The sequence below is a fragment of the Pleurodeles waltl genome, chromosome 7, assembly GCF_031143425.1.
Source record: "Pleurodeles waltl isolate 20211129_DDA chromosome 7, aPleWal1.hap1.20221129, whole genome shotgun sequence".
Classification (NCBI taxonomy): domain Eukaryota; kingdom Metazoa; phylum Chordata; class Amphibia; order Caudata; family Salamandridae; genus Pleurodeles; species Pleurodeles waltl.
In genome coordinates this window covers 979,964,080-980,108,258 of record NC_090446.1, presented here as the reverse complement: position 1 = coordinate 980,108,258, position 144,179 = coordinate 979,964,080, and the positions used below count along the sequence as shown (strand labels likewise).

The 144,179-nt window shown below is 45.2% G+C and overlaps 1 protein-coding gene across 1 annotated transcript; it reads right to left on the bottom strand.

Annotated features, from left to right (window-relative positions):
• Positions 1–38,493: 38,493 nt before the first annotated feature.
• FSCN2 (fascin actin-bundling protein 2, retinal) lies at positions 38,494–101,555 on the bottom strand. Its single transcript, XM_069199771.1, has 5 exons — positions 100,591–101,555; positions 47,244–47,400; positions 46,780–46,901; positions 40,989–41,156; positions 38,494–39,181 (listed from the first exon to the last, which is right to left on the bottom strand). The coding sequence occupies exons 1-5, from the start codon at positions 101,411–101,413 to the stop codon at positions 38,976–38,978; spliced, it is 1,476 nt and encodes a 491-aa protein (XP_069055872.1). The 5' UTR covers positions 101,414–101,555; the 3' UTR covers positions 38,494–38,975.
• Positions 101,556–144,179: the final 42,624 nt, after the last annotated feature.

Genomic DNA, 144,179 nt, shown 5'->3' with positions numbered 1-144,179 from the left:
AGTCACACTGGCACCAGTGTCCCTGTAGGCCTGAACCTCAACACCATTTATTAGGGGTAGCTGCTTGTACTTATCCATATTAAGGGGACAAGCAACTAAGGTGGCTAAATCAATAGCCCCCTCAGAGACTAACACAGCCTCTGTGGCCTCCCTAACAAGGCCAACCCCAACTAAGTTACCAATAGTGAGCCCAGCTACTCCTTTGGATTGGCTATTAGTAGGTTTGTTCCCACCACCACTGCTATTAGTAGGGACACTAGGTGTAGCAGTAGGGGTTGTAGTGGTAGGAGGCTTGGTGCCTTTCTTTGGACAACTGGGATCTGTTGTCCAATGGCCTTTTATCTTACATAAATAGCACCATGGTTTCTTTTCCTTGTTCTGATTAAAAGAGGATTTGGGCCCACCACCCCCACCAGAGTGTTTTTGTGGGCCTGATGAAGACTCATTTTTAGATTTGTCCCCATCCTTGTCAGAAGACTTACCATCCTTCTTTTTGTTGCCATCTTTGTCACCCCCTGTATGAACTTTTCTGTTCACCCTTGTTCTGACCCATTTGTCTGCCTTCTTTCCCAATTCTTGGGGGGAGGTCAGATCAGAGTCCACCAAGTACTGGTGCAACAAATCAGACACACAATTATTAAGAATATGCTCTCTCAGGATCAAGTTATACAGGCTGTCATAATCAGTAACTTTACTGCCATGTAACCACCCCTCCAAGGCCTTCACTGAATGGTCAATGAAATCAACCCAGTCTTGTGAAGACTCCTTTTTGGTCTCTCTGAACTTTATCCTGTATTGTTCAGTGGTTAAGCCATAACCATCCAGGAGTGCATTCTTAAGAACTTGGAAATTATTAGCATCATTTTCTTTCACAGTAAGGAGCCTATCCCTACCTTTTCCACTAAATGATAGCCATAGGATAGCAGCCCACTGCCTTTGAGGGACATCCTGTACAACACAGGCCCTCTCAAGTGCAGCAAACCACTTGTTAATGTCACCCCCCTCCTTATAAGGGGGAACTATCTTGTGCAGATTCCTGGAATCATGCTCTTTTGCAGGATGACTATGGGGAATACTGCTGCTGCCACCATGGGTTTCTAAACCCAGTTTCTGTCTCTCCTTCTCTACCTCTAAAGTCTGTCTATCCAAATCCAGCTGTTGCTTCTTGAGCTTCAGTCTGGTTTGTTCCACTCTCAATCTATTGAGCTCCCTTTCTAACAATCTGTCATCAGGGTGGGTGGGAGGGACATGCCTTGAAACAGAAGTATGGTGAGAATGGACAGAAGGAGACCTGTCCCTTACAGAAGCCACCCTAACAGCTTGGCTAACAGAAACATCACTAACAGTATGGTGAGAATAAATGCTTTTGCTATGATGTGAGACAACACTATTTATATGGTGTGGCTCATCATCATTACCAACTATGCTAGACTGCCTAGTAATGGGCAGGCTAGGAAGTTTCTTTCCTGAATCTTTTCCTGGGGGAGTCCCTGGATCAGATTGGGAACCATTTGCTACTTTTTCAACAGATGTGGCCCCTATGGCCTTACCTTGTTCTCTAAGCATGCTAAGCAATAATTCCAAAGAAGGATTCTTCCCTACACTCAAACCTCTCTCTATGCAGAGACTCCTTGCTCCTTTCCAGCTAAGGTGATCATATGCAAGTTTGGACAGATCAACATTTTGGCCTGTGCCAGACATTTTTAGAGAGAGTTAAAGTGATAGTAAAAGATAAAAAGTTTGTCAGAGCTTTTAGAAAGACAGAGAAAAAAAAACTTTTTAAACTTTTTAGAACTTTTTGGAAAGTTAGAAGTACTTTTCAGCACTTAGAAAAGAGTGAAAAGAGGAAATGCAAAACTTTTTGGCTATGTGTATATACACTGACCTTGTTTTGTATATTTTTCTCTTATGAAAAGTACAATGACAAGAGTGGTAAGTAGTCTCAAAGCACTTATCCCACCACTGCACAACCAATGTAGGAGGCTGGACTGGCTTGTAGTGAGTACCAAGGGGTACTTGCACCTTGCACCAGGCTCAGTTATCCCTTATTAGTGTATAGGGTGTCTAGCAGCTTAGGCTGATAGATAATGGTAGCTTAGCAGAGCAGCTTAGGCTGAACTAGGAGACGTGTGAAGCTACTACAGTACCACTTAGTGTCATATGCACAATATCATAAGAAAACACAATACACAGTTATACTAAAAATAAAGGTACTTTATTTTTATGACAATATGCCAAAGTATCTTAGAGTGTACCCTCAGTGAGAGGATAGGAAATATACACAAGATATATATACACAATAGCAAAAATATGCAGTATAGTCTTAGAAAACAGTGCAAACAATGTATAGTTACAATAGGATGCAATGGGGAAACATAGGGATAGGGGCAACACAAACCATATACTCCAAAAGTGGAATGCGAACCACGAATGGACCCCAAACCTATGTGACCTTGTAGAGGGTCGCTGGGACTATTAGAAAATAGTGAGAGTTAGAAAAATAACCCTCCCCAAGACCCTGAAAAGTGAGTGCAAAGTGCACTAAAGTTCCCCTAAGGACAAAGAAGTCGTGTTAGAGGAATAATGCAGGAAAGACACAAACCAACAATGCAACAACTGTGGATTTCCAATCTAGGGTACCTGTGGAACAAGGGGACCAAGTCCAAAAGTCACAAGCAAGTCGGAGATGGGCAGATGCCCAGGAAATGCCAGCTGCGGGTGCAAAGAAGCTTCTACTGGACAGAAGAAGCTGAGGTTTCTGCAGGAACGAAAAGGGCTAGAGACTTCCCCTTTGGTGGACGGATCCCTCTCGCCGTGGAGAGTCGTGCAGAAGTGTTTTCCCGCCAAAAGAATGCCAACAAGCCTTGCTAGCTGCAAATCGTGCAGTTAGCGTTTTTGGACGCTGCTGTGGCCCTGGAGGGACCAGGAGGTCGCAAATTGGACCAGGAGAGAGAGGAGACGTCGAGCAAGACAAAGAGCCCTCTCAGTAGCAGGTAGCACCCAGAGAAGTGCCAGAAACAGGCACTACAAGGATGCGTGAAACGGTGCTCACCCGAAGTCGCACAAAGGAGTCCCACGTCGCCGGAGACCAACTTAGAAAGTCGTGCAATGCAGGTTAGAGTGCCGTGGACCCAGGCTTGGCTGTGCACAAAGGATTTCCGCCGGAAATGCACAGGGGCCGGAGTAGCTGCAAAAGTCGCAGTTCCCAGCAATGCAGCCCAGCGAGGTGAGGCAAGGACTTACCTCCACCAAACTTGGACTGAAGAGTCACTGGACTGTGGGGGTCACTTGGACAGAGTCGCTGGATTCGAAGGACCTCGCTCGTCGTGCTGAGAGGAGACCCAAGGGACCGGTAATGCAGCTTTTTGGTGCCTGCGGTTGCAGGGGGAAGATTCCGTCGACCCACGGGAGATTTCTTCTGAGCTTCTGGTGCAGAGAGGAGGCAGACTACCCAAACAGCATGCACAAGCAGGAAAACAGTCGAGAAGGCGGCAGGATCAGCGTTACAGAGTTGCAGTAGTCGTCTTTGCTAATATGTTGCAGGTTTGCAGGCTTCCAGCGCGGTCAGCAGTCGATTCCTTGGCAGAAGGTGAAGAGAGAGATGCAGAGGAACTCGGATGAGCTCTTGCATTCGTTATCTAAAGTTTCCCCAGAGACAGAGACCCTAAATAGCCAGAAAAGAGGGTTTGGCTACCTAGGAGAGAGGATAGGCTAGCAACACCTGAAGGAGCCTATCACAAGGAGTCTCTGACGTCACCTGGTGGCACTGGCCACTCAGAGCAGTCCAGTGTGCCAGCAGCACCTCTGTTTCCAAGATGGCAGAGGTCTGGAGCACACTGGAGGAGCTCTGGACACCTCCCAGGGGAGGTGCAGGTCAGGGGAGTGGTCACTCCCCTTTCCTTTGTCCAGTTTCGCGCCAGAGCAGGGCTAAGAGGTCCCCTGAACCGGTGTAGACTGGCTTATGCAGAATTGGGCACATCTATGCCCAACAAAGCATTTCCAGAGGCTGGGGAGGCTACTCCTCCCCTGCCTTCACACCATTTTCCAAAGGGAGAGGGTGTAACACCCTCTCAAAGAGGAAGTCCTTTGTTCTGCCATCCTGGGCCAGGCCTGGCTGGACCCCAGGAGGGCAGATGCCTGTCTGAGGGGTTGGCAGCAGCAGCAGCTGCAGTGAAACCCCAGGAAGGGCAGTTTGGCAGTACCAGGGTCTGTGCTACAGACCACTGGGATCATGGGATTGTGCCAACTATGCCAGGATGGCATATAGGGGGCAATTCCATGATCATAGACATGTTACATGGCCATATTCGGAGTTACCATTGTGAAGCTACATATAGGTAGTGACCTATATGTAGTGCACGCGTGTAATGGTGTCCCCGCACTCACAAAGTTCAGGGAATTGGCTCTGAACAATGTGGGGGCACCTTGGCTAGTGCCAGGGTGCCCTCACACTAAGTAACTTTGCACCTAACCTTTACCAGGTAAAGGTTAGACATATAGGTGACTTATAAGTTACCTAAGTGCAGTGTAAAATGGCTGTGAAATAACGTGGACGTTATTTCACTCAGGCTGCAGTGGCAGGCCTGTGTAAGAATTGTCAGAGCTCCCTATGGGTGGCAAAAGAAATGCTGCAGCCCATAGGGATCTCCTGGAACCCCAATACCCTGGGTACCTCAGTACCATATACTAGGGAATTATAAGGGTGTTGCAGTAAGCCAATGTAAATTGGTAAAAATGGTCACTAGCCTGTTAGTGACAATTTGGAAAGAAATGAGAGAGCATAACCACTGAGGTTCTGATTAGCAGAGCCTCAGTGAGACAGTTAGTCACTACACAGGTAACACATTCAGGCACACTTATGAGCACTGGGGCCCTGGGTTACCAGGGTCCCAGTGACACATACAACTAAAACAACATATATACAGTGAAAAATGGGGGTAACATGCCAGGCAAGATGGTACTTTCCTACACTAAGGCATCCAATAACCACAACCTAAATTGAAAAAAGATATTAATCAGAAACTAAACATTGTGTCAGCAAAGTAAATACACAACAGTAAACAAACTATGGTCCTGATTACAGCTTTGGCAGTCTTGGTACCGCTATTGCAGTGGCGTCGGTATCACTGACTAGGTGATCTGCCAGCCCAATTACGATGTTGGCAGTCCCATTTACGAAAGACCACCTGTGACCTGCCGCCACCACCAGTCTTTCACGCCCGCATTGGCGGCAGTCACAGGCCACAGTGGCTGACAACTGGAGCCCATCCCCTGTTCCCACAGGCGATATTATGATGTGGTTCACCGCCAAGCCAACTGTGGTGGGAAGACCTCCATACTCGATCTGGTGGAAACATCATATATGAGGTAAGTACTCACTTTATATCCAGTTTCCACTCTTTTTCCCATCATAGAGACCCTTGTCAAGGTCCTCCCTTTGCTTCAGACACTTGGCCATTAGGAAAGTACATACCCTTGGCATCAACTCCTAAGGTAAGCCACTCATACATTTCTTCACTGTTACAATGGCTGTGGACCTGTGCTATTGGACAAAGTATGTTTTCTATATGTGTGTATTTTCAGACTTGCATCATGTACATATACACATATGTATTAGCACTGTGGCACAAAATTTACAAAAAATGAGGTTCATAGCACGACAGTCCACCTCCGTCGGAAGACCGCAACCGCGAGACAGCCAGCACAACAGAGATCATGTAATATGGTGGGTGGAAAACCGCCAGCTCAGCGGTCTTCTTGGGACTGCCATTGTAGCGGTATGGTGATAAGACTGCCAAACTCGTAACTGTGCCAAATTTGCAGCTTAACAAGAGCCCCTTAACCAAAATGTAATGGGAATGCAAATGAGACAATATACACAATCTCAAAAAGCCATGGTCTTGATGGACAACCCATCTAAGCAATGGCAAAATATGAAAGGCAATAGATGAAGAGGGTCTGACACAGAGCCCTCTGTACTTCTCATTGTATTTGTTTGAAGAATGGGTAACAATATGTAGTACAACAGCTTAAGTTGTTTGTACCAGACTTAAAAAGGCATTTGCAATGCAATAGGGCTTATATTTGCTTGCTATTGGAATTGTAAATGCATACCTGGACTTTTCTTGCCATATAAATTGTTCAACCTTGCCGCATAATTTGATCCTCTTTGCCACAAAATTCTAGTGCCCTGCATATAACTAAAGCACTTCCATATACCTCCTTCCTCTATCTGCTGCAAAAAATGAAACTATTGCCATTATTTATTTTATTGTTTTATATTGTTATTTTGAGGTCTCCCCCAATCTAGTGTTGGGACCCAGAGATGATCCTGACAGACAGAGCACAGTGAGTTATGGGCAAAAATGTTTTGTAAAAGGAATGCCCCTCAAAGCATTATGGGGCGAGTTTCTGAGTGCGGCGAAAATTGTAGTGTGTTGACTAGAATGGTCAGAACAGACCCTAGGGGACACCTTAATAAAAATAACATTTGTAAGAAATATGATCATGTAACCATATAGTCAGACCCTAGCTGGCATAACAACATGAAAACAGAAACGCAGAAAGTAACGCAGTGTAACCATATATGTAGCCCCTACAGGACGTAATGCTATACACATTTTGAGGCCTAGCAGACCTACTGTAAAACCATTACAAAGAAGGACCTTCAAATACAAACTACTCCCAGCTGTAAAACAAAACTTCTAGCCATGAGAGAGCTTAAGAAGACAATAAATGGTGGGAGAGGTTACTATTTTGACCCTCCTCCCCCACCAAACCTAGTGTGGTGACACAGAGATGACATAGACAGAAACAGCGTGTCGTGTCGTGCAGAACTTTTCGATGGTTGTCCTTTTGTCCAAGGACCAGCACAGGCTGAGTTATGGCCAAAAATGTTTTGAAACAGAAATGCCTGCAATGCATTATGGGGTGAGTTTCCCTGAGTGCACTGAATATTGTAGTATATTGGGTCTCCCACTGTGCCAGGAGAGCTGCATTGAGGATTTCTGTGTTTTTTACTGTTGTAACTGCTCCAGTTTGTATATTTACAACTGCTAAACTTGTAAGTGGTAGTCATGTAAAGTGCTCCTTAAATCCAGTTCGTGCTATTTGAAACTTCACTGTTATGTAAAGCGCGCCTCCAATCAAATTTGCACTACATGAAACTTCATTTAGTCATGTAAAGCGCTTCTCCTAATGATTTTTTTGTACAGCATATTTCTGTCGTATATATTGTATATGTACAACCGAGTCACTGCCAGGTGTTTGTTATAGGCCACAATTGTGTGCTCTGGATTTGACTCAGAAGCAAAAGTTACTCACTGTGACTCTCAGTGGGTCAAGGTGGTGTTCAGAATTCACTGCCATGCAGTCCTTGGCCTCTCTGCGAAGAACACAGAGTAATGGTCACGTATTTGAGTTCCAAATGTGATTCTGGGCAAATGTGTGTGAATGAGGTACACAGCTGTCAAATTACTGACAAGACAAAAGTAAACAAAAAAAAAAATGCCATGCTTAAAAGTGAGAGTGTGCGTTGTGTGCTTTGGGGGTGGTGAAGAGAAGGAGATGTGAGGAGGTGCATTCAGGTGAGGGTATAAAGAGAGTGCTGAAGAAAAAAGAGATCAGGCATAAAATATGCAGATGAACGAGATTACAGGAGTAACTGAGACTCTCTGAAGATCACTACACTTCCCACGGGCATTAGTAATGTGTAATTCACCGTCTCACAATTTTAGAATTGAAACATTTTCAATATTAATTATTTACAACAAAATCATTGATACTCATTTAACTTGAATAGCTAATAACCATTGACAAAGCCAATAGTCCTGGCTGGTTTTAGGTGTATGTCAGCTGTTGCGTTTTGTATCTGGATTCAATAATAGAAAGCTCAGCGAGGAACCAAAGATTCGGTGGCATACTAAGGGAATCACAGAAATTAAGCTTACCTGTTTAAGCCACGACCCTAGTTATAAAAGTCATGCCGTTTTTGGAGACACTTTTTACATCCCTCTTAAAGCCCCAGGTCAGGTGCAGTGCAATCAGTCATTTATACCTTATAAACCAATAGCACTTTGCATATGGATATGAGTTCACACCCCACTTTATGTACCTTTTTCAACCAACGCCCCACAGGCCGAGTCGAAACCTTGTGTCATTAAACAAACCTGATTTTAGCCAGTGTCAGCTCCCGCTAAAGGGGGGTGGGGCTGAAACAGAAACTTCAATTCATGTCTCCTACGGTGACCTACAGCCAGTGTTTTAAATGGGCCGGTACTCTCCGGTACTGAGTACCGGCACTTTTTTATTTTGAGAGCGAGAGTACCGGCACATCTAAAGAAAAACGTAATACTTTTAATTGGAGAGTACCGGCACTTTTCGGAAACAAGCAGATACTCTGGAACAGAGTACCTGCACTTTAATTTTTCCATTTCAAGCACTGCCTACAGCCATATATGCAAGCCTACATACGATACAATGAAAAAGTCATATTGCACGTCCTACGTGGACGCTAGCTCTCTGACTGATTGGCACAATTGCTGCTTACTAGCACCAGTGCTTAATTTGCAAATAAAGAGGCGCCGGTGCTCAAAGCCCTTCTCTTAAACACGAGGCTGCTGTAATTAAATCAACCAGCACTGAATGCTGAGGCAGCGTAATCCTGAAGCCATCTCGGGCCTCTTCAATCCATTTACAGCCGCCCCTGCCCCTTCAGTTCATCCTGCAACTTTCTATTTTCTCCCTTTATGACGCTTTTTAGTTTTTCCTTCTTACGTCTTTCCCATACCTGTCTTTTGCTCGCAGCAAATGATTGAGGCATAAGAATAAGCCCCGGCCCTCACAAATAAGTGCCGGTGCTCAGCACCGGAAACAACAAGCACAAATTAAGCACTGACTAGCACTAAAACCCACATCTATCCCTTCTTTCAGCAGAATTTCAGGTTCCTGAAGTTTATTCTTCACGTCTCACCGCCAAACCAAGATCATATCTCATTAAAAAGCCTCACAGTTAATCAGCTTCAAAGCGATCCTGGGCACCCGACATTCAGACAATGTTTGCATTGGAAGGCTCACTGGTTGTTCAAACAAAATGTACATGCAAGAAAAATGCTTCCAGAGAGCATGTTTTTGGTTGTTTTACAAATAAATATATGCCACTGTATGTGAAGTGAAGCTTGTTTTGATGTACCTGCTCTTGGAAAAATCCTCAGTCAGACCGTTACAGACATGTTCCATGACAAGGCGAACATGTTTGTTTGGGTTCCCCAGACCAGTTCACTAAAGTGAAAATACCAAGCTAAAAAAAACACTTCGTCATCAAAATGATTTAAAAGATATATTTTGCATCGTGACCTAGAAATATGTCCATCTGGTAAAATGTTAGTTGTGCTGTAGATCTGTTTAGTTATAAAGTGTGTCACAGAGATTCACTCAAAAAGTCTTAGTGGGCTACTGAATAGCACAGCTGTTTGGGATTTTGATGTCTCGATTACTTATAAAGAGGAAACATGTTTTTTTTTAACATGGAAAATGCATTAACACAGAATTGGGTGCCCTTGAAATTTAAGAAAATACAATCTTTTTCGTTAACCAGCATTCAACTTTTGTTCCCCAGACTGTATTACAGAACTCGACTTTGGGAAACAATTATGTCCTGGTCTTTAATCCTGTTCATTCATCCCACATTTGCTGATTTTGTGCACTTATTGTTGCAGGAAGTTTTAAGTAAGTGGGTGATTACAACTACCCAGCGTGTCTTTCGAAAAGAAGAATTTTGAGTTCCTTTTGACATCATGGCCTAGTAATGTTCTGCCTTTCATCCAGAGTTCTCAAACAAGAGGCAGGGGCGTACCTTGAAGAGGGGGTGTTTGAGGTGTTACACCTCCCTAATAAATGTACTTTCTGATAAATAGTTGGGTACAGGTGCTTTTAGATGGGTATTGTGAGATGTCAGTTGGATTTTACCAGGAATTTTAACATACTGTACAAACAAAAATGCACCCACACTCTCTCTCTCTCCTTCTGTTTTGAAAGTCCTCAAAAACATTGGTCATTTTGAAAAATATAGGCCCATATTTAAAAGAAAATGACGGAGCACAATGTTGTGCGAAAATTGACAGCGCCACGCTCCGTCATTTTCACAAGGCAGGGATGCACATTATTTAATTGAATACTGCACACCACTGTGTTGTCTCCTGTGCTGGCACTACATTAAGATGCCTGCACCAACGCAGGCATCCTTGCACCATGGTGCAAGGATGTCTACGTTGAGGGGTTTGATTGTTTACGTGTGGGAAGGTGTCCCTTTCTGCACACAAACAATCACCAATGGAGATTTGGCACTTCTGTGTGTGCTGCAGAACGCAGCACACACAGAAGTGCTAAAGATTAATTTTGAAATGATTCCTTATAGGGGCACCTTCCTGCACATAAACAATAATTTCTGGAATTTGCGAAAAAGCATAAAACGAAGAGGAATAAAAGTATTCCTCCTTGTTGCGCCTTGCTAACGCCACCCCTGCGGTGGCATTAGATTTTGGCGCTGCCTCAGGTTTACGAAATCCTGTAAATCTGAGGCAGCATCAAAATGCAATGGATGTTGCTGTGGCACACCGACAGCAACACCCACTGCACGCCCCTCTGATGCCAAAAACTGTGTCAGAGGGGTGCATATTTACAAGGAGGCGTAACCCCACAAAAAGTGGCCTTACACTTCCTTGTAAATATGGAGCAGAGGTTAGCGCCACTGGAGCATCATGTAAAGTGATGCTCCAGTGGCGATAGGGGCTCTTAAATATGCCCCATAGTGTTTTCTTTCTTTGAACTCTTACCAATCCGCATTTCTCTCCGTTTCCACTGCTCCTTATGCCCCTAACATGAACCTTACTTGTTGTATATCATTCAATTCCAGTCAAATTGTTTTAAAATCGGAAGCTCACCCTCACCAATCTTTCTGACCAAGCTAGCCACTGACCAGAGGTTATCAACATTTTATAGGCGATTAATTAAAATTCTAAAAATGTCTATCTTTTCCCATGTTAAATTAGATAGATTTGGATAGAGAAGAGAGGGCGCATGCAAGGCTGGAGTTGAAAAGTGCTTTAATGGGGCGCAGTCTGTTGCATTCAGGGATTTCAGAGTAACCAAAATCAAGTGAAGGGATGTGTGAATTTTACACTTCAGTATTAATGAAATGCAAAATGACTGCAGCTCTCTAAGTGCCTAAATCTGAAGTGACAGCCTTGTAAAAAGTCTACCATGAGAAGCAAGTGTCACGATGGAACATTGCATTTAATTTATTCATCCATGCTAATCACATGGAATGAACATTACACATTTTTTCACAAAAATGAATTTTCTATAATTATGTGTAACATAAATTCATGTATTCTGATCAGAATGAGATCTATAGCCTCAAACAAAAAATGTTTTAATATTTTACATGTATCCTTTTTTAATGCAGTCGCATCAGCAAAGCACCCCATTTCCATAAAAGCAGCCCATATCTGATGGTGACTGATTTACCAAAAAGCAAAGAAATTAATATCAGATGAGTTTCCAACCCGAGACGGCCCACTGCTGGCAGATGTGTGGCACTTAAACTTTACTTGGGTCCTAATTAGTATTGGTGTTGCTGCCTGTAAAACTATCACATGAGTCAATTTCACATCTATCTGTGATTTTGTTGTGTGAAATTAGCAGATGTAATAATGCTGCATGCAGTATTGAAGCATCTGCACATAGGTTGCACTTCGGCCCATAATTTGGACCATGGAAAAGGTTGCTATGTTCATGTTGCTACTGAAAGATAGTATCACACACTTGGACATATCAGGGGAGTCCTACAGGCCAAAACACACCACAGACATAGAGACACTCATTTTAATTGGTGATCAACTTAGATTTGTCACTGCCTGCACATTGCAATCAATCCTTCTCTACCACTTCTGTCTGTTTGTCAGGACCAGGCCACCAGTAATGTTATCTCACCCTAGCCTTAGTTAAACTCCTGCCCACATGCCTGTCATTAGCAAAACTTATGATCTTACTCCATAACCCAGAGGGACCTTTCACCATTACAAAATACCCCACCAACAATGTCCAGTTCATCTCTACCATTCCAAGATCCTCTTGGCTCTTCTGGTATCAATTTCCATGCATGCCATCCCTTGACAACATAATCAGACACTTGTTTCCACACCACACATTTAGCCACCTCCGACTCCCAATCTCCTTTACCTAAAGCTGACTGTTTGAGAAAACAATTCTGAATCTACCACACTCAAATCTTCGAATGGAAGCAGAAACAAACAGTCAGTCAGTACATGTTGTGCCCCTGAGAAATACCTCTTGGGGAAATTTAACTCTAGTAGACTTTGAACTCATATCCTTAACTGTCAACATTTCTACTAGAAAATATGTGGATCAAATGTCTATAGTCAGTTCTCAAAACAAAAGGTAGACTCAAAAAGAAAGGTTTGAAATGCTGGCCTGTCCCTATACAAGCTAATACGTACCTCATGATCACTGAGTATCTCTCTTTTGCCACCTTCTGTGACTGTGAGGCAAAAACTATGGGGGTTATTCCAACTTTGGAGGAAGTGGTAATCCGTCCCAAAAGTGACAGTAAAGTGACGGATATACCACCAGCCGTATTACGAGTCCATTATATCCTATGGAACTCGTAATACGGCTGGTGGTAAATCTGTCACATTTGGGACGGATTACCACCTCCTCCAAAGTTGGAATAACCCCCTATGTTTTTTTCCTCACCATCCACAACTTGGGAAAGTACTGCCCCCTGACCGTTCAAACTGCCATCAGTAGTATCGTTTTTTTTGTCTTACATTAAAATGCCCTAGGGATGGCATCTTCCCAATCTCTATCTTTATCTTCTCAAAAGTGTCTTTGCATTCATCAAACCACACCACGCTCACATTTTTCTTTAATGGTAATCTAATGGGTTCCACCAAACTAGCAAAGTGTAGTACAAATTACAATAATACTCCACCAATCCAAGAATTGATCTCACTTGGGGCCAGATGTAGCAAATAATTGCGAGTCGCAAATGGGCCGATTCGCTATTTGCGACAATGCAAAATCGGAAATGGGATTCAAAAACCCCATTTCCGACTTGCAAAAAGCGATGGGAGCCGTTTGCGAGTCGCAACAGTTGCGACCCCATTTTGCGACCCGCAAATAGTAAGTTGCAATTTGCGAGTCGCAAAGCTTATGCAATTTCAACTCGCAAATTGCGACTAGTCGCAAAAAGCCCAGTTTGCATGTCCCATTTACCACTAACTCAGAGCAGGTGGTAACCATAACCAAAGCATAAAAGGAGACCCAGAAAGCATCTGGGTTACTCAAGATGGCGGACATATACCTGATAGCAGTGAGGAGGAGAGTCCACGCCGCACAGCAGAGGAGGAGGAGGGGCCACAGACAGGAGAAGATATATAGAACAAGGCAGACTCTTTTCCAGCAAACTGAGGATGAGATATACGATAAATACCGCCTTAGCAGCGCAGCCATACTAGAATTAATTGATTTACTGAAACCACAGCTAGAACACCAGACTCTGCGTGGCTGCGCCATCCCTACGCACGTGCAAGTGCTATGCTCACTGCACCTCTTGGCCTCAGGGAGCTATCAGGGGGTCATTGCTGTGGCAGGTGGGGTATCTCAAAGTGCAGTGTCAAGGTTCCTCAGGGCCTTCCTAGATGCCTTAGTCACACACATGTCTCACTTCATATACCTACCAAGGAATGAGGCAGAAATTAACAGCACCAAGCTGGACTTTTACCGCATTGCCAACTTTCCCCATGTCATAGGATGTGTAGATGGGACACACATTCAAATATGCCCCCCTTCAAACCTGGAACATATTTTCCGCAACAGAAAGTGTACCCACTCACTGAATATTCAGGTAGTTTGTGACGCCCATTATGTCATCACTGACATTGTAGCTAAGTTTCCAGGCAGTACCCATGACTCATACATTTTTAGGCATAGTGGGATACATCAACGCCTGGAACGTGGGGAATTTGGAGACGGATACCTTCTAGGTAGAGCTACATACACCTTGCAGACATACACACAGGTCACTGTGCACAACAATCAGGACTTCCTAACAGTGTACATTTTGTGCCCAACAGGTGACAGTGCATATGCCCTAAGGCCATGGATTCTGACTCCGTTTTTAACACCCAGCAATGAATGTGAGAGGCGATACAACAATGCACATAAGAGGACCAGGAACATGATAGAGCGCACCTTCGGACTCCTGAAAGCAAGATTCAGATGCCTCCACCGCAGTGGAGGTGCCCTCCAGTATACCCACATTACAGCATTCAAAATTGTGGTCGCATGTGCCATCCTCCACAACATAGCCACCCGACGTGGGCTACCTCTCACCCCTGCAGACCCAGATCCTGATGATGAAGAGCAAGAACAACCACATCGCCATCATGGGGATCGGAGTATAGCTAATCAAGGCAGACTGAGACGGGAACACATCGCAAACCAATACTTTGGAAGGTACGTGTCAACTCCAACCATACTCACCTATTGACGAAAAACACCATTTGTTAAGTGGAACAAAAATAACTATTTTACTAGTGCAGAAATTGAACTATATACAAGTAATGAATGTCCATGGGCATGAAAATGCAAACCAGGCATGTGGCACATTGACGTCATGTGCCACTTCTACAGGACCAGGGTAATGTCTATGACCTTCTGCCCCTCCTGCCAGCCTGGCTGGTCCCTGGTGCTTCTGCTGTGCTCTGCCTGGTACTCCTGAGCATCCTACTGTCAGTGGCAGAGACACTGCTCACTGTCGAGCCCTCCTCACTGTCCTGGGGTGTTTCCCCTGTGCCCCTAGACAGATGCCGTGCCTCCATCAAGTCAATGATGTGGGTGAGACGTCCCAGGCCCCTAGCCACATCGCCAGCGAAATGGCCCATTTCCACCTGCAGCCCAACTGTCCTTCTCGACAGGCCTGTGGTGTTCATGGCGAGCCTGCCGATGGATGTGGCCATCCTGTCTAGTCTGTGCAGGAGCTGACGGTCCCTGCGCCGCCCACCCTCGGCCTGGGCCAGTAGTCCTCCCGCCAATTCCCTCATGGCTAGGGCAAGGTCCCCAGTGTTCGTGCATATCATGTCCATCCTGGAGTTCAGTTGCTGCATGCTGGCCTGGTTATTGCGCACGAAGCGGTGCAGCACACCACTAATCCTCCCTAAAATTCTATTTTGTAGGTGCTGACCATGCAGCAGCTGTGACTCACTGGTGCTGGGAAGTTGTTGGCCGGACTGCAGCCCTGATGTCCTGGACCTACGTCGCCTGCGCAGCAGTGGCTGCCCTGTGAGTTCCACTGTCTCACTCCTGCCTGTTGCTGGCGCAGCCTCTTGGGATACAGTTGCAGCAGGTGTGGATACTGCAGGGATGCTGTTGGCCGTGCAGGTGGGAGTGCTGGCGGGTCCTGAGGTATCCTCATGGGGCTGGCTGATTGGAGTAGTGGTGGTGTCTTGTTGGAGACCTGTGGGACATGGGGAACAGACTGTCAGTGTCTACTATCTGTTGCACACTTCCTAATAAACATTTGACTATGAACTGCCTACTTGACTACATTTCCCATAATGCATCATTCTGGCGTTTGCTACCCTGAAATGGAGCTATCTTGGTTGAGCATGTCCCTGTGTACATGGTGGGTGGGGGTATGGCATTGATAGGGGTACAGGCATGTCACATGGTACTCACCGGTTGATGTGCTGGGCTGTGAGGTGTCCAGGTCCCCAAATCCCGAGACTGCCTCCTGCTCCAGGGTTTCCTCCACCCTTTCTTCCAGGGGTGTGGGTGGTGGCACAGACGATGGTCCCCCTCCTGTGCCTCTCATCTCCCGGAGCCTTTTTGCCACCCTCTCCTTGGTCCGGGAGCGGAGGTCATACCACCTTTTTTTGATGTCATCAATGCTCCTGTGGCTCACCCCCAGGGAATTTATTTTGTCCTGGATGTCCTGCCACAGCTGTTTCTTGGTGGCTTCAGGCACATTTAGGGCTGATTTCCCAAACAAATCGTCATAGTGCTGACAGCATTCGTCTGTCAGCACCTCCAGCTCCCTCTCAGAGAACTTCAGCTTTCTCTTCCTTGGAGTTCCTTCCATGGCAGATGCTTTTTCTCCTGTGTGCAGTTCAGCAGTTATAAAAGGGTGTGGTCCTCCCTCCTCCCAGGTGTATTAGTAAACTTCCTGGCTGTGATGTCATCATCATGTGCCAGGAAGTGTTTCCAGAGTATTCTGGAGTGGTTTCTGGAGTGTTCTGCAGCACCTGTAATCAATTAACAAGCTAATCGCAATTTGCGACTAGCACTCGCTAATTGCGAGTTCGTTTTTTGCACAGTCGCAAAAAGCGACCTCGCAATCGGCGGACTCACACACTGCGTTGCGAGTCCGGGTGCGAGTCGCAATTTCGGCACTGTTGTTTTGCCTGCATCTCGTTTTGCGACTCGCATTTTGCGAGTTGCACGAACTCGCAAAATGCGAGTCGCAATTTTTAAGTTTGCTACATCTGGCCCTTGGTCTTTATCATAAGCGAAGTCACTAACACAATGGAATTGGAAATTTCCAGCTTAGGACAAAACCCATCCCCAGAAACTTTATAGCCTAAATACATAACTGAGCTGACTCTAAACTTGAACGTTTCTCTTTTGACCATGAGTCCATTGTCTTTTAGCCTGTCTAAAATTTGTTTCTCTGTGATAGCATGACCTTCATTATGTCTGCCATAGACCAGGATAGCATCCTGGAAGAACATGACACAATTGATTCCCTCAAGTTCTTTCTACATCACCCTTTGGAAACAACATGCTATAGAGGCCAAGCTAATAGGCATTCTTATAAACCTGAAGGTCTCTGCAGGAGTGGCAAAAGAGGTGAGGGCTCTAGAATCTTCATGGAACACTGCTGAGAGATCCATCACATTAAAGGCACTGGCTCCATTCTACATTGCCGATGCCTCAGCTATGTTGGGTAACGGTTGACGATCAACCCAAATACATTGATTGAGATCCCTGACATCTACACACATGCTAATGTTGGTGCCATTGTCTTTTGGGAAAGAATCACAGGCACCATCCGTTCCAATGACTCTATTTATTCTATAACCCCAATGCGTAACAATCTGTTTAATTCTTCTTGTAAGGGTTGTATCATGAGATTCAGTACTCTCTTCACCTTGTGCACTACAGGATTGGCATTAAAAAAATTATTTTATTCATGAAACTTTTCAGCAAACACAAATCTTCCTTAAAAAGCTCTTCATATTCACTCACCAATTCATTAGCATCACTCACATTATCAAACAGTAATACTTGATCAGCAACTGGGATTACAGGTGATACCTAGGTCTCTGTGATGCCTCCAACCTAACATATTATCACCTCTCCGACCTACATAGATCTTCCCAACAGCCTCCCTTATCTTAAAATTGATGTTCAACACAGTATAGCCAATGAGGTCCATCTTGATTCCACCATATCTCTAAAGGCTGATATCTGGTGAAAAAAGGAGTGATATTTTCATTTCCAAAAATCTTCACCAGGTTCTTGTTTCCCACCAAGTGTAAGGAAACCGCAAATCTTCAAGTACATATACAACCTTAAATCCAGTCTGGACATCACATTCAGGCATTTTTACTCATTCTCCATCAACACCCTGAGTCACATGTTTTTCATCAGTAGCTATAGATAGAACAGCTTTCTGGAATCTCCATCAACACACAGACAAAAGCAAAATGGTCTTTCCCCCACAACTTCTGCATAAGGAATTATGGGCATAGCAATTTGGACTTTAAATTTTTTTTTGGCCCTCCCACATTTGAAACACCTTAACGTGGAATCTTTGTTTGCACCTAAGTTCAATCTAGAAGTTTCACATGCAACCTTTTGAATAGTTAATTTATTGTTATTGAATTCTTCCACTGTCTTTTTCTCACTTTAGACTCTTTCAACTCTTTGAACTGTTGTTGAGGTGGGAAACTGCATCGGCTTAATCCAACCTAATGTATGTTCAATACTTTCTATGATGTCTATCTCCTCCTTTAATTAAGGATTTTTAGCTAGTAGCTTCTGTACTTTCTGATTAATTGTACATCTTACCAGCTGATCACAAAACAAAGAGTAGGTTAGGTCACCAAATTTGCAAGTTAGTGCAAACTTGTTAGCGCAGTCACATAATTTCCCACTTTCTCTCAAGTTGCCTTACTCTAGTGAAAACTTTATACCACTCCATCACAATGTTAATTCTAGGACCAAAATGTTTTTCCAAGCATCCTAAAAATATCTGAAAAACATTCCTGGGTGCACTATCTCCATTATCATCAGCTATTTCATCCACACTTTCAAAGATGTTTCGCCCTGCCACTCCTAAATTGTGGAGTAACACACCTTGCTTCCTGGCAGGTGAAATTGTTTCGCCTCCAATGGCTATTAAGTAAGAATCAAATAGTTTTTTCCACTTAATCCACTTTAGGCTTGGTTCCCTAGATTCAGATAAAAACTGGAGGTCGTGACATACCAACCGATACCATAACAGGGAAACCTAAGGAAGAATTCAACACAACTACCTAGAAAAATGAACTCACACAAGAAAATAAAATAACAAATCAAATTAACCAGCCAACATAAACACTTAAAATAAAAACATGCGTAGGATGAACAAATTCCAGAGGTGACACAGAGAGGCCCTCATTATGAGTGCGGCGGTCTCGAGACCGCCACACTCGTGATGGAGGTCGGACCACCGCAGACAGGGCGGTCCGACCACCCTATTATGAATGTGGCAGATGGGCCACGGTCCCACCGCCAACACCGCCAGGTTGCCACCTGTCGACAGCCTGGTGGTCTCGGTGGTCTCAGGCCCCCAGTGAAACGCTGCAAGCAGCGCTGCCCTGGGGATTATAAATCCCCTTTCGACAAGCCTTTACATGGCAGTCTCACCACCATGCAAAGGCCCGGTGGAAAGGGGGTGTTGGGGGCCCCATGGGGGCCCCTGCACTTGGCATGGGCATTGCAGGGGCCCCATGGACAACCCCGTCGCACATTTCACTACCCGAATTACGGGCAGTGAAATGCGTGACGGGTGCTGTTGAATCCAATGCACCACAACATTGCCGCCGGCTCGATTATGAGCCTGCGTCAACGTTGTGGTGAGCTTTCTGCTGGGCCAGTGGGTGGAAACGCTGTTTTCGCTCACTAGTCCAGCAGAAAACTCCTGATAGTTCGGCCAGCATACCGCCAACACTGGTGGGATGCTGGCTGCAGCGGCTTCGGTGGTCTATGAAAAAGACCACCGAAGCTGTAATGAGGGTCAGACTGTCCCATAAATTCATTAGTATAATCCAATCAAGCATAGGAACCTAATGCAAGTTATTGGTGTCTCAACTGTTCAGATCAGCTGTACAGCTGTGCTCATTCCACTTACATCATATCAGACTTAGCTAAAGTAAATGTTGCAAATACAATAATGGCTGCAGGAACTTTAAAAACAGCAATGTTTGAAAGCAAACCAGAATTACCCTAAATGATGTAGTTAATCTCCACATGCGGGGCAAAAGAAATGTGGCTGTGAGAGTAGCTGCTGTACTTCCAAAAGCGTAACTATGAGAAAATGCAAAATACCTTGAGTATTCAGATCCCAGTGGCAAGCGTAATGTTGCACATGCTCTAGATCTTAGTGAGAGGAAGTGAGATCAGTGAGCAGTGTATGAAAGACATCACGTGACGGTTGAAGATGACGAATAGTGTGTGTCAAGCGGCAGAAGCTTGACATCAGCTCTCCTCACGTGCAGTGGTAACTGCAAACAGGAACTGCGCATATGAAACAGCATGCGGAGAGGGCACACACAACAGTTCAAACATTAACTCTCCTATGGCAAAGACATTGAAATAAAGAGATATTACCAAAGAGGGTTGGGGGCCATGAAAATTCCAACATAGCCACAACAATCAGATTTCTCCTGAAAATACTTTACTGCCTGTAACCTTGGCTATCATAGGGAGATTCCGATTTGCGTAGGATTCAGATGAATTAGTAGATACGTACACAAAGGTGCCAAGTACTCATCACCTGTGCTGTAAATTATGAGACATCCCAAGCTCTGTGGTTCTTGTTATTTATTGGTTGAAAGAAACCGGGCTCAACCATACAGGAACGGCAGCCACATCCACTCCTAGCCACATAAACTGACCATTAGAGACAGTTCCAATACATCCCAGGTAGCCAGATGGAATCAGCTGAGCAGACATTCCTGGAACTCAAGACATAGACCACAACACTATACCCAAATGAAGAGCCCCAATCAAGGTAAAATTAGTGTTGGGTTGCTTGTGTTCCAGCTAAGGAAGGACCTGGTCTGGCAGTACGGGCTTGTCTGTTCCTATCAGAGCAGGGTGAGGGCTGATTTGCATATGGCTGGTTCTAAACTGAGGTGGCATGTTGTGCACAATAATGATGGACTGGGATGTGGCCCTGAGTAATTACCAGTGGATGAGTTTAATTCAAGCATTACACCCATCACTTTTTTGCATGCTTTGATAAATATTTAGAACAGAGATATTTTATGTAGTGTGTTACTCACAAGTAAAGTATAACATTGTTGTGCAGGTCAATTCAGGAGTAGGTAATGATGTCATCTGTGATGGCAGCTGCATCAGCTATTTGCCAATGTCACCAATGTCCCATTGTGCATAATCATCATTGGTACTAGTGTATTCTGCATCCTTCTCCTCCTTCCAGCATGCCACGATGAAATATACCGCAATATAGCTTATCTGGCTTCTACACCAAAGCTCCACAGATGAGGAGCAGATACTGGAATAAGGGCCCAAGCATTTGGAATTCCCCACTACCCTCTGTTTGAAATGATATCTTGTTCTGTTATACCCAGCCTCCTCTTCTTGGAGGCTCATCCACCAGTGGAATTCTTTGAATGCAGCCATTGGTGCTGTGTTCTTCGCAGAACGTAATTATTTTAAAATCTCACTGCACATTGATGCCAGATAAATATCTGTTGACTAGTCAGCAAATAATAAAACCTGAGCAGAAGGACCTGAATCCATGCAGCGTGTAAAAATATTTGTGATTGTGAGTCAAAAAGTAGTCTAAAATTAGCCCACCTTTTTAGGTTATTCATCTTACAGTATAGTAAGGATGCAATACTGTTTGTGCTAAGAATATGATAGAGAAACATAGTAACTACAAGATGGATGCCTGATTCTGCAGCTCAGCAGACAAAACGTGGTGTTCGATATAAGAAATCAAGAAGAACGTATTTATAGTGAGTAGTTGAATCAATTTAGGTTAGAGGCATTTCAATTGGATACCAATCAATGATCTCAATGAACACGACTCAGAAGGTGAAATGTATTGAGCTGGCCAGACAGAAAGGTTAGTGCTCAGTGATGCTTTGATTCATGGACGTTTGAAAGCCTTAAAATGGTGGAGTGGCAGTCGTCAGTGAGAGGTGTCAGAGGGAGCTTGTATCACTGAGGTGGATCCCTTGGAGACCAGATTGAGGACTGTCAAGTTCGCTAGTGAGTTGGATCTCACCACAAGGCCCCTTTTCTTTCCTGCTGTGGACAGTGAAGAGACCCTTGTTTCCTGGTTTGGGGGCTGTGAGGGAGGGGTTGTCAGCTACCTATCATCTTTGCCCGGAAAGTCTGCCTAAGTGTGTGATAGGGCCTGTATGTTACGCAGGAGCTCACCAAGTTTCATTATGATCTTACTGGAGGGTAGGTTTTGCTCTGTCACCTCTCCTGCATTTTTCATTCATGGCTAATAGGATGCATGGAGTCCAACTAGATATATATAGGTACAACGTGGCTGCGTTGAGGAATAGGGTTAACTTCATAAGTAAATAAGTACCGAAAATACTATGGCAAATATGTTGCAAAGATATCGTGCTTCCTTCGTGGTGACTTTGTTCTCTGAATCACATATCACTATTTTGTTTTAAAATGGCAATTTATTCAAGTAATTTTGGAGCACAATTTTACCAAAAAAGTATTTTTTTGGCTGACAATGGTAGAACTTAGAAATGGAAGGAAGCTGCTGCTAGGGATCACATAGAATCAGTGATTAATTTGAGCCGGTGTTTGCAAGTGGGCCCTACCAGCACTCATTTTGGGGGACCAGCACTTACCTTCTCTAATCAGACTTTAACCAAAAGCAAGACAGAAAATAACACCCAATGGGTAAAATAAGGGAGAAGAGAAAGACGGAAAAACTGCGACAAAGGGGACAAATGGGATGAGTGAAATAAAGAAGCAGGGAGTGTATGGTGGGGAAGAAAGAGACATAAGGTGGAATCAAGACGCTATAGCCTTTGTATTTATTAATCTTGATGCTCTTCATCACCGGCTTTGGGCTTTTGAGAAGAAAAAACTTTGTGGACCACCACTTGTTATATTACAAATTAAGCAATGCACAGAATGACAAACGTATATACTGTCACAATGATAGATCATTTTGGAAAGCAACACTATAAGGATACATTCCATAATATCAGGACTGAAATTCTGGACATGCACTCAAAAATGGATATTTTAAGTACTACACAACACCAATGTATTATAGTGCCTAGCCTGATAACAAATGCTACTTTGGCACACAGGTTTTTCCAGCAGAAGTGTCCTTCAAGTCAAAAAAGTAATACCTCTCATTAGTCCTAGGAATAATCAGCACCCAAAAAGAGCACTGGCAACTTGGTAACATCCAGATTGTCAGAGCTCTGCAATGCAGCAATGGAAATAAGCAAAGCATTAGGCTTTAGGAGGCTGTTGTGTGAAAGAAGCAATTCTCTTGAAGCCTTTGTTATGCTTAAAACACAATCTATATTGTTGAAGACCAGATGAAATGTTTACAATAGCTACAAAATGCAGTGATGAAGTTAGCAGATGCCAACTTTGAAGATAAAGACAGATTTGGAAGATAAAAGTGGAAAGAACTATATACATTAATTTGGGACAGTGTAAGCATTGTAAGAGAAGAAAAACATACAGCTTATGGGGAAATAGATCTCAAAATGACCAATTGGAACGCTTAAGCCATAGCTAGAGATACAAGGAGCCTAAAGGATATGACCATTTTATTCATGTTTCTATGGATGGAGTTTACTGCAAAAACAATTTGTAGGACTGATATTAAAAGGCAAAACAATTTTAGTATCAGTAGAGTTTTGAAATAAATTACGTTCAGAATTACGGAAGAGAAATCTAGAACTTCTGCATCTCATTACGCAAAATGGTAAAACAAAAATAAATTCCACATCCAAAGGATCTCAATACATTTTAGAGCACTTTGATGGTAAAGAAACACACCACAAGGCCTGAGAAATTTTTAGTATTGGAAAATAGCACATGGGATGCACAATAAATATTTACAACAAAGTAATTTAAGAAAGTGAACTGCCAGGACATAAATCTATGTGTCAGAATAATTCCTGAGACACATGGTTTAAATACCATGGAAATCAAGATGGACAATAGATATTTATACAGTTGACATTGAATTGCCTATGAAAAACGTTATAAATGATCACACTTTCTATTAATTCTAAACCAAAAAAGGGATATAGAGGGAGAGAATAATGTTTCCACTTCCGATGTAATAGTTGTATGCATTGCTTTGCTCAGTTGCACACATAATAAGCATACTCAATGTCATAGAAGAAAATATGCAGATATACTATACTGTTTAGTGTTTATTATTGGATCCTTTAGGTATTCACTAGTCGGAGAGCTAGGTTCAGAATACATTTGTTCTTCTGGAGAACATGTGTCAGCACTGAAAGGCTTTTAGAGGAGTACCTCAATGTACAGGTTGACCAGCATCTGTTTAGTGGCTAGAAAAGGAAAGTATATTATCTTATTACATATGTTTTGACACATTAATTATATTAAGAGGTGTCTGATTAGAGGGCAGTTTCTAAGAATGTGGATGGTATAATCAATCCATTATGTGAAATGTAGTGAATTCTCAATAGCGCTTCAGCAAGAAACTGATATGCTCCTGGAAGAGACTGGCAAACTCGAAGAGTGAGTAAGTAAATATCACAATAGCAGGAGCAAATAGAATAAATGTGAGGTAGGCATCCTGAATAATGCATCTCATTTGTAGGGTGTATAAGACACGAAAGTATGATGAAGGGAGAATTGTTATGATATCATTGCATGTAGGTAGAAAAACCCATATTCTCAGTTCAACCTAAACACCCAGCGATAATAGGTCTTGCTACTTGTCATGCCTGAAGAGACTCATTTTAGAGACATGACACATACCTATAAGGGCTTGGAGATAATTGGAATTTAGCACTAGATCCACCGCTGCCCACCTATTGGGAAATTCTAGCTTGTCAGATGAGGGTCATGCTTGCTGATGTTTTGGGGCGTCACGTGGATGCGTAACATATATCTATGTCCGCTGATAATGGCTCATTTTCTACATTCGATTGCTTCACTCCTCGGACTTTGCTATTCATGATTGTCAAATGTCACAGATTAGTAGATGATGTGCCAGTTCATTCATCTGTGGTAATGTGAAGGAGAAATGCTATCACATACAGGAAGATACCATTCTTCATAATACAATGAGGTACTCAATAGTTCTAACACCAAATTATTCTGAAGTTCAGGCATCTTATAGGCAGCAGATAAGGGATGCATCAGGCAAAATTCCTTCAAACAGTAGACGTGTTAAATTAATGTTCCATATGCCAATTTTATTGCTCAATACTGATGTGAAGATCGTGGCTAAGATTTTACCCCAAAGACTTGGTGAAGTGATTTCTCGAATAGTACTTTAATTTCAGGTCTCAGGTAGATCATCTTGTCTGCAGAATAAGCATGACTTACTAAATTAAAAGACTCGTTTGAAATACGCTTGCCTTGTCAGTAGATGCTGAGAAACATTGGATAGGTGTGATAGACATGTCCCTTGTCCACAGTGCAAATTGTTGACAAGCACTTCACTACTAAGGAAAACGTAAACTTTCCAGCCACAGACTCTTGCAGTAGAAATTGCTCCATTGACGGTCACAATCTGAACATGCAGGAGACAAGTGAGCATTCATTTAAAGCCCTCATATCTAACACAAGTGATTAGCTCATATTCATTTGCTGTTTTCCATAACGTATTCAAAAATATAAACTCAAGTGTGGGGATTATGTTTACGATTGAAGCCTTTAGATTGTTTTAAGCACTGTTTTGAAAAAGAGATTGCATCATTTTTTTCATTTGGTGACGCATATACAGTAATCATTAAAAACGTTTGTTGTTTGTTATGATATGTATTTACACCTTTAAAATTCTTGTTCCCGTCACTGTGTCTTCTACTATCAGGATGACTTTATTTTCTCTCATAGTTAAGAAAATATGGGTATCAAGCTGGCAATAGGAAAAGTAAAACAAAAGCTCCATCGATAAGAAATAATGGCCACCATGACCAACCCCAAAGGATACCTTAAACATTGTTAAAAGGTGATAACAGATTTTACTTTTTCCAGATAATTTGATGAGCACTGTGTGAATGGGGTTATTACTTTATTGTGAGTTACCTATTCAAATTATACAGTATTATACATTTTCATGGGCAGGCCACAGTCTCAAAAATGTGCAGATTAAGTTGAACAAAGGACAAAAATATTTGAAGAAGGTTAATATATTGAAGCATGTGGAGTCAAATTTCACAAAAAAGAATGCACTTAATCTCTTGCTGTGTGGTTAGCCTGCTTTTGTCCAATAGGAGATTCATTTTGCGTACAAATATCAAATGACATCTCAGTGTTTATGAGGGGAAAATAAATGCACTTTGGGAAAACCAAAGTGTATTGTTCATTGAATCAGGAAGCTTAAGACTTCTAGACAGAGACATAATTCGTGGCAAGACCAATGTGTCAACATTTTTGGATTACGAGATCAGTCTGGACCCAGTCATCGACACACTTTGAAAATACCTTCACCAGTAAACAAAAGTGACTTAATATGATCCATGGTCCTCCTAATCAGTGTCAGCGCTAATGGGTATTATTGGCCAAAGGCACATAAGAAGTGCATTGTTTGCACAAATGTTTGCATAGCTGTTTGGAGGCGGTGGGCACCAGCAGAGGGACTCATTTTTCATCTTTGATTTTGACCCAGATGAAGAAAGAAAAAAAGAAAGAAAAGGAGGAATAGCAAAATAGAAAATCAGTAACAGCAAGAGAAGGAGGATAAAAAAACATACAAGAGTGAGATAAAGAACAGGCTGCGTAGGGTGGTGAAGAAAGAAGCACAAGGTTGTAGCAACCATATCACTTATTTATTTAGTCTCAAATTAACACTGCACATGAGTGTGGATTTCTGTAGTCATATGGAAGCTCCATTGAGGTTGAACAGTAGACTTGTTAAAACTAAAAAATAAATAATTGATTTTGAGTTTAAAAAAGAGAGTAATTTGCAGGATTAGGGACCAATCTATATCTACATTTGATCAATTGTAGGAAAATATTGTTTACCTCAGTTTGAGGAAGTCTGGTTTTAATACACGAAAAAAATAATCCAAAAGGCTCATTTCAAAGTCACTGGAACAAATTCTCCTTCCATGCTAACATAGTGTGCAGAACAACAGAGCAATCATTCAGATTTAGGGCCTCGTTATGAGTCTGGCGGTCACCAGATCGCCAGATTCGTGGATGGCAGTTGGACCGCCGCCAATGCAGCAGTCCAACAGCCCTGGTGGTCGGGCTGCCAGCTCTGCCAGGATCAGTGATCCCGGTAGTCTGGAGGTAGGTGGCGGCCCTTATCCAAGCAGCGCTGCCCAGGGGATTATGAACTTGTTCTCTGACATCTTTCACGGTAGCACGGCCATGAAGAGGCTGGCGGAAATCGGGTGCAGGAGGCCCCGGGGGAGCGTGTACTGCCCATGCACTTGGCTTTGCTTTGCAGACAGTGAACATTGTGAGGGTGCTGGTGCACAATGCAGGCTACAGCATTGCCGCCGGCTCGATCACGAGCCAGAGACACTGCTGTAGCCTGTTTCCCGCTAGACCAGACGGTGGAAACTCATGTTTCCGCCCCCTGACCTAACGGGAAACTCTTAATAACTCCAGAGGGGAGGTCGCCACGTATGCGCCAGCCACCCTCTCTGGAGTTTGGCAGACTGAGTTTTCCGTCCACCAAAATCAAAATCATGCCCTTAAGGTTTATTTGGCACTCCTCCATCTCAGAAGAGTCTTTTTCTAAGAAAGTTATTCTGCCTATCAAGTTTAGGTAGGAATTATACCTGAGCTGTAACTTGTCAGATCATATATAGAGTCAACGTGTTAATATTCACTGTGAGGGGGCTAGGGAGGCTAGTACTCAGTATATGTTCACTGTGAAACTCTCCATAATTTGTATTGGTCCTCAGACATGTTGAACACAGTAAGTCTTAAAACATGCCTCAGCAGATGATGAAAGTTTGCACCCAGCATACATAATACAAAAGTGCCCAACCCTAAAAATGCATTGGTCTCAAAAGGAGAGAAAGTTATTACTTTCATCTTCAAGGTTTTGACTATAAATAAAAGAGTGGCTATATTGAATAAACTACCACATGCTGGAAACAAGCACAAAAGTATTTGGCCTTTATTATGATTGTGGATAATCCTGGTCCCTGTGCGAACAAACATATGTTAAGGGACCTGAATTCTGAGTTGTGCTGTTTTCTCCTGACATTTTGTCAGTTAAAACTTAGTAAAATTGTAGCTGTCCCGGAGGTTACCAGACTGGTCTTTTTGTTATGAAGGGGTGCAGTACGATTCACAGGCGTGGACGGATGTTGTCCCTTGCAGAGTCCCCTGTGGAGGGGAGCTGGCTGGAGCAGCTAGCACTTTTAGGGGGGTTTTGCCGATGGGACTCCATTAGAATTACCGTACATAGTGGCGTGTGGCAGGGAATCAAGCTGTACCCCTTCAGTGACCTCCAAGATTAGTTCACTCTCTCCCACTCAGTTCCACAAGTATTTACAGATACGTCACGCTCTGGCCCAGCTATTCCGAGTCCTCATATATAATGCCCCGGAGACATTGGACCCAGAAATGGGAGAGCTAAACAGGACAGCTGGAGGAGGTTAAATGGTGGGAGGCCTGCATGGCCCCTAGGGAGCTGGTGATCTCTGTGCGGCTTCGCCTTGTCCAGTTTCACTACCTCCACAAAACCTACATGACTCCCCAGTGGTTGAGACATGCTGGTATCCTCTCTAACCCTAGATGTACTCATTGTCACTCCTCAACTGCAGATTTTTACCACATGGTCTGTCAGTGTACTGTGGTTTCCCAATACTGCACACATATAGGTAATGCCCTTTAGGAGGTCTGGGTATCTCTGTTGCATTGTCCCCAAAGTTGGGCCTGTTTGGGATAATAGATGACTCTGGGGATACAAGAGGAGATAGGGCTCTGTGGTATTGGCAACCCTGGTGGCCAAAAGAGACACTGGCAATCCTGGAAACAGATGCACCCACTGACCCTGAGAGTGTGGTCTAGGGGCATGGATTGATGTGCTAAACAAGAAGAGCTGGTCTATGTGGCCCTGGATGCCCGCAGACATTTACTAAGATCCGGGGGAAATGGTGGGACTACTATGATCTATCAAAGTCCACATTGGGAATGAGGTCTGATTTGTTATTTGATAACTGTGCTTAGGCACGGGTAGGGGTGGGAGGGACAGGGACAAAGAAGTAGAGCAGTAATTGCATTTTGACTTTCAGTCATCAAAACCAATAAAATGTGTTCATAAGAAAATCCAGGTAAAATGTATCAGAGTAAAGACCCTGTGACAAGACATAATAAGTAGATTTTGCTACAATAAATACTAAATCCGCATGTCATCTCATTTCAAGGACATCACGGTGCACTAACAATCCAATAACCGTCAGCTTCTCCTATCACTCTTTGACTGTATGCTTGCATTTGACCCTTGTACTTCACCGCCTTCTTGGATAGGTTTGCGCTATGCAATATCACATACAATAAATGCATCGATACACGGACCAAAACTTGAAGGTATTTACATAAGTATCCTGGGATATCGATATTACTGGGTGTGGTTGAGTACCTCACCCACTCTTCCAGCCTCATATTCAGGGCATCTGTAGGTGTCTGAGAGCACCCACCAGCATGGGCTCTAAAACAGGTATCTTCCCTACATGGGAAACATCTGGCAGTCAGTTGCTTGGTACTTGGTTGATTAATAAGGCAATGCTGGTATCTTTTTATTATGTGATTTACAAATCAAATGATCAAGAAGCTATGTTTACCAAATATGGCCTTTTTATTGAGAATCGAAATCTGGCTCACATAGATAGAAAATATAAATACATCTCTGGAAATGGTGGCACTTTAAATACTGTTGATATTACATCAGGGATTTGCACCGTTTTCTGATGCTCATTGACATTTTCATAAGATTTTTTTGTATCACTTGTAGTAGTTCTGCTTTCCTTGTAATTTTGTCATCTTTAATTAAGCATTATAGCCTGTTATGAGGGCAACACACATTGTTTAATATTATGGGCCTCTCGTATGGGTGAGGGCCTTTAGCAAACACTATAGCCTTCGGCAGAAGGCCTGTAAACATAAAACAACATTCCACCAATTGGGGGTAGAATGTTCGAAGTCAAACTGAGATACAAAAAGAAGCATTACAATGTTGGCACCGAAGGTCTCAACCAGCTATTGTGGACGATAAGACAATACATTGTCTTCAGCAAAAGGGACAAAGAAGCCGAGTGCAAGGCAAGACAGGACAGAAATGTGCATGTATGGCCGTGTCAATGAGCAACATGCCATCGTCATATGTGTGTTAGTTTCAGTGTTCAACTATCTGTTAATCCCATGCAGCCTGGCTAATATCAAATGCTGTACACGATGTGCAACAGCTGGCTCACATGGTTATTGCCCTTAATGTGGAGCAGTGGCATACTGAGCATATTCTGTGTAGTAAAGAACTCTTGTGTGCAAGGGCTGCAACGAGCAGCAGTAGACTAATGTGCAAACTCATGCTGCAGCACTTCGATCACATGCATGACCACTCAGTATGCAGCACTGGACATTTCAGCATCCCTGTGCACCATTCGAATCCTGTATAGTCAGCCTTTCCTGTGTCCCGTGTAGCTGTAGAATTGTGTGGACTCTTCGCCGTGCAGCAGTGGGCATGTGTGAAGGAGCATCATAGAACATGATTTGGTCCAAGTGTGCAGTAATTACATTTTATTGCTCGGTCCTATGCTTGAGTTTTCATTCTGCAGGAATGGAATCGTCCATGTGAGCCTCTCTGTGCAGCAGTTGGATTGTGTGCACAAACTCGATCATCCTGCAATCACACATATGACCCTGTGAGGCACTACAGTCGTGTCCATGGTCCTCATCGTGTGGCAGTAGCAATGTATGGTTGTGATCCTGTGTTGTGCTATTGTATGTGTGCTAGCATCAGTGCGCAGAAATGGAATTGCACACATATAACATTAAGTGTGCCGAAACACAGTTACATTTGCTTGGTTCGGGTGTGCGCATTTTTGTTTTGTACTAGTGTAATCATCCTGTGCATGAGTGCGTGTGTAACATACGCTTTGCATGTGCACGAGCATCGATGTTTAGCAAGGGAAGTCCGCCACTGTGTCCAGAACTGCTGTCATTGCTTGTGCACGAACCATTGTGTGTTCTTGATTATCCGCATATAACAAACCCGAGATATGTGCTCTAATCTCTTGTGCACTCAGCAAACATCATATGTTTATAGATAACTGTATTCCTCCCTACAGTGGAATAAGAAACCCCTGTGCAATAGTGCACTCATGCATGACTTGATGGCCACTGCTCGTTTCTTTTGCAGCCTCTCTGCTACTACACTCACGGGCCCCGACTTTTATCACCACAAATATACGATCACGAAGGGAGATCAGAGATGACTGTAATGGTGCTTCCGATATCGTGTGTGTTTGAGCCCAGGGTGTTTTATGCTCCCATAGGAGTGTGGGCGTGATTGTAAAATATATCAACATGTGAACGTGTGGCGTCTAACGCCACAGAAACATTTTATACATGTTGGAATTTAAGAGACTTCAACAGACAGCAAAGGAGCCAAGACCAGTATCGTAGCACTGTTCCTGCTGGTCAGCTCGGCGGGAACGTGTAATACAATGTTCCCGCCTGTCAGCCTGGCAAGGGGACAACGTAATACACTTCGGAGGATGCCACCTCTTATGATGGTGGCATCCTCCCCATGGCTTTGGCGGTCTGCTTTTAGGACCTCCAAAGTCGTAATGAGGCCCAAAATCTTTGTGGTGTGCAGGTGTGGTAGGCGACAGCTCCTCCTTCTCATACTGACAGTGATGGCCCGTTCTGACAAAAACTATTCTCCCTTTGCCTGTCTGCTTGGAATACACAAAGACCAACTGCCAGCTACACCTAGTCACGTGGCCCACGCTATAGGCTGTAGACACCAAATAGCTGAAACAAGAAAATGCCAACTTTCCAAAAATGGCATTTTTAGAACTGCGACTTAAAATCCAACTTTGCAATCAAAAAGGGTTTCAAATTACTATTCTTTATAGACCAAACTCAACCTTTGAACCTGCTCCAAATTGAAGGTTATCACTTATTAATGTAATGTAATAAGGTAACCCACTGTTCCTTACAGAAGAGGTAGGCCTTGCATTAATGAAAAGTGTATTGAAGGTTTTTACTACCAGGACATATATAATTTAAGGTAAATGTCCTAGTTTTTAAACACATGACACCCTGCCCTCGGGCCTGTGTAGGGCCTACGCTAGGGGTGACTTACATGTATAAAAAAAAAGGTTTAGGTCTAGCAAAAAGGTTTATTTTGCCAGGGTGAAAGGGCAGTTTAAAAACTGCGCATGCAGGTTGTGATGAAGGCTGGGACAAGTTTGAAAGGCTACTAAGTTGGAAGGCACAATTAGTGCTGATGGTCCACTCGTAGCATTTAATTTGTAGGCCATGGGTACAGGCAGTACTATTTTACTAAGGACTTGCAAGTAAACTGATTGTGCCAATTTGGCATAAGCCATTGTTACCATGTTTAATGTAGGGAGCACAGGCATATTGGCACTGGTTGGCAGTGGTGTGGTGCGCAGAGTCCTAAGGATGGCAAAAACAAACTCATCAAAAACAGGATTGAAGACAAACAGTTTCAGAAACCACGTCAAAGATTTCATGTCCAACAAACTGGTAGCAAGAAAGTGATCACAGTGTCAAATGCAGTAGCTCAAGTACATATCTAAATAAAAACAAATCTGTGATCTGTATGCATAAATTATTTTTAATTTGCTATTGAATAAATCCTTTCCCTCTTCCCTTGTCTCATCCTAAAACTTTCTCACTTATATGAACTCCCAAACATCCTTCTCATGTTTTCGCCCCTCCTTTTTAGCCATACCACCCAACTAGCAAGCAGTCATGACCACTATTTACTAGAAAAATTACTACTTTCTCTTTTCAAATCCATTCCTATCATTCTATTCTTACTCCAAATTTCCCTTTTCAAATCCACTCCTATCAATCTAGCCCTACTCCACACTCTACTAAACACACATTAAATCAAGAGCACAAACCTAACACAATTAATGCAGAAAAGAAAAAAACAATGTACTAACCTAATGACTACTAATCTTGGGTTCCGTAGTAATGTGCTACTCAGCAAAAAAAGTGCTTCAATGCGTCATCTGGCGTTGTAGGCGCTATAAAAACACATTTACAAATCCAATGACAATTATTTGCAGTGAACCTTTGTTTATGTTGTTCTCTTCCTGCTTTTTTCATCTAAAATGCTAAGAAAAATCGTAAAGGATAGATCAGGGCTTTAATCAAACTGTTCATTGTCACCAACAGGATAGGCATGCACGCTGTATCCAGTGCACCATAAAAAATAATCGATCTACTATAAGACAATACAATATGTTCCTAAATGCACACTTGCAGCCTGTCCCTGGACTTACCTCTTGCTTCCTCCAAACATACCTTCACAAACGTATGACTGATGATGAAGCAGAGGAATGGTTGCTAGCTTTGATGTCACAATGTTTATCTATATGTGACCATATTGACATTATATTGTGAGAAGTTATAGCAAGGTAATTATGAAGTGGTGCACTTGAAGTACTAATGTGCATTCGCTGTAGTGTAGAAACAAAATGTGTGTGCTATAACTATATTAATTGAAATGTAACCAATGATTATGATTTTATAGTAATTCTGATATTAGTATAAACCATTTACCCTTGAAACAATAATGATTTTCATAACGTGTGCACTAAATGTTATAAGATAATGTTGAGGAATTGAGTTCTCCATCGTATTTACTTACATGTGTTAAGTAGTTATTTCGTTTTGTAGTTTCTGTAACATGAAGTTAAAACAAGAATTATTATTGACAACTTGATAACTCAGGAGTTTGATTTACGTGAATAAGTGGCTAAATCTGTCTATGCTTTAGCTTGGCATTGGTAGGTCTGCTGGGCCTTAGCCTCATAATTGTGAGAAAATGTTTTTCTTTTCTGCTAACATGCCATTTTTTTCAGGTGCCTTTCACACAAATAGCTAGTTTGAAAATAGATGTGCTGTTGTTTTACTCATAGCAAATCTGAGAAATTAACCTTGATGATGGTACACAGAGAGACTAAAAAGGTGAAGACTAGCCATATTCACATTGTTGCAAAATAGTACAGGACATTAAGGACAGATAACTTCCCAGGACTGTCTCGGGAACACTGAGGCATGTTACAGATGTCTGCATATGATGTGAAGGGATTACACAATGAAATCTGCCGATTCATAGGTGTTACCAATGTATAAATCAGTGTTTACTTTGGACTTTAATTAATCGATTTCAGTTAGTTCCAAGAGGAGATTCCCTTGGACTTCGAGAGGCACAGATCTCTCTGTCTTGCCCAGCCCAATTCCCCAATGCTTGCTGAGAGAACTGAGACTTTTCTTTGACCCATGAGAAGAATCTTGACCTAGTTTCTGATGTGCTGACACCCTCCTTTTTGCCATGTTTTTGCCTACCTTAGTTAGCCTCTTTGTGCCCCAGACGTCTTTTTTACAGGTTATTTTTGTTCTTTATTTCTTTTTTAGGTTGAGTGTAAGTATATGGCCTCTTGTATACTTTTAGTATACTTCTGTGGGCTTAAAACCATTTAATTTGTTAATTTCCGTGTCATTTAAAAATACTTGCTTCCTAGTGGTCAGTCATGCCTCTTTGTCCCTCCTTTTTCTTTTTGGCAGCAGGGACTAACTACTGTATAATTATGCTTTGTTGGGTTTATCTGTTCTTGGTTTCCTGTCGTGTTTGGCAAACCATTCCTTTTTATTTGCAGAGCATTCTTGCTCTCAGCTAACTTAACCATTTTGTTCCTGCTTACATTTCACATGCTGTACTTAATCTAGCATTCTCTATGAGTGTTTGCTTTTTCCAGGATATTGGCACTTATTTTTTTTCAGCCAGCATATTACACCCCTCCCCTCCCTCATAACCTGAATGCACAGATTAAAACTTTTCACAAAACAGGTGTGCGCTTCATTTTTCAGCAAGGCGACTAAAGGTCAATGGGGATGTGTGGAATTCAATATTGTATGGTGCAGTACCGTATATGGCCAAAAGAGGTCCCAAAGGGACACCTAGGGACACCCTATGGTACTGCACCCTTTCCCTGCTTTGTCCATATTAGAAAGGTAAATGTTGCATGTTTTTTTCAGTCAGTATATTGTAAGTGTAAAAGCATTAACGTAGCAATGTTCTTCCTGATTACATTTCATGTTCTTTACTTAATCTTGTTTTTTTTTTTTGGTCCATGCTATCCGAAGCGTTCCCACTGTAATTATGACTCTCCATCAACAAATGTCTCAAATGTGTCGTAGCACCAAAGCTGCTCCATTTATAACTGGGGAACAAGGTTTGAGTATCGGCGTCAGTTCACTATCCCATGATTCTGTGCAATTCACTTAATCTCCCCATTCTCCCCCAAAAATGAATCTGCACTTGTTAATATAATTGGTGCTCCTGTAAAGTGGTTCAAAACCTGCTGGTCAAGTTTGCGCTATGTAAAACTGCAAAATAACAGTGGTGATTTTGGAGAAGATTTTAAGCCATAAGTCGTCCAGCACCAAGAATTCACATAGATGCCAAGCTTGAAGTTGCTTTAAATTTCATACCCTGTCATACTTTGTGGCATGGAAAGGTGCTTTCACTCGGGTATGGTGAGGTGTCTGTCGTATTTCGGCCAGGAATTTGTACACACAGGCAAAAATGCGTCCACACTCTCTCCCTCTGGAAAGACATTTAAAATGTTGGTCGTTTCACAAAGTAATGTGTTTTTTCTGTATTTCTCTCTCTTTCCACTTCCCCTTAAGCCCCTCTCTCGCGCCCTGCTTACCGTATAATAGTAAGTTTCAGCGACTGAAAGCGTGGGATGAAAAAGTGTGTTTACACAGATTAGCACTTATCACGTTGTTAAAAAGCTGCCCCTCCAGTTCCAACTTCTGCTTAGTAACAGCAGAGAGATGTCAGCCATCATGACTCAGTTTTGCCCCATGTAAAGCGCCACGTCTGTCGTAAACTCTTTAGCGAATTCTTTTCAGGAAAAGAACCATCTTCTTAGGATATACTCTCCTAGCTACTGACAACTCCAGCCTAATCCTCTTCCCCACTTGTGCAACCACATTGATCATACTTTTGCCCTAGTTGTCCCCTTGGGCATCTCAAGGATTTTGGGAGCCCTGAGCCAAACGTATTTTGGGAGGCCCTGTTTGTAACAGATTTTAAATTGGGATCCAGTTCTGGCTCTTTCTTGCCCTCTTTGGCCAGGTGACTGACAATGCACAGGAACACCCATCCAAATTCTTAATGTGTTTACATCTAATATTCAGGGACAGTGATGTGTGTTTTCAATACTTGTAACACAGCAGCAGCTCACTAATATAACTGCAAATAACCTCTGGGACACCCTCCAATTTCTCATACGCGAGGTCCTGTTTTGGTCTTATTGAACCTTTTTTATGAAGGCTGCATGAAACAAGCGTAACATTTCTCTGAAAATGTCAGTAATAGTCCTCCACGCATCACCCACATTAAAAAAATAAATAGAAGAAAACAGCACTAAAAACAATCGAAGAAATGTTTGAGGTCATCAGGGCAAGACTCTCTACAGTAGACTCAAGTGCTTTAGTTATATACAGGGCCAGTGTAATAATGTGGCAGAGAGGGCCAAATTATGTGGCAGGGTTGACCAATTTATGTGGCAAGAAAAATCCAGTTATGTATTTACAACGCCAACAGCTCTAACTCAAGCAAATGCAAGACCTATTGCATTATAAATGCTTTTTACTTTTTGTCCTCATGTTGTTTTAACTTAGGGTTAGCCCATGTTAATAAGTTGCATGCTGACTTTGGAGGATTCCTCTTGCCTTAGCTAGATTTTTAGAGAATTCAAATTAGCACTAATGTTCAGACCAGTTGGCCAACGCTTATTTTCTGAACACGTATTGCTGTTGCTATTTTGTGTCGCTGTTATTGAGTGCTTCGTTTGTTTAATGTTGATCAGATGACGCTTTTTCTAAAGGTTCTGACACTAATTCCTACCCCACGCAAGGGTAAAAAGATTTGTGGACCTCAATCAGAGCATAAAGAAGTGCGGCAACCAGGGCCAGCTCTAGGGCGGTGTGACCTGTGCCACCGCACCAGGTGCTGACTTTGGAGGGGGGGAGGTGCCATGTTTGCAAGTATATTATAGTATTAAAAGCCCCTACTGCAATGTTCCTCGCCTGCAGCAGTTTTTAAGTAACAATATAAATGTCAATAAAACTCTGGTGATTAATGTTCTGCCTGGAGAGGGATGGGGTTTTCTCTAGTAGAAGTTTTAAGGTAGCACAGAGGGTTAATATGCCTCCTGCAAAGAATGTGTACTAAGCCGATCACAAAGTGCATATAATGCAAATAGGTCAGTAGGTTACTGTCTTTGTCGGAGGCGTCCTTGTGTTACTTGCTGTATGTAAGTGAAAATCCTTACATAGAGCAGTAAACTATAAACTGTCATCAAAGAGCTGCATGCTTATTGCAAGGTACAGACTAGAGCGTTATGATTTTTCGCCCAGTCTTTCATTATCCTAAAGTTGCAAAAAGGGGTCGTTTGGGTAGAAATCAAGTCTTATTATTAAAAAGAACCTCCCAACCATGGAGTTACATTTAAAATTTTCAGTTTGAGCTTCTCCAGACCAAGCACTCAAACTATACTGTCTACTAGTTTGAATGACAAGTGACTCCTACATTTTGTAGTCCTCTGTCTTATGTAACATTTCTTATACATAGATTTACACACCTATGATTGATTATTTGTGTGTAATGTGTGTGCATTGTAAAGTGTCCTGACACCCTAGACTGGTATGAGTGGAACTAATTAAATGTATCTGAGGGAGAGTGGCTATTGAGACTTGAGGGGCACTGTTACAGGGTGGTAGTAAGGGAATCTGTGTCAGAGGTGGTCTTTGGGGGGGAGGTGCACCATCAAACACTGTCGCACAGGGTGCCACCAGCGCTAAGGCCGCCATTGGCTCCAACACTGATATCACATCATTATTTCTCTCTAGTACCACTAAGATCGCTTATAGGCACTGCTAATATACAAATAGCATATGAGGCTAGTGCCATAACATATTTTCTAAAGATTCGCACAAAGCTACATTACACAGCTGTTACTCAATCACCGAACTCCTGGCACTAGATCAGACTCGTGGCTATTGTGACGTTTTGTGCTCAGAATAAACTTTTTTTGTTTTTGCCCTCCACTGTGTGATCAAGTGGCTGGCACAGGGTGCTCCGTCCCCACACACGAAAAACATGCACATCAGAACGGCCCGCTTCAGGCTAGAAACGAAGTCAGACTGGTGTCTCTGTAAGAACGTTTGGACGGGGCCGACAGCGGGGTAGGGAGTTCTGCAGAGGGCTAATTTCCAGTCCTATCCAAAGCTTTTTAGAGACAACATCCAATAGGAAACGTAATAGTTTTCATTAAAGACAACTTTGCGTCTATAGATCACAGAGTGACCTGCCCCGTGATGGATGAAATTGACAACAGGTGCCTCCCGCTCATAAAGCTATGGCAAAGGAATGGCAATGTAAGGGAATTCATTTCAGCACACTGGGCAGATTCTTTGACAAGGGCCTAAAGTCTGTGCCCTTCACCTTGAGGCCACACCTACTTCCGGGTAACCTGGGTGAGAGGCTCACCTCCTCCTCTAGCAGTGAAATAGGAGGCGTGAACGGCCCATTCTCCGGTTCCTCTTGTGCTCCTCTTCGTCCAGGATAGTGCAAATTCTTCTCTTCAGGTATGTGGCATCCACTCTGCTTTTCTTTCCAGGATTTATCATGTACTACAAAGAGCAACTGAATCAACAAGGGACGAATACAACTGTTCATAGAGAGTTTATTACAAAAGTATAGTCGCTCAGTGAAGAGACATTTTGATTTCTGCCCAGGTAAGCTGCACACACACATCTCCCAAGCACTGAGGGCATTCGCACAGCTGGCATCATGCTACATACAAGCATCTCTAAAGCTATTCGACGCACTTGAAGAGGACATCTGCCCACTGCGCCTCAACTCTATCCACAGTCTTATTTGCTTTCTCTCAGTTACAACCATAACAGTCCAAAGCCCCGGAGCTAGCATTCAAGAAATGGTTGTGACTGCATCACCAGCGCCTAACTTCCTTAGTTGGGCTCCAGTTATAGCTGAATGTGGCAGCCCGGCATCAGTTATGCAGACCTCACCTTTGAGGTTCTCTGAAGCTCCTGCCCTTTGTGTTCTAAATTTCATACCCAAAAGGGCATTGTCTACTGAGCACTAGGTCTATGCCCCCATACCACATGGCTACAATAGTCCGGTATCTTCAGTACTCCCACAAGGTGGCAAATTCTACCAAATCTGCATCAGCCTTCAGAGTACCTGCCTGGTCACCACGTAGGTACTTGCCATTCTTGCCCTTGATGGCAATGCGGCCGTGCTCTCTAAACTCGAAAAAAAAGTCCTCTGACATGTCCCCGTCACAGAAGATGGTGCCATTGCCTGCGATGTACCAGAACTTGCCATCCAGCCCTGAGAGGAAAAAACATTAAAGAAGGAGGTTAGTATTGTAATTTGTAAAACTCACATGCCTTCTTTGGAAGCCCTCTAAGAATTCTGGGAAAACCCAGTTATTGGTGGTGTTGCATTTGTTTGGTGCTTGGAAACAGAGAAGGATTGGTCTACCTAGAGACTGGGAGATTGGTCAACAGACTTGTGCCCCTGGACGTCTGGATGTGCTTGGAAGAGCCACATGTCAGACAGATATGTGTGTATTCCATAGGAAGCAGAATCTTGGGGGCTCTCACTGAGTTCCTGTTAGCCAAGTATGCCTCTTACTAATTACAATTAAGTTTCCATTTTACATTTGTTTAGCATACATCCACTGTCAATATCATTACGTTTCTTTGCAAGTTTCTCCTGCCCAGGGATTTCAGCTACGGTAACATCTGATCCCAAAAGGATAATTCCTTATGCATGAAATCTGGTCTAATAAGATGCGCCCTATTGCACAATCCTCTTGAATTATGCTAAGCCTTGGAGCAGCTGGTCCACTGTCTGGTGCTTAGCTATAAACGGATAGTGGTGTATCAAGCATGGGCCATTTGACCAAAGAAAGCAGCCACTAACTTAAAGGATCTGGCCAATGAAGGGCTACAATCTATTAATTACCCAATCTGTGCTGCGACACACACCCTTAAACGCTTTGGTATTTGGAACTCAGCAACAAGGCCAGGCACTAGACTACTCAAGTAAACACTGAGAACCTTCAATGGAAAAAGACCCACTCATGCCTGATGAAATCAGAGGTATATACAATGGTGGATCGACTAGGATGCCACCTCCCTTGGACGAGCAGGAGGTGCCATGTGGCAAAACGCAGTAACTTAGGGAAGTAGCATCATGCCATACATGATTTCTTCTGGTAATGGAGGTTCTCCAGAGCCTTTGGGCCAGTAATTGACATTGCAGCAGGAAAGACTGGATGTACCCCCTAAGACACATTATATGAGCCACTTGCTCTTGTGGGGCACGGGGCGACAAGTTGACCTTTGGAGACCATAGTGATGGACAGACAAAAAGTGAAGATGTGAAGTGCAACGTGCCCATGTGGACAGTTTGAGGTCTTTCATATTTGTCATCTCCAAGTCTAGGAGTAGTGGTTCAAACTCAGTGAGATATTCAAAACCCTCACAGGTGGTCAGGTTCAAATAAATATACTGAAATCAATGGTGCTCAATTAATCAATATCAGAAAGATAAATGGCTGAAAGGGCCCTGCCAAAAAATCAAACTTGTGTGATAGATGTTACACGGGGTTTGCAACTGCAGATGCATTACCCCACTGGGCTTTTTCACATGGCTAAGTCTCGTGAAGGTTTTTATTTCAAGTCGATATTTTATAAGTCGATTTTATATGCAGCCTTATACAGTAATGAGTATTGTGGATGGAGATTAACCAGGAATGAGAAAAGTGACATCCATTATGTACTACAAGGTAGGTGTGGAGCACGCTGAATGGGCAAGACAGCTTGCTCTGCTGTGGTCAACTCTCTTTAGAGAAGGGGAAACACTTTGCCAGTGGTCAACCCAGCTGTGCCAACTTCCAAAGCTCTAAACTGGGGGTGAATATCTGTTTCTGAGCACAAGCCAAACCATCTACAGTGTCTTTCACTGTGTATGTCCCCCACTTGCTTTGATCAGGTAGTAATTGAGCACCTCATCAAAAAGTGCCCAAGGGCCGCTAGGAGGTCCACAGGCCTTGATTTCCAACACTAGCAGCACTGGTCTGTCACACATTTAGCCGGGTAGAGGCTCCCAGCTGTGCCGAGCCTGCTTACCTTTAATCTGGTAGGCACCATCATGGAATACAATCTGAAATACATCGTAGGTGGAGCGGTTGGCATCCAATGTGCTGGAACTCTTATGGTAGCAGACGAATCCGAGGTCACCACGCAGGACCAAGATTGGCCGATTGATTAACTTCATGATAAACTCCTCATCCTCACCTATGGGAAAGAAGCACAAAGGCTGGTTCGAGACGTCTGTTTCTGGCTGCTTGTGAGGGGTTCCTGCTTACAGGACCATCTTCATCAGAGCAGTGGTCTTACACTAAGGCAGTTAGTGCATTTACTTATATAGTAAGGTTACACAATTAATAAGTGTACACAGTCTAATTAACAGTTGGTAGAGTTAAGAAATTAGCGTAGTTACAATTAGAATGGGACAGTCAGTGCTACAATTGCACTGTGGTGTACTTTGCATCATCCTGGAGAACAAAGGTGATGTAAGCAGGCAATGTATCTGGTGTGTGCACAAACGGGTCTCTCGGGTTCCCTGTTAGAAGTGACAGATGTCCAATGTGAAGTAGCCAAAGGATCATGTTCTCTTAGTTCATCAGTTAGCCTGCATTCCCAGAAGAGAACCTTTATCTCTCCTCAAATCCACCCCCACTACAGTTGTATAAAATGTTGTGTTATGCTGGGGACATCAGCCTTACCGAAATATATCTCTAGTCAAAGTAGAGGAAGAAAAATCATGGATTACAACTTGGAAAAAATGATCATTCCTAAAAATGAGGAAGAACATATATCTAATCAACAAAAGACATAGATATTGTGTTACACCACACGGATGGTGAGCATGGTTTGCCTTATTGGCGCTGTCCCGTTTAAACATATCATTTAAATTGAGACACTGAAAATAACCCCAAAACAACTATTCTACACATTTGGGGAACTCTTATCTGTACGCTGGCTGCTTAGAACAAATCGGGAAAGGTTGCAATACACATGTAGCTGAGTTGTTGTCTAAATGTTCAGTTTCCTAGATGGCTACATGCTTTGGAAGGGACCACATTATGTAAGCTGCTGATAGAGAGGGAAATTACATTTCAATGTATAATAAGAATGTTTTATGTTGTTCCCAAAAAAAGACCTAGGATCTCCTAGGTCCAATCAAACGATTACTGATTTAAAATGTAGATTGTGTGATTATAAAAATGAAGCAATACTCCACTTACTTTGCTGCTACCTTAGGGTTAAAAAAAGAACAACAAATATAAGTTAAACAGCTTTTTATCTCCAGCAGAATAACTAGATGCACAGATGCACTCAAATACTGCTTTAATACAAAGTATATTTAAGAATATTGGGCCAGATGAATCATGAAGGCCTTTTGCGATTCAGAAATAGCGATTTTTAAGAAATCGTTATTTCCGACTTGCAAAATGCCATGTATCACATTTGCGAATCGTTAATAGTGATTTCTTAAAAATCGCAAATGCTATTACCGAATTGCAAATTGCGATACAGGCCCCATTCGCACCTATGGGCCTGTTGGCCCATATCTGCAAATGTTTTGCATTTCCAAAATTGCGATTTCTTAACCAGAAATCGCAATTTTGGAAATGCAAAACCCCAGGCCTAAGGCCCCCTCTGCTGCACCCCAAATTTTTGGGGGGGACATGTAAGGTGCACACATGCCAAAAGGGCATGTGTGCTTTACATGTACATTTTAAAAATGCATTTCAAATGCATTTTTAAATGTTTCACATGGTTACCACCAGGTTCAACCTGGTGGTAAACAGCGATGGCTTCATACATGTGCTAAGAAATCACAAATAAGGAATCCTTATTTGTGATTTCTTATTTAGAGAGTCACAATTTGCGACTCTCTAAACAGGGTCACAATTTTAAGGAATCGCTATTTTAGTGATTCCTTAAAATTGCTTTCAGGATGTCTTTCATACATTCTGAACTGGCTTTTTGCATTCGCAAACGGGCATTCGCACCGTTTGCGAATGCAAAAAAGCTTGATACATCTGGCCCATTGTCGGGCTGCTATTTTTTTGCAGACTGTTTTAAAAACAAGGTTTAGCAGTTTCTAATTTAATTGCTAGACTTTTATAGTATTTATATTTACATATGTTTAAAATAGTACTTTTATCACTTACAAACTGTTCTTAGTCTACTTCATTTCTTCCTTGAATGGTGATTGTTGTAATGAATCGAATACAATACATTTACTCTTATATTTCATGCCACTTATGGAGAAAGGGGCAGGGCACTTTTAAATGGAGAAATATCGAGTTCAGTTTGCAGCGAAATAAAATAACTTATCAATGCTCCAGAGAAACACTAGATTGTGAAAAGGCTGATTGTGCAAGTTCCCCTTGTGCATGTTTTTGGAGGTGGGACGGCTAGAGGACACCATCTCCGGAAGGAGAGCACTATAGTAAAGAGAAAGTCTCTTTAGTCATATTCCCCCATTCGTGATCCAGTGTTAGAGGCATGGGGTTCACTGATGTCAAGACAAAGGACACATTGTGCCTTCTCTACGAAACATGTGACATTGTGTCTCTGTCACCATATCCAAAGGTAGATGTCAGCAGACAGCTCCCTTCTGTTTGTATAGTAAATGTGTTGGCTCAAAAGGAAGGAATATGTACCCCATATATACACTGATATAAACTTTAGGCATTCAGAGTGCCCCCAACAGCCACTGAGATTTATTTCCATGGGCAGTGTATGGACATTATTGAAGTTCAGGCCCATTGGAATAATGAGGCTGAGGAGGGCCAAATTATTTGGCAGAGTTGACTAAATTATGCAGCAAGAAAATTTAAATTACGAGGCGTAATGCAGCATATTTTGTGAAAATATTACTTATTTTGTTCGCATTTTTACAGTGTTAACACTGTTGTGGCAAAGGTTTAAATCCATTAGTATCTGAATAACACCAAAATACAGCAAAAGGCAACTTAAAGGTGACCAGTCAACCTTTGTGATGGCCCAGCCACAAGGCCGCAACATGTGCTGCTGTACTGTTTAGTAACTTTTGATCTGTTTGAGAAGGAAGAATTAACAAACAGACAGATGGCGGAAATGAAGCATATAAAAGATATGAGGAACAAAGGGGAAGAGTTTGGCCGGGCAAAAGACCAAAGCTCAAACCTGTGCTTCTCTGGTTAGTTTTACTTGTCTGGCTGGAACGGGCAGGCACCGATGCACTACTGGATATTGAAGTACAAGTGCCCCCACCAGTTTGTCCCTACTGGGCTGGAAGGCCCTGCTTATTATTCAAGTGTCTCTGACCAATCCTCAGTCCATATGGATGAGGTGCCCTGCTCTTGCTACTCAATGTCAAGTGCATACTCTAGCTTTAATATTGACATGGAACTCAAGCTGGTTACTCAAGGTCAAGTACCCACTCCTGCTTCACTATGGAGATGATATCCACACAGGTTTCTTAGACGTACATGTTTGAGCAGATCATAGTATATCAAGCCTGATTGTTACTCAGTTACTTCCTCATACCTTAGTGTGCATATCTGGTATGTGCTTGTTATTTAGTTCCATGTGCCCATTCCCAAATGCCTATAGATATGAAGCACCTGCTTGATATGGTCATGGACATTTGTTCATTTCTTGGAACCTGTGTGAATGAAACCCATGCTAACAGCACATGAGCACATGTTTGCTCCTTAACCTGTATGGGTAAGAAGCCACTGTTCATCACTCATTCTCACATGCGCACTCCTTACTTTTTACCTGCCACACCTACTTCCTACCTGGTATTCTGACCAACCTTCTTTCTGCCCAGAACCGTGGTGTACAATTCAACATCCGCACATGGTTAGGGCAGTTTGGCGCTACCACATTCACTGCTGGCAAGTACCAGTTGCTTAAACAGACGAAAAAGGCACTCACTAATCCTCTTCCATGCCACCAAAGCATTGATCAATCCTTGGATGAGAACTGGATGGACTAATGCAATAACCTACTGCTGGGATGGCAGACCCTTTTTCCCAATCAACATACTCATTCGTTTTGCAGTAGGATCCTAAATAACCATCTATAACACAGCAACAGATATGTCCTGCGTCTCTCCGGTACATCAGTCTCGCAGCTTATTATTGTATAACCACCAAGGCATTCATTATGCTCAGACGGGTCTGCCTGCTAAAAGTCCCACGCCTCCACTGCCACATCAAGGCTCAGTGCCTTGGAAATGTCTTGACCTGAGCTATAAACGCCCAGCATAGTCAACTTCATGCAACCACGGGGAGAACTGACGTGCTTTCCCAAGCTCCACCTCTTCGTTATAGAGAACGCTTCCACCCAAACTCCCTAACTTCGCTCCCGTGCCTCTTGCCCTCCACTGCAACCCCTAGCTGCGTGCGGGAACATGGAAGATTCTGTAGCGCGCAAATATGCTCTGCGATTGGCTGCATCGTCTCTGCTTACATTCTCATGCCTGTCATCAGTGTATCACCACCGCCTCGCTGTTGCCGACCACCTCTCGGGCAGTGATGTCATGTACCGCTTCCTGCTGCTATGTGCAGAGCTTCTCAGACACACTCATAAATAAATAAGTAACCTTCGTGGTGTTGGTGCCGCTGCTTGTTCCCTAGAGGGTGACGGCTCGGCCCTGACTTCCTGTGCACTGTCACCTTGCAGACTGTGTGCTAGGGCCCCACAGTCTTCGGGTGCCATGGCCATGCACTTAGGGCTTGTACTGGCTTCACTGTGAGCATGACAGTCACGCTTGTCCTGGGAGGCACATGGTCGCGTTAATGGGCGTATGTTGAAAAATCGTTGTCAGAAATATTATCTGACATAATATTATGTCGTAAATATGCTTTCCTTACATATTGTTTCCTTGGGTGTAGATTTTCTCTTACTAATTCCAATGGGTGGGAGTAGTGTAAGCTATCATTAGTACATGCTATTTTTTGCAAACCATAATTAGGACACGATATTTATGTCAGATGATACTCCGACAAGATATTCGTGTACCATACACTCCCACCTTCATCGACAAAAGCCTCTGCTCTTTACCTGGGTCGCCTCCCCAGTTTTGAGCAGCATGAAGTTGGTGTCGATTATTCCAGGATCTTTCCCCGTCCCGACCCTCGCGGGCATTACAAGGCGGACGTGAAGGTCTGGCAGATCTTGATATAATGCTGACCCATACTGCAATGCAACGGTCGCTAAGCAACCGCAGGCTTTACTAGTTGCATTACTGATAATACTGTGTATCAACGCTCACATCTTCCTCTCAGATTGCATTACAGAAAGTCACTGCGCCGCTCCCAGCCTTTCTTTAATTAAAATATCCTTTTAGAGTTACAGAATGCTTTTCCATTTGTATAGGTAACATTGGCTAGACAGTCAGGCTGCTCAACATGTAATATGAAGCAAAAGACTTACATTCCGTATATTTATGATACATGGCGAAGAGTAATTCTCATGTTGAGTGGAACATTTATAGAGACCAAAGCCTCAAAATCAGATGTCAATGAAGCCAAAATATTTGTGCGCGCATGATTGATTCCACACATGCATGTATGTGTTGTCACTCATGGCTTCAGGACTGCATGACTGGGCAAGCTTACAAATGAGAGGGTGCCTTTCTTGTGGTGGTGGGTGGGAGGGAAGGTCAAGGGCACCCCTGTTAGCTTCCCCTCCTTGAAATATAGATCATTTTGTGTAACTGTAATTTTATGAACCTTCTACTACAGCACTCGCCACTGAGTCCTTTAGGAAACATGGTAGCAAACATATGTTAACTTATAAGCATGTTGACTTATCCCGAGGACCAAAGGAGCCTGTTTGGCGGAGGCCTTACCCACAGCTTCAGAGACGGCGGCCAGCTGCCCATTCTTCTTGGTGCACACATACTTTCCATTACTTGCCTTCAGGGCCACTTTTCGGCCGCGCCACTCGATGTCAAACATTGTGTTGGCAGCGCTGGAGAAAAATAAATGAACTAGAAGTTAGTCTATGAGCTAATTTACAGAACTGTCCAACTCCCTTATGAACCCCCGCCTCAATACTATAATCATTGATTGGCACAGGGCTGCAATCTTCTATTGTTATTCATAGGAAAATGGTCTATAAGGAAAATCGGATATTTCAGGACAAAGTAGTGTCCTCAAAAGTCTTTCCTGACGGAGTTTTGTGTCTGGGTTTTAGAAATACAAGCCTGTCTGACTCCTGCCCACTCCCTTGAGGTCCGACACCCTCTGAGGACTCTGTGGTAGGGCCCTTCAAAATAAGTAGGCGCAGCTAATGAGGGGCGCCTGCACCTACATTTCTGTGGCCGTGGACTGAATGCCACCGTGGGTGACCAGACACCAGTAGTTGCCGGCACTCGTGTAGAACATGCACTTCCGTGACTCCTTTTCAACTTGCATCTGGAATGTTTCAAGATCTGTTTCTTCATCTTGATTGGCAGACACATTGATCCCTGTACGTGAAAGAAAGTGGATTACAAATCTGTTATTGAATTTCTTATGTTACATACACAGACAGTGCTACTCCTTGGGGGATAACGAAACACTTTGCCGTGGGCAGAGTTCCACCTCCCCATATCCCCGTATGAGCACACGGACTGACTCATCACCTGGGGTTTCTAACAGATACATTCAAAGTTCTGAGATGTTTTATGACCCTTAGGCCCATTTCTAAAGTCAATAGGTCTCACCTCTGGGCAGTGCTTGAAATGGAAAAATAGAAGTATCTGAGTACCTGCTTGTTTCTGAGAAGTGCCAGTGCTCTCCAATTAAAAGTATGACGTTTTTCTTGAGAAGTGCAGGTACTCTCCCTCTCAAAATAAAAAAGCCCTGGTACTCAGTACCGGCCCATTTAAAGCACTGCCTCTGGGACATACTGATTTTGCCAATGGCTTTTTGTGATGCTGTACAGCATGAAAGGAAAAGCAAAATGCTTTTTTGCGAAGTTGTGGAACATTGGGAAAAAAACAATGGAAACAAGCATTGACAAAGCCAATAGGTCTCACTTATGCAAGAGCTATTGGCTCTGCCAATATGTTTTAGCTGTGTGGTACACCAGCGTGGCTGCTGTTCAGCATGGCTAAACATTAGCGGTGTAAAGGAGAGTGACGTGGAGTAGAGTTTCGTGGAGGGTTATGATGGAAAACAGAGTCATAGAATCGAGTAGAGTGGCATAGAAAGTCATGACGTAAAGTGGCATAGAGTTTCGTAGAGTGGCCTAGAGAGTTGTGGCATGGCTTAGAGACGCGTAGAATGTGGTAGAGAGGAGTAAAGTGGAGTGGTGTAGAGTGGAGTGATGTATAGTGTTGGGGAGTGACATTAAGGGAGTAGAGTCGTACAGTGGAAGGGCACAGAGGGGAGTAGAGTGCCATGAAGTTGAGTGATGTACAGTGGAGTAGAAAGTCAAAGTGGATTATACTGTTGTAGAGTGGAGTGGCAAAGAGTGTCTTAGAGTGGAGTGGTGTAAAGCAGAGTGGAGGATAGGGTAATGCATAGTGTGGAGCAAAGTGGCTTAGAGCAGAGTTGATTGTCATAGGATGGAGTGGCATAGAGTGGTGTAGTGTAGCAGAGTGGAATGGTGTAGAGTTGAGTAGAGCATTCTAGAATGTTGTACAGTGGAGTGGAATAGAATGGAGTAGAGTATCATAGAGTGGAGTGGCGTAGAGTAGAGTGATGCAGGTAAAATGGAGTGGTGCATGGCAGAGTGCAGTCAAATAGAGTAGTGGTGTGGAGTACACTGGTGTAGAGTGGAGTGCAGTGTTGCAGAGTACAGTGGCACAGAGTGGAGAGGTGTAGAGTGAAATGGTGCAGAGTACAGAGGAGTGGCCTAGACTGAAGTGCTGTAGCGTGCAGTGATGAAGAGTGCAGTGGTGCATAGTAGATTAGAGTGGGGCAGAGTGCACTGGCAGAGTAGAGAGGTGTAGAGTAAAGTGGCATAGTGTGCAGTGGTGCACAGTAGATCAGAGTGACAGAGTGAATTGGTGTGAAATGCAGTGGCACAGAGTGGAGTGATGCTCAGTGTAATGGCATAGAGAGCAATGGGGCAGAGTGCATTAGCTTAGAGTGACATACAGTAGGGTGGTGCAGAGCAGAGTGGCACAGGGTAGACTGCCATAGAGTAGAGTCATGCAGAGTTCAGTGGTGGCAAGCTCAGTGGTGGAGAGTACAGTATTACAGAGTAGAGTGGCATACAGTGCATTGGTGTAGAGTAGAGTTGTGAAGTGAGCAGTGGTGTAGAGTACAGTGGTGCAGAGTAGAATAGAGCAGTGCAGAGATCAGTGGCAGAGTGCAAAGAGTGCAATGGTGTAGAGTAGAGTGGCATAGAGTGCAGTGGCATTGAATGCAAAGTGTTGCAGAGTAGAGTAGAGTGGCGTAAAGTACAGTGGTACAGAGTTGACTGGTGTAGAGTGCAGTGGCATAGAGTTTATTGGTTTTGAGTAAAGTGATGTACAGTACAGTGATGTCAAGTGCTGTGGTGTAGAGTGCAGCGGTATAGAAAAAGTGGTGTAGAGGGCAGACGCATAGATTAGAGTGTGCAGAGTACAGTAGCGTGGAGTGGAATGGTGCAGGGTAGATTACAGTGGCATAGAGTGGATTGGCATAGAGTGGAGTGGAGTAGAGTGGAATACAATGGTGTAGAGTGCAGTGATGCACAGTAGATTAGAGTGGCTTAGGTTGGATTGGGGTAGAGTGCAGTGGCATAGAGTGGAGCAATGCAGAGTTGAGTGGCGTAGAGTGTGGTGGCGTACAGTGCACTGGTGTAGGGTAGAGTGGTGCAGAGTAGAGTGCAGTAAGACTCCAGCGGTGCAGAGTAGAGTGGTGTTGAGTTCTGTGACTGTGAGTGCAGTGTTGCATAGTAGAGAGGTGTAGACTGAAGTGGCATAAAGTGGAGTGGTACAGAGGGGAGGGGAGTGGTGCAGGGTAGAGTGCAGTGGTGTAGAGTGGAGTGATGCAGAGTAGAGTGGCATAGGGAGTAGTGTCATAGAGTGCATTAGCACAGAGTGCAGAAACGTAACAAGTAACAGAGGAGTGCAAAGTAGAGTGCAGTGGCATAGAGTGCAATGCCTTAGAGGGGCATAGAGTGCAGTGGCACAGAGTACAGTGGTGCAGAGTAAAATAGAGTGGCATATAGTGCAGTGACATAGAGTACAATGGTGTAGAGAACAGAGGTGTAGAGTGCAGTGCTGTACAGCAGATGTTTGCAGAGAAGAGTATAGTGGTGTAAAGTGCAGTGACATAGAGTATAATTGTGCAGAGAAGATCAGGGTGATGCAGAATGGATAGGCATAGAGCGCACTGACATCGAGCGAAGTGGTACAGAGTAAAGTGCACTGACCTAGAGTGCAATAGAATATAGTGCAGTTTTGCAGAGTATAGGTAAGTAGAGTGGAGTGGTGCAGAGCGGAGTGGAGTGGCCTAGACTAGAGTGGTATTGAGTGCAGTAGCAAAGAGTCCAATGATGTATAGTAGAGTGGGGTAGAGTTTATTAGGATAGAGTACACTGGTGCAGAGTAGTGAGGTATAGAGTGAAATAGCGCAGAGTGCAGTGGCACAGAGTGGAGTGGTTCACAGTCGAGTGCAGTGATGCAGTGTGGAGTCTCATAGAGTGGAGTGACAAAGTGTTTAGTGATGCAGAGTAGCGAGCAGTGGCGTGGTGGATAGTAGAGTGGAGTAAAGTGGAGTATGCATGGTGTGGTAGTGCACTACTATTACACATAACATCTATAATTGAAATGACTATCATATTTGCACAGACATACAGCTTTACTGCTAAAAGTATACAGAACACAAGCGATAACGTGTGGAAACATCATCACCTAGTGTATTGATTTGTCTAGATCCTATGAAAACATGTGTTTCCACCACACTTCAAAATTACCAAAAATGTGCTTCATTTATGCTTTCATTTATGCTTTCGTAATTCTGATATATTCTGAAATATCTGCATAGATCATTTACAGACATTTAATTGTTGTTGTGTGCTAGAAAAAAATAACATTTTACAGCATTCCTCCAGCACATCCCCAGTAGCATGATTGTCACATAAATCCTCTCACTTTGAAGTCAGCGAAAGGAAACTACACACCCTTGAAGACAGAGCCTGACATTTGTCCTCTGTCTATAAATGCACAGCAAATGTGACACAATAAGAACAAGATTTAAAAGCCCGTTTACAGAAAGTGAGTACTGGTAGAAAAATCAGTAAATAAGATATGGGTCACAGAAGGGATGAACTCAAGATATACAGTCTAAGATAAATAAAGCCAGCAAATAGAAAGCAAGCAAGTTTGAGTTACAAAACACAAAGTCAGTGGTAAGCAATGGGTGGAATGCATTCACAGGGAACTTTCCGAATGTCCCCAAGATGTCTTTAGTATACCAGAAAGCTGTGCTGTCTGGTAGGCTTCGACCTAAACAGACGTAATAGCACTTCTTTCCACGCTGGAGTGCACATGCATCACAATGCATTTGCACCAGTAGAATGACACAGGCACCATTTTTTAAAACTAACCAATTTACACTCAGTAAATAAAAACATGAAGATTGTTTTCTGTGAAATAAAAAAGGAGTGCTGGGACATGTGAAGTGGCATAGGTGGAGTAAGTGAGGGGAACAAGTGGGTAGGAGGGAAAAAGCGGCTTGTTAGAGCACCGTGGAGGGGAAAAGTAACACTGGAAAGAAGCACACGATGGAGTGGGGTGAGAGGAGAATAAGACAGAGCACAGATGCAGGGTAGAAGCACTCAACAAAGTGGGCAGCACACAAAGGTGGCAACGACAAAGGAAGCACAGGGAGAAGCACTGAGAGAGAAAACAGCACAAAGTGCAGGGGTCAGGGAGAAGCATAGGAGGCATTTGGGATGGGCACACAAGGTTGAAAACACATGATCTCTCATGGAGTTCTTCTTCAAAAAGAAAAAAGTAGTTCCTTAAAAGTGAGTAGGGAAAGGGCACAATTCAGGCAAATCAAGAGGATGTTGAATAGGACGCTATGCTCCTGGAGAGGGACAAACACAGACTGAACATAATGGACAAGGCAAGACATCAAATAAGAAGCAAGGAAATGAGAGTACCAATAAAGAGAGCCATTGGTAAGCAATGTATGGGCTTTAATCCCGATGCAAGTTCTTGGTAAACCCACGCTAAGTCTTTATCACATTAACTGAGCTGTGCTGCCCAGTAGGCTCAACCTACAAACGGTCAATTTACACCCATAGCTTTGCTCTTGTGTTTGAAGTAACGTTACAATATTTTGGACTACATAAAAAAACTCCATGCGTATTTTTATAAAGTTGAGATGGGGCGTGGCTTAGCTGTCAAGTATGGTGGACGCCTTATCGCAGCGCTCCGCTCTTGCCTACTAAACTCCTAAAAATCGATCATCCCGGGGGGCCGGAAGACAAATATTGCTGCCCGATTCCACTTCCCTGGGTGTGAAGCTGCATGGATCGAGGGGCCAAATTGTGATTTGATACACCGAAGAGAGAGTAAACAGGAGTGGGTCGCCAAGGCAACGTGTGAGGCCTTCTCCCGGCTGGAGGGGCTGCACTGAACAGCCTACAGGCCTAGGGGTTCTGTGCTAGGAGAGCGGCTGAGTGTGGAAGGGCGGTAGAGGCAAAAGGGCCCTTCCTGAGTGCCAAGCAGTGAACCCGGGTTGTCAGGGGACGTTGTCCACGTGTGAAACACGTGCGGCGTGAGGAGCAGAAAGCGGGCCACATCAGGCCACGGAGAGGTGACAGGCCGAGCATAGTGTAGATGCCACGGACTGAGCAGAGCCTCACTCTGGGGTTGGAGGGCCCTGGGGCCCTGAACTGGGGCCGCCGCGATGGCAGCGGAGAGACTGGAAGATTGTGCAGGACACAGGAGGAGTAAAAACAGGAGCAGGCGTGGGCAGCCTGGTTCTTGCCTGGAAAAAGCTCTGCGCACGTACCGCCTGTAGGACTCCAGTGCTGTGGTGAGCCATGGGTGCAGGTGACGCCCGGTGGAGGATCTGTGAGCAATGCGCTGGGGCCCATGGACTGGGCTGACATCCTGCTCGTGACCACAGACTGCTATCGTCCAACGGGCCGGGGGACCACGTACCCTTGCACTAATTGATGCCTAATGATATATTGCCTTGGAACGACCATCCCCTTATTGAAAACAGGTGGCTTCCTACCCCACCACAATAGCCATGGGTGACCTCTTTGATACACCCTAACTAGTGCCCCACTTGCCAATGGAGGGGATCGGGTCCTGAGCATCAACTGAGGGTGTTGATGGTGTTGAATAGGCACTCCTATTAAACTGAGCTGAGGGGCACGATTGATGACATTTCTGGTAAGGGTGGAGGCCCGCTACCTCACGCACTGGGAAACAGAGACTCAAACATGGGGAGTCCCAGACGGGGACACCGGTTTTGGACCACCCATCGCAGAAGATAGAGAAAGATGCAGAGGCGGTGGCCCCTACTCTCCAGGTGCAGTTTGATAGAATACCGGTAGCGATTGCAGACACCAAATCGTCATTCCAGCAGGACACCGGGATGGTGTCTGTGGGACCTGGACTGCTGCGAGCTGAACACCATAAATTGACGAGAAGAGTGACAAAGGTGGAAACAGGATGTGGAGAGGTACAACCAGCCCACTTGGACCTCAGGAGGCAAGTGTGTGAGCTGGCAGACAGAGTGTAAATATTGGAGGGAAGGGCTGAGAATCCTGACGGATACAACCCACATGAACAATGTCCGGAAGGCTCAGAACAGGAAGGTATGGTGGCATTCTTGGATAAATGGTTCTCCACAGTAGTAGTGCTGGAACACCTGACACCCTTTTTCACTATAGAGCGGACTCACAGAGTCCCTGCTAAGCCTCCGCCACTGGGCAGACCACCACGTCCGATCGTCACCAGACTATCGCACTTTCAAGATCATTGACTCCCTTCTGCAGAGAGGCAGAGAAGATGGAACATACACCATAGGAAACAGGAAAGTTACGCTATTCCCTTATTATACATTTGCACATTTGCAGTTATACATTTGCAGTCCAAACTAAACAAGCTTCATTTCTGTCAGTTAAGAAGGCACTTCGAGATGCAGAGATGAAATATTCCCTGATGTTCCCAGCTAGACTGAAGATAATGATGGATGTTAAGCCTATTTGTATGAAGATCCAACAGCAGCATGGGAATGGCTCATTTCATATAGAGCAGGAATAGCCCCTCCTGAAAACAGACCATAATCGGATGGTGATCGTTTGAGCCCGAGAAAGCGACCCCGGAGAACATGTAATAGGGGGATCCCAAGGAAGCTGAGCAGAATAGAAGCAGACAGGGACAAAGCAGCAGCCTTGCAGGTGACAGCAGCCATAATGCGCAAAACAGGCTCGGACTCAGATCAGGACACTATGTCAGACAAGCCTTTGGCGGACTCTGAGTCAGAGAGCTCCACCCTGACTCGGGAGGTCCTGCCAGGTGTGACTCCACAATCGGCAGAGGATTTGCTTTGACTCAAACCGTGGCCCATAGCGACGCATACCTGAGACATATATAGTAGTCGCCCTTTTGGTTGGGGGGCCTACTCACCATACTACTGGGCCTGTAATGTAAGACGCAGCCAAAGGCAAAGGACATGCACCACACACGTTCAGGAGGCTGTGGGATGCCGAGATCTAACTTTGGCAGCCTCGGATTCTGCATTTCAGTCCTCACTTTCCTTAACTCACCTCAGGAGTCGAGTGAAGTAGACTTGATGTGTTAGGTTCGTAATGTTTGTTAGTTTGGATGGCCGGCCATTGCCAGGCGGTCCTGGGGAAGGAGAGTTTTGTGTTGGGGTTGGTGTAGGTTCGTCATCTCTGGGACAAGATATTTTTCTCCTGGGTTGGTTAGACACAGGCTATAAACCATGAGGTGGATGGGGACTACAGAATACACTGCTGTTATATGGCAGATACAGGCAATGTATTGAAATGTATATCCTGGAATGTACGGGAAATAGGTTCTGTATATAAACGCTATGCTATTCACCAATACTTGAAGCGTAGATGGGTGCAAATAGCCATGATACAGGAAACACACTTGATAGGTGAGGAGATAGAACGTTTGAGCCTCAAATGGTGAGGTCACCTATTTGCAACCTTCTATTAGTCCTATGCCCAAGGGACACTGGTGTGTACCCTGTTTGAACCGCTACACTCCCAGATTGACAAAGGAGGCCAATATGTTCTGGTGATGGGCAGACTTATGGGCAGGGAAATCACACTAGGCAGTATGTATGCTCCTAATCAGGACCAGCTTTCTTTCTTTCAATCCCTATCCACACCTTTGGGGCAGTTAGCGAGCACTGCATTAGTGCTGGGGGGAGATTAAAACTGTGTGATGGATATAACACAAGACCATTCCCATTCACCCATTCCTGATACCCCAGCTCACAAATCGGCTGCTGGCTTTGCGGACTGGCAAAGCTGATGGGGAATAGTAGATGTCTGGAGGGTTTAACATGGTGAAAACCGTGATTACTCATTTGACTTCCCCACCTATGCCCTACACACACCATTAGATGCATTCCTCTGCTCAGACCATCTGAGTAGCTGTGTAATCCTCACAGAGTATCTCGGGATGACTTTGTCGGACCACAGCCCAATACTTCTGGGGCTCCGATTATCGGGGATAGACCAGCGATCCCCACGTGGCGCCTGCAACCAGAGATGCTGGAAGACCCAACCTATTGACAAGTATTGCACACAGCAGTCACCGACTACTTCACCACAAATCAGTGCACAGTGTCCTCCCCCTTGCTAGAATGGGAAGCATTCAAGGTGGTCATCTGGGAGCATTGCCTGGGACAATCTTTAGGCATTAGTAAGGATCTCACTGTGGAGCTGCATACCCTAGACACAGCATTACACACCCTGGAGACCTCCACGACCCTAGATGCTACCAGACACCAACAGTTGTTAGACATAAAGATACAATATGGGGTTGTTTTGGAAAAGTATAGATGCCATGAACACAACACATACATGACTAAAGTACATGCAGAGGAGGGAAAATCAGGGAGATTACTAGCATGGCTGATTATTCCTGAGTCCTGGGGTTTCCCAATAACACACTTGACAACAGAGACGGGGGCACAGGAATATGTGCCAAGGGACATCAACAAAGAGTTCCGACAATATTATGAATCTTTATATAGTATGCCTATGACACCCCTGGGTGGCACAATGAATGCTTTCCTAGACAACCTTTTTCTCCCAGCCTTACCCCATGCCGCCAATAAGGAGATAGGAGGGCCGATAATACTTTCAGAAATTAAGCAGGCTATCAAAGACATGGTGAAGGGTAAGACCCCAGGCCCAGATGGATTCTCTGTAGAATTTTATGCGACATACATTACCCTACGAGTGCAGAGACTAGAACAAGTATATGCTGAGGCTTTATGGTGTGGCTGCCGTCTGGCCTCTACTTGGTGTGCCACGGTTATACCCCTCCTCAAGAGTACGACACAGGGAGCCCCTGTCATGGCGTATCGTCCGTCCCCTATCCATGCTTAACATTCCACAACGGTGCACGTCGGTTAACCTTCGGAGGCTCTATCATGTGCTCTACCACCCTGAGGTTTTAGACCAAAACCGTCAGCATACATTGTGTCAGTGGACCTACAGAAGGCCTTCGACTCGGTACGTTGGGACTACCTGCTGGAGGTCATGCTTAGGATGGAACTAGGTGAGGACTGGATTAAATGGGTTACTTTATTGTACGAGAAACCCACAGCAAGGATAAAAACAGTAACTACCATTTCTGAGGAGTATAACATCTATTGCGGCACGAGACAGGGCTGCCCACTATCTCCCCTCTTCTTCGCTCTGGCCATAGAACCCCAGGTGGTGTTTTTTCACCAGTACGAGAGAGATGAGGATATTATGAACACATCATCTCCCTATATGCTAACAACATTTTATTATATTTATTCAATGGTACGACAGGAGAGTAGGGAGCACTCAGACGCCTCAATGAATTTGGCAGACTATCAGGGCCATGGGTCAACAAATCCAAGACTCATCTGTTTCCGTGTTGGCAGGACACCCCTTTACCATGGGATTTACTTGAGGGGATCCAGTGGGCACCTGTGACTTTCAAATATTTCGGAATACAAATTTACCACCGGCTGGCAGATACGGAGGAGGGGAACCTGGGCAGGGCGCTGCACTCCTTATGCACTAATGTAGCCTTTTGGAGAACATTGCACCCGCCGCTTATGGCCAAGGTAGCACTCTCCAAGATGGTGATGTTGCCCAGGTTACTTTAATATTTTACTAACACACCAGTGAAATTACCAGGGTCATGGTTCAAACAACTCGGAATGTTGCTTAGAGAGCTCATTTGGAACGGGGATAGGCACAGAGTTGCACTTCACATACTGCATAGACAAGTGGCACAGGGTGATCTAGGGTACCAGACTTCGATTTGTACTATTTGGAGGCCCAATAACAATGGGTGGCAAAGTGGCTGGAAGATGCCCATGACCAGGTTTTCAACGGTCTAGGGGTGACACCTCACAGCCACACTCTCCTTGGCAAACTATTGTGCCCTAGAACCCCAATAAGCTGACAAGGAGTACTATTACAAGTAGCATTGTATGGGTGGTGCAGAGGCATGAGAAGGTTCCGAAAAGCCTCGCTGTATGCACAGCAGCTGCCTTTGGTGGGTTTTGCACATGGGACACGAGTTAGCTGCTTTACTGAAGCTCAATTACTGACTTGGTCTGCTGCTGGGGTAAAGACTACAGGTGGTTACTTTGAAATGGGGATTCTAGTCCCAATGGAAGACCTAACTGTTAGATTGCGCCTACCTACAGGCCAATTCCTGTTATATGAGGCATTAATACCAACATTTTAAGACTTATGGAGAAAGGGGAGGGAAGAACCCCTGCAACACCTAGTACTCAGTGCTTTACTAATGTTGGGTCTGCTAAACGACAAGTGACAGGGTTATATAAAGCACTGTCTGACATGGCGCACTTACCCTCGGACACACTAAAGATCCAGTGGGAGACGATGTTAGGCCATCCATTACAAGACAAAGACTGGGACAGGTTACTTGCGTACCCTCAGACAATAGCCCACAATAATAGGTTAAAGTATATACAGTTTAATTATATTCATCTGACGTACCTAACTCCGCGTAGACTGCATGTGATATATGGAGGGAATGCACTACATTGACCGAAGCGTCTCACAGTAGATGCTGATTTTAAACACATGGTATGGGATTGCCCCCTTATCCAAACCTTCTGGGAAGCAGCGCTGCAGCGAATTGAGGACAAAATTGTGAATGTAATCCCACTGACATGGAAGGGTGCCTACTGGGGAATTTCCCAAAACCCACAAAACGTAAGGTGTTGTATGTTGTGTTTTTTTTTAAGTAGGTCTGTGAGGCGGGTAGAATGTTAGCCAGGGAGATAGAATGTGGAAGGGAAAGCATACAGAAGTTGAAGGATTGCACTGTGGGGTCCTGCTGTGTAACTTATGCTGTACAAATAAACTCGACCTTCTCTTACCTTCTTCGCGTGTGGTGTTACACCTCTTCATAAGGTAGGCACAAATTTTATATACCTTTATAAATGCAAGATTGCAATGACCTGGAAGTCCACGTCAGGGATCCCAGTGGAGACGTGTATCAAAAATGTCTTCACATGGGTGAGCACAGAAGGACGTATTCTGCGTTGGGAAAACGCATGAGGCATATGAAGACAACCAACTGTGGCTAGAGGTTTTGGAGGGCTGGGAGGCCCCTCCAGAGTTGGAGTCGGAAGATGAGCCAGATATTGCAGGCAAAGTGAATGGGGGTGAGTGCCGGTACCTGATAGACACCCGAATCAAACCCCTAACACCCTGAATAGACTGTCCATTGAAGTCCCCCAAAAGCACATGCACTAGCTACCTATCTTCAAGTAAGCAATACTCCGGGCAAGTGAAGCCTACTAATATACATATCTATATCTATATATATAGATATAGATACTAACAACTAATCCAAACGATACCTTGATCCTACCATTTCCAGAAACACAAGCACATATTTCAAACACCTTCCTTCCTAATCACCAATAGCCCAAGACGTAAAGTTGACCCAGATATGGCTAAGTAATTTATAGTGTATATTTAAGCATTAAAGAGATAGTCTTAAATAACGCACACTATTATAATCATCTCCCCATAATCAATATATGACAAAGGGGACCAAAAATCAACCACATTGAAACTACGTGTGCCAATAGGGACGTTGATAGAACTAACCCAGAGCACACATGCGCTAATTTAAGGAACCAGGGTGACATTACATGGTCGCAACACCTTCTCATTACTGTTTTTGTATAGGAATGTAGAAGAACCGACACACCTAACTGAGAAACAACTAGGCCAGAAGTGGCTTTGGTGGGTACCCACCATGATCTGTTTGGAATTTAATAATCTATATGCCATATGGTACATGTAGTAAAGCTAAGAGAAATTGTACATGTGATTAAATATGCAAAACAACAGTAACAATATCTATAAAGTAGAGACAGTCACTGCGTTCCATAAGTACTCACATGTGTAGGCACTTATGAATGCATAAATGTAGCATGTCTACATTTACACATATTCGCATGGCCAATAAACACACATTTGCACTTCACAACTTTTTTTCTTCACAGGGAAAAGACGAGCAGAACATGAGCATCAGTACAAGTTTCCCTCAGTTACAAAACAGGTAAAACATAAGACATCAGCAATGCAGGTTGCATTCCATTGCAGAAGAGGTGAAGCATGGTATCAGTAATGCAAGTTTCACTCCCTTGTAAAGACTCTCTCCCTCACAGAAGAGGTACAGCTTGGATATCAAAAGAGCAAGCATCTCTTCCTCAAAGATTAGATAAAGCACAACAGTAATAGTGCATTAGCAGCGCATGCTGATCATTGACACATGCCAATGAACTAACATTTAAACATAAAAATAATGGGATAAAATGAGAATTAAGAATGTGTGTATGTGTGTTAATTGCTTGAGCTACCACAGGGCATTCTCCCAGTAGGCAGCAATAGTACAGAATTGACTGGTCACAATTATGCAGTCCTTGGGTAATTTCCTCTGTGATATTCACTCCTTATAAAGTCTTTTTAAAATGCCATTGCAGCAGCCTAGCATTTATGCCACTTGGGATTCGGGCTGAGTATGTTGAGTTTCAGTATGGAGTTCGGAGTTGTTTTAGAGGTTGGTTTTTAAGGTGTAGACTCTGACTGTGTGCTTTTTATGAGAGCAGCAGATCTGCCTGTGCTTCATAGGAAGGTCACGTTAGGTTGTGGTGGTGTTGCACACCTGGAGTAAGCATGTGATCTGGTGATTCTAGTTGGGTCACTTTATTGCACAGTTACAGCTGGGAGTCAGATGGGGTCTATTGTGTAGGGCAGTAATTGTCCCCAGGGAAGTCTGGAAGGGAAATCAGTCTTAGCTTTGGTCTCTTCCCTTGCGTTTCACATCAAGACTCCTGCCTATGTAGGCGGGGAATGCTTAAAGGTGCAGTTAATTCTAGGACTTTTGTTTTTCTCCAGCTAATCAATCAGGAACTCTCAAACATATTGTGAATGGATGCAGTGGGTTGGCATGCTTCTTGTGTCTGTTAATAGCATGTTCTGTGTCTAGTGTTAGTGCTGGGAAGAGCACAGTACAGTTGAGTTCATAGCCAGTTATCCTTCTTACTGCAAAATCTGAGACAGGCCCTGATTTAAAGATTGGCAAGCAGCATGCCATATCTAGACATCATCACTGGCCCAGCAGTGACATCTTTGCCTTCAGAGGAACTGCCATCAAGGTAGTTTCTCCAAATGCACTGCAAGTTTGGTGCACTGCTGCTGTCTTTCAGGCAGCCAGACAACCAACTTTTTATTTTTCAAAAAACAAAAACAAAATTCAGTGAACACTACTTTCTGGAAGTTTTCTCCCAGTGTGTGGGGAGGGTCATTTTTAAACTTTTGTTTCCTGTTCAAGGATGCCAGGTTTTTCCTAGTGACAAAAGACAGAGAAAAATTACATCACAGCACCTACTCTTAAAAGGGTGGGTGGTCTGAATTGCTTACTCCTACGGCCCTTACTCTGTCAAGCTGTTGGAGTAGGATTTCCTGTGGCCACGCCAGAGGGACACCACCATCAGAAAGGTAACTGTCTTCCAGACTCATAAAAGAGTGGGTAGACCAAAAGATTGTTTGGGAGAGTACTCTGACACATTTGTGTCGAAGTACACTGTCCGCCAAATTTTAAATCAGACCCATAGTGCCTGTGGGAGGTTCTTAATTATACCCTGGACTACTTATTACCATGGATGTCATGTAGGGGTCGTCAGGAGTCGCATCTGCGACCCCTGGCATGCCCCCTGCCACAGCCTTTGCGACCCCTGGCCCCAGAGGTGGCAAATTCAGTGCTAGGAACACACGGGGAGCTTTCCCTTACGGATGTCAGTTGGGGATCCACTCTATATTTTCTGTCAATTTTTTATTACAGTAAAAGTGAATAATGATATAGTATTCACTTTTAGTGTAATAGAAATGGAGTACATTTAGTTGGAACATGCCCATAAATGACAGCTGAAGTAAAAAATGCTTTTAAATGTTTGTGGGGTGCGTGCTTGCGGGCCAGAGTGTGTTTATGTGAGATAGAGTGTATGCGAGTATAAATTTGTGTGTACGTATAACTAAGTGTCTGTGAGCGGAGGTGTAAGGTTGTGTTGTGTCACTTCCGCTACCCCAGGCATTTCAGTGAATTGACATCCATGCTTTTTACTCTACTTCTTAGAAACTGTAGACTCCTCCCCATGCACTTGTGGCAACATTACCACCAGGCACTTATCAACAAATCCATTAAGAGTAGTGAAATACTCAAATAGATAAGTGTTGAATAGCAAACTAGACGACTGTTGTAGGGCAACATTCTGAGTTTGCCGGCCCCACCATGGTGGTGACGTCTCCCCTCTGTGCGTATTACATTGTTCCCGCTGGGCTGACCAGCAGCAACATTGTAGTATGCGGTTCCTGCCGGGCTGCCTGGTGGGAACAGTGCTACGATATTGTTCTTGGCTCCGTTAAGGACATGGGCAGTGCAAGATCCCTCCAGCCCCCCACCATGGAAAGGCTGGAGGAAAGCTGAGATGTAATCAGCTAGGCCATGCTGAGTTCAGTGCTGCCCTGGCTAAGTGCAACTCAGGCCGCCATCACAACATTCAGAACCATGTTCCTGGCAGGGATGGCAGTCTTTAGGTGGGTCTGCCTGCAGGCTTGTAATGTGGCAGTCGGACTGCCTGGAGTGCTGCGGTCTGACGGTCACCGCAAGTGTGGGAGTCTTCGGACTGCCAAACTCGTAATGAGGCCCGTTGTCTGTTTCATCCTTGGATATTAAGTGTTCCAAAGTGTTTCAAGGGACCTCACAGGTAGCACTCTGATATGATGTTTAACACCAAATAAGTCCCTATAGTCCCACAGTATGCAGAAGATTCCAGGTGAAGGCAGGGTACACGGACAACTTGTTGGGAATAGGTTGACCAGCTCCATCCAGGTCATTACAGACCTATTCCGACCCTGGACTTTTGTGTGAAAGACTAATGCATTCTGGCTGTTGTAGTTTTGTTTTGCTTCCATTGAATTAATAAAAAAAACATGCCTGAAACCACTGATTTGTAGGTAAAAAGTTCAGGAGTGGAAATATTGTTGGTAATGACTTGAAGGATGGCGATCAGCCTAGGTGAAGAATCTACTTCTATTTTGTCAATCAAGGTACTGGGGAGAAAGGCAGGGATTAAATGATTCATTGAAGTGGGGAAAGACTTGATGGGAGACAATAGGAGTCGGATCAACGCATGCTGGAACCATGCGTGCCTAAACAACGCGGTCGGAACAGCGACTGTGTTGTTACCACAAATGACTTTACCACGAATGCCTTAACAATGATTTTCCATTGTAAAGGCATTCCTGGTAAAGGCTTGCGTGAACGGCATGTGTGGTTCCAGTATGCGACTCCCCCCACCCTGACCCCCCATTCCTAAAGCAATCGTACCCCAGCCCCTCACCGCCATCCCTAAAAACAATTCTACCACTACCCCAACCCCCGCCCCTAAAACTTAAACTACCCCTCCCCTGAAACTAATGCGACCCTCCATCCCCCTAAAAATAAAAAATACCTGACCCCCCAATCCTGCCCCTAAAACTACCCTGACCCCCAATCCCCACCCCTAAAAACTAAAACTAACCCGACCTCCCCACCCCTGCCCCTAAAACGACAGCGATCCCTCCACCCCCTAAAACCTAAAGTACCCCAACCGCCCACCCCTAAAAACTAAAAATACTCTGACCCCCCACGCCGCCCCTAAAAACACCCCAACCCCCACCCCTGCCCCTAAAACTACATCAACCTCCACCCCTAAAACTACCCCGAACCCCCACCCTCCTTAAACCTAAACTACGCCGACCCCCCCACCTCACCCATAAAAACTAAAAATACTCCGACCCCCCACCCTGCCCCTAAAACTACATCGACCCCGCCCCTAAAACTACCACAAGCCCCCATCCTCCTAAAACCAAAACTACCCCGACCCCCCACCCTAGCCCGTAAAAACAAAAAATACCCCTACCTCCCCACCCGCCCGTAAAACTACTGTGACCCCCCACACCCCAAAACCTAAACTAACTCAACCCTCCACCCCACCTCTAAAAACTAAAAATACTGCAACCCCCACCCCTGCCCCTAAAACTACAGTGACCCCCATCCCCCCTAAAGCCTAAACTACCTCGACTCCCCATCCCTACCCCTAGAAACTAAAAATCACCCGACCTGCTACCCCCAAAAACTACAACGACCCGCCACCCCTAAAACTACCAAAACCCCCACCCCCTAAAACCTAAACTACCCAACCCCCACCCTGATCCCTAAAACTACCGCGACCCCATCCCCTAAAACCTAAATTACAGCAACCCCCCACCGCCGCCCCTAAAACTACAGCGACCTCCCACCCTAGCCCCTAAAACTACTGTGACCCCCGTCCCTTAACCTAAACTACCCCAACCCTCCCACCCCGCCCCTAAAAACTAAAAATACCCCGACCCCCTGCCCCCCTAAAACTACTGCAACCCCCAACCCCCCTAAAACTAAAAATGCCTGACCCCCACCCGCCCCTAAATGGCCTCAGCCCCACTTACCTGATCGCATCCTCCGACAAAGCCGACTCCCTTCTTCTGTGCCTTAACCACGCATGTGCGTTGTTCAGCACATGTGTGGTTAAAGCACAGAACAACAAAGTCGTGTCTAACGAAAGCGTTCTGCTTTCGTTGTTCACGACTTCGTTGTTCGAGAGTCATGGTTGGGGATGTTTACCGATGGGAGGTAAAGGCCAAAAGTCTACAAATCATACACATACAAAAACAATGAATGAAATGTTCATGGTCTAAACGTTTTCAAAATCAAATGGTGTAAGCCTGAAAGATGCAAATCCGCCTTCCATCCGTCCCAATATCATCCATGAAACAATCACTACATCTACGCACTTTCTTCATTGGAATGTAAAATTCTGCAAAACCCAGAAGTGAACATTTGTGCAGTGGAGTAAAGGAGGGCCACAGCGGCCTGGCTATGTACACAATGCACAGTTAAGAGTTCGCAAAGATCATCAGTTGGGGTAATCAGGGGTAACAACTGCTTTCCCTGGCTTGCACCATGGTTGGCATTGCCACCTGACGCTATTTTCCAGACATGACTGGAGTTCTTACATTAAGCCCAGAAAAAAAGTGGAGAAATCATCAAAAACAGGCATTTCCTCCTCATTGAAATAATATCTTGGAAAGGCCAAACCCAAGAGAAATCACTTCAAACGTATTTTAACGCTGTCTAGACTAATACCAGATTGCCAATAAAGTAAGCAGCGCAATGATAACCAAATAAGAACAAAAATACAGAGGATTTTGCATTATATCTTATTTAAATGCCAGCTCTTGGCCAATCCAGAATCTTAGAAACATGCACAAAAGGCTGACATTTTTCTCAGAATATGGTGTCAGTCTTATGTTGGTATCACCAGCGCCGCTCTTGCTTCCTTCCCCTGCTCTCAAGTAGTGAAGACTGCACCAAAGGGAGAAGCGTTCGTTCTCTCCAAGGTCATTCACAGACTCATTACTTATCTACTGAGGCCCGGTGATTTTGGGAAAGAATTGCTACCATTTTGATTTCAAATAAATGCATCCATTCAAGCCACTACGTAACGAAACTGATGCTGCCCACTGCAAAGTACATGGGGGGACCCCCTCCGGACTGACTAGGAACTCTCGGGCAGGGTACTGTGCGGAGGGGACCTCCTGGAGCTCGGCCCTCTACCCCGCACCATGGGGGCTGCAGGGGCCTGTGTAACGCCACTGATTTAAGCACTTATACATTTTGCAGGCATCCGGATTCACCACAAAAGGCTTTTTGCACCTGAATAGGCCTTTCCAGTATTTTGGTATTTACTGGGCCAGCATTTATTCGCACACTGAAGGTTTAAAACTTAGTGGAATTTGTTGGGGGATAGGAGGGTGGAAGCTCATCGGTCTGGGTTTTACTATCCTGAAACAGAGAACATAAACAGTAACACTGCAGTATCCCCACTGCAATATCCCCTAAATGATGCTGTAATGCCACATGTGGTAAACTCCACACTCAGCAAACTCAATATTTACCAGGTGTGGTGTTACCACACCAAACCAGCATTCACAAAGCCAATAGGTCTCGCCTCTACAAGATCTATCTGCTTTGGCAATGTGTTTTGCCATATTGTACACAAGTGTCGCTGCTGTCCAGCATGGCTAAATGTTGTTGGAGTGAAGTGTCAGAGGGAGTGGGGATTACATTGTCCTGGAGTGGATTGTTGGAGTGTTGTAGAGTGGTGGAGGGAGAGGAGTACAGTTCAGTGATTCAGTGGCAGAGAGTTTCATAGAGTAGACTGGGGTGGAACAGGTTGGAGTGGATTGAGGCAGTAGGGTGGATGGATTGGAGTAGAGTGAGGTGGATTGGAGTAAGGTAGATTGGATTTGAGTGTGGCGGATTCAAATGTGAGGAGGTGGATTGGATTGGAATGGGATGGATTTGACTGCGATGGATTAGACTGGGGCAGGTTAGATTTGTTTGGGGTGGGTGGTTTGTATTCGAGTGATAGGGCTGAGGTGAGGTGGATTGGATTGGAGTGGATTAGACTGGACTGGATTCACTTGATTGGAGTGGGTGGACTGGATTATAGTGGGATGGAGTGGATCGGCATGGGATGGGTTGGAGTAGGTGGGCTGGATGAATTGGAGTGGGGTGGACTAAACTGGGATGGGGTGGGGTGGATTGGATTGGGATAGAATGGGGTGGATTGGAATAGCGTGGGGTGGGGTGGATTGAAATGGGGTATGGTGAGCTGCAGCGGGATGGGTTGGATTGCAGTGGGGTGTGGTGGACTGGATTGGAGCCAGGTGTGTTGGATTGGATTTGGGATGGATAGGAGTAGGGTGGATTGCACTGAGGTGAAGTGGATTGGGGTGGGGTAGATTGGATTGGAGTGGGTGGGGTGGGGTGGACATAACTGGAATGGGGTGGATTGAATTGGGGTGGATTGGATTGGGGTGGGGTGGGCTGGCTGGATTGAAGTGCAGTGGACTGATCTCAGGTGGGTGGACTGGATTGGGGTAGAGTGGGGTGGATTTGAATAGAGTGGGGTGGAGTGGAGTGGGGCGGATTGAAATGGGGTGGGGTAGATTGGGGTGGAGGTGGAGTGGACTTGATTGAGTTGGGTGGATTAGGGTGGGGTGGACTGGACTGGCATGGATTGGATAGAGGTAGATTGGATTGGGGTGAGGTGAGGTGAGGTGGAATGGAGTAGGGTGGATTGGAACAAAGTGAATTGGTGTGGATTGGACTGGAGTGGATTGGATTGGAGTGGGCTGGGTTGGATTGGACTGGGGGATTGGATTGGAGTGTGGTGGATTGGATTGGTGTGGATGGATTAAGTGGGGTAGATTAAGGTGGTTTGGAGTGGGTGGACTGGGTTGGAGTAGGGTGGATTCATGTGGATTGGACCGGAGTGGATTAAAGTGAACTGTGTTGGTGTGGAATGGACTGAGTGGTGTGGGTGGATTGGATAGGAGTGAGGTGGATAGGGTAGTAGTGGACTTGATTGGCGTGAGGTGGACTGGAGTGGGTGGATTGGACTGGAGTGGTGTGTGCTGTACTAAAGTAGGGTGGGTTGGATTGGAATGGGGTAGATCAGACTGGAGTGGGGTGGACTGGACTGAAGTGGAGTGGGGTGGGGTGGATTGGATAGGGGTGAGGTGTAATGTATTGGAGCGGGGTAGATTGGACTTGGCTGGATTAGTGGTGGATTGGATTGGTGAGGGGTGGACTGGATTGTAGTGGGGTGGATTCTGGTGGATTGGACTAGGGTGAATTGGGATGGAGTGGATTGGGTTGGAGAAGGGCAGATCGTTTTGGATTGGAGTGGGTTGTTTGGGGTTGGACTGGAGCAGGGTGGAGTGTGGCAGATTGTTTTGGATTAAAGTGGGGTAGATTGGAGTGGGTCAGACTGTATTAGGGTGGATTGAAGTGGGGTGGATTGGACTGGTTGGTGTGGGGTGGATTGGATTGGATGGGAGTGCGGTGGGGTGCATTGGAGTGGTGTGAATTTGGATGGAGTGGGGTGAATTAGATTGGGGTGAGGTGTATTGGAGTGGGCATATTGTTTTGGATTGAAGTGGGGCAGATTGGAGTGGGGCGGTTTAGAGTGGAACAGATTGTTTTGAATTGGAGTAGGGCAGACTGGAGTGGGGCAGATTGTTTTGGATTGGGGTGGGCAGATTCAAGCAGGACAGATTGTTTTGGACTAGAGCGGACTGGAGTTGGGCAGATTGGAGGTGGGGAGGATTGGAGTGGGGCAGATTATTTTGAGCTGGAGTGGGGCATATTGTTTTGGATTGCAGTGGGGCAGATTGCTTTGGAGTGGAGTACAGCAGACTGCAGTAGGGCAGATTGTTTTGGATTGGGCAGATTGGTGTGAAGCAGATTGTTTTGGATTGAAGTGGGGCAGATTGTTTTGGATTAGAGTGGGGCAGACTGGGGTGGGGTACATGGGAGCGGCACATACTGTTTTGGATTGGAGAGGGGCATATTGTATTAAAGTGGGGCAGATTGTTTTATATTAGAGTGGGGTAGATTGTTTTGGACTGATGTAGATTGCTTTGGTTTGGAGTGGGGTGAACTGGAGTGGGGTAGATTAGATTGGAGTAGGTCGGGAGTATTGGAGTGTGGTGGGTTGGAGTGGGTTGGATTGGGGTGGAGTGGATTGGTGTGGAGTGAGGTGGGGTGGATTGTAGTGGGGTGTGCTGGGGTGTACTGCACAATTATGTGTTAAAGCATCATTTCAGAAATAACACATAATAGAGAAACAATGTCACTTTGCAATAGTTAGAACAAGATAATTGTCATCTTTTGAGAACAGCACCCATGAGCAAAAAGCAAACGAAAGCATGAGTGCAAAGTGAGAAAAGATGACTTGGCAAGATAAAAGAGAGTTAGCTATAAAAAATACAACTTAGCAATTTTGTTTGTCCTGCTAGGCATGTTTTTGACAGTCACACGCCTTCTGTTAGCAGGGCATTAGAAGTTAAAAAGAACAAAATAGTACCTCAGTCACGTCAGGAGCAGCAGACCGACACTGATTAAGTTGAATCAATCAGTGCTTGGTCCCTGCTCCACACAGAGGAACAGAAATTATGCCAGGCTTGCAGTTGCAAATTATGAGGCTGTAAAGCAGAGTGCCATGCAAGCCAACAAATGGTGCCAGGTGGGCTCTAAGCACTTTACAGTATGCAACAATAGTTTCGCAAGTGAGTTGCATCCATTAGCGCATACACTCGGAGACTCAACATTTAAAACATGCAGGACTCAGAATGAGCCCCTTTATGTGGCACATGTGCTCTACCTTGTGTGGGTCTCGCAATTCAAAATAATCACTCCTCGTCTGCAAATTCTACACCATGTTGTAGTGGAATAATCATGCAACCATCATGTAACTGTATCCACTGAGCTTCTTAACTTTCTGGTCAAGCCTCACGCAATTAAAAAAAGACACTCATGCTCTTATCCACACAAATTCCCACTAATAACCCCAATTACCTTGCCAGGCAGTGGCTGATCTCTATAGTCATAAAAGAAGTGTGACATATTCTTTGCAGGGCCACTCCTTTCACTCTACTGCTTCATATCTTGAAGAAGGAGGCAATCTGGTATGCTTGCTGTTCTGTGTTCCTGGTCCCCTGACACTTCCCACGGAGGCAAGATGTCTGTTAACTTTCCTCAGCAGTATCCCTCGCCATGCATCCAGCTTCCTGTTAGCGAAGCAACGTTTCTGCCACAGAGAGTGCCACCCAGTACCCCCTCCACTCCACCCACAGAGCATGCCCACCTCGAAGGAACAGTGTGCAGGTCATTCACAATGCTTTCCCTTTCACTCCTTTCTTTATCAATGTTAGTAGCCCAGTTCAATGAGGAATAACACTTTTGGACGAGAAAGTAAATACAACACGTCTTGGCAGCGTGCAGCACTGTCTGCCAAGACGTGTTGTATTCAATATGTACTTTTAACCACGCCCACTCTTGCTATTCATTCTTTGTTGTGCTTGTCTTAAATGCTTTACCTGTATTGGGGCATTGTGCTAAATGTCCATCCTTTTGTGTGCTAAGAGAATATTTTTGTTGGCCATCACACTACATCACGCTTCCTCCTGTTACAGCATGTGATGGCCCCTCCTCCCAGTGGACTTCACTGACTGATCCTTTTTGTTGGCCATCTGTTGGGTCCTCACTCACACTCCCTCCCATCATTGCTGCCGTCCTTTCTGCACAAACGTGCGCTTTACACTTTATCTAAAAAGCAGCTGCAAACTTCTACGGAGTGGTTTGTTTCCTATTTTTCTTGCTTACTTTATTTCATCTATTAATTTAGTTTGATTTGTGTCTTTCCGCTAGCGCACCCCGTGTGACCGCACATGTTTGCTTTTCAGCTTTTTTTTCGTATCGGGCCTCTCTGGGTGTCAGTTTTCTTTCAAGGCTTTGGCTTGTATTTCGGATCAGTCAACTGTTGATTTGTTGTTTATACTGGTTCCCCGTGGGGCCTCCGGTGTCATACGTAAACCACAAAGCCATAGACACATAAAACAGTATTCCCTTTCTATGTCAATATACCATTGTGATCTTTTCTGGGAAGACACATGAATGGCTGTATGTGCAGAGTTGAATGATTTTCAAAATATTCTTAGCTGATTAGAAGATACAGGAAGCTGTGGACCCTCATTCATTTATTAAGTATGAAAGAAACATTTCGTGGATTATTTGTTCGAAGAATAGCTCCAGGGATGATATAATGAATGTCCATTGTATTCCTAGTTTTATATTTTTTTAAATATATGCTTTTTCTTTTTTGCGCTGTTTGTACAGTATATTGATGATTCTTTGAGGCTGAGCCATGGGGGCTTTTACAAATGAAATATCTGAGAGTTAAGCAGTAGTTCGTTTAAATAAACTAAAGCTATTTTTGCAGAGCTCCCGTGCAAACTAATTTGCCTACTGTCTCCTTTTTTCACTGACAGTAACACAATTATGTATATTTTATTTTTAAATTAGCAAGGCAGCGAACCTGTTCGGTAGGCCTCATCTAGGTATTTTAAAGGACTTGAAGCTTGTAAAGGAGGATGTGCAGTCTGAGTCCCAGTGTCTGCTTCCTGCATTTTATTTCTGTCAGTAAGATGGCGATTTTTTGTTTCATGCAGACTAGTGCAGGGAATTAATAATAAAGGACCACTTGCCTTCACCGTCATAACAACATGTTCACATTTGATGCAGAGCAGCATGTTCTTCCATTAGTCGCCGTTGCAGCTGCCAGACTTAATATAGACTTAATATAGCCTTGTTTAAAAAAATATTCCAGTGTGCCTACTAGCCCTTTAGTTATTTGCAGGGCCACTGGAATTATGTAGCAGAAAGGACCAAAATATGCGGCAAGGTTGACCAATAAATGTGGCAAAAAAGTCCAGTTATGCATTTACAATGCCAATAGCTCCAACTCAAATAAATGCATTTCAAATGCTTGTTAAACGTAGGTCAAGACTTAGGGCACAACAATGGCAGAACAAGCATTTGCAATGCAGTGGTTCTCGCATTTGCTCGAGTTAGAGCTATTAGTGTTGCAAATTCCCAACTGGACTTTTATTGACACATTTTTTAAAATGAAAAGTAAAACAGTTGACATAAGCAAGTCAATTCAAACCACCACACCTGCTGTGAGCCAAAAGGAAAAAGAAGTTCGCTCTCAGTCAAACGTATGGGCAAACGTGCAATTGTCCATGTAACAGGGTCGATGGCCAAGGCGGTAACAAAACTGCCACAAGGAGGGACAAATTTAAGGCATTTACCAGTTATAACAAAGGATTTTTGAAAGGCAAGCCCATGAACAAGTGATAGTGATGGGCGTGCAGTGGGCGTGGTTAAAAGCCAACAGATAGATTACAACAGGACACAGCACTTGCGCGCTCGGCCTAAAAAGGGGCTGGTTAATGCAGAGTTTGCAGCTATAAATGACTGGGACTGCCAGAGCACTCCGCAATTACAGCAAGCGGTTACAGAAGACATGCACAAGCAGTGGTGCTCTGCTGAGCCAGATCCTTGAAGGCAGCAACTTCAACTCACTGCCTTGAAGTGATAGACATTGCTGTAAACTGGCAGCTTACGGGCCTTATGCGGTTTATGAATTTAGTGCGGTAAATAACATCATAGAGGAGCAGCAAGCTCTGTAAGGCTTCATGGCATAAGTCATGCATGTGGACTCTAAGCCATCTTAGAGTGAAGGTCCAACTGTCTCGAGATGGTGGAGCTGGGGATTCTGAGGATGCAGGAGCAGAAGACTGAGCCCGAGTACACTGAGAATCAATAGTGTGTCATGAACTAGCAGACACCACCAACAGCAAAGAAGAAGAAAATAACCTATCTACCGGGCCATGACACGTGGCAGAAAACAGCAGATCCCGGAGATCTGAAGACAAAGTGAACTAGGTAGAGAGGCCCTCCACCCTACGAGAACAAGGAAGAAATTGCATCTAATGTTTCCACAAGCCTCCCTTGCCTGGCGGAAGTACAGTATAGTTCAAGAAGACATTCAGCTCTACTGAGGTGGGCTGCCTTAAATCTGCAACTTACAGGACTATCCTGGTGCAGGCACTGCCCCGCACATTACGTCATAGGGAGAACTGGCACCCCTGGACCTTTGGAACAGTGTATCTGCACCTCAAGGAGGGAACTAGGTTTCACAGCAGGGTATCGCTTTCTGACACAGGCAACTTGATCTGAAATGAGACCTAGAATATGTAGATTTGTAACCTGAGGAAGATTCCAAACATATTCACCACACAGCAGAGGAGACCATGCCCGGATGCGCAGGCAGACTGAAAAGGAGAGGAAAGTCTTGCACAAGATATAGTGAACTCAGACATCGATAACACATACTACTTGCTCGATGGTTTAACATAAAAAGACTGCTGTAACGAGGCAACCATGAGATTTGGTTGTGGAAACAAATTCTTATGCTGCCTGTAGTAAGAGATTAGATCTTTACAGAAAAGGCAGCTATTATTAGAAGATATAAAGTCTAATCTCTAACGTTTTCTGCTGTATTCATAGCTATCAGTAATGTTCTTGCCCTGAATTTCCTACTTTCTTAAATTCTTTACTTAGGTGGAGCTAATTCTTCATTGTGACATCCTCGTCTCCCTGCTGGGATTTATCTTACCATAGTGTAAAATAAGCCACTCATTATTTAAGCCTATTTATTTTGCCTCTCAGCTGCTTCGCTGTGGTTCGGCCCCACTGTTTTCACCCCTCCCTAACAACTTGTTATTAGTTGCCTCTTGTTTTCAGGACGCACAATTTACCCTGAACTCAAAACACAGGCGATTCCAAACTTTGGACTGCCTAACCTGTCCCATTTCTTCTTCACATCTGAACTGTTTTGGTCAGCGGGGAAGGAAGGTATAATGAGCTTTACCTTATGATGGCCCCTCCAAAGTTTCACTGTCCTTCTACGTTTTCAAGTAGATCATTAATACTAGTCTTATCTCCATCTAGTTTTGCCTACTTATTTATGTTCTTTTCTCAGATTCAATAGTTTTCTTTTTAATGGAAGCAATACTTTTACAATCTTTTCACATGATTACTTAAAAATGTGGCTTACAATATTCACTCACACGACACACACTAGCTTGCATGGCTAAACCTTGGAGGCACTCTCCACCCTGTAAGGAGCAGCAGACAAATCAGCTGTGCTTTGAAAGCAAGTGCATGTAATAGGGACACTATACAACAGAGAATCTAGGATGATCCTATAAGAACCCACTTGTAGACAGGGCAAATAAACCAGAGAAATTGTTCAAAGTTTCATAATAGCTTAAGCAATCTAATTGCAATATGAATCTTCTTTAGTTATGCGGAAACTCGCTTGAGGAAGAAGAGTAAAGAAAGCTAAGAAAGAAGCAGAAGGGCAGGTTCTTCTCTAAACGTTCAGTCAGACAGAAATGATGAGTGACCATCTTGAATCATCTCCAGGTTCATGCGCCATGTCGTGCTAGACCAAGATGGCCAATGGGTGGAAGTTGAGAGAACAGCACGAGGTGTTTGATTGTCATGCTAGCCTATGGCCTAAAGAATGATATTAAATTGTGTCATCCTTGTATGGTCATAAACTTGTTAGAATAAGGTTCTTGATCTGATCTTGGATAGTTGTGTACAACAAGGATTCTCACCTACCCACTTCCTAAGGAATTTCAGCTCCTTCTTTGGATGCAGCACTTACTCAATGCTTAGAGGCTGCTGCAATGTAAAGAACACACCTACATCATCCAGTTCCCCGTACATTTAACTTTTCCGGGATTTATAGCAGTCTTACCCCAAAAGTTCATACATAGCGTCTTTTTGAAGCAAATATCCTTGCTCCTGGAATGTCTAATGTTGCTCCCGTTTCCATATTACTAATAACAGCGAGATCACGGCAAGATCACTGAAGAACTTTTAATATGCAATATTTATCTTTCAACATAAGCAAGACTTAGCTACACCCAGGACAGACATAACCTGTTGCACCCCATTAGGCTGAGCGAGGTAGGAGACACAGTTCAAATATTGTCCAAAGGAGCAGCTCACACTTTCTTATCATAATAGAGGTACTCTAAAATAAAGGAGAATAACCACTTCAAAGCTCTAGAACTGAGAACCAAATGAAGCAATAGGGTTGAATGCTAAAGCCAATAGGTTTCGGCAATCGGAGGGCTATAGACATTGAAAATGCGTTGCTAATGCTAATGACAGACAGGAAAGGCGGGATGGGCCTGTGGGGGAGGGGCACCCTCTGGCTATGTGGGCCCTCTCTCCCAGAAAAGAATGCTCCCAGCCTCCAGGGTGGCGTCCTGCCGCACCAAAAAAGGAAGCACAAGCAGCCCCAGCGGACGGTGCCTGCCATCTTGAGGAGGGAAGGACCGTAGGTAGAACTCCTCAGGCTAGCCACCCATCCCGACCCTGGGCGCAAGAGCGAGGGGGTAATGTTCCAGACCCTCAAATACCACCACATACCAAACAAGGCACACTATTCGCATGAACGATTGGGGGCTTGAAGTTCAAGCACCCACAAATTAAGACTAACCAGCACCATCAATGCCAATAATTGGCAATGCGGCGCTGTAATAACACTTCCATAACGCAACTATTTTGCAAGGATACGCTCGTGCCAACTGTCACTGCACAACTCACGTAAACCTAAAAATTTAAAGGCAAGAGAAAACTGGCAAGTCCTTCGCTCACAGAAAGTGCTGCCAGGGGCACGCATGGTCACCCATTTTAAAAAAAAGGAAAAAGTAGTCCTGAAACAGTGGATAAGACTAGCCGTTGGGCGGTGCTCTCTGGAAGGGCTAAATACCAGAAGAAGCATGATGTACGTATGCCCTTGACAAATGGGGAGAGCGAAAAATTGAGCGATGATGGTGCGAGCAAATGGCAAGCCTATGGGTGGGCTGTAAGCCCACAAAGTAAATACAGCATATTTCGGTTCGAGACAGCGCATGCATGCCCTCTAGAGCCCAGACTTAAAAACAAGCATAAGGAGATGGTATTTTTTATACATTTCAAAACTTATAAACTTTAAAAAAATATAGAAGCTATGAGTCAGAAGACTTTGCAACTTCGCACACCTCCTATCAGCTGCTCATGGTTGATGTCAATGCGCACGTCTTAAAGCCAAAACACTGCAGGATGTAAGGGTTCCGGCAGTGAAGTGGAGCTTGAAGGTGAATGCACACCTGTTGTCTTGTGTTTTGCAAGAGCTACTCCACTTTCTGGATTGCATTTTGTGAGGCCATGTTTTCTTGCTGGGAGGAGTGGAGAGGAGAAACCAGTTGCTTCCAGCCCCTCAGTTCTATCTCATTCTTAACCTTAGGGTCTGAGGATCTGGAGTGAACAGGTTCAGGGTACCACCAGCCCTTATCAAGCCTCACTAACTCAGGAGAGGAGCAGCCTGCTCTGGGTCATGGGCGAATCTCATTGCAGATCAAGGCAAAAGCTCTCGATCTGCATGAGGAACCTTAGCAGGTGCAGTACTGCCAGGCCACTCAAAATGAGGGCCTTAAAGGGGGTATACGGTGGCTCGAGGCTGTGGACTTCAGACTCCCCATTTTAGAAAGCAGGCCCTATATGTAAAGGGTATTCCGAGCATCTTTTTCAAACTGTACAGGGAAGTCTAACACAAAACCTACTGCTTTGTTGTGCTGTAATTTGCACAGAGACTGCCACTATAGAAGCAGCAGACCACACTCAACGTGTTTGTGTAAAGCTGTGTCATCACTTCCTTGTCTTTCTGCACTTCGGTTTGCTTCTCCGCAGTGAGCCACCACGTACTTCCATGGACACTCATGCAACAGATTGTGATTCTGCCTCTGATCCTCCCTTTGTTTTGATCAGATATTCTTATTTGCTACATCCACAGCGGAGACAGGGCTGGTGTCCAGTAGCTCTCTGTAGCAGGTGGGGGTTGAGTGGCTTATCCCAGTTTCTCAGTGCTTCTGCTGTGGCCATTGTGCCCTGTAGCTTCTTCTGGGATGGGGAGTGTCAGTGTGGACCTCTGAGATGCTTGCACTATTGTGTTTGGATATCATAGTGTTCAAGTGACAGGATGATGGCTAATGACTTGCTGGTCAATGTTTGAGGAGCTCTTTCAATATGCCACTAGCGTGTTTATGTCTCTTATTCTCTTCTTCTTCTGACATGCTTTCCAACAGACTCATGTTGTGTGGTTGAGGGGGTGGGATCAATGTTGTTGGAAGGTGTTACTATGTTGTGAGGCACCCATTAGTCCTATTACTTTCCCCATACCTTTTATCCCATGTAGCCACAAAGTGAGGTCAGGTGTGTGCGGCAGGTGAACCATTAAGATCAAAGGAAGCACACAATTTCCAAGGGCGAAGAAGTTATCCAAACAGATGACCCCAATGAAACCAGTTGGTATCCTGAGATGGTTATAATTATTTGATTATGGGCAACACCAGATGATTTTGAGGTTAACTGTGCTCCCCATGGTTCTCCCCACTTTTTGACTGGGGTGTGAGGAGACTGGGCCCTTGGATGCTAGGTAGTGTAGTCAATTCCTCCTCTTAGACTGGGTGATGCCCAGTGGTTTCTTTCCTATGCCCGCAACAAACAGAAAAAAAGCAAGGAGCTCTTCTCCTTCCGCCCCTCTGGTGACCTTGAAAGACACTTTTACTGACCCCGCTCCCCTAATTAGGATCCATCTTTGGGTTTTGGCTTTCTCTTCTCTCCTCACTCACTTCGTAAGTCCTGTTGCCTCATGTGCACCTTAACAACAAAAGACACATTGGCCTCTTGGAGGTAGGCAGAGTGAGGAGACCTCCCTACTGTCAAGTCTTCAGGAATGTGTCACACATATCAATGATGTTGCAACAGTCCTGGCAAGCCAAGATAAGGGCCTTTGTAAGCTTCAAACAGTGATCAGTGTGGAGAAGTAAAATTATTTTGCGGATGATGGAGGGCTGGACGTTGTTGCCTTTTGGATGCTGTGTTGACTAGGGGAACACAGGAATGTTCAGTATCAAACAGTATGCCGAGGTTCCTGGATTTATGGCAACTTCTGGGGCTGTACCAGGTATTAAGTAAGGCCCGTTGAAAGGTCGGATGTAGAACTAAGTTTGTCTCATTACAAGGATCTTCATTTTGTCTCTGTTCAAACATCGGGGCAGATTTACTAACGTTTTGCACTGTATTTATGTCACAAAAAAGGACGCAAACCTGAACAAAATCTTTTCTTGTGTGATTTACTTTTCAGTGCAAACCTTGTTTTCTGCATATAACAGCCTAAAAGTAATGCAAGAGCTAGGGGCAAGGGGAGAAGAGTGGCCTATCTCTGCATATATGACACGCTCCTGCTCCCTCTCTGTCGCGCAGCACAGCGCAGCATTTGTGGCTGCTGAGCTGCATTGGGTGACAGTTTGATAAATCTGCCCCAGGATGTTTTTTTTATCAGGCGGAGCAGCAGCTTCATGCCAGTCGGAATCACTGCATTGCACAGGTTCCTAAATCCAACCAACAAGGCAGGGCTAGAGTTAGCTTCCTTGAAGGAATTTCTAGTCATGTACAACCTCCAGGGTCTCTGCCGGTTGGAAACCTTGTGCATTCAACTCTTCCCAGCTCCAGGAGGAACAGGTACGGGAAAAGAACTACAAAACAGCTCCTCTACCTTCGCATTCAGATGTTTGCAATAAATAGTTCAAAACATATTGAGATAATGTTTGAAATAAACACAAAAATGCCACATTTGCCCTAAGATACAGGGCGTAATTTAAAATGGTTGCTCAGTTGGCTTTAGCCTTGGGTACTGCCCTTGCACTCCAAAGCACTATATTGCTGCCACCAGCCAGGGACTGTTCAAAGAGGGTCGAGGGTGTGTGTCCCTTGGGATAACAAGGTGGGGGGTCTGAGGGAGGGACTCCACAATCTCAGGGAACAACAAAGCTGTGTTTAGTAGTACAACATTTACAGTTTGAGGTGTTAACTTTGATAATGGGCCACACAAACTTTGGCAAACGGAAGAAAAATGTAGAGAACATCTGGACAATAGAAAAAATGGGAGGGGTGGTGCAGAGGCACAGATGGTGGAAGTAGTACACCTTGACTGAAGGTCAGATAAAACCGAAGATGGCAGACCTTTTCATACCATGCAAGGACTTGAATCCCCACAGATGGCACACAAGTTAGCCACAGAACCAGCAATCTCCCCCTCATGCCCCCAGAATGAGTGATCTCCCTCACCTTGTTGCTCATTCCATTTCCTCGTGCATGCGATCATTCACCCTTGGTGCAAGCTGGTAATTCCTAGGCACCCACCTCAAGCCTCTTAGGCAGGGCTGACGCGCATGACTACGGTATAAATAGACTTGTCTGTGCTGGAATTGCTGGCTGAATGGAAACAACAGCAATCAGATTAAGCAGCTCAATTAGGCACAATTGTTTAGGTGGATTTGGTACATAATGGGATTGAGTGGAGACCACCCACCGAGGGGGTGCAGGCTTTCGGATCACCTTCTCATACAGAGAGGATAACAGGAATGCGGACTGCAGAGAGAAAACTGCACACTGGAAAATGAATCGTCTCAGGGCGCTTAGATTAGATTGCACTTTAACTCAGTGGTGCCCACTTTATATGTTATTTGTGGAACCATTCAAACATCATACATAATGTGAATTTGATTCGCTAATGCAACAGCAAATAAAATATGGATTAAAACAACTGAGAATTTAAGTGAAAAAGGGAAAATGCCGAGAATAAAAATAAAAAAACGACATGAATTTCAGCTCCTGGAAGGTGCAACAAAGGGTATCAGATACACGTCGATAAAAACTCCAGCCTTCCTTCGGAGGTTTATGAAAGTGGAGACAATTTGAGTCAGTTCTTAGTTGAGTCAGTTCTTAGTACCACAGGTAACATTATCCAAAAAGATTAGTAGAAACCGCTAGTTTCTGCCTTCAGACTATGAAATGCTGAGTCAGATAATCCTTAATGTAAATCTGTGACCGACTGGTTAAACACCAATCTCTGCAACAAGCGCTTAACCCACTGAACCAATTTACCAGTTTGCTTCATCAAACAGACTGTCCACAGGCCCCCTTTGTAAGACGCAGGTGGGCGTGTAAGGAGAGAGACATTGATTTTCAGTGAAGCCTGGACACCTGCCATGCAATGTAATTTTCGTAACCCTACTGGCCTTCCCAAGGAACCAAACTGGTCAGTGATTCCCAAAGAGGCCAGCCCAACTACCAAACTCTGGAAAACCACGCCTCCCGCTCACCACAGACATCTTTTCTGTCACCCTTTGCATCAAGCCTAAGAATTTTAAGGGCATTATTTATTGTCCAGCAGATGCAGTATATCCACCAAAAAGCGGTAGACGTCCCGTCCACACTATTTAGAGTATAGAGGCCAAAACACTCGAAATATGGGAGCGGGGAGGTTCTCAGCATTTGGCAGATATCCAGTATCTGCCAAACTCTAAATAAAGCCCAAAGCTATTACGTACTCATAACTAAATAAATTATCAGGTTCTGTGCTGTTCTGCACACCTTATGCCTAATGAAGGGTAATGTATACACCATTTAGGTGCATTACAGTATGAGCCTGAATCTGACTTTGGCGAGAGTCTCACCATCCAGTAGAGTGTCGGAAGTCATTATATATATATCATATTTGGATATCATTACTGACCCAGCAGTGATCTTTATACCTTCAGGGTCCTCTGAAAGCACTGCACGTTTGATGCGTGGCTGTTGTCTTTCAGGTGGTTGTGCACCAAACCTTTTTGTTTCTCCAAAGAAAACACCTAAAGCAGGAGTTTGTTATTGAAAAACAAAAAAAAACGAATAACCTCCAAACCATGGAATTTCGCTCGCAGGGTATAGGGGTTATTCTTTCTTTTCTGTCTGTCTCTCCTAGGTTTTTCCTGGCGGTGACAAACAGAATTAAAACAAATGAAAAATCAGACTGCCCACTCTAAATTTGAGGGGGCGGGGGGGTGCTCATAATCTCACTCCTATGGAAGATAATGGTCCGCCCAACAATAAAAAGGTCTGGCAGACAGGGTACTTTGCCACCTTTATGATGGAGTACCCTGTCAGCGAAATTCTGAATTGGGCCCATAGTACTATCATAGAATGCAAGTGTCTCACCAACCAGGTGGCCAAATGTGCCACCTTCGGAATAAACAAAACAATACATTTTGGGTCATATTTATGAGCCCCTAGCGCCACCGAAGCGTCACGTTATGTGACGCTCCGGTGGCGCTATGCCCTGTGCCGTATTTACAAGGTGGCGTTAAGCCGCTTTTTGTGCCTTAACGCCACCTTGTAAATACAGCCCCTTCACATGCAGCAGTTTGCATGGATGGTGAGTGCAATGGGTGTTGCTGTGCACCAGCAACACCTATTGCATTTTGATGCTGGGTCAGATTTACGTATTTTCGTAAAGCTGAGGCATTGCCAAAATCTAGAATCACCCTAAGGGTGGCGTTAACAAGGCACCACAGGGAGGAGTACTTTTATTCCTACTCGTTTTTTGTTTTTTTCTATGTGTGGTGCATTCTGCAGCACGCATAGAAAGAGCAAAATGCCAGACATGATTGTTAATGTGCAGGAAGGTGTCCCTTCTCCCACATAAACAATCTTTCAGAATGACTCTTTGGCACTTCTTGAATGCAGCACACAGAGAAGTGTCAAATCGCCATCAGTGATTGTTTATGTGCAGGAACGGGACAACTTCTCACACATAAACACGATGGTGCAAGGATGCCTGGAAGGTGCTAGGCAGCTCAATTTAGCGCCAGCGCAGGGGAAAACACAGAGGTGCGCCGTATTTAATTGAATACGGTGCATCCCTGCGTTGTAAAAATGATGAAGCACAGCACTACCAATGATGGCGCAGCGTTGCACTCTGTCATTTTCTTTTAAATATGGGCCTTAGTCTCACTCCTTTGTAGAGATTTTCTATTTAATGTTGAACAGGCCTGTTAAAATTCCCATGCAGGCATTGCTTGGCTAAAGGGAGAGAGAACCTCTGAACTATGTAGGACACTACAATTGTTTATGCCACCATTATTGCTTGATTGTTATGCCACTGACAGTTCTTACTGGGTTAAAGGTGAAATTACATCAAAATAGGAGATGCACACCAATGAACTCACATGCTGCTGAAAAAGCGACTCACGTCCGATGGTATACTGTTTTTGTACCTGTCTTCATGTGTATGGCATGTCCTTTCATGAGTAAGAAAGCTATTGGCTCTTCTGGGCAAAGCCGGACGAAATGGGTTACTTCCTGCGGTCTTGATGGTCTACAGTGGATGTAGGCCGTCACACAAAGCAGCAGGTGCTATGGTGGCGATATCATTGGATTCAGCGTTTCCGAGGAGAAGGGGAGTGATGGCAGTCATCTCACTGTCACAATCCGATAGTGGCCCAATCTTCCTGCAGGCTCCATTCAGGTTTCTGGCCTCCCAGCATGAGGTAGGCCACCATGACGACAAGGGATCAGCACAGGACCTAGCATTTCATCTGCATGAATCCTTTAATGTGCAGGCAAGAACGAAAAGGAAAATCCTTGTTACATGGTTTTTTGTACCTTCCTGTCCCCAAGGTGATGCAGCAGTGACAGACAATAACAGGTGAATGCTGGATTTTCTGCACTGTGCTTTGCAGGTCCACCGACAATAGAGAATTGCAATGATGTCAGATGAGTACCTAACACCAGGAGCCAATCAGGGCAGATTTCCAGTCCCACTTCCTTGCCTATGATGTTTCTTAATGAAGTCTACTGTGACTCTGGCCCTCTTTGCACTCAGATAGTTTCACTGGTGATGTGAATGCACCCTAAGTCGAAGTTCTGGCCCTTTTTGACCTTGCACACACCGAAATATGTGAGTGATCTGTGACCATCGTCCTCTGCCTTCATCCCTACAACGTCAGCTGCCAATGCCAAAAAGGAGGGCTGTCCAGCACTGTCCTGTTAACTTGTAGACTGTAGAGTCGCTGGTTCCAGCCAAAAACCAGAATAGCTGCTGAGAAAGGTGCATATGGATGGAACTCACAAAGAGGACGAGCCACTGTTTGGAAGGAAACTAACCTGATGGAACCCACAGAATCTACCTGAAAGGGACACATAATTACACTCAGATCCGCCTATTCAGAATGATCCTGAAAGGATTCACATCATAGCTGTGCTTCTACAACAAATCATATATATACTTTCCATTGACAGTCACCTCTTCAAAACCCATATTGCCAAGAAGATACTGACAATGTTTTCATTTATTCTCCCCAAAACCAGCTTCAGATCAATTGCCGGTGTTCTGGCTCTATCCAACCAGGATGAGGGAAATGCAATGCTCACCTGTGTTCCAAGTTCTGCTTTCATGCTGCTGCCCATATTATCAAAGGGCAAATTAAATCCAGTCAGGTAATTGCTATTCTAATCAAATTATGTTGGCTCCCATTGCAAGCCTGCACCACGAAAAGACTGGCTGCAATGCTCTGATAAACCCCCTATGACCATGCAAAAAGTTGTCTATCTCCAGCAGTATAAAAATTCAGTCAGAATCCCTTCCCAGATTCAAGCTCAAGAAATTAAACAAAACAAGAGGATCAGAGAGACGTCACCCTTGAGATCTTATTTCATTTATGAATTCAAATAACAGTTTTATTTAGCACACTGCATCAAAAGGTGTCAGAGTGTGTAACATTTGCTATTGGAATATAGGGACACACTCAATAAATACTCAAAATATAATTAAATCAAATATTTGCAAAGTCAGTGCATCTGGCTTGCACTTTGCAAATATCATTGCGGTGAGATACTCTGAGACACCCACCTCCTGCAGGAAGGGGCTGGGCGAGAGCAGCTTGTGGGGTAGTGATCCTCTGATGTCTCAGCAAGGACTGGAGAATCTGCTTCTGCTGCTGACAAATCTGCACTGGCTGTGTGTGAGATGAGCAGCTACTTTGCCACATCAACAAAACCAAAATGTAAGGTCAAAGGCAAAACAGACCATTGACAAAATGCCATAGCCCTGTTCTGATCACATGAATGCTTGCAAAAGTTAGCTTTAACAGTCTGATTCAAATTTTGTCTTGGCCCTGCAGCATTCTGCTTTAGCAATGGAGGCTGTGGGACGTGCATCTCTGGAGCTTGGGGCACATTCATATTTTGACTCCTAGGATTTTGCACAATCTGCATTTGTGTGGAGTTATTATTCTGAGAAGGCAGAAATCCTGAATTTTGGAACTGATTAGCTGGATTTAAATGGCATTCCCGCTCCCAATGTTCCAACTTATTACAGATGTGACAAGGAGTTGACCTTTTCAAACTACTGACATCCATTACTGTATTAGGCTCCTCAATCTCTACCCTGCATTGGATTAGGTCCTTGCTGATACACACCTTGCATAGTATCAACATACCCTACAAACGGCTGAATCTGATAAGTTTGTTGTGCTGCCTTCATTTGAGCAACCATCAAATTCTCCTTTAACTTTTTCTGTTTCTATTCAATCACATTGCTGCAGCATTTGGTACATCTCAACATTTCATCAACTGACTTATTCTGCCAACAAATCAAATGCTGCTGAATCATCATACTAGTCTCAGGTTTCAATTCTGTCACAAACCGCAACACAAAATGTCCCATATCTTCAGCTTCAAGCATGTCCATTCTACTATACTGCTTGAATGCTTCCAACAATATCTCATAATAAGCATGAATCAACTATTTTGGTTTCTGTGTTGTTCTGCCAATCTTAACCCAGTCTATACCTTGGGGTGGCACATTCGCCTTCAAAAATGTCATAACCTATTAATATTTTTTCATCACCAACGGCGAGGGACCTTTCGTCACTGCACTTGTAGTCTGCTCTGTCTTATGCTACTGATCATCTACCTTACATTCTGTCCACAAATCACTCTGAACAACAATGCCAAACAAGGTGTTCAAATTGACCCACAACACCGGCGACATCTTCACACATTGCTCAATTTGCTTGTACCATTCCACTGGTTTCTCTCTCAATTTTGGGAAATCATTAGTAAATGATGCAAGATCATTTCAACTCCATGGTACATGTATATGACCTCCACCAGGCACTTTCTCAACGGGAAAGTTGTTACACTCCCCTCTCCTGCTACCGTAGGCGGTTCTCCTGGGGGTTTCCTTATATCTTTCTTTTTGGCCCATTTAGGTTCCCACTTATCCATTTTATTCCATTTCCGAATGTTTTGAAATAATTCTCTAACCTAGGTTTTCATTCACAGAATCCTCATGTCATTAATGCCCCTTTCATTAAAGAACACTCAGTAACTCCTCTGTAAAGCTTTGGTTTTATTCAAATCCATCTCGTACTTTTGGGCCAATTCCGCTAACTGGTCATGAACTTGTCCTGCTCGCATAGTAATATCCCTGCACATAAATATAATTTAATCCTCATGATAAGTCTCTAATCGCTGCAATCCAAGATTCCCATTTCATTCAACTCTAATGTGCATTTCACGAAATTCTCCCTCGGGGTGATTGGATTGTTCCCAGACTCAACTGTCTACTCACATTTTCTCTGGAAGGGGAACCCTCAATCCAGTAGTCACCTGTTATTGGCTGTCACTGCTGCAAATCACCTTGGGGAAGGTACAAAAAAACATTGTAGCAAAGATTTTCCTTTTCGTTCCTGCATGCACATTAAGGGATTCATCCAGATGAAATGCCAGGTCTTGTGCTGATCCCTTGTCATCTAATTCCTTAGCACTGACAGGTTGAGTCACTGCTGGATCCTTAGACATAGGCTCATTTTCCTGTGCACCACAACTACGATTTAAAGGTGGTTCCATTACAACTAATACCACCATTTCCACCTTCTTCCTTAACTTCATTATATGGAGGTGGACGTTCAGGCAGCAACATATCTAAACGATTATCTCCAGAATTGCTGTCACTAACATCACTCATGACATCTGGTTCTTTCTGTTTTTTCCTCTTACGGTTTCTTAGTCATTTTTTTTTCTTATTCTTCCTCAGCTGTTTCAGTTGTTAGGGCTGGGTACAACTTATCTTCCTCCATCATGTCAGTTCTCCATCTTTTCTGCTCAGCATTCCATCTGGCATCCACAAACGTGCACAACTTTTCATGCTCTACACTGATACCTTTCTCTCTCTCTAGCATGAGCAGCACATTCCCAAGAACAAAATGCTTCATATTATGCAGATCTAGGAGGCGGTTTCATCTAGTACAACACCCTCCCCAAATTTTCAATAATCCTCAAACTGAATGAGCCATATCGTGGACATCTCAATGTACCTTCCTTTTCTGTGATCTTGTGCAATTGACTATGCCAAACAGATGAGTAAAGTCCTACGTTAATCGTCATATAGGGACTTGGGGTATCTTCAGGAAGGCAGAACAATGCATTTCCTTTAGGAGAGGGGTGTAACACCTTCTCCCATTGGAAACAGGTGTTACAGGCATGGGAGGGGTATCCTCCCAGAGCCTCTGGAAATAACTTGAAGGGCACAAACAGTGCCCTCCTTGCATAATACAGTCTACACCAGTTCAGGGACCCCCAGTCCCTGCTCTGGCACGAAACTTGCCAAAGGAAGGGGAGTGATTACTCCCCTGTCCATCACCACCCCAGGGGTGATGCCCAGAGCTCCTCCAGAGTGTCCCTGGCGTTAGCCATCTTGGATTCCAAGGTGTGGGGACCCTCTCTGAGCATATGAGTGGCCAATGCCAGCAGGTGACGTCAGAGACCCCTCTTGATAGGTGCATACCTGGGCAGGTAGCCAAACGCCGCTCAGGGCTATTTAGGGTCTCTCCTCTGGGTGTTTCCTCAATTTCGGTTTGCAAGACTCCACCAGGACTCCTCTGCATCCTCTGCTTCAGCTTCTGACCGTCAGATCAACCGCAGACTGCTCCAGGAACCGCTGTAACTGCAACAAAGTATCCAGGAAGGCTCCTGTGACCTACAACTTCAGCTCCAGCCAGCAACTGCAACAGTTTCCAGGTTGTGCATGCTCTAAGGACTGCCTGTCTTCACCCTGCACCAGAAGAACTGAAGGAATCTCCCCTGGAGTGACAGAGTCACTTCCCTGCTTCAGCAGGCACCTCTCTGCGACGACAACTGGTACTCTGGGACTCCTCTCCTGTTGATAAGCATGATCCCTGGAACACAGGTGGTGGACCGAAGTGACCCTGACTGTCCAAAGGTCCAGCTGTCCAAGTTTGGTGGAGGTAAGAGCTTGCCTCCCCGTGCCAGATAGTACCCCTGTGCATCGCGTCCTCTGCAGCCCCTTGGGCTTCTGTGCACTTCTTCCAAGAGTTCTTCATGCACAGCGTAGCCTAGGTCCCCAGCACTCTAACCTGTGACGCTCAGCTCCCTGAGTTGTTCTCCGGTGGCGTGAGATCCTGCTGTGTAGTGCTCCTATGACCGCACTTACAACTCCTTTGTACCGTGGTCCTGGGACTCCTGTGGGTGCTGCCTGGTCTTCTGGTGGCTCTCTGAAGTGCTGCGAGCCCCCTCTGTCTCCTCAGTCTGAGTTAAGACCCACAGGTCCATCCAGGGAGCCCCTCTTTGTCACAAAACGCGTTCTTGCGTGAACGAAGGCTTGTTGGTGAAATCCAGCAACGCAAACAGCCTGCATCCAACAACTCGACGTGGGACATCTCTTGCACCAAGCAGGAACCTGCAGCTATCTTCTTTAGTGCATTTCTGTACTTTTCTTCCAACCGGAGAATCCACTTTTGCACCTTCTTCCAGGTGGGCAGGAGCTCCTGTTCTTCCTCGACTCTGAATCGACTTCGGGACTTGGTCTCCTCTCTCTGCAGGTCTTCAGGTCCAGGAATCCATTGTTGGTTTCTTACAGTCTTGCTTGTTTTTTGTGCAATCCTTTACCACGACTCCTAGTCTGTTCTGAGGAAACTTGCTGTACTTTACTCCTGCTTTCCTGGGCTCTGAGGTGGGGTAATTTACTTACCTTTGGTGTTTTACTACACTCCCAGCCCCCCTCTACACACTACACTTGCCTAGGGAGGAAACCATCATTCGCATTCCACTGTTTTAGTATATGGTTTGTGTTGCCCCTAGGCCCATTGCAATCTATGGTGTTTTTCACTGTTTTCACTATTCTATGACTGTTTACTTACCTGATTTTGGTTGCTAGTGTATATATTGTGTATAATACTTACCTCCAGAAGGAGTATTGCCTCTAATATATTTTTGGCCTTGTGTCACTAAAATAAATTACCTTTATTTTTGGTAACACTGAGTACTGTCTTTTATTGTGTATAAGTACTGTGTGACCATAGTGGTATTGCAAGAGCTTTGCTTGTCTCCTAGTTCAGCCTTGGCTGCTCTGCTACAGCTACCCCTGGATAGCCTAAGCTGATAGACACTGCCTACTTTTCACTAATAAGGGATAACTGAACCTGGTATAAGGTGTACGTACCTTATATACCCACTAAAAACCAGGTCAGCCTCCTGCACTAACTAATCTAGAACACAGCTTTAATTCTTCGCTCTTCAAATTATGTTTGAATTCTGGTGCTACCATCTGATCCAGCGTCTGCCACTATTACTAGTTTTCTGTATCCAATGAATCTTTTTGTATTTTCAGAGGGGTGAGGAGAGACACATTAAGCCATTCAAATCAATTTACAGTGCAACCCATTTGGTCACACATTAAATCTCGGAGGGGAAATAAAAGTTCAAAAGTTTTATTAGAAGTTCAAAGCCAAACTTATGTAAATGAGTCTCAAAAACATCCTATACAAATACAGAATTACCAAACGTGAGTTAAAGCGCAGAATCAGATTAAAGCGCACTAACATGAGACCCACCAAAACCTCAGTAGCAGCAATACAGAAGAAAAGAAACAATATTTGGTGCTCAGAATGCAAGCTTTGATTCTCCTGCCTAACTACTGAATCTCTAGAAGTCTAACTACTCTAATTGACTATAGAAAACCAAAGAATTCTTTAATTTAAGGCAATATGGAATTAATAAAAAATTGTCAGCACTACAGAAACCTCGGTAGAAGTTCCTGTAAGAGAGATGTGCATAGCTTAAAGCCACATCAGTAAAAGCAAGGGGAAAACAGAGGTCTGTACCTCCCTAAGTCTCTAAGAGTCTGCTCTAGTCAAAGGTAATCTGAATCTCCAAATAAAACACCTTTATCCCATCAAAACTCAGATAGTTGATGTCACTGCCAGTAACTTTCCATACTCTGTACACGAACGTGAATGGTAACTTCTTATTGGGCTTTCAACTCTTGGTCAAAGCACTAAGACGAATAGGATTGGTCTCACCTTCAGGAATCTGGAGGGGAATTCTTCTTCACAACTTCACATTACCACTCCCTGTCCTTGGCAACCTGTCTTCCCATACCCCTTTATTTACAACTAACAATGACCTTTACATTAACTGACGACTTCTTCAGACGCCTCTGCAATTAAAGAAATATACAGCGAGAGCATAACTTCCACACTGGTAGTTAAACACGGAAAAACATTTCAGGCCTTAACTCCAGCCAACTTAACATAGACCTCAATGAACATTGAAATACATGGATTTACGTGCATTTCACATAAGTGCTATTAATGACGAATAACTATGAAAATATAATTTAACTAGATTGTCATAATATCCATACATGGAATAATACTACATACATGTGATTTTTTCATATGCTCATTTTACATTTCTACTTCTAAGTATGGTTCAGCTCAAGACTTTAAGTTCACTTTGTTTGCATGAATACATTTAAGCACACATTATTACCTATGTCATTGAGTACATTTCATTTCCCCTTCTGGAATGCCAAGTTATGGTCTGTCAAGCCATAATGCAACCTAACGTCTGCCAGCAATTAAAGAGGCTATGATAAAACTAAGCATTATAGGGATTCACCAGAATGGGGATGATCATACAACCTCCAAGGGATCAGTCTCAGTATTACAATGCCTGAGGGCGGCATTCTTGAATTTGGCCCTCAACCAGGACAATGCAAAAGTATCTGGTCAGAAATCATCCCACATAGGGAATGGCATGGAGCTGGGTAAGCTGTAGCAACTGACCTGCCCAGGAGTAAAATCAACCTAACAATGCACACATTCATGAATCAAACTGGCCTGGTTTCATTAGACACAGTCTATTAAGCAGTAATCTGAGCATGGAATTTTCTACCACATGATGTGCATCTCTCTGCCATTAGTATGGGCATCCTCCTACTAATTACCAAATGTGAGGATGTCCCTGAAGCTTGGAGGAGTTATACAACAACCATAACGTTTCACTGAGTCGGTGGGTCAGGGGGTACTAACGCTATTGGTCATTTAGGCATAAAACTCATGAAACATAGATATATATGATCACACTAACCAGCTATACTTAATGTACATACTTGTAGCATCTACGCAGATCCAGTTCTCCACCAGATGAATACTATCCCTCAAAGATGTCAAAACCCAAGACCAACATCCTTCCTTGCACATTACATTCTATGTAATCCAAAACTTCAGAGCTCATTTAGAAAGAGTCTCTTTCCACACTACTGTACCGGAATCTTTTATAACACATAGAGCCTCTGTCCGCTAAATACGTCTAGAATAGTAGAACCAACCCTACCTTCTAAATGCAATTATAACATAAGTAGACATGTACATCCTACTTTGGTTACCTAATCTCAAATAAGGAACTAATCTCTATAAATAAATTACAAGAACAGCATGCAACCAAATGTAAGGTTTTGAATAGTACATGAATCAAATAACCAACCAGCAGGCATTGCACAAACCATTGTTCCTTCTTCGAAATAGATACAAAAATGCCATGCTGTTCCCATCTCAGGAGGCTAGTGTTTTTTTCCCCAAGCAGCAAGCTCTTGATCTGAAGAGAAACCCACCTTCATCGACAGTAAAATAAATCTACTACTATAAACCATCAATCGAAATTTGAAACACCAACCACAACACTCTCCGGCTTACTGAAGCTTCCAGAACTTTAGGTCCTCTCACAATATACTGGTGGCAGAATTCTAGATACCTGAACCCAACTCTTAAGGAACCCAGATAAACACCATCAGAAAGAAAACATGTTACAATCTCACATTCTGATCACAGAACAACAACACTAACAAAATTAGTGGATGCCTCAAACAGAAATGCCTGGCTGACAGACTAAAGAAAACCAAACTGAGGTAAACACAGCTCTAAGAAAGATTCTATCACACTATCAAATCAGCACAATAAGCCCAAAAGGCCTTGCAATCAACAGTGGAAATTAATCTTCCTTCACTTAAATAGTCACTAACAAATCTGAGACTGATAACAACCCTACTATAATAAGTAAACTAACCCCTAGGGATCATGTTACGCAGACCCACATGGCGGCCAGACGCATAAAACATAACAGGAAATAAAGGCACAGGCATCTAAATGGTCCAATACACCAACAGGGCCCCTAGCTATTACACTAACAAACAAGCAAGCCAACTCCCAACACATCCACCATCAACACAATCAATGGTTAATACAGCAAACACAGTGCAAGTTTAATTATCCCTCCTAAGTACAAACTTTTAGCCTCTACATAAGGAAACCTCACTGGGTCCTCCCCACAGAACATTCAACCACACCACATAGCTTGCTCAAATAAATACTTACTAAAACTCCTAGTAAATGTTGGTGACACATGTATCTCCAAGCTATTCAAACTGAATCTCAAAGCAACAGCAGTCCTTCCCTTCCACATCCGAACCACATGCATCTATTTGGGTTAGATACCTCGACATTCAGGTAAAAAAACAATAAACACACCCCTCCATGTTTCACACATCCCAAATAATAAACATCCCCATCAAAGCAGCACAAGGCTGACCCAGATTTGAAAGCATTTCTTCACACAACTTTATCTAAGCCTCCATAACCCATACTAATAAAAGACAGGAACAACCGCCTTTGTTAATTTGATTCCCCGCCATGTTTTCTAAGACAGCTCCATCCTACCCAGGACACCAGGAATCCCCAAAGAGAGTCAAAGCTGAGAAACTGATAGAAAAATGTCAGCTAATCAATAACCTGTGCATAGGAAAACAAAAAGAATTGTTATGCACTACAAAAACCTGATTCTTCAACAACTGTGCACGTAATACATAACACAATTCGCGAAGGCTCGAAAGTTGCCATGAAAAATCGACAACGAAGCAGACAGTTTAGCCACTAAAAATAAACACTTACTTGCTAATTCGAAAAATTTTGAAATTCTCCACAAATGCAACTATACTTCAAACCTCAGCTGGAAACTTCTGCTATGCAGACCCCAGCCCATTATCAAATGTTTGGAGATACTTTTTGTGATGTGGTAGCTTCCATAATATCTGACCACCAAAGGGGAATCCTTCTAGGTGACTTTAACATGTGGTAAGACGAACCTAACAAACATTGTGTTCAGCTGATATCTGAGAACATGGAATCCCTATATTCACCTATAGAATAAAAGGAAGCACTTCACTCATGGCAGACAACACTGATACCATTATCAGCTCCCAAGGCATTATCAAACGCAACTCCCCTACACTTCCCTCCCACTAAGAAGTAACCACTTTGCCTCTCTCAGTACACACAAAAATCAATCCAACAAAATGTCCTAAGTCCTGCAAAGTCAATTCCATGGAGGTGACTCAACCAATAAAAACTATTTGAACCCAACTCTTTCACCCCTGATTATCAAACCCCTCTACAGTATTACCAGAACTCACTCAAAACACTAAATAAAAGCCATCAATACTCTAGTGCCCTTCATCACCTACCACAAGGACCAAAAGAGGCAACCAAATAACTAGTTCAACAGTGACCTGAGGAAAAAAAAAACTAACTGAAAAGAAAACAGAAAAGGAGGAAAATCAGTAACTCAAAAAAGCTAGGATAGATGATGCAGCTGAGTTTGTACCATACTCCATACTCCATACCATACTCCATTAAGAAAAGTCCAAATAAATTCTAATTTGACAGGATACTGAATGTCAAATGGGCAAACAAATAAGTCTTCAAACTTATCCATGAAATGAAAAACCCAGCTGCCTGCTCATGAACAATCCAACCTTTTCAAGATTTTTTAAACAACCTTCTTTTCTACAGTCTCCAAAATGTATGAGCGCAACAAATCTAAAATAAACCTCAATGTTCATAAGCAACAACCCTCTAATGGATCTCCCACTGAACACCTCCCAGATAGAATCATTCAAACTTTAGAGAGACTCCTCCAAAGTAAGAACACTGCCCTTTCACAAATCTATGCCTCGCTTACATTTTCGAAGAAATCATGGCCTTCCATTGAATCTCCGATGCTTGCCATTACATCTTCAATATCTCCCAGGAAGTTGCACTGGTGCCTCCACAACTCAAAATCACACATATCAAACTGAAAAGGAATCTCTTTAACCACAGTGACACAAATATAATAACAACAGGATGATCTCAAACGTACAATTTGCAGCAGAAGTACTAGAATGCTCTGTTTACCACTAAATCTTAATCTTCCTGGAATAAAACAAGTGACTCGATTCACAAGTGGGTTAACTCCATGCAAAACATTTGTCCTAGTTTCTATATGGGATGACCTGGAAACGCAAGCAGGTAAAGATGCTGCTGCCAGCCATATGCTACTGGACCTTTCTGCGGCATTCCATACCATCAAGCATAACATTCTATTCAAAAGACTCCAAGACACGGGAATCAATAACTTAGCTACAAAATGGTTCCAGTTTGTCCTATTAGATAAAAATAGACCATTTCTTTTAGCCAGTGGTTCCCAATCTTTTGACTTCTGTGGACTCCCACTTTATCATTACTGGAACCTGGGGACCTCCACTGAATCATTATTAGAACCTGGGGACCCCCCACTGAGTCATTACTGAAAGCTGGGGGACCTAATCTATTAATATTATTTAATGCTTTAAGCAGTTTCAGACCCCCTGAGGAGGCTTTGCGGACCCCGAGGGGTCCCCGGACCACAGGCTGGGAACCACTGCTTTAAGCCAAATCTTCTCTATCGCATGGAGTACCAGAAAGATCTGCCATCACTGCCTCAAATGAACTATTTATCTGAGCCCAGTAGACATACTCATCTCTCAATCATTCACAGTACAGTATACTGGCAAAACCCAAATCACCAATAAAATTTCAAAACAAGCACACTTCAATACCAAAAGCATAAACAATTTCACAACAAAACAGAAATAATAAATAATACCAGCTGGCAACATAACCCCACTACCCTCTTCCATTTTCGGGCTCCATTGCTAAGACCTACTTCTTTCTCCTCACAAATGACAAGGAACTGGCACCACCATGCACTCCAATCTCTCCTGAATCCTGGAAATACACAAGGAAATCCAAAAGTGCTTCTACCAAAAGGAATGCTTCATGGCAATTATAGCCATAATAATGTCAAGACTGAACTACTTTTATCCCTATCTAATCAAAAGGCTTCACAAGGGCAGAATGCGGCACATAGATGGTAGGGATCATGTATTTTAGCTCTAAGCGTGCTTTAGTAGCTACTGATGAAGTGACTCAGGCCCATATTTATACTTTTTTAGCGCTGCATTTACGTCAGTTTTTGATGCAAAAGCGGCACAAACTTGCTAAATACAATTGTATTTTGTAAGTTTGCGCCACTTTTGCATCAAAAAGCGGTGCAAATGCGGCCTCAGTATCTTCAAATCATTCTGTATTGTAAACAAAGCAACAAACCGTGACCAAGTAGGGTGACCAGACGTCCTGGATTTCCCAGGACAGTCCCGCTTTTCAGAGGACTGTCCTGGTGTCCTGACGCTTCTCTTAATTTTAAACAAATGTCCCGGTTTTTGGGACAAAGGTCAGATAATTAAGTCAATGTCCCGGTTTTTGGTACAAAGGTCAGATCATGTAGGGACGTATAAGTAAAGTATGAAATAATTAAAGTAATTTTTCTGTTACTGTCAGGCAATACAGTCCACTGTTTGCTCCCAGTAGAGAGAGGTGGGTGGGGGGCGAGTTGAGGGTGCAGAGTGGGAGGTCAAGCCATAGCTAATTTTATATATGGAGTCTTGTAAATGTGTGCCTGTATTCATGTGTGTGTTGTGTGTGTGTGTGTTTGTGTATATATATATATATATATATATATATATACACACACACATATGTATAGTCACACATTCACAAAGCTACGCAAAAACAAAACAAAAAAAACGTGACAGGCCAGATATAAAAGTGAGAGTATATTATTTAGTCCTTCTTTTATGTCTGACCTGTCCCGGTTTTTGCTCTTCAAATTCTGGTCACCCTAGACCAAGGTCCCCACATACAAAACTCAAAAGCTGTCAACCTAGTAAGCATTTAAAACCCTCCTAAGAGCTGCAGCTTGCTGTCTCCATGTCAACGAAACATGAGTCTGACGGTATACCTTTGCAGCAAAAGCTACCAAACAATGGGACACAACCCCAAGACATACTCTGTCTACTTATAACCACTCTCCCTTCCAGAAACTGGAGTGAATGTCAAGCAACGCAACCCTGAACTAGAAAATGATCTCTCCACCTCTCAGCCTCATCCCGAACCCATGGATCCAAGGAATAATTTACACTTCTGCAAGAGCTAACATAACCTGGTGATCATCATTGTGCAACTTGAAACAAACTTGCCTTACTCTATGTCGAGTAGGCGTTCCATGGGCGTTGCGGTGGGATTTTTCCCACGCAGCACCCAAAGGTTTTGACAGATTCCCAGATTTACAAGAATCTGTAACCCTGGGAATGCTTCAAAACTGTGCCCCTACCCGGGGGAGTTGTGACAAGGAGAAATACCTTTATTTCTCGTAGTACTCTCCTCATTCTGCAGCACACATTGAAAGAGGAATACACCTCCGCTGATTGTTTTCGTGCAGGAAGGTATATGTTTCTGCACAAAAACAATTGTGCAGGAAGGTATATGTTCCTGCACAAAAACAATTGAGACAACAATGCGGACACCCTTGCACTATGGTGCAAGTGTGCCTGTGCTGGCGATAGGCATCAATTTGTGCACTGGAACAGGCTGAAGGGACAAGAAGGTGCCATATTTCATTAATGTGCTTTCCTTTTGACACAGGGCAGTGCAGCAAAGTGACTTGCTGTGCTGCCCTGAGGCACAAACTCGTAAATTAGGCCCCAGTATACATGGCACATAAGTCTAAATTGATATAAGTACTTGACAAATGGGTACTACCCACGTTACAATGAACATAATTCTCATACTTAAGTTTACATGACTAAACCTATTAAACATGCCAAGAAGCAGCAGTCTACTGCCTAGGAACAAGATCCTTTAATTATTGGGAGCACTAGTAAAAAAGATGGACTTATATCGAGGGACTAACAATTTTTACTTGCTGGGATAGTATTGTAACTGCATCATGATTCATATTCTGATAATATCGCTGTATTACAGCCAAATCATTTGTCTGATGCTGTCACTGTAGACACCATTTCTTAGGCAAAGAGCCAGGTTCTGCATCAAGTATGTATTTTTTCTGTTTTAATAGCTTATCATTTACTTCTAAATAGTAAACAATCAGAACTATAGTATCCGTTGCCTCACACACAAAGCTCAAGATAGGTAATTCACACACCTACAGATGGCACAAACCGGAATTGGAAAACACCTCCTGCTACAAACACCAAACTGCACTGCACAAAACATACAAGAACAAAATTTTAACCGGACCCACATCACTGATGACACTGCTCAAACACAAAACAGACTCCAGTCTGTGAAAGAATCCTTGAGACCTGCCTGGAAGCGCATGTACCCAAACCTAAAAGCTTTGAGAGGCCTTAATAATGGCAATATAGCACGGTAAAAAACCCTATCAAACATAAAAAGTGCCCTTGTTGCAGCGCATTGGCACTTTTCTTCACCAGTCATGCCCTGTAACAGGAAGTACTCTTTACTACCCCTAATAGCCAATAGCTGAAAATGAGAATGAAATATTCCTCGGGCCTGATGTGAAATTTGGATGACCCATTTTTGTCAGGCAGGGCTGCTAGGGGCTAACCTGAATGGCCCAATGGCTGAAGACGGCTTACAACAAGTCCCCCTCTGTGTTTGTTTTAGGTTTTTAGTTAGAGCATGGTTAGAGCATGAGCTCTAGCGGACAACTGTAGCCTTACATAAAAAAAGGAATGACTGTTTGAACCTGAGGAATGATTGACTCTAGGCTGATAGTAAGCAGTCTTTCGGCACAGGGGCCTGATAGTCGTGGGTTAGTGTTCTCTTTCGCAACCGACGCAGAAGTGCCACCTACAGTACTGCATGAGCGATTTGTCACTGTTGAGACTGTTCTCATCTGTGTTTTCATCCAGGGTTCGAGAGGTCAAATAGAAAAGATCAAGGATGTCAATGCAGAAAACCAACTCTATGCCCCAAAACAGTGGTTCCCAACCTGTACTCCGGGGACCCCTGAGGGTCCGCAAAGCCTTCTCAGGGGGTCTTCGACTGCTTAGAAAATTAAATAATGGTAACAGATTAAGTCCCCAGCTTTCAGTAATGACTCAATTAGGGGGTCTCCGGATTCCAATAAAGATTTGGTGGGGGTCCCCGGGATCCAGTAATATTAAAGTGGGGACCACAGAAGTAAAAAGTTTGGGAACCACTTCACCAAAACATTTCTATGGCTGAGTATCAAAAACACTTGCTAGAAAATAAGAATGGTTTGTCGGTAACGGGGTAGAATTTTTAATGGGGGTGCAAAAGAAAAACTTGATTTTAATTTGCATCTTATAAGTAATATTTAGCATCGAAATTGAGTATTATATTTCATCAAAAGTATTATATAGACGATACTAGATGCACGTCCATAGGAGACTCGGCACTATCTGTGTAGGAGCTTCAGTTGGACCTTTGGGCAAGAACCAGAACCACTGATGGCAGATGGCTACATTTTGGTGTTTTTTTCTCATTATTTAGAATTCTTTTTCTTTATAGGCAGGCAGCATCTCTACTTTTGGTTAATTTTCATAGTGTAGGCCACACAAGAGGGTCTGACATGTGACCAAGAGGGCCTGATCTGCACTGGATTTTCATGATATCCATAAAAGATTAACGTACTTGTAGTGAGTTTACTTAAACGAATTTACATAGAAAGGGATTACTCTGAAAGTATGCATGGATCCAGCACCCCAGACCGACTGTGGACTGACAGACACACTTTTGTGAGGAATATACATGGGTTTATTTCATCTCAAACAGTGAGGCAACCGTGACATCCAAAAAGTGGACTGCGTACACCCTGAATAGTCGAACTAGAGGAGGATTTGATCCTAGATTTATTAGCATTTACTGATTTTGAGGTTTTATGTTGCAAATTAAACTTTGATACACCTAGCTACATGTGAGCCTAACTTTTGATGAGTTATATGTGGTAAAAAAAATTCCACAGAAGCCTGCATCTTGTTTTGGGTTTTTTTCCCCTACAAAATAGAGTTTTATGGTTGCTAATGACATATGGAGGATTTATATTTTATTCTGTATGGTGTTTCTGAACCATGTATTGATTTGTAAAGTCTCAATAAAATGTTTTTGTTACACTGTTTTAAAGGAAAGAAAAGCTGTTTATTCTGCCTGTGTTTCCAAACTGATGAGTCAAATAGTCCGCTGGGCCTGGAGGGCATATAGGCCCGATGCCATAGTGGCCTTGTGCTCAGTTGGTCCTTACGTACACTGTTCTTGTGGGACGATGGGCCTGTGGGTAGTGTGCTTGGTGGTCCTATGGACCCAGTAGCACAGTGTGCTTGGTGGTCTGATGGGTGTGGTGGCATAACATTCTTGGTGGTCTAATGTGCCTGGTGGTACAGAGTGCATGGTGGTCAAATAAGTCTGCAAGTACAGTGTGTCTGGTACACAAAAGAGTCCGGTTATTGAACGAATTTGGTGGCCCAAAGGGTCCTGTGGCAAATATCTGCCAGGACATATAAAGCCAGGCGTGTATTTTCAAGGGACTGGAGTAGCCAATGTTATAATGTATGAATTGTTTTTATTTTTGAATAGGCAGTGACATTCTTGTTATGCAGTGACTGACTGGGGAGTGGTAGGTCTATTCTTTCGTGGAAAGGTTTTCAGAAGATGCAGTACAAAATCAAAGATGCAATGTATGCCGTTCTTAATTGGAGTGTACTCTGGGTAACCGAAGTAGTTTCAGACAAGCAACTTGCTTTCTAACTGGTTGTCCTAAGAGCTGTGTATTACAAGTGTGTAAATGACAATGCACCCTTCATTCAGAGAACTTTGTAGCTATTTGGGTTGAAAGGTCCCTGTAATGTTTTTATTGCCGTGCACAGAAACAAATAGCCCTGACACCTGCCACCCAATAGCTCATACCAGTTCCGACAGAGTTTTCTTTGAGCTGAAGCAATATTTGAAAATATCTCCCAAACGCAACCCAAAATGTCATGAAAATATAAATGTCCACAGCAGCAAGACAGCCTTGTTGATAAGCAATAAAGGCCCGCCCTGAAAAACGCAGACAGGCGAGAACGTGGAAATAAATTAACCCTATTGTGTTCGTATTTTACACACTCGCGCCTGCCTGTCTCCCTGTAGGATACTGGAGCGCGCAAGGCTGACCAGCCCCAGGCTCATCTGATACTGGACCTACTGGGCATGACAGGCGTTCTTCCAAGGTGCTGAGGGGAGAGCTCAGGTGGCCTCACGCGCCATCTTGCCAAAAGCTTACTTTTCTGTTCTGATCCTCTTACATTTGTCTGCTGCATGTGTCACGCTACTGGCGGTCTCCTTACAGTCCCCTAGGTGGGAGGGTCTGGCTTAGTGACAACTGCACTATTTTGCACGCCTATAAGGGGCGAGGAGGTGGAGAGTTTTAGGTCAAAATCCCCCAGCTCTGTTTAAGGAGTACCCTGGGATTCTCTCCTTTCTCCAAGGGCACCCGGGTTCTCTTTGTACATGACCTTCTGTTGTCACTTGAAACGGTTCGCTAATTACTGAACTCCACAATACCAGTTTTGCAGAATATTAATCAGTGGTGCAGAGAGTGCTGGGACACAGAAGGGCCCTTTCCCTGCAACAACTCAGACACACCCCTCTGTATCTTGATGCTGCACCTCGAGACAAGGCCTACGAGGTGAATGGAGGTAGGATGGCCCACAAACCATTCCCAGCTCCATGGCTTAAGACTGAATTCCCCCATCAAGGTAATGCAACTGTTTTCAGTCAATTTTGCGACCATTAAATGAACACCTTCCACCTTGTCCTCTCACAAGGGATTACTTTGCTGGAGGTAGGGAAAGCCTGAGTGCTCGGATCTATAATTCTATTTGCACATCACTTTCCATGCGGACTATTGAAAAGAACGATCTGGGGCCAAATGTACAAAGTGTTTTTATGGTCACAAACGGGCCGATTCGTAGCACTGGCTCGTTTGCAAAGGTAAAAAGGCTTTTAAAACTGTGCAAAGCCCTATTTATAATTTGCTAAACTATTAACAATTTCCATATTGGGTTTGCAATTCGATATTAGGATGGGACTTGTTTAGAGCGTTCCTTACTAATACCGAATCGCAGTAGTTTGTGTGAATGTTTTGCAACTGAAATGTGGTTGCAAAACATTTGCATTTTACTACCTACTTCAAGGACCCCTTCCCCTTTGTGAATGTTTGTAACAACATTTTTAGGAGCATCTTAAAAAATGAAAAGAAAACGTTTCTTTTTTAAACACATACCGTTTTCCTTTAAGGAATCACCAGTGAGCCCATGGCAGAGTAATAACAGAGGACCCTGCAGCCTCTGCACCAGATGGGGGCCCCAACCATTCAGCGGTCCCCATTCAGGGGGCTCCCTTTAAGCCCAAGGCCAATGAACATCTATGGGTCATGGTATACTACTCAGGGGCCTCTTTTCACATTCTGTGGGGGGGCATCATTTTGTGTTGCACCACTGGTTCATGGATGGAATGGCTGGAAAAACTGGGATGGGAAGTTAGCTGCTCGAAACTCCGGGGGTTCTGGCAGGTTCGTAGCATGTGCTTACCACCACGTCACCCTGAAGCAGTCAACGAGCATAAGCAAAAACAAATGTATACATACAAATACAATGTAACTACTACAAAATAAAAGCAATGACGAAGTAATCCAAGTAGTGGTGTAAATTATAGAAAAAAAGACCTGTAAATTGTGTAGCAAAACTAATGGAACTGCCTTCCACGAGGATTTGTGTGGACAAAATTAATAACAATATTATGAGAGCAGACAAACCGGAAAACTGTGTAGTAACAACTGGCTCTACAGTGGAGAATTTGGAGACCAATTGGGTTGGGATGTACTGGTCTGCCATCACAATCATCTATGGTATGTTAAACTGATGATTTTAATGACAGTAGAGAGGCTATGGCTCATACCCATTTACGAAGCTTTGTGAAAACACTGACCCTTTACCTTGCCGTATGGAAACAAATCTTCCATTGGAAGCCACAAACACCACCTGCGGGTGGCTCTCCTCCAGGTCGAAAAGTTCGTCCTTGCCAGGCTTGGAGCTCCTCCCTGATCGCAGGGTCCCTGTTGGGCCCATGGGAGTCAAATACTTGCCGACACAGTCCTTGAAGGCTAATTTGCCAGTCTTGAACTCCAGGGTGTAGCGGGTCGCCTCATCAGGCTCTTGGACCAGCCGCCCATCATTCCGCAGGTACCTGTTGTCACAGGTCTTCAGGCAGTAGCGTTTATCCAGGAAGATGAGGGTGATCAGGGAATCCACCCCCCATGGGATGTTGCTGTCAGTAGAGATTTCATCCTCCTGGGCGCTGAGGTGCGCGTACCTTCTCCGGCTGACACTCAGCAGATTGGCTTGGGGGTGGATTGCCAGGTGCACTGCCCAGAGCTCACTTTCTGTAATGGTCTGGGCGAAGCAGGAGAGCTTGTCTTGGGAGCCTCCAAAGAATCGCTTGTGGGGCTCGGATTGTAAGGCCCACCGTCCATCGGACTGGGCCGTAATTGTGAACCGGCAGTCTGCTTCAGGCTTCTCGGCCTCGCAAGACACTCTGCCATCCTTGTCGGCAGTCAGGTACCTGCCCAAATGGCTCTTCAAATAGACAATGGCATTGTCAACCTCATCCTGCTCCAGTGACCAGATCTGCTTCCTCTTTAGGCTTGGTGCCGAAGCGTAGACCTTGAAGCCAAAGGCTTCAGCTGTCAGGTACCGGCTCTCAGAGTTGAGCAATCCAAACTGAATCTTCAAGACTTGGTGTATTCCGTTGGATGGCATCTTTCACCCAAAGAAGCCGTCGTGTGTATTGCGACCAGTCGCCCAATGTATTCTGTTCTCACTGCTAATCTCTGGAATGCCCGCACAGGTATGCGAGGCACCTGTCGAGCAGCAAGGTCAGGGAATATCTGGATTAGAGGGACTGAACTCCGGTACTCCTCAGCCCAGCAGCTGATGACGTGACCTTGATCCGCCGGCTGGCACCCCGCCGTTCGGAAGTCTGGGCCTCCTGCATTTAAGCTGCAGGTTGTTGACGAGTGCACAGACTGGTCATGCGACCTCCTGCCCCCAACAGACCTAATGCTCAGGAGAGACTAATTCTTCACATGGTTTTACTCCGACGGGAGCCCGGCTGCGGCTGGTTGGGTCTGTGGCCCGTTTAATTAAGTGCCTCTAGGATTACCAGAACTCTCTCCAAGATCCCCTTGAGCTGCCTGCTGTGGGTATCCAATCGCTGTGGATGTCTGCTTAAGGCACAAAGGAAATGTCGCACAATGTGGCACAAAGGGCCCTTTGTGAGCGCCCTATTCACATGCCCAGCTCCTCAACATAAACACCACCGATGCTCCTAAGTGCCCCATCCACAGGTACCTTTGTTCCCTCTGCCACCACAGAGCGACGGCTCGCTCTCTCTGTGAACACTGCCTCCGGGGCTCCTCTTACCACCGCATCCCTCCACGCAACCCGCTATCTAGCTGCAGGTGGAAAGAAAGAAATAGGGTCGGTAACCGGAGCCCAACACCCGGCCTGCCCCCACAATGCGCTGAATTCTCTCGGCGCGTATCCCTTCCTTTTGCACCTGTATATAGTTACCTGGCTCTCTGATTCCCCTGGTGAGGCGCTAGGTCACCTCCACCCCCACCTCCCGGCTCTCTGTAGTCCAACCGCTAATCTCTTTAGCAGTGGGTCTGACGCTCCAGCCCTTCAATCCGTTTAGGCTTCTTGGAGGCACCCCGTGGCGCAGTCTCCATCTGTTCCCAGAAGCCCGTCAGCTCTAAATACGCGCCCAGAGTTCTGCTGCCGGGAGGTACCACGCGCACCCATCAGGAGGAGAGCGCGTCAAGACTAAGCAAAGCGCCCCACACACTAGTAGGCCCAAAGCTGCTTGTGTACAACCCCGCACGCTAGCAAAAGCGAGGAACACTGGTAGAAATAGGGCCATGCGAAACGCATTTGTAAATACATTTTTTATATAGCGCAAACTCGATATAAAGGTACGCTCTACATGATCACCAGTTACCTTAAACAAGAGGTCACATTCATTTTTGGTATGCACGGGGAGATTAAGGGGGTCATTCTAACATTGGCGGGCGGCGGAGGTCGCCCGCCAATGTTCCCCTTCCAAAATACCGCTCCGCGGTCGCAAGACCGCTGAGGGTATTTTGGGATTTGCCCTGGGCTGGCGGGCGGCCGCCAAAAGGCCGCCCGCCAGCCCAGGGCAAATCAACCTTCCCACTAGGACGCTGGCTCAGAATTGAGCCGGCGGAGTGGGAAGGTGCGACGGGTGCAGTTGCACCCGTCGCGTATTTCAGTGTCTGCAAAGCAGACACTGAAATACTAAGTGGGGCCCTCTTACGGGGCCCCTGCAGTGCCCATGCCATGGGCACTGCAGGGGCCCCCAGGGGCCCCGCGGCACCCCCTACCGCCATCCTGTTCCTGGCGGAAGACCCGCCAGGAACAGGATGGCGGTAGGGGGTGTCAGAATCCCCATGGCGGCGGAGCGCGGTCCGCCGCCATGGAGGATTCCCCCGAGCAGCGGAAAGTCGGCGGGAGACCGCCGACTTTCCGTTTCTGACCGCGGCTGAACCGCTGCGGTCAGAATGCTCGAGGGAGCACCGCCAGCCTGTTGGCGGTGCTCCCGTGGTCGGTGACCCTGGCGGTCACCGGCCGCCAGGGTCAGAATGACCCCCTAAGTGATTTGCCCTGAATCACAGAATGTTGAGCCAACGCTGAGGCTGGTTTCCCAGCTCCAAATTCTCAGATCAGGCCATTAGGACACATTCTCTCCCCTAATGCTTGTGGCTGGAACAGGCAATTCAAGACAAAGGCTGAGTTCATTGCTACAGGCAGAGACCTCAAGCTGGCCCCGACATTTGTGATGAGTGAAACGCTGAATGACTTCATTTCATCAAGGATGCAGTGGTCTAAGCCTAAATGAATAGTGAGGGAAGTAATATTGGTGCCAAGGGCATAATGCAAGCTCTTGCGGCCAGGGCGGGAATGTGAACCGAATGCAGCCCAGGCAATTTTTCAGACCAGCCTCCATATGGTGCTTAGCATGTGAGCGCAGCAGCGAGCCTGACCACTTCAATAAGGTTTTGAGGGGGTTCTCCCACCAAGAAAATTAAGAAAGAAATGGCAAAATTATATTAGCCTTTAAAGCATAGTAAATAATGACCTCAGTGCACAAGTATCCAACAATCTTTTTTGTGACTCTTCAATAATTTGCTTACTATCACCATCCAACAATGCAGGGGTGGGTCCTCCATTAGGCGGCGGAGCGTTGTCCCCAGCCAGCAGCGGCAGCTGCAAAACCTTTTCAAGGAAACTATATTAAACTGTGTTTTTTATCGTTTTCTTGAAAAGGAGCAGGGCATTTGGGGGCTGATGAGCACTTGTGGGGAGTGCACAGAGCACTCCCCTCAGAGCGCATGTGTGTTTGGCCGGTTGACTCTAGCCTCTCAAACACACATGCCCTGTTGACTCTCTCCAGCGCTGCAACAAAGTTGACGCTCCCAGCCAAATCCTGATGCTGCTTTGAGCAGGACCGGATTGGCCGCAGGGCAGGCTGAGAGCCTGTGCCTGCAGCCTGGAGCTATGAGGGACAGAAGAGCAGTGCGACAGAGGAGGTAAAGTGTTTTTTGATTATTTTTAAATTTAATTATTATTTATCATCCTCCCTGCCCCCACGCGCCACCCGCCACGCCCCTTCTGGTTGCCGCGAGCTGCGACAGGAACAGTGTCTCTCATTTCTCCATATCCCCTCTCTCACATGTATTCCATGTGTTTTGTAACACCTATCATACTAGTGTAGGGTGTTGGAGTACTTTTCATGTCACACACATACAATGAATCATACATGTGTAAATCAGTCTCTAGTAAATGTTACATAAAACAAAGGAGACTACAAAGTGTAATATTAACAGGCCTTCCATACTGGTATGCCTTTTTAGGACTGCTGGGTCTGGAGAAGCAGAAACTCAGGATTCATAATATAACACAGTGGCTAGGGTTGGCTCTACCAATAAGAATTTATTTCTACCCAAACAATCCTTTTTAGTAACATTAGGATAATGAAAGTCTGGGAAAACACCACTTTCTAACCCGTACCGTGCAGTTTGCATGCAGCTCTTTGATGGATGTGCATAGATCACTGTGCTATAATACAATTGTAACTTATGGATTGTCCAGTGACAAAAGGATCTCCGTGCCAAAAACAGTAACCTACGGAGTTATGCCCTTGTAACACTGTTCTGTGATCTGCATGGTACACGTTTATTTCCAGCAAGCATATTAACCCGCTGCGCTGCCTTAGATGAATCTAAACTGCCACTAGATAAAACTCAGATCTCTCTCTCCAACAGGAACATTGATCACCAGAGTTATCTTGACACTTTTATAGTTGTCTGAAAACGGCTGGATATACAATGAACTCTGCAGCAGGTGCTGTTAAAACTGCTGCACTACTACAAAACCGGCCCACTCTTCCTGCCACCCTAGGAAATTCCTGATGGCCCCCATAGCCAGTCCAGCCTTTCCTACAAACCCCGAGGCACAGTGAGAGGTCGGGAATCCCTTCAGCAAGACCCCACTAAGCCCAAGGCAAATTAATATCTGCAACATGGGGCAGGGGTGATCGTTTTGTGTAACACCACTGTCTGGTAGAATTTAGTTGTAGTCACGTACAAAAACATTAATTTGAAAAAAGTAAAGCCCGGGGCTGGATTATTGCATGTTTTGTGATACTTTTCCTCTGGTAAACCTACACATGATTGACTGCTTCAGTCCTCTGTTTCCTTTTCTGTCTGTTACTTCCATTCCTGTATTTATGTTGTGGAAAACAAAACTATAAGAATGCAAAGCCAAAACTAGGATGAAATGAACAATTGACATCTGACATCTAACTCTATAATATAAAGTTGATGTTGTTGCCACAGCCTGCAAAATTGGCAAACTTGATTCGCCCACCATGTATTAAATATTTCTATGCATTTCAGGCAGGGTTGCAACCAGGGACAACTTCTGTCCATATGGTCAGGTTTTAAGATTCTGCAAAGGTCAAGACATGATCCTCAAATAGAGCTTTATATAAAATACCCTGTAATAACTTTCAACATGGCGCTTCTGTCTTTGTATACTTTAATTATCAGTCAGTGACCCTTAAGGCAGCACTGGAACACATTTTAAAGTGCTTTCTTGTTATATTTACTGTTCAAACTATGACCTGATAAGGTGAAAAAATACCAGCTTTTAGAGATTTTGCTAATATTTGTACTGGCCAGGATATTAAAATGCAGACCATGCAGGCAAAAAAATGGCCAGATTGCAACCCTAATTTCAAGCCGTTTTTATTGTGTGGGTGTGTTGTTGGCATTATTTTAATGTCACTATTTCTTGTGATAATTCATCATTGCCCACACAATTTCCTGTTCATAACACCAGTGGTCAAAGTACATTAAAAAAGCATGGAGACTGTGATCCTCAGTTCAGTAGAGGGGGGGTCAATGAGCATGGGGGCGGGATTGAAGGCGTGGCTAAAAATAACAAAATATTCTGTAATCATTTTGTTGGCCTTTTCCCTTTAAGTAACTACATATAAAATAACATATAAAATAAAACACACCTTATGTGAAAAATAAACACAATTTTAAAAAAATCAGGGAGAGATGCACTTTTTATATTGTGAAACCTCTGTTGGTTATTGCTATAATTGCGGATATCTGGGTGTGTAATCAGAAAGCCACAGAACTGAATTCTGGTTGGTGCAGTGGGGAATAGCGACTTGTGAGTTTTTGTGTTACTAGGACCCAGCCTGTGACAAAAAGCAATGTGAATATGCACGGTTTTACTCATTATAAAATAGGCTGCCACAAAGTGCCAAAAAGAATTAGGTTTAAGATTAAAAAAGTGCTTCCAAAAATAGTTCCGAGTAATATGCAGACTGTACCTAGTGCAAAAATTTTTCGAACTGCCCCTTAAACCAGCACTCAACAGCTTCTCAGGTCACCTTATAATACCTCTCAAAAAGAATACTCTTGAAATGACTCCATCAATTAAAGCCAATGCTGGCTTTACCGCAGCCTTTACATTTGCAGATTAACCAAATGTGCATGTGTACATTTCTTTCAGGCAGCAGACACCCTGGCAAGAAGGCTTGTTTCTTCTTCAGTTGCATGCTCCTCCCCGACTTTACAGCACATGAGACTCTTTCTTCCCTTCCACTTCAACTAAGGCATCTCAAATGTCGGACTAACCATCCAGGATGGTTTCCTTTTAACATAAAGTAGGGGAACTTTTTTTGTAAAATTAAAAAATTCTGAGCACATCATGCCCCTCAAATCCTGTGCTTTTCGACCTCTGCATAACGCACACCTCCTCCGGTGGCCATGCTGCATATTGCGCAATGATCCCAAAAGGAATTGATTCAGACGGTCAAAGTGCCACATTTGTCACAACTTGCTAAGCATTCTGGGAGCGTGTTCTTCACACAGAATTACACAGGGTGTCAGGCTCCAATATTGTGAGAGATTCCCTAGACATTTGAGCTGGGCTGAGAAGAGAGAGTATCTTCTCCACAAGAAAATTCTTTTTACTAAAAGCTATATCTTTATGTAGGCCCACTCCAGCCCAACTAGAATATCAGTCTGTGACTTTGTGAATTCGATAGTTTTAGAATTTGTGGATAAAATGAGCACCATTGATTTGGTTAATAAAAGACAGGTGCAAATAAATACCGTATTTTGTTTGTATTGTGCAATCTATTGCTTGTTCACATTAGGGTTGTGAGCAATCTGAGTAATTTGCTTCTGTGTAACTTTGCAAAATTCTGGCACAAGTACACAAAATTAAGCCTTATTACGTGAAACGCAAATCCGTCATTTCACGCTATATTTTAGCATGAAATATATACGTGCGTTAATTTTTGAAGCAAGAACGCATTTAATGCATAAAAAAGCGCAACAAAACAAACGCATCACGAAGAACAGCCACTCGTGTTCTGCTGTTTCTGTGCACCAATGAAGCATTATTACACAAAGAGGCCTATAGCATAGTTTTGTGAATTTTGCATAACAAGCGTAATGCAAAATTCTCTAAATTATGTGAATTACACCACCGTAATTTAAATTTCAACCACATCCAGTTCACATCATTACATACTATTCGTAATACATACATTGTTATAATCATTGCCTAATTTTAATTTTGCTCCAATATGGACATTTTGAGATACTCCTCTGTGTATAAAAATTTATTTATAGGGGATGGGGGTGTTTGGGAATGGTGTCTAATCCTAATGCTTGTTTTGCCATCTTTGATATTCATTGCTACTATACTCTGCCCTTACTTCCCAAGTCATTGTCACTGAAATGCTTTTGTTTGTTAGAGGGAAGCCACAACGGCACCAGTTCTTGTATATTTGCATGTGGCTTGCGTACTTTATATTGATCTCACTTGGCCTTCCTTAGCTCACTTCCTGCCCCCCCAGCATCCGTCCATCTTTTGATTTTGACTGAGATTTCTATTTGACGTCTTACTTTCACTCCTGCATTTTTGCAATATTATTTCTGCTTACAACTACTACTAATACCACTAGTATTACTACCACTACTAATACTACTAATGTTAATAATAATAATAATCATAATAATAATACAGATTATTAACATTGTCACTAATATTATGATAAACCACTATAAACTTTCTAAGGATGATACCACAATAAATAGAAAAAGAATGCATTAGTAGCAATAATTGTAATAATAACATTAAGGTTGCTGTAAACAGCGAGTGTGTGTGATTGTGATTGTGCATGTGGTATTTTCTGTAGGGTAAACATATCCAAACGGCAGCAGAGCTCTATACTCGGTCAAAGACAGTCATAAAGTCAAAAGTGAAAAGAGAGGTCACTGGTTTTTGGACTATTAATGTATTATGATGTAGTGCTATATAAAGCTTAAAGGAGGTGCATTCTTCAACTCTTTCCTAAAATGGAACAATATTGAGGAGATGTGCAGTCCTCATTGTTATGGGGATTTTGTTCCATTTCCTTGGTTCATAGATAAAAAAAGACGTCTGCCTTGTGTTATCTGTTTTTTGCACTTCTTTGTTTCTGATGGTGTTCCGGCTGTAAGTGTGCCAAGAACCACCAGAGATGGCGAGCTTGTCTGCAAGCTATGCAGGGGTGCTAGTAATGATGACTTTGTAAATGATGCATCTGACTTTGAAGCTGGTGTGGGCCAGCAAGGGGAGCTAATGGAGTTTCATCAGGATGAGGGTGATATAATCATATTTCTTAAGGTCCTTAGTGAGACACACACCACAGCTCCTTAAGGAGTGCCAGGAAGGAGTCTAGGAGGCCATAGAGCAGGGCATTACTACCATACAGATGTAAGAGTATGAGGGCTTGAAAAGCAGTTCTAAAGTCTCTTTCTGTAAGAAATGGTTTGACTTTTTTCAGAAGAGAGAGCTGGTACCAGTCCGTATTTGTATTTATGGCAGTGTGTCCCTTCAGGGTGAGGTTGGTGTCCAGGGTGAATCCAAGTGACTTGGAATTCAGTGGAATGTAGGGTTTGAAGCCATCAAGGTTCATGTCACTAAGCTAGGTTGTACTGTACTTTGTTTGTTGTCCTTTTAAAATAAACAGGAATTCTGTCTTGATTGGGTAAGAATTAGGAAGGCGTGAGAAAGGGCCTCTTTGGACCTGGTAGCCCCCCAATTTTTGCCTGGAAAAAGATGTGGTTTCAAACTGTAAGTGGCCAGGCCCCCGCTAAACAGGTTCTCAGGGCCAGATCTCTTTCCCCAAAACTGTAGTATGTACTGGCACTTCAGCCACCCTTGTAAGTCCCTATTAAGTGGTACCTCTGGTACCTAGGGCATGGGTACTGAAGAGGGCCCCCCAGAGCTGCAACACCAATTGTGCAACTCCGAGAGACCCCACACCAGCCTCATGCAGACTGTCACTGCAAGTGCATGACAAGGTGTATTTAAAAGTTGCCAACTCAACATGGCACTCACCAAGATTGCCCTGTTTATTAACACTGCATGCACTATAGGTAAGTTACCCCTTAGGCAGGATGCACTATAATGCATGTGGGGGCATGTGTTTACATGAGCAAATATGCCCCTACGGTGTCTTTACAAAACCTTAAGGCATGGTAAGTGTACAGGGAAGCCATACCAAATACAAGTGCTGGACACTGGTCTCATGATGGCCTCTCTGAATACTGGGTTGTTTGGTATCAATCAACTCATAATAATAAACCCACACTGATGCCAGAGTTAGATTAATTATACCATGTACTCAGAGGGCACCTTAGAGGTGCTCCCTGCAAAACCTACCAGCTCTGGCATGGTTGCTGACTGTATATTTACCAGCCTGCCACCATCAGACAAAAGTCTGGACTCCTCGAGTGAGAGCCTCTGCTCTCAGAAGTCAGAACACGAAGCCTTTCCGGGGTGGAGGTGTTACACCTCCTCCCACAGGCAGGCAACCTGGCCCAGTGGTCGGCTTCAAAGGCTTTACCACCTTTCAAATCTGACCTCTGACTCTACTACTAGAAGCAGATGGTGCCCAATAATTTTTCCCTCACCTTGAGTGGGAAAACCGGTGGGAAAATGTAGGCCCTCATTACGACCCTGGCGGTAAATTCCGCTTACCGCCACGCTGACAGCCGCCAACTTACCACTGAGGTGGCAGATTTCCATTCACCATATTATGACACACACACACCAATCCAACAGAAGATAGCCACATACACAAATCCGCCAGCCCAAAGGTCAGTGATAAAGTGGCGGTCCCAAAACCCATACCGTTACGCCAACAAAACAACGCCCATCACATTATGACAGACGAATCACCACGCCGGACATTCAGTGGCGGTAAACCATTGGCGGTACTTATCGCCGCGCTCAGAATGGACACCCACATACAAAACAACATCACATTGGCCAATACCAAATACACACACCTGACACCCATACACACACCACACCCACTCACCCACAGCACTATAAAACACCCACCCACAACCCTTTACAAACAATAATTACTGGCAGGAGACTGAGAAGAAGAGCACAGAGACAACTAGACACACACACCACATACACCCATACACCCTTCACACTCTCCACATCACACACCCCACCACATTACCCAACACCCCTTCACCAACACACATCACACAAAACCCATGGTACCACAAATCTACCCCGTTTCACTGAGGCGGAGTTAAGGGTCATGGTGGAGGAAATTGTCAGGGTAGAGCCACAGCTCTTTGAACCACAGATACAGCAGATATCTATAGCAAGGAAGATGGAGCTATGGCGGAGAATCGTGGACAGGATCAACGCCAAGGGACAGCACCCAAGAACAAGGGACGACATCAGGAAGAGGTGGAACGACCTACAGGGGAAGTTACGTTCCATAGCAGCAAGGCACCAGCTCGCCATACAGAGGATTGGCGGTGGACCCCCACCTGCTCCCCCACAGCTCACAGCATGAGAGTAGCAGGTACTGGCAATACTGCAGCCTGAGGGACTCGCTGGAGTAGCCAGAGGACTGGACACTGGTAAGTCAACATTTAACACTTCTCATCCCCCATACCTGCATGCCATAACACCCCCTCACCCTTACTCCCATCACTCCACTCCATCCCACACACTGCAACTACACATATGACTAACCACAATGTCCAGACCTGCATACCATACCAATGCATGGGCATGAAGCTACCAAAGTACAAATGTCATACACTTGAAGCATAATACATCACTTGCATCCCCAAAGGTACCCCAGCCAATGTCAGTGGAGAGGAGGTGCAACTACTATCCAGTCCCCCAACAGAAGAGGCCCCCAGTGATGACAGTAACTCTGGACTCTGGATATGGAGGACCTACCTGGCCCATCAGGGACCACTGGTCAGCCGGTCACCCAAGCCCATTCACAGACCACCACAGAGTCTCCCCCATCAGGAACCAATACCACAGCACCCACCCAGAGTACCCACACCTCTGTCCCCAGGACACATCAGTCAGCAGTGTGCCCACCTGTACAGGGACCTCAGGCCACATCTCATACCCAAGACAATCAGGGAACTGGGGTCAGTGGCAGTGGGCACAACGTTCAGGGGACAGGGGCACAGGCCAAAAGGGACACTGGGAGGACTGCTGTGCGCCAGGGGGAGGACAGGACCAGGGAACCAACTCTCCAGGAGGCACTCTCCAAGATCCCGGGAGCCTACCAACATTCCCAGGACACGATGGGCCAGATCCTTGACAACGTGCAGGAGAACAGGTGGCTGCAGAAGGGACAGTATCAGGGGATCAAGGAGGACTTGATGGCCTTTAACAACACCCTGATCTCCATTTTAGGGGTGCTGGCAGACATGGCCAACATCATGAGGGAGGCAACAGCACACCAGCGGGCCTCTACCACTAGCCAACCAACTAAACAGCCCTCCACTTCTGCTAGTGGCCAGGAGGCCCCGCCACAGGACCCACAAGCTACAACCATCCCTCCCCCAGCAGCAGGTGAACCACCCTGCAAACGTTCCTTACGACCCAGACAGAAGCCAGAGACACTTGCCAAGACCACCGCCAGGAAATGAGACTCTCTTGATTGCCCCCCTTGTGTCCCACTCTGTCACCTTGTCCCCCTTGAACTGTCATTGCTCCCCTTCCCATGTCCCCTGGGACACTGCACCTGTGCTACAAACAGACTGGAACAATACCCTGGACTTTCCTCCATCATCAGCCCATTCCGTTGCACTTTCCCCTCAATTTCTTAGCACTACAATAAACACCCTTGGATAAAACTCGACGACTAGTATTTAATGTATTGCAAATTTGTATTGATTGAAACAGCTACATCCATTGCAAATTAACTGTACATAGTGAGAGCATTGAATGAATGACCTGTTGCTGGCTGTTGTGATCACATCACAACATTGTTGTCATATCACCAACACCTGTAAAATGATAATCCATAGGTGACAGTAAGTAGAGAATACAAGTGGGCAATGCCAGCATGCCAATGCCACACAGAATACATAAATAATCATAGAAATGTGAAGTTGCACTGTCTCACCTGTGTGTCATTGGAAGTACTGATGGATCACTAATGATCAGTTGTCCACATCCTCATACTCTGCCTCCTCATCCTCACTGTCCTCAGGGTCCACTGCTACCATAGGGGCATCTCCAGTCTCCTCCTCCTGCAGAAAAGGTACACGGCGTCTGAGGGCCAGGTTGTGCAACATGCAGCATGCCACTACTATCTGGCAGACCTTCTCGGCTGAGTAGCACAGGGATCCACCTGTCAGATGGAGGCACCTGAACCTGGCCATCAGGAGGTCGAAGGTCCTCTTAGTTATCCTTCTGGTTCGCCCATGTGCCTCATTATAACATTCTTCAGCCCTTGTCCTGGCATTCCCCACAAGGGTAAGCAGCCATGACATGTTTGGGTAGCCAGAGTCACCTGCAAGTATTGAGGGACAACATTTAGCCACACACTATCCTATTTGGCTAACAGCAGAGGCATACACCAACATACACTGGGTGGGGACTAAGACTCACCTATAAGCCACACCCTGTGCCTCTGTAGTTGGGCCATCACATTTGGGCTGCTGCTATTCCACAGGACAAAGGCATCATGCACCGACCTTGGATATTTAGCACTGACGTGGGAGATGTACTGGTCAGCCAGGCACACCAGCTGCACATTCATGGAGTGGAAACTCTTACGATTCCTGTACACCTGTTCATTCTGGTGGGGGGGGGGGGGGAAAAGCAAAATGCGGGATATGTCCCATTGCATAAAATCCAGCCTTCACAGTGGCCAAATCTTCCACCTTGGGGAAAGCAATGTAGCTGCACATGTGTTTTACAGGGCGGACAAGACTCTTGCCAGCACGATTGAGAAGAATGGCTGTGAGTTTCCTGCTCCAAACCCACTGTCACTTGGAAAGAATCTGTTGTCAGGAAATGGAGCACTGATAGAACCTGCACAAGAGGGGGGATCCCATTCGGATGACGGATAGCTGAGATTAGGTCAGGCTCCAATTAGGCACCCAGCTCTGTGATTGTGGCCCTGTCCAGTCTATAGGTGAGTATTATGTGCCTGTCCTCCAGTGTTCTAAGTCCACCAGGGGTCTGTACAAGGGGGTATGTCTCCATCTCCTATTCTTCCGCAGATATCTAAGGGACACAAGAGTGAGCAGGCTTTCACATTTTGAACAACTATACCACAACAGCAGTCCACATTGTGCAAACATGTTTTGGGACAGTGGAATGTAAAAGTATGTGCCTATTTATCCTGTGACGCATGAATTATAGATAGGCCTGTTCACCCCCAGTGGAAGTGAGGTAGTCCTGCCAACGTTGTGCGCCGTGGCGGTAGGCGGTCGTGAACTGCTGGGCAATTCCTCAGTGGATTATATTGGGCCCTATAGGGTACAGTGGCCAAGGGGGATCTATGCCAGCGGTGATGGTGTACACCGCCGCAGACTTGACCGCCATTTTCTAACCCAATCCTCACTTGTTTCCTGACCTTCCACAGGAGAAGACCTACACTGCATGTGCTGCTGTGACCTGTGTCTGGAACCTACCATGGCCTGTGTGACTGGGGAAGGGGCTCCAGCCTTCACTTCGGAGGAGTTTGAGCGATTGGTGGATGGGGTCCTAACCCAGTATGGACTGCTGTATGGGCCTCCAGACCAACAGGTGAGTACACTCTGGGCACGATGCATGTGGCATGAATGCATAGAGATGTGTGTGAAGGCATCGTGTAAGGGTGGGCGGGAATTACCTGTTGGCGGTGTACATGTTGTGAGCTGGCCTATGTGTGTTGCAATGGTGATGGAATTGGGTATGGTGAGCCATGTGTGTGACAGGCTGGACTGTTTGTTTAATGGAGTTCCCCTGTATGTATCACCTCTGCAGGTCAGCACCCATCAAAAGAAGGGATTATGGCGTGTCATCGCCATGGACGTGCGGACCCTGGGGGTCTATGGCAGGCAGAGCACCCACTGTCGGAAACGATGGGAGGACCTGAGGGCTGGGCATGGAAGACCGCTGAGGCCCAGCTGCGTATGGCTTCCCAATGAGGAAGGGGTGCCTGTCGGACCCTGACCCCTCTGATGGCCACATACTGGTAGTGGCCTACCCTGAACTGGATGGGCACTTGAGGCAATCACAGCAGCCACAAGGGGGTGAGTACAGTGGGTATCATGACAACATATGGCTGGTGGGGTGGTATCCGGGTGGTGGTTGTGGTTTAGTGGTTGCCCCTAAGGCCAGACCAGACATAGCAGTGTAGGTCCTCAGAAGGGCAATGGTTGCATGGCAAATACAGGTAACCTAGCTTGTTAGTATTCACTTCTAGGCAGGGCTGCGTGGGTCCCAGGTTAGCTTCAGTTGGTTGTGTGTGCTCCTCCTCATGCCTTGGTGACTAGCCATTTCACTGGTAGTGCAATGCATAGTGCATAGGCCTGTTCCCTGTGTGTGAGGGTGCTGTGTGTGCCAACGGTGGTGCTGGTGCAGTCATTGACACAGTGTATACTTTGTCTCTCCCCCCTTTCTTGTTTTGTCATCCTGTCCTTGTGTGCATTAGCATCATCTGGCGGAGGAGCAGAGGCACCAGAAACAGAGGGAGCTGCATCCCAAAGGACCCTGGAGGCAGAGTCCACCGACGCCGAGGGAACAAGTGGGACGGAGGGCGAGGGGAGCACCACGGCAGAGACTGGATGGGACAACACAGACTCTGATACCTCCTCCGATGAGAGCTCCCTGGTGGTGGTGGACACCTCTGTGACCACCCCAGCTGCAGGTACAGCCGCCACCCTCCGTACCAGCACCGCCCTCCCAGTAGCCCCTCAGCGAGTTTCCCGTGCCCGCTCACCCAGGAGGGTGGGCATCTCCTTTGCCCCAGGCACCTCAAGCCCTGTCCCAGTGAGCCCTGCTGCCCTGAGTGAGGAGGCTATTGACCTTCTATCCATCTCTGTAGGGCAGCCAACCAGTGTGAATGCCATCCAGGGGCTGGCATCCCAGATGCAGCAATTCAATGCATTCCTGGAGGGCATTCATGGTGGTTTGGCAGCCCAACAGAGATCGATTCAGGGTCTAGCCGCCTCTCCGATGACAGCCCTTGTCCCTGTTTCTACCGCCCTCCCTCCAACTTCCACATCCCAGTCCCAATCTCCTCAACCCCAACCCATCCCAAGCACACAGACATACGAGCATGCACACAAGGCAACACCCAAGAGTGGCACAGGCAAACACAAGCACAACACTTCATCCCACAGGCACTCACACAAACACCATACAGTTGCAGACATGACAACATCCACAGCCTCCACTGTCTCCCTCTCCTCCTCCTCCTCCACCCCCTCCCTGTCACATCCACACTCACACCTTTATGCACTACATCAACATCCAATACCAGGATCACCAAACCCAGCAGAACACACACCTCAATGGCAGACATCTCCACAACAGCCATGCATGCGTCCCCTGTGTCCTCTCCCACTGTGCCTGTCCCCCCCCCAGAGGACACAAACACAAGCAATCAGACACCCAACAGCCATCCACCTCACATAAGCATCCAGCCCATGCACCTGCACCCAAGTCCAGCAGACAAACACCTCCAACAACCACTCCCTCATCCTCCACTCCCATTACTCCTCCCTCCTAATGTCCTTAAAAAAACCTTTCCTTGCCCAACTTGACCTCTTCCCTACCCCTCCCCCACGTCCTGCACATATAGGCAGGGTTCCAAGGTCACAGCTCAGCACCTCAGCCAAACAGTCCACGGGGACAGTGGTGGCACCACCTACTTGTGCTGGTAAAGATACCAGACCTACAACACTGAAGGTGAAGGAGCCAGCACCACCAGGGATGAAAGGGAAGGCTCCTGCAACACCTGTGAGGAAGAGGAAGGGGCCTGCACCCGCTGTGAGTAAGGGAAAGGAGCCAGCACCAGCTGCAAGGAAAGGGAAGGAGCCTGCAACAGCTGTGGAGAAGGGGAAGGAGCCTGCACCATCTGTGAGGAGAGGAAGGGGAAGGAGCCAGCACCAGCTTTGGAGAAGGGGAAGGAGCCTGCACCACTAGGCAGAGAGAAGAGCCCATCCACCCCTGCCAGGAAGGGTAAGGGATCCCCTACCCATGGACAGGAGGAGACGAGGCACTCAACACCAGCGAAAGCTGTCAGGCACACACTGCCACCAGCTGTCACCGGGCCCCCACCCCCATCAGTGAGTGCAGGAGCTTCCCAGGAGCCACCTCCAGCAAACACCACCATCTAGCCCTCAGTGAGTGCAGGGACTGCACAGAAACCTCCTCCAACCACCACAACAGTGCAGCCATCACCGCCGGTGGACGCAATGTAGTCCACCCTCCAGGGGCTACTGTTCCCCTTCCAGAACCAATGGGAAAGACACCCACTCCAGAGACTGTGGCCTTGCACTCCCCAGGACAAAGCAATGGGCATGTTGCCCCCTCCAGAACCAGTGGGAAAGACACCCATTCCAGAGACTGTGGCCTTGCACTCCCCAGGACAAAGCAATGGGCATGTTGCCCCCTCCAGAACCAGTGGGAAAGACACCCATTCCAGAGACTGTGGCCTTGCACTCCCCAGGACAAAGCAATGGGTCTGTTGCCCCCTCCAACCACCACAACAGAAGCCTCCTCAAACCACCACAACATTGCAGCCATCACCGCCGGTGGACACCATGTAGTCCACCCTCCAGGGGCTACTGTTCCCCTTCCAGAACCAGTGGGAAAGACACCCACTCCAGAGACTGTGGCCTTGCACTCCTCAGGACAAAGCAATGGGCATGGAACCCCCTCCAGAACCAGTGGGAAAAACACCACTCCAGAGACTGTGGCCTTGCACTCCCCAAGACAAAGCAATGGGAATGGAGCCCCCTCCAGAACCAGTGGGCTTTTTCCTGCATCCGGCTGAGGTGCCCCCCCACTTTCCTTGAGGTGCCTGCCTATTTGCAAACTGATGGCCCTGCAGTGTACTATCCGGATGTGGTCAGGACTCGAATGTGCCCTGTGGCCATGTGGGCCCTTTGAACTTTGAACTGGGCAGTGTCCCTTTGTGCACATGTGTATATATCTGTTTCATTGACAAATCGAATTATTAATTTTGATGTTGATCTGATTACATTAACTTTCGTCAATTCCTGTTGTCCTTGCATTATTCTGCCATTTTTCAGGGACAAATTGATTTCCGTGTTCTGCTGGTTGTGTGTGTGGTGTGTGTGTGTGTGGTGCTTGTGTGTGTCATTCTCATTTTCCTCCCACCCTCCCTTGTGTGCTAGGCGGGTGTACTCACCGTCGTTGTCTTTGTCGGCGTTGGTGTTCCAGGTGGAGCATAGCGTATAAGATCATCGAGAAGACTTGCAATTTGGTTTCCATGGTGATGTGGTTCTTCCCTGTGTCTCCAATGGTGAGTCCTTTCACTTCTCAGCTCTGTTTCTGCTAGGCTTTTGTTGACGTTGGTACCGCCCCAGAAAAGGTGGAGGTTTAGTGTGTTTTAATGTGGTGGGCGGTACTTTGTCTTCCGCCTGGCTGTTGCCGGCTACCGCTGTGATGGCTGTTGTTTCCGCTGTGGTGGTTGGTGTGGTACATTGGCTGTCTATGGGAGTTATCACTGCCAAGGTCATAATTTGGTGGAACTTACCACCAGCCTGCTGGCAGTATTACTGCCACTTTATCACCCACCGCCAGGGTCGTAATGAGGGCCTTAATCGGACTAGGAGGAGTGGCCCCTCTCAGCATGCACCACCCCTCAGGAGTGGCAGGCGAGGTGACAACTCCATTTCATTTTCCTCCATCTTGCATGACTGGAAAATAGCCAATCAGGGTTAGGGATCAGACCCCTTCCCACAGGAAGTGATCACATAGTGGGTGTAGCCACCCTAAGATAGGTGTCCCATTGGCTTCTACCAAATACTCCCCTTAACGCCCAATAAATGCAGGATTTAGTGGGCATCCCCAGACCTGGAGATCAGGTTCGACGGACACAAGAAGACCACTGACAAAGATGACCCAAGGCAAGAGAGCAGAAGCCCTGCTGCAGGAAGAAAAAGGTGCCATACTCTGCCTACTGCACCCAGTGGTAGACAATCGCCGCTGAAGGATCGATTGGACAACGGAAGGACTCTAAGAAACTGCAGAGGACCTCCAGCCTTCTGAAAATCACCAAGAACCTCCCTCTGAGTGACGGCATCACACCCTGCCCCCTGCAGATAAGACACCAGTAAAGTCCAGTTCACTGACTGGCCACTGACCAATGAACTGGACACAGCAGCCTGATTAAAGTCCACCTGACAGACCCAAGGGACAAAGCCTACCAGTGTGTCACGTTTGGTGGCACTGCGCATTATAGGACATGAGAGGTCCCAATACCTGTGGTACTGGACCCCCAACGGCAGACACCCAGAAGGAAAGTCCACTCCAGACTCCCCGAGGACCAGAAGCAAGTACTAGTCAAGGGACTTCAAGACACCCAGACCCACCTCCCCAGGGTGACCCTGCTGACCTCCAATCTACCCGCAAAGTGACCTGAACCTGGCTCCAAGTACTCCCTGATGCACAAACTTTGGCTGACCTATCTGCACTACACGCGGCCTCCCTTGCCCCTGCATTTGAAAATCAGCTGTGCTGTGCGGGTCCCTAACCCCTTGCGACCTCTACAGTCCAGGGGGACCGACCGGACTTACCTTCAAGTCCAGCTTTGCAGTGTATTTCCAAGTGGTTCCCTTCTCCATTCTGCACAAGCTCCAAGACTTTCATCCTCTGCTCCCTCTTGAACTAAGAACCACCCGAACTTCTCCGGCTGGCCCATAGGACATCTTGATAAAGAATAAAGAATTTTTAGGAGATACGGGACGCTGTTCCAGAGGGTAGGTCCATGACGAAGGACCGTTAACTATTATTGTTAATCTGAGTCCTTGGAACATGCCTCCCAAGGAGCCTGATCCTAAATTGGGGATGGGCGACCTGACTTTGACTTAGCCAGTTTACTTAAATGTAAGTGACCGGTTTTCTAACCCTATATTACGTTTTTTTCTTTATTTGGAGAAGAGCTGATTAAATCTTTAGTTATTGGTCCTGATGAAGCGTCAATGGACAACCTGATGAGGCCCAGAACAATTACTGCATGCCCCTTTCACCATGAGCAAGATTCTATCAGCAGTCAGAGTCCATCTACCCATGACTTTGATGGCCACAAAGTGCCGATAGCTACAGATTTTCCTGAGGAAACCAAAACCAAATGGAAAGCCTTCTTAGAACTCAGGCCACTGCTTTGTAAATTGGACAACAAATATGGGCTCCTGGAACCTGCCACAATGTGTATAATGATAGATGGCAAATCTAAAGACTATACTGAACCGGATAACTTAGCCTGCTTCCTAGACTGTCTGAATACCAGAGTATGGACTTAACTTCACCTCTGCCCCTGTCGAAGCCTCCACTGCAGAAATCCAAGCAGCCTTCATTCCGAGTGGGCGAGTTGGAAGATCCCTTAATAGACTCTTTAAAAAATCCTCAGATAAGGAGCGAACGGTGCGCTGTGTAGAGGACCTCATGAATGATGCTATCAGTGACAAATCAAGATCGCCCTTGAGACCAGTGCCACCACTTATCACTGGACCTGCGACTGGTTCCACTGGGCAGAACGGCTGATAGCTTTCTGCATACAGACCAATATCTCTTCATGCACTCTACACTCGTTTTGAGCATTTACTCTATCACTGTCACCCATGTAGGACCTTTTTTATTAGGGTCCTGATGACCCTTTCTTTTCCCTTCCTAGTGGTGGCTACCTCTACCTCATACTCTTTCCTACCCCCCAAGTACACCTTTAGTGCCAACTATCTAAAGGTGGGCCCCACCCTCTCCATGGCACCTGGCCTTAGGTCTGAGGTTTAAACCCCCCAAAAAAATCCTCCTTTGCATACCCTGATATCGGACAGCCTGCTACCCGGGGCTCATCTGTTGCTTGTACTATCCCCCTTATCCATCCCACTCTAAAAGCACTACCTTGTTCTCTTCCTTCCCAATCCCTGGGGTGGGAGTGGATTAGCCCTTCCCTTACTGCAAGACACACCCCATGACCCACCCCCCCCATACCCACAATAGCCACAACCTTCTTACAGATTGTTTCATTCAATGTGAATGGCCTAATGAGTTACATTAAGAGACAGATAATTCTCTCCTACCTGGCCTCCAAGCGGGCAGATATGGCCGTCTTTTCAGGAGACTCATCTGTTATACATTAAATCAGTGAAACATAAGAAGGATTAGGTAGGAAAGGTCTTATGCAGCAATGATCCTCTCCCACAGTTACAAGAGAAGCCAACTGTGTGCTCAAGCTCCCAGAAATAAGGAGTGGATAAATTGGTTCAGAAGTTACTACCATGTCAGGTCTTGCAATCCAGGACAGACACAAAGTGGCCAAATTTAAGATCAGAGGTAGGCTCCTCGAGGTTGGACTCTATCTTTGCAGCCGTTGGGACTAAAGAGCTTATCCTACTTTGTCTCAATCGCATACTAATGGAACTAGGAACCTTGCACATGATCTTGGGAGGTGACTGACGTGATCATGGACAGGATAGGCCCACCTAGACATGACACATATCCTTGATAGGACTCTACTGCAGGAATTACTATACCATCACCACTTGACTGACATTGAGGGCCTCCTTCACCCAGTGGACAGAGATTTTAATTTTCACTCCCAGGTTCATGACTCCCAATCCCGCACAGACTACTTTTTGGTGGCCTATGTGATGGTTGCATGCTCCCACAACAGTGTCATCTTTGATCCTGCACTTGCCGATCATGCCCCATTGGTATTACTACAAACTAGAATCTACATCACCCTCACAAGATGCCCTGGCACCTTAACATTTCATGGCTGAGCGGTCATATTTGAATTCACAACTATCCATTTACTTGATGGGAAATTAAAGCTTGGTAACTTCCCCCTAGATGTTGTATGCCACTGCAAAAGCAATCCTCAGGAGCCAAATCATGAGGAACTCCACTATGATCCATTAAAATAGATTAGAACACCAGGAAACATTGGAGAGGGAGATTATGATGAGAACTCACCATGCTTACCCAACTGCAAAATCCAGATGGAGCCTGGAGCAGGCAAAAAAGCTACTAAACTGCTTGTTCATCTCCAGGGCAGAATACATGCTATGCCGCCTCCAAACCCTAAATACTGAGCAGGGTGAAAAGGTGGACCACTTGCTAGCTGCCCATTTATGGCAGCGAGAATCCATGACTTGCATCCCAGCCATTTGCGGGCGTGAAGGTATGTTGGTCACAGACCCACAGGAGATAGCCGCTACTTTTGTGGCTTACTACACTGAGCTGTATAGCTCAGAGGTCAAGACCGACACCTGCAAGGAAGACTACTTCTTCTAAGGTTTCCATGCCCTCTTAGCGGGCGATATAAGAATAGATAAAATAACAACGGCCATTACCATCTTCCCTCATAATAAAGACCCTATGGAAGATGTTCTAGAGATGGGTACAGCCGGATGTGGTAGCCTCCCTTAAGATGCTTTCAGGGTAGCTGAAGAATGGGGAAGTCTAGAAAGTATCTCCCACAGGGCGCTCATCATGGTCCTCCCCAAATCTGGGAAAGACCCACTACAATGCTGCAGTTACTGCCCCTTTTCTCTACTCAATACTGATGTAAAACTGCTGGCACTGACATTAATTGGTTCCCTCAAACAGGTGATCCCCACCTTAATACGCAGTTCTCAGATGGGTTTTGTGCCTGACAGCCTTCATCCTCCACAATCATCTTTGTACCATACCCTACATATTCTGGTTATCCAAGGATTTGAAGAGGAGAGAGTTTCCCTCTCTCTGGATGCTGAGAAGGCATTTGACTTAATCAAATGGCCCTATCTCTTCCGGACACTCTGGAGGCTGGGACTTTGTGATGACTCTATCTCCGAGGTCAAATGGCTATTTGAGGTGCCCAAGTTAACTTCAGAGGATTCCTTTTGAGCTTCTTCGAGATTAAGAGGAGAACTTGCCAAAGATGCCCTACCTCTCCTCTGCTGTTCCTGCTTGCTTTGGAGCCCTTAGCTGCTGCCATCTGGCAAAATCCTTGGATCGTAGGAATTCCCACCCTAGTGGGTGCTTGAAAAAATCATATTATATGCTGACAATATATTACTCACCCTCATGGACCTTTCCCGTCACTGCCGACCCACATGCCTACCATAACAGACTTCTCAGAGATTGCAGGCAACAGATCAATTGGAGAAAGAGCAAGGCTCTGCCACTTGATGGCCGCAGTGGACTATAACTTCCAATAGAAAGTGGCCACCTAAAATATATGTGGGCATATATTAACCGAGGCCTAGAGAGGATGGTAGCAGACAACCTAGATCCACTTATAACTAAAATTAAAGTGGAAAATGCAAAATGGCCACACCCTAACCTGTCCCTTTGGAGGAGAGTACAGATGGTTAAAATGGTAACCGTTCCACGCTTCACATACATCCTGGGTATGTTACCACTGGTAGTCTTATATACTGTGGTACATTGACAAGGCCATTAAATCCTTCAAATGGGTGGCCATGAGACCAAGGTTGGAAATTTTGGAACTGAATGCCTGAAGGCGATGTGACAGGTTGAGCCTAACGAGCGTCGAGCTCCACCTATCTCAACCAGTCTTCCTATGGGTGACTAGAACAGAAGTCCCTCCCTGGGTCCACATACACCGCTAAGTCAAGGCTGCCAGTCTGGGTCTCCACATACTATATAACCCTGACCCCCATCCCACAATGCTTCTAACCCCATCAGACAGGCCATGTTCAAGGTAAAATGTGAAACAAAACTCTGTAATAGCGAAGCATGATTACATAAGCGGGCACCTTTAATGCATAGTGCTAGCATTTGTGTAGGTAACTGGCCCATCTTGTGGGCTCTCTGGAAACAGACAGGCATTCTTACCATTGACCACCTCCTGGGTGACAATCAGCTCAAAGCCTTTGAGGAGCAGCGGGAAGAATTTTGCTTGCCTAGCTCCCAATTGTGGCGATATTGGCAACTAAAACATTCCCTATATGGCCAGCTTGGTTCACCACCATGGACGATTGAGGAATACGTAGCATTTTGGGGACAGTTTAAAGGGGTAGTCTCAGGATTTTATAATCTAGTCTTTACTCCCAGCCCCTCCTGCAACAGTTAGAGGGCACCCGGCAATGACTACTTCATACTGACTACACTGAAGAGAGCTGGACCGAAATAGTTAAAAACCTGGACAGGGGCATCTGGGAATCCAGGATGAAATTTACACTATTCAAGATGCATCATGACAGGTATTGGTCTTCTTTGGAGCTGAAACCAACTATACTGCTGCACCACATGACCTGTGGGAGGTATCCCACAATCACTGTGATGTGCTCCACATGCTCTACCAATGGCCAGAGCTTTCTATATATAGGGCCTCCGTGAGGTCCACACTCAGTGAGGTTTTGCACACCCTAACAGGATCACTAGATTTCCTCTATGACACAACTGACTTCCCATCACTGATGACCCACATGAGATGCCTTTTGGCCATGGGCTTCACAATGGCAAAGTTCTGCATCCTGTGCCATTGGAGAGTACCTCATGGACTGACACATCATGACTGGCTAGCAGAGGTGTATAAGACAACCTTGTACGAAAGACTCATATATAGAGTGTAAGATGAAGCAGACACTTTTCTACAAATTCGGCAAACCTTCCTTGCTGGTACGGTTCAGCATTCCTAGACTGTTAGCAACGGAGGCAAGAGAAAGATATATGGATGTGAATGTACCTACATGTGTACTCTGTCCAGGTGAAGGACCATCCCCCCACAGTCCAAACTTATGGCCTTGTCCGATAAACTTCCTAGTGGAGCTATGGAGCCACATGTTGTTATTAGTGTTCCTATTGTTCTTGTTGATTGTGCCTTTGTTGTAGATGGATATTTTTGCCTGCAAACTTTGCACCCTAGAATCGGTTGTTTTCTGAAAATGCACCTTCCTTTTTCACTGTACGAATTGTCCCACTGTCCGTGTTTTGTTTTTGTATGTCATTAAACCTGATTGAAATGGTCCATGTAAATGGCATGTAAAAGGGATAGTGACACAACAAAGAATTACCACAAAAAAACAGAGAATCAGGTAGGCGTCAGATGTCCAGGTCTGGGTGGCACTGGATGCCTGAAGCAGAGGAACCTTTCAAAAAGAGTTGAGTATCATGAGCATATTGCTGAATATTGATGCTGTTATCTTTGAGTAGAACACCAAGCAGCTTCAAGTAGAGGTCGAGGATGGCAGGGCACAGTCTAGAACACTGGGGGACTCCACAGGTGATAGGGATTTTTTGGCACTTTGAGGTGCCCATGTGAACAAACTGTTATTGGTTGGAAAGGTAAAAAGAGAAACAGTGACGGACATTGCTGATAAATCCCATTTGAGACTCTGAGCTGCATATGAGGCTGGAATTGTCAACTGTGTCAAAGGCAGCTGAGAGGTACAGCAATATCAGGTGGCAGGGGTCATCTTCATCTGTGGTCAGAGGGACACAGTCTACAGTGTGTAAAATAGCATTCTCATTGCTACAGTGTGATCCGAAGCCAGACATGCAATCATGTAGGAGATGCTTAGATTTAATGTGGTCTTAGAGTTGAACATAGACACATTTTTGAATGATCTTGCAGAAGAATGATAGATGAGTAATGGGCTGGTAGATGGTGAAGTCATCAGGGTCTAGTGTTGGTTTCTTTAGAAGTGAAAGGATCTGACCTGTCTTGAGAGCTTCTGAGAATATGCCTTCAGGGAGGTAGGTACTGGCAATGGTGAGTAGGGATGGGAAAGTGTTCCCATCAATCTTCATGCTACGTGATAGTAGCATTCCAGCGCTGTAACACACATACTTCTGTGCATTTGGGAGAAGTCAGGATGTGAGTTTGCTACTGTTGAAGCATGATGGATAGAAAGAACTGAAAACAGAATTCCTTAACTGCAGAGCCAGCCCCTTACACTGCCCATCTCTACTAGCTCCTCACACTGGCTACAAGCACCAATTTCTTGGTATTGGCTTCTTATACTGCTTTTAAGTGCAGCCTCATATTGCTTACCAGTACTAATGTGCTACACTGTTGATCCTTGTTTGCTTTGCACGCTGGACACCTTCAGTGCTAGCTCCTCACACTGTCCACCACTACCGACTTCTCACACTGCTCATAACTACCTGTGTCTCACACTGCACCTATAAGTACCAGCGTTTCACAAAGGGTATCAATAGCAGCTTCTCACACTGCTCATAAGTATCAGCTTTTCACGCTGAGCCCGTGTACCAGCTTCTCACACTAAGTACCAGCTTCATAAACTGCTTTAAATTAAAGCTACTAACACTACTGTAATTGCCAGCTTCTCAGACTGCCTCCAAACACAACCCGCCTAACAATGCTTACATGTTCTAGTACCATACTCTATCCATTAGAGGCCACTTGGCACACTGGCCACCAGTGCTAGCATCCTCCTTTTTCTCCCCTGCTCATCGGTGCTTGCATCTTATGTCATCAATGCCAGATTCTTACACTGCCAGCTTCTTACACTCTTTTCACCCCACTGCTCTAAGAGGTGTCAAGGCATGGGCAAAGTGGGAAATGGCCCAGGGCCCCAGCATTTCAAAAGACCTCGTGGGAAAGTGAATGTCCTCTCTATTTCTTCTTCTCTGCTTGACCTCTGCCTATCCTGTTTTTCTATCTAAACCTCCCTATCTTCCTGCCTCTACCTCGGACTCTGTTTCTCCATCATGTATCATTTTAAGGATTTTTGGGTAAATAAGCAATAAACATTTCAGCTTTTTGTGTGGTGAATTAAGGAATAACATATAATTTAGTACTTTTGGCATTTTGCAGGCTTGAATTAGCAAGAAATGGGTAATAAAAATACAATTGGTTACGTATAGGGGTTCCTAAATTTGTCTTGCCTGGGACCCCCAAAATCCTTAAAATGACCCTGCCACTGCTCGCTGGTACCAGCATCTGACACTGTCCTAAGTGGTCACTTCTCATAGTGCCCATACGGCTTCCCAATTCGCCCACCAGCGGTAGTTTCAGCCAAGCAATCCCAGTTGCTCACGTTTTGCCATATTCAAATCCTCAAACTGCCCATGGATGTCAGCTGATCGCACTGCTCTTCAGTGACAGCGTCCCAAATGCCCCATACTGCTCACCAGTGTCAACTTCTCACAATACTCACCAGCGCCTGCTTCTCTCACTTCTCATCTGCGATACCATCTTACAGTCCCCCCAGGGACGTTACACAAGCCCTGCAGCCCCTCGGGCACAATGGGGGCACCCAACCTTTCAGGGGGCCCATTCATTCAGAGGGGCCCCATTCTGTCCAAAGTCAATGAAAATATGTGAGATATGGGAGACTCATGAGCCCCTCTTCACATTCTGCAAGGGTGGGGGGGGGCATCATTTTACATTACTCCACTGATTTCCCTGAAGGGCAAGCTCCTCATGCACTCTATTGTGCAGTCTTCCAGCGCTACTCCCCAGTGCCAGGCAGTGCTTAATTTGTAAATAAAAAGGTGCCGGTGCTCAAAGCCCTCCTCTTAAACACAGGGTTGCTGCAATTAAATCTGCGAACACGGAATACTGAGGCGGCGTAATCCCGATGCCATCTCTGACCGCTCCAATCCATCTACAGACACTCCCTGCCCCTCCAGCTCACTCTTGCAGCTTTCTGCTTTCTCTCATCGCGACGCTTTTTCGTTTTTCTCTTCCTCTGTCTTTCCCAAACGTGTCTTTTGCTCGCAGCAAATGCTTGAGGCAGAAGGCTAAGCCCCGGCCCTCAAAAATAAGAGCCGGTGCTCAGCACCGGAAAAAACAAGCACACATTAAGCACTGGTGCCAGGTTCTCACACTGTCCAGTGGGGCCAGCTTCTCATCCTGCCAGCAGTGAGAGCTTTTCAAACTGCCCTCCGTTGCCACCTCTCTCCCGGTACCGCATCTTACAAGACCACTGCTGGCTGACCCTCAAACTTCCTTTCCGAGTGAAATTAGTTCTTGGGCTCCAGGCTGATTCATTCCTGAGTATTTTTGTTGAAAATAGCTAGCTCGTGCTAGCTGTGATGGGGAACTTTTATAAAAAAAATAGGTAGATGTTGATTGGAAAGGAGCACTTTGATCATCATTAACAGGAGCCGCACCTGTACACCTGCTCAATCAAGATTCATAGTAGCGCTTGGCGTCGAGTAAGCTATTCAGCTAAACTCGGCCAAAATTCAGATATTTAGCTTTTGGAATGTCAATATATTAATTTAAGATAACGCAGGTTATTAAAAAAAGTCTTTCGTCGGTGCTGACCCATTTCGTTCAAAATTGTACCCTTTACAAATATTATATAAATGTGATATTTTATTATATGATTGCGTAATCGTTTTACTAATGTAAAGCCTAAGTTGCTCTGTATTCGACACAATATAAAAATATGCTTTTCGCTATTCGTAAAAGTCTAGAATCTTCTATTTGATATGCGTTGTTCAGTGTTCAGAAGAGCGCTAAAACAAGCTATTCAGCAATGGGCGAGTTTTACTTTACATGTCCTCTGATATTTTACCGAACACTATTGAGCAAGTGCTAAACTATGCTGCGAAACACTCAGCCGAAAACTGACATGTTCTACTGGGTACTGGGCACCAATCATCCTTGGAAGGACAGACCTCGACCGCATCCCTCAGATGAGGTGGTATTGCAAGTTTGGGACTGCCCATTGCTGACCCACATTCCGTAAAAGCATCGGTCGCGTTTCATGGCTACCTAGAAGTGCTCTTTGTTCCTGAAAACTGGCCCTCTAGATTGGGTTCCAATGTTTTTTTCATGGCTGGGTTATCTCTTCCCCGCGCCGGTTCCCCTTACATCGTGGCGGCGCGGCCTGCGCATCTCTTACCTGTGAAAGGTGTACTTTACTCAGCAGAGGTTTAGTATAACATATATTTGTAACATACTTAATGTTGCTGAGTACCTTTATGTAGAAGGGATGAAGGGTGGTTTAAAAGAAAACTTTTTGGGAAAGTAGGACTCGAGCCGTAGGCATTTCATAAGCCGTGTTACCTGTCAAATTCTTCACAGTGCAGGGTTTTCATAACAATATTTTTTAAATTATTTTTGCTCATATTCTTTTGCATTCCCAAAAGAAAAAACACACGAAAGTAACATTTCAAAAGAAGCTTTGGCTAGCCATTGCTCAAAGATATTCCATATCACCAGCCGACAGTACAGGGTCACAGTCTTCCCGATTGTTGCAATCTAAAGCTTGTCGATCTATTCATCCCCCGGCCTCAGTCCCAATCAGAAAAAAACACAACCATCACTGTCCCATGCCCTCCCAAAAATACACATATTGTCTGCCCAAAATAGGTCATCCATTTCCACGATATCTTGGTAAATTTGCCTAGACAACCTCTGGACATGTATATAGAGTTTGCACTGACACTAAACACCAACTCAGGCCAGAGCATCATGCTGCTTATATATTTAGCAAAATCAACAAGTGATGGACGGAATGCTGAACATTGTCAAACACTCACCCCCAGTCATAGATCTGGGTTTAATCCATCGTTCTTTTGCTCACCATGCCACCCCAGTTTGGACCCAGCCATATGCAAATCAGTCTTGATCCTGTTCCTCATGGGAACAGTCCAGACCGAACTGCCAAGCCAGGTCCTCACTGGACCGGAAACAAGCCACTGGATTCAAGCTAGCCTGGCTGATGAGGGGTGAAACCCCGAAACCGGTCCCAGGATGCTTGTTTCCAGTCCAGGGAAGACCTGGCCTAGCAGTTCGGGCTGGACTGTTCCCATGGGGAACAGGGTCAAGACTGATTTGCATATGGCTAGGTCCAAACTGGAATGGCATGGGCAGCAAAAAAACGATGGATTAAACCCAGATGTGTGACTGGGGGTGAATGTTTGACAATGTTCAGCATTCCGTCCATCACTTGTTGTTTTTGCTTATATATTTAGGTCACTGGTTGCATGTCAGAATATCCTTGACAAAAAATATTGTGTAATATAAATAAATATGTTTACAAAAATATGGATTTTCTATTAACTTCAGTAGGGAGATGCTTTTTGGAAACGATATTTAAGACATTTTTGTCACCAATATTTAGTCCATAATATTCTGTTACCATACCCGGTCATTCCCCGCGACCCCAGGAACATGCAGTATCTCTGTGGGCTTCTTCCTGGCCCAAATCACACAGAATCCTTGTACACCTAGGTATGGGAGGCTCTCGTCATATACCCAGCGCCACAAGTATAAGCGTTAGTGGTATCAAGATCTGATTGACCTTCTATATTCTGTGCTGCATCCCTGTTCAAAAATGAAAAAAGTGCCTAGAGGCTTCTGTTGCGTTTCACCCCACTGAACTTCACCAGTTGGGTGCATGTGTAGTACACTCAATGCCGAATTTTATCAATCTAAAACCAGATCTGATGGCCACTTCACTAGGGCGCCTCAGTTTGTCTTCCCTCTCGTTTGTGCAAAGCTCCTAACTCAGACTCCCTCCTAACTTTAAGTTTTTTCAAAGTGTGTGGAGTGTTGCTGATTAAGGATCATATGTTTCAGGGAGACAGTTTTCCATCTTGTCATGGTATCTAGCAAATTATATTTCACGAGAGAGGAATCCAGTATGTCAGATGTAAAAAAGCACATATTTCCCGAGGGCATGTATAACCTGGAGAGATCACTATTGCTTGAGAGGTGTCATTTAACTCTGATTCACCCAGGTTAGTGATCTAAATTGTATCCCATTGAGTTTAATCAATACAGCAATAGCAACATGCACAATAACATCATTCTTAGGTCTCACATTAACCAAGGCCTTTTGATTTTACTAAAATACTGTTGCTGTCTCATTCACATTTTGCTTCCGCCCACTATGGCATATAAAATGAGACATTGGGTTAGCCTACTTAAGCCACTGGTTAACTTCGCTATGAGGGACTGCCCTTTGCTCTTTCACAAGGAGCACATCAGCACTCACGCTACTGCCCTTCAGTGTCAGTGTTTTTGTTTTCACTTTATAATTACTTTAGTCTTGCCTTTATGTTTAGAGCCTGATGTGATAGCAGGGCACTTCTGGCACACATTCCATCTTTATCAGATCCCATCTCCTGCCAATGCTGTAGTAAATTCCTTTGAAGTGGTTTGCATTTCTAACTGTAGCTAATTCACAGCATACCAGACTGTACCCATTTGAAACTATCCTGTATTAAGTAGTTCTCTTTTTTACTTATTTTCTTTCTTTCTTTCTTTCCTTTTTTCTTTCTTTCTTAAAGGCAAGGGGCTTGCAGATGTTTGTAGCCAATTCCAGACTGCTTGACTCTAGTCAAGTCAAGTAGTCAAGTAGTTCCCTAGTACCAGTATGTAATGGGGTAATGTGTGTTTTTTAGAACAAAAAACTTTTTGCCTGCGGCAAAATAATTTTTTTAGTTTGATGAGGGGCTAGCATTTTCTCAAGCAATAACATTTAGCAAAAAACATGACAAAACAAAACAAAAAATGCCAGGCCAAGGCCAGACCTACCGGCTTTGCCAATGTTTGTTTTCATAGCCACACCCTCCCACTTTATAACCCTTTATGCCATTTGCCAGAGCTGAATTATCACTTCTGTTGCTAATGGCATTGCCCCTAAATATATTTTTCCACAGAAAACAATTCACATGGCATATGTGTCTCTAGTCAAAGAGGTTTTCTCCACTGGGGCACCATGGTACCACTGGACGTAACACCAATTTAATGTCAAGCCATGGAGACTGACATTATTCAATATCCCTTTACTGCCCTCCCACCCACCCCCCGCCCCACAGAGGCAACAACAGAGAGAATTTAGAACTTTTAAAAGTTCTGATAAACTATGAAGCCTAAGAACTTGCAGCTCTCATCCTTCTTTAGTCGCTGCTTCTTGCTTACTTAGGATTACCAAGTAGTTTGTTTAAGTTGTTGTTTGAACTGAATGGACTGTGGAAATATGTGACAATAAGTGGCCTTGTCCACTTCTTTAGGTAACATTAGGGTATAAGGTGGTACAATAAACTTTGGGTTAACAACATTGTGAAGCGTTATGCATGATTAATTCAGGGCACACTGAAGACTGTTATCGAAGGCTCATGTGGATTTAGGTTCTGCCGCTCTCAAATGTGTTGCGTACGTGTCGAGGAAGGTCTGTGTAAACCAGGTGAACCATGCTTCTTTGTCCATGATACGGTGTTTGTCAGCGTATTGACCCGCATGTATGGGAAGTCAATTCCTTCATGTATGTAATCAGCGGTACATGATGAGTATTTACATAAGAGGAAAGGAGACATAACACAGTGGTGGGCTATTTTGGGACTTTGAGCAATTTTAATTGATTGGGCAAACTAAGGGTGACAGGGATTTTAACGATTAGATCCTTATTTCTGATGAGACAACATGTTGGAGATGTTGGATATTAATGAAGAGCAAGTTATGGAATCAAAAATTGAAAATGATCTAAACAAAGCTTTAGGAAAGTTTATGGGGATGGTTCCTAAATCAATTGATAAAAATATCAAAAAATATTTCAGTCCAGCTTAACACAAAAAGTAATAGAAACTACAGTTTTACCAAAATTGAGTGTTAATGAAGGGGCAAGCTGTAGTGGATGGAAAGGTAGGGTTTAGTGACAAAGAGGGTCAGAAGATGTTTGTTCTGACTTACCACGCAAAGTGAGAATTATGATTGAGAAGAAATCAGAGTACACAATGGATAGTGCAACAGGCACCATTGACGGGTAGTATGAAGGCCCGAAAAAAGTTCACAAAAGCAGTGAGTCAGGGAGTGGCACAAAGGATGCAGAAATTAATTTGTCATGTTCCTTTGATTTTAACTTAGACGATGATGTGAGCAAAGTAAGGAATAAGGGAAGTTATGAGGAGGCAGAAAAGACCTTTATAGGAAAAAATAAATTGGTGGAGTCTTTTGATAATGAGATGTTCGACCATTTTCAGATTAAGCACCCATCATTCTCACCTTGCTCGCCGTTTTATGTTGGGCACTATGTGGTGCATTGGTTGCGGAGAGAAATACTAAAAGATGTGAGATCTAGACTAAGGTGGGAATATTCAAGACCAAATTTATCTGATAAAATTGCAATGACATCAGAGTTAGACACAAACGTTTTGGCCTTCTTAAGTAGAGCTGGAAGAACTCCTCAAAAAGATCTGGACAGAAGCTTAAGGTCTTGCCAGGACCATTTTCTGGATATCATTGGTGCTCTAACTAAAATGTTTGAGATGACAGAGGGGGCATATATTAATTAAGGCAGTGTGGATCTAGAGGAATTGTGCCAGTGGCTGCAACATGTGATCTGTCAGTTGTGTTTATATTTGAAGTTCTGTTATTTTGCATATGCAACTGTAATGGGCCTGGAATAGAATTTAGGGCCAGATGTATGAAACTTTTTTGCATTCGCAAACGGTGCAAATCGCAAAAATCGTCCGTTTGCGAAAGCAAAAACGTGGTCTGCGATACATTTAAGGAATTCGCAGACCAAAAATAAGAAATCTCCAAAATTGCGATTTTTTGCGTTGCGAACTGGTTTTGCGAGTCGCATTTTGCGATTTGGTATTTCCAGTAGGAAATTGCAAGGCGCAAAATGTGATTCGCAAAATCCAAGTCGCAAATAGATGCATAAAAAAATCGCAATTGCGATTTTTCGCAGAATGGCATTTTGCACATGCAAAATTCCACTAAGTGAAACCAGGTGGTAACCAGGTGCAACCTATATAAAGAGGCCCAGAATGCCTCAGACTCTTTTCCACAATGGCTGCACTCTACGTCATGGCGAGGAGGATGAGGATCTTGGCAGGTTTGAGGAGAGGGAGGAGAAGACAGGAGCGCATTTTCAGAGTGCGCATTACACTTTTTAACTAGACAGAGGAGGAAATATTTGAGAGGTATAGGTTGAACTCAGCCATGATACTTGATCTGATAGCTGAGCTACAACTCATACTGCAGCGAAGAACACAAAGGACTCACAGCATACCCAGCCATGTGCAGGTATTATGCTCCCTCCACCTACTCACCTCAGGGAGCTATCAAGGGGTCATAGCAGCAGCTGGAGGGGTATCACAGAGTGCCCTCTCTAGATTTTTCAATGCATTTATTAACGCCATGCTGAGCAGGATGCGCCCGTATATCAGATTCCCCCACACCCCACAGGATATACAGCAGACAAAAATAGATTTTTACCAGATAGCACAGTTCCCCCACGTCCTAGGTGCCATGGACACATGTTGCAATCTGTCCACCATCAGCCACAGAGTATGTGTACCGCAACCGTAAATACCAACATTCAATGAATATACAGGTGAATTGCAATGCCTCCTACATCATTACTGATCTCGTGGCCAGGTACTCAGGGAGCACACATGATTCGTACATCTTTCGCCACAGCGGCATTCACACAAGACTGCTAGCTGGGGAGTTTGGAGAAGGATATCTACTAGGTATTGTCCCTCTATACAATGGCACATTGATGGCGTGCTGATATCAGATGGCTCAGTTACTCAATATATCCTCTGTCCCTTCCAGGAGACAGTGCCTACGCAGTGCAGCACCTACATGATGATGCCCTACCTCAATCCTGCAACACCTGCTGAACGGAGATACAATGCAGCACACAGGGCGACCCGCAACGTGGTGGAGCGCACCTTTGGACTGCTGAAGAGTCACTTCCGGTGCCTCCACAAAAGTGGAGGGGCACTACAGTACAGCCCAGAGACTACATGTAGAATAGTGGCTACTTGTGCAATCTTGCACAATATAGCTACCACCAGGGGCATACCTGTAGAAATATGTGATACTGAATCTGATGACGATGATGATCCCATACCACCCCTACAGCCAGCAGACAGGACCAGTGCAGCAGAGGGAAGGCAAAGGCGTGCTGACATCACACACAACCATTTCAGATGTAAGTATGAATAAGACAAATGCACTGACAAATGTACCTGTAGTGAAATAAATGTATTACCTTAATGTCAGGTAATGTTATTCCAACGAATAGCAACAAAAGTGTGTTAAAAAATAGAAACAATAGAAGTTCAGAGTAATGCACTATTACTTCATAGTGTACTCATTACCCATCTGGCCGCTACAGTTACTTCTTGCGGCCACGCACACCACTCGGGTGCCCAGTTGCCTCACTGGCACCTCGATTATCCGCCTCAGTGGCAGTGCTGTGCCTGGCACTGTGCCGTCTGGTGTCCATTGCGGGTACAGCTAGGCTGCTGATGCTGGAAGTGTCCTCCGTGTCCCCCAGTCCAAGCTCACTAGGTGTGGCTGACCTCTGTCCCATGATATTGTCAATCACATTTGTGATTTGGACAAGGCCACATCCCTGCTGCTGTGTGCTGCCTCCACCTGTGCAGCCACTGCACAACATGCAATCAGTGAGGTTGATGTAGCTAGCCTGTTGACAGAGCGACAGAATCCCCCGAACATGTTCATGAATCGTCGCTCATGTCTGCGGTGGCTCACCCTGTCATGGCGCAGCTCCTGGCATAGTTCCCGCAGAGGAGAAGTGAGCTCCCTTGTGTCCTGTGATGCCTGCACCTGTCCCTCATGCAGCTGGTCTATATTCGCATTCAGGCACTCCAGCTGGCGATGGAGGCCCCCCATGTTGGCATTATGTTGCTGCATTTGTTTCTGTAAACCAGTGATCTTTTTGTTCTGTAGGCGCTGCTGCTGCAACATAGCTGCTTCCATCCCACCAAAGAAGGAGGGACCCTCACCTGCCTCATTCGCCTGTGCACCGGCATTTGTCTCCATCATGCGGGGTGCTGTGGTCTGCTGAAAACTGGCCTCCTGCATCTGGGTGCGCCTGCCAGTTGGGGATGGTGTATGTGGCCCTTCCTGCTGCTCATCTGAGTCCTGACTGAGCTCTGGAAGTGGCAGTGGCAGGGCCTGCGTCGGAGTGGCGCAATGGTGTTAGACCCACTCGTGTTTGAGTCTGAGGCTGGATGGGTGTCAGTCTCCCCTACACTGGCACACACTGTGGCTGCTAGGCCTGGCCCACCTGCAATGACAATATGCAGCATGTCAGTTATGTTTGCTGCAAGTAAGGGCACACAATGGTAATAAAGGTACAGGTACTTCTATTCACTGTGTTGTGGGTGTTGTGTTCCTCTGGGTGTCGGTCTACTTAATTACATTGTATGTGCTATTTTGAGCTCTGGGTTGTGGACTGCCACTCCCATAATGCATTGTTGTGCTGCTTCTAAGATGTGGGATGGACTACTTCTCACAATGTTTTACATTACTTGCTAATTCCTAAGGGGCTTTTGTGCATACACATATGGTGTTACAATTCAATAAGGCACTTACCTTTGCTGGTACTTGGTGTGCTGGAGGTGTCTATCTCGGTGACCCCACTCACTGCTTCAGGGAAGAGTGTGGACTCCACTATGTCCTCTAATGGGGTGGATGGTGCCTCTGTGGGTGGACCGCCTCCTGTGCTCCTGGCCTCCTGCAGTCTTCTTGCCACCCTCTCCTTCGCACGGGACCGCAGGTCATACCACCTCTTCTTAATTTTGTCGACTGAGCGTTGTGCCACTCCAATAGCGCAGATCTTAGTTTGCATATCTGCCCAGAGTCTCCTTTTCTCACTCTCCGGCATCTGGAGTGAGCTTTTACCAAAAAGGCGGTCATGGCTCCTGACCACCTCCTCTGTCAGCATCTCCAGCTCTTGCTCGCTAAATTTGAGATTCCACTTTCTTTCTCCCTTCTCCTTTCCTTTGGCTGAGGTATCCATTGTTGTTCAGGTGTGCTGCCTCTTTCAGAGTGTTGCTCAGTGTGGCTGGGCTGCTCTCTCTGGATGCTGGTTTGGGTGTGGCACCTGAAACTGCCTGGGATGACTCACTTCTTGCTTGTGATGTCATTGTGCGCTTTCTTGAAATTTCTAGCAATTTGCTATTTTCAATTACCGAATTGCAATTTGCGAAAATGCAAATTGCGATTCGGTAATTGGGCCTCGCAAACCACAAATAGCGATTTTTAAGAAATCGCTAATTCCGAATCGCAATTATGGTACATGGCCTATTGCGACTCGGAAATAGCAATTTCCTAAAAATCGCTATTTGCGATTCGCAAGGCCATTTCTTCATACATCTGGCCCTTAGTGATGTAAAGAATACTGTATGCGGATGACATTCCTCAAATGTCAGTTGCGCAGAGGAGGCTGTCAAGGAAGAAAGTAGTGTTAGCCCTTGCAAGAAGATTGCTAATAAAGAAGAAGATTTTTTTACCTCTTTGCTTGGTTCTTACAACACTGTCTTCCGGGCAATGCTAATACAGCTCTAGCGAACAAGGGAAAAAAAAGTATTTTGATCAAAATAAACCCTAAATGAATTGAACTGTCAAATAAAGAAGGGGTGGCATCTACTCATGTTTGTCTTTTTGGGCATAGTTTTATTAAACACATGGCTAAATATATGGGTTTATTTAGTTTGATAAAGAAGTCCCAGAAAAAATTATAACTATGTTTGGCAATAACATTTTTGTAAGGACCTGGAGAATGTAGGGTCGGTTTCCCAGCCATGTAAAAACTACATCTATATCCTTTATGGGTTGGTGATTTTGATCCTGTGGGTATAGCCCTTACTGACTGGTAGCATCACATCCCACCAAGACAAAGACCAAGAGGGAGATCTTCAAGACTAGATAAACGTCAGTGAGGGAGTTCAACAGGTAAGTGTAGCACAAGGACATTGAGATATTTCAATAAAGCTGGGTGGCAGACTATCCCACATTTATGGGAATTGAATGAAGGTAACTCAGGATCCTTGAGTATTATAAACTGTGAGAGGATACAAGATAGAGTTCATAGATTTTCCAGTTCAAAAGAGAGTACCTCAGGCAATTTCCTTCCCAGAGGAGGAAAAGGTTTTGGCAGGTGAAGAGGTAGAGGACCTAGATGCACAAAGAGTAACAGTAGATATAAAGGGTGGGTCACTAGGGTTTGTAAATAACATATTTTTGGTGGAACAGAAAGAAAGGGCATGCGTCCAGTGATCAATTTAAAAGAGTTGAATAACGGGTTGTGTGCCATCACTTTAAAATGGAAAGCATTCATCTTTGGAGGGACATGTTGAGAAGGGACAATTGGTTAACAAGACAGGTTTTGAAAAGACAGTTTCCAATTTGTGATCCACATCAACAAGTTCTGCAGTTTAGGTAGATGGGAAAGTTGTGGAGATTCAAAAGCCTTCCATTAGGACTATCTTTAGCAACATGGTGCTTTACGCAACTTCTGTGCCAAATAGCATCTTGGTTAGAACAAAGGGTGGTTAGGTTAGTAATCTAATTAGATGACATTTGTTGATGGTACTGGTAAAAGAAACTCTCTTACAACACATACGGCAATATCTCTGCTGCACTCCCTATGTTTTGTTGTCAACAAGAAAAAGTCAGGAAACTCAGTTTCTTGGTTTTGTGGTGGGTATTGTGCTGACGTAGCTAAGATCACCAAGGGAAAAATTGAAACGTTTAAGGACGGTATTACAGAGGTTCATGGGGATGGAAGAAATATCTTTGAGAATGTTGGAAATCATTTTGGGTTTACCACCATCAACAATAAAAGCAATCTTCCCAGGCACTCTTTACTATTGGGCACTTCAGAGGCTGCAAATGAGGTATTTATAGTATCTCATATCAGAGGTTGAAAATGAGACAGAAATGATAATCTTCACGGAGGACATGGATCAAGCGTCACAGGAGGAGGTGAATTGGTGGCTACTAATCGTGAATGCTTGGAATGGCATGGCAATTTTTGGACAAAATACAGAGATAGAAATTGAGTTGGATGTGAGTTTGGAAGATGTGGAAAATTATCTGCAGGTGGCCATTGGACAGATCAAAAGAAGAACCTGCACATCAATTGTTTAGAAATGTTGACAAGTTAATTTGCAGTCTATTGTTTCACACAGGACAAGGTGAAGTGTGTATAATACTTCTTATGGACAATGGCCCTCATTCTGACCTTGGCGGTCTTTTCGCAAGACCGCTGAGTTACCGCCGCGGTGAAGACCGCCGACCGCGGCGGTGTGCCGCTGTGCGCATTCTGACCGCTGGGAGCGTTCCGCCGGAAAACCGCCAGCAGCCACACTGGCGGTCGGCGGGAAAGTGGAGACTGGTCAACCTCCACCGCCACGCCAGCAGAACACCGCCCACAGAATTACGACCCACATTTCTGTGTGGCGGTCTTCTGTTGGCGGTCTTCTGTTGGCGGTCACGTCCCTATGGCTCCCGTCGCCTCCCGGAGGACCAACGCACAAGGTAAGTTGATCGTCCGTGAGGGGAGGGGGTGGGGGGGTGTTGTGTGATGTGTGCGTGCATGGGGGTGTGCGTGTGAGTGTGTAGAGGGGGTGTGTGAGTGCGTGTATGCGGGCGGGGGGTGCTGCTGTGTCTATGGGTAATGTGTGCTGTTCGGCAGGTGCGCATGTCGGCATGTATGTGTGCGGGTATGTGTCCCCGTTGTGTATGTGTGTGTAGGGGGGGTGTATATGTGCATGTTGGGGGTGTGTGCATGTCGGGGTACATGTATGTGCATGTCGGGGTGGGGGTGGGGAGGGGGTTCGTACCACCTCTGGGGGGTGGCAGGGGGGTGGAGGGTGTGGGGGGAGGACTCGGGTGGGTAGTGGGGGGTGGGGGAGACCCCTATCAGTGCCAGGGAAGGAATTCCCTGGCCCCGATAGTGCTTACCGCCATGGTTCGCACGGCGGTTCCCGCTCGCAAGAAACCGCGGCGGTAGGCAGGGTCATAATACCCTTGGCGGTCTTGGGACGACCGCCGGGCCGGAGTGCGCAAACTCCAGCCCCGCGGTCATGACCGCCGTGGCGGTCGGAGTGGAGAAGTAGCGGTCGGTCGCGGCGGGGACCGCCGCGGTCAGAATGCCATTTTTAATACCGCCGGTCTGTTCGCGGTCCGACCGCCGTCTCTCCGCCGACCGCCAGGGTCAGAATGAGGGCCAATGTGTCTGCAGTGAGATATGTGAACCAAATGAGGGGTCCTTGGTCGAAAGGATTAGCAGAGTTATTAAAGGTGCTTTGGGATGCGGTTTGAACAAAGGAATATCTGCTATGGTTGAGCATATTCCTGGCTTGCAGGTAGGTCGCTCCCCGATTTGCCCTCTGCGCCACCACCTTTTGCCGTTCACTCTTGCTTCTTTCCCCGCCGTTGCGTCCCCTGCGGCCACTCCCGCCTCCCCCCTCGTTCTCTCACCGTTTTTGCTTCCCTTTTCCCGCTGTCGCTGCGGCCCCTCCCGCCTTCCCCCTCGTTCTCTCACCGTTTTTGCTTCCCTTTTCCCGCTGCTGCATCCCCTGCGGCCCCTCCCACCTTCCCCCTCGTTCTCTCACCATTTTTGCTTCCCTTTTCCCGCCGCTGCATCCCCTGCGGCCCCTCCCGCCTCTCCCCTCGTTCTCTCACCGTTCTTTGCTTCCCTTTTCCTGCCACTGCGTCCCCTGCGGCCCCACCCCCCAGCCCTCTCATTAGATGAACCCTCCTGCCTACCAGCTGCCACTCCCACCCTTCCCTCCTCTTATGGCAGCCGCGGTGCAGCAGCGCCAAAGGCAAGCCCGTCTGCACCTGTCTGCGCCTGGACCGCGCCCAGCGCCACCCCCCCTGGTCCGCGAGACCCCTGCGCCTCCAGACGCCGCTACACGGCCGACCAACTCAACACCCTCAACCTCGGCCGCACCCCAGCATGCTCCCAGTCCTCACCAAGGATCACCCACAGACCCTTCGCATGCCGCGCATTCACCTGCGACAGAACAAGGAAACCTACAAAGACCGGAACAAACCACCTCCACTGCATACTCCTCAACACCCGCTCCACACGCAAGCACGTCATCGAGCTCTGGGACCTGCTCGACTCCAACGCCCCAGACGTAGCCTTCCTGACCGAAACCTGGTGGAACGACTCCTCGGCGCCCGACATCGCAATAGCCATCCCGGACGGTTACAAGATCATCCGTAGGGACCGCAACAACGGAATCGGAGGAGGCATAGCCATCGACCACAAATCCTCTCTCAAAGTCGACACCCACACGACGACTCCCTCAAGTCCACCGAACACCTACACTTCCTCATCCACACCGACCCCAACTCCACTCTCAGAGGAACGCTCATCTACAGACCCCCCCGGACCATGAGCACCATTCAGCGAATCCCTTGCCGACCTCACCAGCACCCACGCACTCACCTCAACGGATTACATTGAGACCTAAATTTCCACCTGGAGAACAACAACGACACCAACTCCACTACTCTGATCGACAACCTCACCAACCACGGCCTCAGACAATTCGTCAACACACCAACCCACATCGCCGGCCACACGCTTGATCCCATCTTCTCCTCAAGTGCCCACATCACCTTCAACCATACCACCGTACTCCACTGGACCGACCACCACTGCATCCACTTCACCTACAAAAAACATACCGAGTAACTGGAACAAAGTTACGGAAGACCAGCTTACCAACGCCCTCGTCCAGAACCCACCCCGACTCCACCGATCCAGACACCGCCGCCAACAACCTCATCATGTGGATCAACGACTGTGCCAAAACCCTCGCACCACTCAAAAAACCCACTGACAACCAAGCCAGAAGAAAAGCCACCTGGTTGACCGACGAGCTGCTAAATTCCAAACGTGACTGCCGGAAGCTAAAAAAGGAATGGCTCCTCAAACGCACACCTGACAGCCTCACAGCCCACAAGGACACCACCCGCAAGCACCACCAACTCATCAGACAAGCCAAACCATCCCACTTCAAAGACCGCCTGGACAACAACGCACATGACAGCAAAGAGTTCTTCAGCATCGTGAAAGAACTCTCCAACCCCAGCGCAAACGTCAACGACATCCCTCCATCCCAAGAACTCTGCAACGCACTCTCCACCTTCTTCCACCGGAAGATCATCGACATCCACAACAGTTTTGATGCCACTCCCACGCCAGACCCCAACCCCGAACACTCCACCTGTGCAAACCACCTGACCTCCTGGACTAAAGTGAGCGACACAGAGACACGCAAGATCATGAACTCCATCCACTCAGGATCTCCGTCAGACCCCTGCCCACACCACGTATACACAAAGCCAATGCCACCATCGCCCCCCAACTACGGAAGGTCATCAACATCTCCTTTGAAACAGCGACATTCCCTGAAAAATGGAAACACGCCGAAATCCGTGCCCTCCTCAAGAAACCCAAAGCAGACCCCAACGACATCAAGAACTTCCGACCCATCTCCCTGCTCCCCTTTCCAGCAAAGGTGATTGAAAAAATCGTCAACACACAACTAACCAGCCACCTTGAACACAACCGCATTCTAGACCCCTCCCAGTCCGGCTTCAGACGAAACCACAGCACCGAAACTGCCCTTCTCGCCGCCACAGACGACATCAGACGCCAAATGGACAACGGCGAAACATCAGCCCTCATCCTCCTGAGCCTATCTGCCGCCTTCGACACAGTCTGCCACTGCACCCTGGAATCACGCCTCCACGAAACCGAAATTCAAGGAAAAGCCCTCGACTGGATCGTCTCATTCCTCTCCGGCAGCACCCAGAGAGTCTGCCTCCCCCCCTTTCGCTCTGTAGCCACAGACATCATCTTTGGCGTCCCCCAAGGCTCATCCCTCAGCCCGACGCTGTTCAACATCTACATGGCCCCCCTCGCACAAGTGGCCAGACAACACAACCTCAACATTCTCACCTACGCCGACGACACCCAGCTCATCCTCTCACTCACCAAAGACCCGCGCACCGCCAAAACCAACCTCCACGAGGGGATGAAAGCCATCGCCGAATGGATGAGAATCAGCCATCTGAAACTGAACTCGGACAAGATGGAGGTCATCATCCTCGGATCCAGCCCCTCCGCCTGGGATGACTCCTGGTGGCCCACCGCACTAGGAACCCCACCGACACCGACCGACCACGCTCGCAACCTGGGCTTCATCCTCGACTCCTCCCTCACCTTGTCTAAACAGGTCAACGCAGTTTCCTACTCCTGCTACAACACACTCTGCATGCTCCGCAGAATCTACAAGTGGATCCCGACAGAAACAAGAACAGTGACACAGGCCCTCGTCAGCAGCAGGTTGGACTATGGCAACGCACTCTACACAGGCATCCCAGTGAAAGACCTACTAAGCCTCCAACGCATCCAAAACGCCTCCGCCCGACTGATCCTCAACATACACAGCCACAGCCACATCTCCCACCACCTGAGAAACCTTCACTGGCTCCCCGTGGACAAAAGGATCACTTTCAAGCTTCTTACCCACGCTCACAAAGCGCTCCACGACACCGGACCAGCCTACCTAAACAACAGACTCAGCTTCTACACTCCCACCCGTCAGCTCCGCTCCTCTAACCTCGCCCTCGCCGTCGTCCCCCGAATCCGAAGAAAGACCTCCGGCAGCAGATCCTTCTCATACCTCGCCGCCAAAACCTGGAACACCCTCCCCACCAACCTGCGACAGACTCAAGACCTACTCACCTTTAGAAGACTCCTCAAGACCTGGCTCTTCGACCAGTAACACCAGCTCCCCCCCCCCGCCCAGCGCCTTGAAACCCTCACGGGTACGTAGTGCGCTTTATAAATCCAATGATTGATTGATTGGATTCATCAATGGTGTAGCAGATTGGTTTCAAGACATTTTAGGGATTTGAGAAATTGGAAAATGAACAAGAACATGTTCCTGAGGATAGAGAAAACCTGGGGTCCATTCAGAGTGGATCTCTTTGTGAGCAGACTGAATTGTCAGCTACCAAAGGTTTTCAGTTGGATGCCATATCTGAAGTCATGGGGAGTACATACATTCTTGCATGATTGGAGAGCGTTGGTGCCTTACGCCTTCTCTCCCTGTGAAATGTTATCAAGGTTACTGGTACAAGTACGCAGGTACACGGAGACAGTAGTGGTGATAATCCCAATTCGGAGATCACAGGAGTGCTCTCTATTATGATGGAGATGTTGGTGGACTTTCCAATATGTCTTCTGAAGTTCAGGAGTTTAATTGTAGGGCCACAGGGGAAGCTTCACAATTTAATAGTCAAAGGGAAGTTACGTCTAAAGGTATGGAGGATTTTAGGAGACAGTGGCTGATGCCAGGTCTTTCGGCAGGAGCTTTCAGACTTTTTTTTAATCCTGGGCATCAGGAACTAGGAAAGCATATAGACTGCCATGGACAAATGGGTGTGTTGGTGCATTCAACAGGGTTTTGATCCCATTTCAACTGATGTAATTAATGTGGTGAATTATTTAACTGAAGCATTTACATTAGGTTTGTCCTTGTGCACCAGAGGAGAAGTCCACATGAAATATGAGTCCATATTCATCTGCCTAGGAATGTACAGCTGGAGCCTATTAGATGAGTCTCTTAAAGCAATAGCACATCTATAATATGGCAAATT

Excerpts from the sequence above, each read along its gene's own strand:
- FSCN2 (XM_069199771.1), bottom strand. The coding sequence starts at position 101,413 with ATGCCATCCAACGGAATACACCAAGTCTTGAAGATTCAGTTTGGATTG. Across the intron at positions 47,401-100,590 it reads ATTTGTTTCCATACGGCAAG|GGATCAATGTGTCTGCCAAT; the intron begins GTAAAGGGTCAG and ends TTTCACGTACAG. Across the intron at positions 39,182-40,988 it reads TGGTGCCTACCAGATTAAAG|GGCTGGATGGCAAGTTCTGG; the intron begins GTAAGCAGGCTC and ends TTTTCCTCTCAG.